This window comes from Zea mays, chromosome 2 (genome assembly GCF_902167145.1).
Source record: "Zea mays cultivar B73 chromosome 2, Zm-B73-REFERENCE-NAM-5.0, whole genome shotgun sequence".
Lineage (NCBI taxonomy): Eukaryota > Viridiplantae > Streptophyta > Magnoliopsida > Poales > Poaceae > Zea > Zea mays.
Window position 1 is genome coordinate 15,285,581 of NC_050097.1, and position 142,197 is coordinate 15,427,777.

The 142,197-nt window shown below is 47.0% G+C and overlaps 8 protein-coding genes and 2 long non-coding RNA genes across 11 annotated transcripts in view; 5 read left to right on the forward strand and 5 right to left on the reverse strand.

Annotated features, from left to right (window-relative positions):
- The first annotated feature begins 23,495 nt into the window (after positions 1-23,495).
- LOC100382074 (putative protein phosphatase 2C 68) lies at positions 23,496-26,632 on the forward strand. Of its 2 annotated transcripts, none has more exons than XM_020547845.2 (5): positions 23,496-23,764; positions 23,859-24,311; positions 25,112-25,476; positions 25,756-25,992; positions 26,115-26,632. In XM_020547845.2, the coding sequence occupies exons 2-5, from the start codon at positions 23,993-23,995 to the stop codon at positions 26,370-26,372; spliced, it is 1,179 nt and encodes a 392-aa protein (XP_020403434.1). In that variant the 5' UTR covers positions 23,496-23,764; positions 23,859-23,992; the 3' UTR covers positions 26,373-26,632. The 2 variants fall into 2 exon arrangements, with proteins under 2 accessions (XP_020403434.1, NP_001168308.1); NM_001174837.1 differs by having other exon boundaries at positions 23,580-23,764; positions 23,878-24,311; positions 26,115-26,549.
- A 3,625-nt stretch (positions 26,633-30,257) lies between these two features.
- LOC103646024 (histone H4) lies at positions 30,258-30,947 on the reverse strand. Its single transcript, XM_008670763.3, has one exon. It carries the CDS (start codon positions 30,763-30,765, stop codon positions 30,454-30,456), a length of 312 nt encoding a protein of 103 aa, XP_008668985.1. The 5' UTR covers positions 30,766-30,947; the 3' UTR covers positions 30,258-30,453.
- A 22,673-nt stretch (positions 30,948-53,620) lies between these two features.
- Positions 53,621-61,625, forward strand: LOC103646027 (Regulator of chromosome condensation (RCC1) family with FYVE zinc finger domain). The gene is made up of 9 exons (XM_008670765.4): positions 53,621-54,360; positions 54,575-54,661; positions 55,515-55,604; positions 55,700-55,786; positions 55,880-56,074; positions 56,522-58,549; positions 60,427-60,573; positions 60,712-61,121; positions 61,202-61,625. The coding sequence occupies exons 1-9, from the start codon at positions 54,313-54,315 to the stop codon at positions 61,329-61,331; spliced, it is 3,222 nt and encodes a 1,073-aa protein (XP_008668987.1). The 5' UTR covers positions 53,621-54,312; the 3' UTR covers positions 61,332-61,625.
- On the reverse strand, positions 58,963-60,474 carry LOC103646026 (uncharacterized). Its single transcript, XR_561943.3, has 2 exons — positions 60,347-60,474; positions 58,963-60,262 (listed from the first exon to the last, which is right to left on the reverse strand). It is a non-coding gene; the product is annotated as an uncharacterized lncRNA (long non-coding RNA).
- LOC118476288 (uncharacterized) lies at positions 60,751-62,167 on the reverse strand. Its single transcript, XR_004856153.1, has 2 exons — positions 61,806-62,167; positions 60,751-61,664 (listed from the first exon to the last, which is right to left on the reverse strand). It is a non-coding gene; the product is annotated as an uncharacterized lncRNA (long non-coding RNA).
- A 5,888-nt stretch (positions 62,168-68,055) lies between these two features.
- On the forward strand, positions 68,056-78,956 carry LOC103648429 (uncharacterized). The gene is made up of 4 exons (XM_008672902.1): positions 68,056-68,226; positions 68,806-68,868; positions 69,003-69,281; positions 78,723-78,956. The coding sequence occupies exons 1-4, from the start codon at positions 68,056-68,058 to the stop codon at positions 78,954-78,956; spliced, it is 747 nt and encodes a 248-aa protein (XP_008671124.1).
- An 11,399-nt stretch (positions 78,957-90,355) lies between these two features.
- On the reverse strand, positions 90,356-93,047 carry LOC100279070 (uncharacterized). Its single transcript, NM_001372492.1, has 6 exons — positions 92,807-93,047; positions 92,493-92,612; positions 92,248-92,359; positions 92,095-92,156; positions 91,541-91,906; positions 90,356-91,372 (listed from the first exon to the last, which is right to left on the reverse strand). The coding sequence occupies exons 1-6, from the start codon at positions 92,819-92,821 to the stop codon at positions 90,725-90,727; spliced, it is 1,323 nt and encodes a 440-aa protein (NP_001359421.1). The 5' UTR covers positions 92,822-93,047; the 3' UTR covers positions 90,356-90,724.
- Positions 93,048-96,621: 3,574 nt separating this feature from the next.
- Positions 96,622-97,224, forward strand: LOC103646028 (histone H4). The gene has a single exon (XM_008670766.4). It carries the CDS (start codon positions 96,741-96,743, stop codon positions 97,050-97,052), a length of 312 nt encoding a protein of 103 aa, XP_008668988.2. The 5' UTR covers positions 96,622-96,740; the 3' UTR covers positions 97,053-97,224.
- A 352-nt stretch (positions 97,225-97,576) lies between these two features.
- LOC103646029 (uncharacterized) lies at positions 97,577-98,919 on the forward strand. The gene has a single exon (NM_001301503.1). It carries the CDS (start codon positions 98,278-98,280, stop codon positions 98,689-98,691), a length of 414 nt encoding a protein of 137 aa, NP_001288432.1. The 5' UTR covers positions 97,577-98,277; the 3' UTR covers positions 98,692-98,919.
- Positions 98,920-139,083: 40,164 nt separating this feature from the next.
- Positions 139,084-142,197, reverse strand: part of LOC100193290 (alpha-expansin 13) — a 3,405-nt gene continuing 291 nt past the window's right edge. The window contains exons 2-3 of the mRNA NM_001138432.1: positions 141,667-141,982; positions 139,084-139,804 (exon numbers count right to left, since the gene is read on the reverse strand). Coding sequence (NP_001131904.1) covers positions 139,495-139,804; positions 141,667-141,982 — 626 coding nt within the window. The 3' untranslated portion in view covers positions 139,084-139,494. The remainder of the gene's footprint in view (positions 139,805-141,666; positions 141,983-142,197) is intronic.

Consider the following 142,197-nt stretch of genomic DNA (forward strand, 5'->3'; position numbering starts at 1 on the left):
TAGTGGGCGCGGAGCTCGAGTGCTTTGAGGCGGCTGTCGAACCCTTCCGGGGGGCCAGCCTTCGAACCTCTGATCAGTAGGGGGGCTTGGGGCCCGCTTCCTTCGCGGAGAAGGATCCCTTTCGAAGTATCCCCTTTCCCAGTCCCTGTAGCAAGAGAGAGAAAGGGGAAGAAGAAAAGGATACGAAATTGAACGACGTGTCGTACCTTTTTTGACGTGGTCATTACGACGGAGGTGAAGCGTCGCCCGCTTCGCCTGCCAAAGGTGTCGCCTGCCCTGCCGCAGAGTTAATGTGACGGGACGAGTGGTTCGCGCAGCAGCCGTTGTGCATGCGCGAGCCATTCGAGGAACGAAACACGGGCGCGTCGTCTTTACGCCGTAGGAGAGGGCTCTCTCGCTGTTCCAGGAGCGGACGTGAGCCTGCAGATGATTTGACTGCTGCTTCCGCCCACCTGCCGCCGCCATTACTGCCGGCCCACTTCTGGCCATATTGACTGTCGCGCCTTCTCCCGTGGCTGACTGACCCGTGATCGGCGTGCCTGGTTGGCACTGCTGGGCTGTGCGCAGGGTTGCCTCGAGTCGCGGCACCAATTCCGCGGTCGAGGATGCGCGGCACTAGCGCAAGTGGCGATGCAGTTTTTCGCACGCAGTAACCGGCGCGCCGGTTACATGACGTGTGGGCCTAGGCCTCCATGCTGGATGCGTCGAAGTTGAAAGGGTGCGCCCCCTTGGTGTAGTTGCATGCCGCCTGCACGGCGGTCTGCCCTTTCACCCGCTAGTTTGGGCGAAGACGGAGGAACGCTTGTAACCGCTGGGCGGTTACACGCTCCACGCGCGGCGGTTTGGCTTCTTCGGTCCTAGGCCAGCTCGCATGACGCGTGGGACCCATCCCCCGTGTCGTAGGGGGAGGACCTTGGAGCATGTTGGTGAAGACTCGGTCCGTGACGGCTGAGGACGTGAGCAGGGAGAGTCACCTTTAAAAAGGGGTCGACCTCTTGGGTGGTAGCCATGCCTTCGCACTTTCCTCATGCGTCGCGTCCTTCCGTCTTCCGAGCCCCCGGATGGGGAGCGCCCGCGTTGCCTTGCTCTTGTTGTTGTTGGAGGAGCGCGGCCTTGTAGAGATCGGCACCTTTTAGCCATCGCTCGGCTTCAAGGATTTTCGTCGTGCAGCCCGGCCGCATCCCCTTGCCGATGGTCACCCCAGACGGTGACCACCAGTTTGATGGTGGGGAGAAGCAAGCCGGGCTGTGGCCTCCGCCCCGCCCTCAGCTTCAAGGATCTTCGTCGTCCTTGCTGGGGAGGGGGGCGAGGCGAGCCGGGGCTTGCCTTCGCGTGGGTTGGCGTCCCGCTCCCTCCTCCAGCTTCTGGGGGTGGAAACCATCCTCCAGCTCTGCGGAGGAGGCGTCCTCCAGCCATGCCGGGGAAGGCGGACTGCTGCTACAAGAGCGGGCGGCGGTGAGCCGCTTGGAGTTCGTCGTCCCGCGGGCCTCCTGGTATGGAGGTTGTTCATACCCGCGGGAATGGAACCGGAGTCCCGTTTGTAATGGCATCTTGAGTGCCGGCGTATGTTCATTGCGGCTGTCGGGGCCTGAACATCTGTGTATTTGGGCGTAAAGCCATGTTTCTTCCTTATTTCGAGCACCAGGACTTGCCTGTCGGCTAGCTGGATCGCTTAACCAAGTGTGAGTTGCCCTGTGCGGAAGGTGACGAGTGAGGTATCCGTATCCCGGAGGCGTAGGAGTCCCTCGGCTCGGTCGGCCTTGCCGCTCAAGGCTTCTCTTGCTTAGTGAAGGAACCCTCGGCTGCTCTGCGATGAGCCGAAGCCAGAGGTAGCGGTGTCAGCATGGACAGAGGCGGAGTCGGCTGGAGAAGAAACTTCGTCGGTCCAGGAGTAGGGGACTTCCCAGGCCGAGGAGGCGTAGCAGTGGCGGCTGGGACCTGGCCAGGTCGTCCACTGGCGGGACCAACCTTGGAGTCGGGCTGCCGAGGCCATGAGCCGGGCTAGTGTCCTCGGGGGACAGCTGGCTGAGGCTACGGAGCGGCCGGTCCGGCCGTCTGCTTGGGCCGGGTTCCTGGAGGAGACCCTAGCGGCGATGGCCCAGGCGCGGTGCTGACATCTTCCTTCGAGGTGGAGATCCTCCGACCGTGTTGTTGTCCGAGGCCGGGTCGGATTCTGCCGAAGGTGGAGTCGATGCCGAGGGTGCTGCTGCTCCCCCTACTGACGTCTGAACCTGCAGGAACAGTTTGTCTGTAGTGTGCGTATGTTTTTTGCGGCCACCGAGGCCCGAACATACCGTCGTTGTGTTGTAAAGCTGCGTTTCTTTTCCCCTTGTTTCGAGTATCAGGACTTGTTCGTTGGTAACAGAATCGTTTATCCGAGCGAGAGTTACTTATCGCAGAAGGTGATGAGTGAGGTATCCGTATCCCAAGAGGCGTAGGAGTCCCTCGTCTCGGTCGGCCTTGCCGCTTACGTGTACTCCATCGTTTTCAGGATTCGACTATTGAAGTAGTCGAAAAGCACGAAAGATGTTCTGGCAGAAAGACTTTTTCCGAGGAAAATTTTGACGCAGAGGGGGTTCCCCCCTTCTAGCCCCCAAGGGAGGGTCGGGCTTTGCCGAGGCAAGGCTGACCCTTCCTTGATGGTTATACTTTGCTTGTGTATGTAAACGAGGTACATGAACGACTTGAAAACATCTTAAGGGTAGAAGCGACGTAGCTGTTGGATGTTCCAATCGTTGTTGTAGACCTCGCCTTGACTGTTGGCCAGCTTGTATGTCCCGGGCTTCAAAATCTTGGCGATGATGAACGGCCCTTCCCAGGGAGGCGTGAGCTTATGGCGCCCTCGGGCGTCTTATCGTAGCCGAAGCACCAAGTCACCCACCTGGAGGTCTCGGGACCGACCCCCTCGGGCGTGGTAGCGTCGCAGGGACTGCTGATACCGCACCGAGTGTAGTAAGGCCATGTCCCGAGCCTCTTCCAGCTGGTCCAGAGAGTCTTCTCAGCTTGTCTGGTTGCTTCGGGCGTCGTATGCCCTCGTCCTTGGGGAGCCGTATTCTAAGTCTGTGGGCAAGATAGCCTCGGCCCCATAGACTAGAAAAAACAACGTGAAGCCCGTGGCTCGGCTTGGCGTCGTCTTCAGACTCCAGACCACCGAGGGGAGTTCCTTCATCCACCGCCTGCCGAACTTATTGAGGTCGTTGTAGATCCTCGGCTTGAGTCCCTGTAGAATCATGCCGTTGGCACGCTCTACCTGCCCATTCGTCATGGGGTGAGCTACGGCGGCCCAGTCCACCCGGATGTGGTGGTCCTCGCAGAAGTCCAGGAACTTTCTGCCAGTGAACTGGGTGCCGTTGTCGGTGATGATGGAGTTCGGGACCCCGAAGCGATGGATGATGTTGGTGAAGAACGCCACCGCCTGTTCGGACCTGATGTTGTTTAGGGGTCGGACCTCGATCCACTTGGAGAATTTGTCGATGGCGACCAGCAGGTGTGTGAAGCCCTCGAGTGCCTTCTGCAAGGGACCGACGAGGTCCAGACCCCACACAGCAAACGGCCAGGTGATGGGTATTGTTTGCAAGGCCTGAGCGGGCAGGTGCGTCTGTCTTGCATAGAATTGACACCCTTGGCAGGTGCGTACAATCCTAGTGGCGTCGACCACCGCAGTTGGCCAGTAAAAACCCTGTCGGAAGGCGTTTCCCACGAGGGCTCGAGGTGCTGCGTGGCGACCGCAAGCCCCCGAGTGTATTTCTTGCAATAACTCCTGACCTTCGGCGATGGATATGCACCGCTGGAGGATGCCTGAGGGGCTGCGGTGGTAGAGCTCCTTTTCGTCACCCAGCAAGACAAACGACTTGGCGCGCCACGCCAATCGCCGAGCTTTGGCTCTGTCGAGGGGTAGCTCTCCTCGGTGGAGATATTGCAGGTATGGGGTCTGCTAATTTCGATTAGGCGTGACCCCATTCCGCTCTTCCTCGACGTGCAGTGCCTCGCCCTCGGGGGCCGAGGGTGCCTCGGGCGGGGCCGAGGCTGCCTCAGGCTGAGCCGAGGGTGCCTCGGCTGAGCCGAGGCCTTCTCGGGCTTAGGAGTGTCGTCGGTCTTGACGGAGGGTTGATGTAGGTCTCGGGAGAAGACGTCCGGAGGAACCGTTGTCCGCCCCGAGGCTATCTTAGCCAGCTCGTCTGCAGTCTCGTTGTATCGTCGAGCGACGTGGTTGAGCTCGAGCCCGTAGAACTTGTCCTCCAGGCGCCGAACCTCGTCGCAGTAGGCTTCCATCTTTGGGTCGCGGTAGTGGGAGTTCTTCATGACTTGGTTGATGACAAGCTGAGAGTCGCCACGAGCGTCGAGGCGCCGGACCCCTAGCTCGATGGCGATGCGCAACCCGTTAACCAGAGCCTCATACTCGACCACGTTGTTGGACGCCGGGAAATGGAGGCGCAACACGTAGCGGAGGTGCTTCCCGAGGGGTAAGATGAAGAGCAGGCCCGCGCCCGCTCCTGTTTTCATCAGCGACCCATCAAAAAGCATGGTCCAGAGTTCCGGTTGGATCGGAGCTGTTAGAAGCTGGGTGTCGACCCATTCAGCCACAAAGTCCGCCAAGACTTGGGACTTGATGGCCTTCCGAGAGGCGAACGAGATTGTCTCGCCCATGATCTCCACCGCCCACTTTGCAATCCTACCCGAGGCCTCTCGAGACTAGATGATCTCCCCCAGGGGAAGGATGACACCACAGTCACCGGATGAAACTCGAAGTAGTGTCGCAACTTTTGTCGTGTCAGAATTACCGCGTACAGTAGCTTCTGAATTTGCGGGTAGCGGATTTTGGTCTCGGACAGTACCTCACTGATGAAGTAGATCGGCCTCTGGACGGGCAATGCGTGCCCTTCTTCTCATCTCTCGACCACGATCGCGGCGCTGACCACCTGAGTGGTAGCGGCGACGTAGATCAAGAGGGCTTCTCCGGCGGCGGGGGGCACCAGGATGGGCGCGCTTGTAAGGAGCGCCTTCAAGTTCCCGAGGGCTTCCTCCGCCTCGGGGGTCCAAGTGAAGCGCTCGGTCTTCCTTAAGAGGCGGTATAGGGGCAGGCCTCTTTCACCGAGGCGCGAGATGAAGCGGCTCAGAGCCGCAAGGCATCCCACGACCCTCTGTACTCCTTTCAAGTCCTTGATGGGCCCCACGTTGGTGATGGCCACGATTTTCTCCGGGTTGGCCTCGATGCCCCGCTCGGAGACGATGAACCCCAGTAGCATGCCTCGGGGGACTCCGAAGACACACTTCTCGGGATTGAGTTTTATGCCTTTCGCCTTGAGACACTCGAATGTCGTTTCAAGGTCAGAGAGGAGGTCAGAGACTTTCCTTGTCTTGACTACGATGTCATCGACGTAAGCCTCGACCGTTCGGCCAATGTGCTGTCCGAACACGTGGTTCATGCACCTTTGGTACGTCGCGCCTGCATTCCTTAAACCGAATGGCATAGTAACATAGCCGTACATGCCAAAGGGTGTGATGAAAGAAGTCGCGAGCTGGTCAGACTCTTTCATCCTAATTTGGTGATACCCTCAGTAGGCATCAAGGAATGACAGGGTTTCGCACCCAGCAGTGGAATCCACGATTTGATCGATGCGAGGCAGAGGGTAGGGAACTTTCGGACATGCTTTGTTTAGACCAGTGTAGTCTACACACATCCGCCATTTCCCACCTTTCTTTTTCAAAAGCACAGGGTTGGATAGCCATTCGGGATGGAATACCTCTTTGATGAACCCTGCAGCCATCAGCTTGTGGATTTCCTCGCCTATGGCTCTACGCTTTTCTTCGTCGAATCCGCGCAGAGGCTGCTTCACGGGTCGGGCTCCAGCTCGGATATCCAGTGAGTGCTCGGCGACATCCCTCGATATGTCAGGCATGTCCGAGGGACTCCACGCAAAAACCTCGGCGTTTGCGTGGAGAAAGTCGACGAGCACTGCTTCCTATTTGGGGTCAAGCTCGGAGTCGATCTGGATCTGTTTGGAGGTGTCGTTGCTGGGGTCGCGAGGAACGGACTTAACCGCCTCTACTGGTTCGAAGTTGCCGGCGTGGCACTTTGCATCTGGCACCTTTTTGGGGAGGCTCTCTAGGTCGGCGATGAGGGCCTAGGATTCGGCGAGGGCCTCGGCGTACTCCACGCACTCCACGTCGCATTCGTACGCGTGTCGGTACGTGGGGCCGACGGTGATGACCCCGTTGGGGCCCGACATCTTGAGCTTGAGGTAGGTGTAGTTGGGGACAGCCATGAACTTGGCGTAGCATGGTCTCCCCAACACTGCGTGGTAGGTCCCTGAACCCGACCACCTCGAACGTGAGGGTTTCCTTTCGGAAGTTGGAGGGAGTCCCAAAGCAGACGGGCAGATCGAGTTGTCCAAGGGGCTGGACGCGCTTCCCGGGGATGATCCCGTGAAAGGGCGCCGCACCGGCCCGGATCGAGGACAGATCGATCTGCAGGAGCCGATGGTGTTGGCGTAGATGATGTTGAGGCTGCTGCCTCCGTCCATGAGGACCTTGGTAAGCCTGACGTTGCCGATGACAGGATCAACAACGAGCGGGTACTTCCCTAGGCTCGACACGCGGTCGGGGTGGTCGCCTTGGTCAAAGGTGATGGGCTTGTCGGACCAGTCTAGGTAGACTGGTGCCGCCACCTTTACCGAGCAGACCTCCCGACGCTCTTGCTTGCGGTGCCGAGCTGAGGCGTTCGCCACTTGCCCACCGTAGATCATGAAGCATTCATGGACCTCGAGGAACTCCTCTGCCTTGTGGGCTTCCTTCTTGTCGTTGTCGGGGGCTCTGCCACCTTCCGCCGGTGGCCCGGCCTTGTGGAAGTAGCGTCGAAGCATGATGCACTCTTCAAGGGTGTGCTTGACGGGGCCCTGATGATAGGGGCACGACTCCTTGAGCATCTTGTCGAACAAGTTGGCGCCTCCGGGAGGCTTCCGAGGGTTCTTGTGCTCGGCGGCGGTGACAAGGTCTGCGTCGGCGGCGTCGCGTTTTGCTTGCGACTTTTTCTTGCCCTTCTTCTTCGCGTCGCGCTGAGCGGACGCCTCGGTGACGTCATCCGGCTGGCGCCCCTGAGGCTGCTTGTCCTTCCGGAAGATGGCCTCGACCGCCTCCTGGCCAGAGGCGAACTTGGTGGCGATGTCCATCTGCTCGCTCGCCCTGGTGGGAGTCTTGCGACCCAGCTTGCTCACCAGGTCGTGACAAGTGGTGCCGGCGAGGAACGCGCCGATGACATCTGAGTCGGTGATGTTGGGCAGCTCGGTGCGCTGCTTCGAGAATCGCCAGATGTAGTCCCGCAGGGATTCTCCCGGCTGCTGGTGGCGGCTTCGGAGATCCTAGGAGTTCCCAGGGCGCACGTATGTGCCCTGGAAGTTGCCGGCGAAGGCTTTGACCAGGTCGTCCCAGTTGGGGATCTGCGCAGGAGGCAGATGCTCCAGCCAGGCTGGAGCGGCGTCGGAGAGGAACAGGGGGAGGTTGCGGATGATGAGGTTGTCATCGTCCGTTCCACCCAGCTAGCAGGCCAGCCGGTAGTCCGCGAGCCATAGTTCCGGCCTCGTCTCCCTCGAGTACTTGGTGATGGTAGTCGGGGCCCAGAACTGGGTCGAGAACGGTGCCCGTCGTATGGCCCGGCTGAAAGCTTGCGGACCGGGTGGTTCGGGCGAAGGGCTCCGATCCTCCTCGCTGTCGTAGCGTCCCCCACGCCTAGGGTGGTAGCCTCGGTGCACCTTCTCGTCGAGGTGGGCTCGACGGTCGTGGTGATGGTGCTCGTTGCCAAGGTGGCTCGGGGCCGCAGGCGCTGTGTCCCACGTGCGCCCGGTGTGGACCGAGGCTTCCCGCATGAATCGGGAAGTCACGGCGCGATGCTCCGAGGGGTACCCCTGCCTTCGGGAGGCAGAGCTTTCGGCCCATCGGACCGCGGCATCCTCCAGGAGATTCTTGAGTTCTCCCTGGATACGCCGTCCCTCGGTGGTGGATGGTTCCGGCATCGCTCGGAGTAGTATTGCTGCTGCAGCCAGGTTCTGGCCGACCCCACTGGAAGCCGGGGGCAGCCTTGCCCTGGCATTGTCGGTGATGCGGCACTGGACGTTCTGGGCCAGATGACGCGCTTCTCCGGCTGGTGCTCGGCCTGCCCGATGTTCTGCCGGAGCTGCACAAGTTGTCCTGCTCCCTCGTCGAGCCTGGCCTGCATCTCGCGGATTTGCTCAAGCTGTGTGTCTTGACCCCCTACAGGGACTGGGACCAGAGCTAGCTCCCGAAGGATGTCAACGAGAGGCGCAGGCCCAGGGGGATCGCCGTCCTCTGGCATACCAAGGTTGTTGCCTTCGTCGAGACACCCTAGATCGACGTGGAAACATTCGCGACTTGGGCCACAGTCCTCGTTGCCGAGGCTGTGGCTATCATCGGAGCAACCGGAGAGGCAGTAGTCGCATGCGGTCATGAAGTCCCGCATGGCACTAGAGTTATCGAGCCCGGAGAAATCCCAACCAGAGCCGGGCTCGTCGTCTTCCTCGGAACCCAGGGGCCCGTAGGTCGAGATAGCCGTCAATCTGTCCCAGGTTGACCACATATGGTACCCTGGAAGGTTCGGATATGCCTTTATGAAAGCGTCCACCGAAGCGGGATCGCTTGGTGGGTCGAAGCTGAATCTAAAAGGCACATGATGGGAAACGGACGGTACCTCTTGATCGACGGACGGTGACGAAGTCGCGTCGGGGACGGACTGCACCGTTATCTCAGGTACGAGGCTAACGCCCAGCAAGTCCTTCGCGTGCGTGCTGGCGTCGTTCATCTGCTTGAGGTTGGCGTGTTGCGGGGAAACGACGCTCATCTTCGTCTCAGACGCGAGGTCAACGCCCGACGTGTCCCCCGCTGGGGCGCCGACACCGTCGACTCGCTCGACAGCCGACGAGGCACCGCCTCCTGCTTGGCCATGGTTGCCCCGCCTCCTCCCCCGTCGACGGGGAAGGTGACGGGACAGACTCGGATGCTGTTCTTCCGCCACGCGGGGAAGACGTCGTCGATTCCGCCGCCGGCGGGCGGGCTGACGGCCGCCATTGTCGTTGTCGCGCGGCGGAGGAAGGAGTATCATGTCGTAGCTGTCGTCAAGGGACATGAACTCGAGACTCCCGAAATGGAGCTTCGTCCTGGGTTGGAGAGGTCGCTGGAGACTCCCCATCTGGAGCTTGATGGGAAGCTGTTCATCAACACGCAGCAGGCCCTACCTGGCGCGCCAACTGTCGGCGTTTCGACCCTGGGGGGTCCCTGGACCGATGAGTAAATTGTCGCTGCGTGTCCTGGCCCAGATGGGTCGGCGCGAGACAGAACACAAGGGGGAAAACAGTAAGGGGAACTGTGGCCTCGTGTTGTCCTGCGCCCAGGGCGGATGCGCTTGCAGTAGGGGGTTACAAGCGTTCGCGAGGGAGAGAGAGAGGGCGTGAGACTGCGCGTCAGCCCGTCCTCCCGCGCGGCCACCTTTTTTGTACGAGGGCCCTGGACCTTCCTTTTATAGACGTAAGGAGAGGGTCCAGGTGTACAACGGGGGGTGTAGCAGTGTGCTAACGTGTCTAGCGAAGGGGAGCCAGAGCCCCATGTACATGCCAACGTGGCTGTCGGAGAGGTGTTGGAGCCATGTTCATGTGGCGTCGTGGCCGTCGGAGGAGCGCTTGAGCCCTGTAGAAGCACAGCTGTCGGGGCTGTCGGATCCTTGCTGACGTATCCTTGCTTCCGTAGGGGGCTGAGAACCGTCGTCGTCATGGAGCACGCGGGATGCCACCATTACTTGTTTTACCGGGGCGAGCCAGATGGGACGCCGGTCTTGTTCCTCGTGGCCTGAGCTAGCTAGGGGTAGGGTAATGATGTACCCCCCTGCGACGTGGTCGGTCCGAGCCCGAGGTCGGGCGAGGCGGTGGCTCCTCCGAGGTCGAGGCTGAGTCCAAGCCCGGGGGTCGGGCGAGGCGGAGACCGTCGTCCGAGGTCGAGGCTGAGTCCGAGCCCTGGGGTCGGGCGAGGCGGAGACCGTCTTCCGAGGTCGAGGTAGAGTCCGAGCCCTAGGGTCGGGCGAGGCAGAGACCATCGTCCGAGGTCGAGGTGGAGTCTGAGCCCTGGGGTCGGGCGAGGCGGAGACCGTCTTCCGAGGTCGAGGTAGAGTCCGAGCCCTGGGGTCGGGCGAGGCGGAGACCGTCGTCCGAGGCGAGGTCGAGTCCGAGCCCTGGGGTCGGGCGAGGTGGAGACTGTCTTCTGGAGCGAGGTCGAGTCCGAGCTCTGGGGTCGGGCGAGGCGGAGATTCCTATGGCGCCCGAGGCTGGACTTGGCTGCTGTCAGCCTCACCCTGGCAGGTGGCACAGCAGTCGGAGCAGCGCAGGCGGCGCTGTTTTCCTGTCAGGTCAGTCAGTGGAGGGGCGAAGTGATTGCGGTCACTTCGGCCTTGTCGACTGTAGAGCGTGCGTCAGGATAAGGTGTCAGGCGATCCTTGCATTGAATGCTCCTGCGATACGGTCGGTTGGCGTGGCGATCTGGCCAAGGTTGCTTCTCCGCGAAGCCTGCCCGAGCTGGGCCTCGGGCGAGTCAAAGGTGCGCCCGTTGCTTGAGGGGGCCCTCGGGCGAGGCGTGAATCTGCCTTGTGAAAGGGAATTAGGCTTACACCTAGTTCCTAAATAATTTTGGTGGTTGAATTGCCCAACACAAATATTGGACTGACTAGTTTGCTCTAGTGTATAAGTTATACAGGTGCAAAAGGTTCACATCTAGCCAATAAAAAGACCAAGTGTTGGATTCAACAAAGGAGCAATAAGGCAACCGAGGGCACCTCTGGCTGGAGGCACCGGACTGTCCGGTGTGCACCGGACAGTGTCCGGTGCGCCCGTAGACTTCGTTTTCTACCCTTCGCCAGAGGACTTCGACTTCAACCCTTCGCCCTCGGGAATTCGCGGAGGCCGGCGCGCTATAATTCACCGGACTGTCCGGTGTGCACCGGACATGTCCGGTGCGCCAACGAACCGCGGCCTCCGGAACTCGCCAGCCTCGGGTTCGCGCGGCAGCCGCTCCGCTAAAATTCACCGGACTGTCCGGTGTGCACCGGACTGTCCGGTGAACCACGGAGCAACGGCTACTTCCGCGCCAACGGTCACCTGCAAGCGCATTTAATGCGCGCTCTGCGCGCGCAGTCGGCAGGCGCGCCCATACCGATGCACCGGACAATGAACAGTTCATGTCCGGTGTACACCGGACATCCAGGCGGGGCCACATGTCAGAGCTCCAACGGTCAGAATCCAACGGCAACGATGACGTGGCAGGGGGCACCGGACTGTCCGGTGTGCACCGGACTGTCCGGTGCGCCATCGAACAGAGAGCTCCCAGCAACGGCCACATTTGGTGGTTGGGGCTATAAATACCCCAACCACCCCACCATTCATGGTATCCAAGTTTTCCAACTTCTAACCACTTACAAGAGCTAGGCATTCAATTCTAGACACATACAAAGAGATCAAATCCTCTCCAATTCCACTCAAGCCTTTAGTGACTAGCGAGAGAGATTTGTCGTGTTCTTTTGAGCTCTTGCGCTTGGATCGCATTCTTTCTTTCTCTTGTGCTCTTGTGATCAACACTCGATTGTAACCGAGGCAAGAGGCACCGATTGTGTGGTGGCCCTTGCGGGGAAGTTTTGTTCCCGGTTGATTGAGAAGAAGGAAAGCTCACTCGGTCCGAGGGACCGTTTGAGAGAGGGAAGGGTTGAAAGAGACCCGGCCTTTGTGGCCTCCTCAACGGGGAGTAGGTTTGCGAGAACCGAACCTCGGTAAAACAAATCCGCGTGTCACTCTCCTTATTTGCTTGCGATTTGTTTTGCGCCCTCTCTCGCGGACTCGTTGATATTTCTAACGCTAACCCGGCTTGTAGTTGTGATTATTTTTGTAAATTTCAGTTTCGCCCTATTCACCCCCCCTCTAGGCGACTATCAATTGGTATCAAAGCCAGGTTCTTCATTAGAGCCTAACCGCTCGAAGTGATGTCGGGAGATCACGCCAAGAAGGAGATGGAGACCGGCGAAAAGCCCACTACAAGCTACGGGAGCACTTCATCGGAAGAGTCCCGCACCAAAAGGAGGGAGAAGAAGAAGAGCTCCTCCAACAAAGGGAAGGAGAAGAAATCTTCTTCTCACCACAAAGAGAAGAAGGAAAAATCTTCTTCCCACAAGCCGCATCGGAAAGGCGACAAGCACAAGAGGATGAGGAAGGTGGTCTACTACGAGACCGACACTTCATCAACATCGACCTCCGACTCCGATGCGCCCTCCGTCACTTCTAAGCGCCAAGAGCGCAAGAAGTATAGTAAGATCCCCCTACGCTACCCTCGCATTCCTAAACATACACCTTTACTTTCCGTCCCATTAGGCAAACCACCAACTTTTAATGGTGAAGATTATGCTATGTGGAGTAATTTGATGCGATTTCATCTAACCTCTCTCCACAAAAGAATATGGGATGTTGTTGAGTATGGTGTACAGGTACCATCAATAGGGGATGAGGACTATGACACGGACGAAGTGGCCCAAATCGAGCACTTCAACTCCCAAGCCGCAACCATCCTCCTTGCCTCCCTAAGCAAGGAGGAATACAACAAAGTACAAGGATTGAAGAACGCCAAGGAGATTTGGGACCTACTCAAGACGGCGCACGAGGGTGATGAACTCACCAAGATCACCAAGCGGGAAACGATCGAGGGGGAGCTCGGTCGCTTCCGTCTTCGCCAAGGGGAGGAGCCACAAGACATGTACAACCGGCTCAAGACCTTGGTGAACCAAGTGCGCAACCTCGGGAGCACAAAATGGGATGACCACGAAGTGGTTAAGGTTATTCTAAGAGCTCTTATTTTCCTTAACCCCACTCAAGTACAATTAATTCGTGGGAATCCTAGATATCCACTAATGACCCCCGAGGAAGTTATCGGGAATTTTGTGAGTTTTGAATGCATGATTAAGGGCTCCAAGAAGATCAACGAGCTTGACGAGCCTTCCACCTCCGAGGCGCAACCGGTGGCCTTCAAGGCAACAGAGGAGAAGAAGGAGGAGTCTACACCAAATAGACAACCAATTGACGCCTCCAAGCTCGACAACGAGGAGATGGCCCTAATCATCAAAAGCTTTCGGCAAATTCTCAAGCAACGGAAGGGGAAGGACTACAAACCCCGTTCCAAGAAGGTTTGCTACAAGTGTGGTAAGCCCGGTCACTTTATTGCAAAATGTCCTATGTCTAGTGACAGTGACAGGGGCGACGACAAGAAGGGAAGAAGAAAGGAGAAGAAGAAGTATTACAAGAAGAAGGGCGGCGATGCCCATGTTTGTCGGGAGTGGGACTCCGACGAAAGCTCAAGCGACTCCTCCTCCGACGAGGACGCCGCCAACATCGCCGTCACCAAGGGCCTTCTCTTCCCCAACGTCGGCCACAAGTGTCTCATGGCCAAGGACGGCAAAAAGAAGGTAAAATCAAGGTCCTCCACTAAATATGAAACATCTAGTGATGAGGATGATGATAAAAATGAGGAGGATAACTTGCGCATTCTTTTTGCTAACCTTAACATGGAACAAAAGGAAAAATTAAATGAACTAATTAGTGCCATCCATGAAAAGGATGATCTCTTGGACTCCCAAGAGGACTTCCTAATCAAGGAGAATAAGAAACATGTTAAGGTTAAAAATGCTTACGCTCTACAAATTGAAAAATGTGAAAAATTGTCTAGTGAGCTAAGCACTTGCCGTGAGATGATTGACAACCTTAGAAATGAAAATGCTATTTTAAATGCTAAGGTTGATTCACATGTTTGTAATGTTTCAATTCCCAATCTTAGAGATGATAACGTTGACTTGCTTGCTAAGATTGATGAATTGAATGCATCTCTTGCTAGCCTTAGATTAGAGAATGAAAATTTAATTGCTAAGGCTAAAAATTTTGATGTTTGCAATGCTACTATTTCCGACCTTAGAACTAAAAATGATATGCTGCATGCTAAGGTTGTAGAATTAAAATCTTGCAAACCCTCTACATCTATTGTTGAGCATGTATCTATTTGTACTAGATGTAGAAATGTTGATATTGATGCTATTCATGATCACATGATTTTAATTAAGCAACAAAATGATCATATAGCTAAACTAGATGCTAAAATTGCCGAGCACAACTTAGAAAATGAGAAATTTAAATTTGCTCGTAGCATGCTTTATAATGGGAGACGCCCTGGCATCAAGGATGGCATTGGCTTCCAAAGGGGAGACAATGTCAAACTTAATGCCCCTCCTAAGAACTTGTCTAACTTTGTTAAGGGCAAAGCTCCCATGCCTCAGGATAACGAGGGTTACATTTTATACCCTGCCGGCTATCCTAAGAGCAAAATTAGGAAGATTCATTCTAGGAAGTCTCACTCTGGCCCTAATCATGCTTTTATGTATAAGGGTGAGACATCTAGTTCTAGGCAACCAACCCATGCTAAGTTGCCTAAGAAGAAAATTCCTAATGCATCAAATGATCATGCCATTTCATTTAAAACTTTTGATGCATCTTATGTATTGACTAACAAATCCGGCAAGGTAGTTGCCAAATATGTTGGGGGCAAGCACAAGGGTTCAAAGACTTGTGTTTGGGTACCCAAAGTTCTTATGTCTAATGCCAAAGGACCCAAAACCATTTGGGTACCTAAAGTCAAGAACTAAAATTGTTTTGTAGGTTTATGCATCCGGGGGCTCAAGTTGGATACTCGACAGCGGGTGCACAAACCACATGACAGGGGAGAAGAAGATGTTCTCCTCATATGAGAAAAACAAAGATCCCCAACGAGCTATCACATTCGGGGATGGAAATCAAGGGTTGGTCAAAGGTTTGGGTAAAATTGCTATTTCACCTGACCATTCCATTTCCAATGTTTTTCTTGTTGATTCATTAGATTACAACTTGCTTTCTGTTTCCCAATTATGTCAAATGGCTACAACTGTCTTTTTACTGATATAGGTGTCACTGTCTTTAAAAGAAGTGATGATTCAATAGCATTTAAGGGTGTGTTAGAGGGTCAGCTATACTTAGTGGATTTTAATAGAGCTGAACTCGACACATGCTTAATTGCTAAGACTAACATGGGTTGGCTCTGGCATCGCCGACTAGCCCATGTTGGGATGAAGAATCTTCACAAGCTTCTAAAGGGTGAGCACATTTTAGGATTAACAAATGTTCATTTTGAGAAAGACAGAATTTGTAGCGCATGCCAGGCAGGGAAGCAAGTTGGAGTCCATCACCCACACAAGAACATCATGACGACCGACAGGCCGCTTGAGCTACTCCACATGGATCTATTCGGCCCGATTGCTTACATAAGCATCGGCGGGAGTAAGTATTGTCTTGTAATAGTGGATGATTATTCTCGCTTCACTTGGGTATTCTTTTTGCAGGAAAAATCTCAAAACCAAGAGACCTTAAAGGGATTCTTGAGACGGGCCCAAAATGAGTTCGGCTTGAGGATCAAGAGAATTAGAAGCGACAACGGGACGGAGTTCAAGAACTCTCAAATTGAAGGCTTCCTTGAGGAGGAGGGCATCAAGCATGAGTTCTCTTCTCCCTACACGCCACAACAAAATGGTGTAGTGGAAAGGAAGAATCGAACTCTTTTGGACATGGCAAGAACCATGCTTGATGAGTACAAGACACCGGACCGGTTTTGGGCCGAAGCGGTCAACACCGCCTGCTACGCCATCAACCGGTTATATCTTCACCGAATCCTCAAGAAGACATCATATGAACTCCTAACCGGTAAAAAGGCCAACATTTCATATTTTAGAGTTTTTGGTAGCAAATGCTTCATTCTTATTAAAAGAGGTAGAAAATCTAAATTTGCTCCTAAAACTGTAGAAGGCTTTTTACTTGGTTATGACTCAAACACAAGGGCATATAGGGTCTTTAACAAGTCCACTGGACTAGTTGAAGTCTCTTGTGACGTTGTGTTTGATGAAACTAACGGCTCTCAAGTAGAGCAAGTTGATCTTGATGAGATAGGTGAAGAACAGGCTCCATGCATCGCGCTAAGGAACATGTCCATCGGGGATGTGTGTCCTAAGGAATCCGAAGAGCCTCCAAGTACACAAGATCAACCATCCTCCTCCATGCAAGCATCTCCACCAACTCAAAATGAGGATGAGGCTCAAAATGATGAAGAGCAAAATCAAGAAGACGAGCCACCTCAAGATGATAGCAATGATCAAGGGGGAGATACAAATGATCAAGAAAAGGAGGATGAGGAAGAACCAAGACCGCCACACCCAAGAGTCCACCAAGCAATCCAACGAGATCACCCCGTCGACACCATCCTCGGCGACATTCATAAGGGGGTAACTACTCGATCTCGGGTTGCTCATTTTTGTGAACATTACTCTTTTGTTTCCTCTATTGAGCCACACAGGGTAGAGGAAGCACTTCAAGATGCGGATTGGGTGGTGGCGATGCAAGAGGAGCTCAACAACTTCACTAGGAATGAGGTATGGCATTTAGTTCCACGTCCTAACCAAAATGTTGTAGGAACCAAATGGGTCTTCCGCAACAAGCAAGATGAGCATGGTGTGGTGACAAGGAACAAAGCTCGACTTGTGGCCAAAGGATACTCCCAAGTCGAAGGTTTGGATTTCGGTGAAACCTATGCACCCGTAGCTAGGCTTGAGTCAATTCGCATATTATTAGCCTATGCTACTTACCATGGCTTTAAGCTTTATCAAATGGACGTGAAAAGTGCCTTCCTCAATGGACCGATCAAGGAAGAGGTCTATGTTGAGCAACCTCCCGGCTTTGAAGACAGTGAGTATCCTAATCATGTCTATAGGCTCTCTAAGGCGCTTTATGGGCTCAAGCAAGCCCCAAGAGCATGGTATGAATGCCTAAGAGATTTCCTTATTGCTAATGACTTCAAAGTTGGCAAGGCCGATCCTACACTCTTTACTAAAACTCTTGAGAATGACTTGTTTGTATGCCAAATTTATGTTGATGATATTATATTTGGGTCTACTAACGAGTCTACATGTGAAGAGTTTAGTAGGATCATGACACAGAAATTCGAGATGTCGATGATGGGGGAGTTGAAGTATTTTCTAGGATTCCAAGTCAAGCAACTCCAAGAGGGCACCTTCATTAGCCAAACGAAGTACACTCAAGACATTCTTGCTAAGTTTGGGATGAAGGATGCCAAACCCATCAAGACACCCATGGGAACTAATGGGCATCTCGACCTCGACACGGGAGGTAAGTCCGTGGATCAAAAGGTATACCGGTCGATGATTGGTTCATTGCTTTATTTATGTGCATCTCGACCGGATATTATGCTTTCCGTTTGCATGTGTGCAAGATTCCAATCCGACCCTAAGGAATCCCACCTTACGGCCGTAAAACGAATCTTGAGATATTTGGCTTATACCCCTAAGTTTGGGCTTTGGTACCCTCGGGGATCCACATTTGATTTGATTGGTTATTCGGATGCCGATTGGGCGGGGTGCAAAATTAATAGGAAGAGCACATCAGGGACTTGCCAGTTCTTGGGAAGATCCTTGGTGTCTTGGGCTTCAAAGAAGCAAAATTCGGTCGCTCTTTCCACCGCCGAAGCCGAGTACATTGCCGCAGGACATTGTTGCGCGCAATTGCTTTGGATGAGGCAAACCCTGCGGGACTACGGTTACAAATTAACCAAAGTCCCTTTGCTATGTGATAATGAGAGTGCAATCAAAATGGCCGACAATCCCGTCGAGCATAGCCGCACTAAGCACATAGCCATTCGGTATCATTTTCTTAGGGATCACCAACAAAAGGGGGATATCGAGATTTCTTACATTAATACTAAAGATCAATTAGCCGATATCTTTACCAAGCCACTTGATGAACAATCTTTTACCAGACTCAGGCATGAGCTCAATATTCTTGATTCTAGAAATTTCTTTTGCTAAGCTTGCACACATAGCTCATTTGAATACCTTTGATCATATCTCCTTTATATGCTATGACTAATGTGTTTTCAAGTCTATTTCAAACCAAGTCATAGGTATATTGAAAGGGAATTGGAGTCTTCGGCGAAGACAAAGGCTTCCACTCCGTAACTCATGCTTCGCCATCACTCCGAGCAACTCTCTATTCCTTGGGGAGAAATGAGCATCAAAGAAAAGGACTTCATCCTTGGAGGAGAGAGTAAAAGCTCAAAAGCAAAAGGACCGGATTTCGTCTTTGGTATAATCTTAACTCATTTACTTATGACCAAAGGGGAAGAAATTACTTAGGAGGGCTCTAATGATTCCGTTTTTGGCGATTCATGCCAAAAAGGGGGAGAAATGAGCCCAAAGCAAAAGGACCGCACCACCACCACCAAATTCAAAAACTTAGTGCTTTCCAAAAGTCTTTATCATTTGGTATCCTATTGTGTTCAAAAGGGGGAGAAAGTAGTATTTCAAAAATGGTATATCAAAACCCTCTTGAACACTAAGAGGTGGATCTCTTTTAGGGGGAGTTTTGTTTAGTCAAAGGAAAAGCATTTGAAATAGGGGGAGACAATTTCAAATCTTGAAAATGCTTTGCAAACTCTTATTCATGTACCTTTGACTATTTGCAAAAGATCTTTGAAATGGATTTACAAAAAGAATTTGCAAAAACAAAACATGTGGTGCAAACGTGGTCCAAAATGTTATATAAGAAAGAAACATTCCTTGCATATCCTGTAAGTAGTTATATTGGCTCAATTCCAAGTAACCTTTGCACTTACATTATGTAAACTAGTTCAATTATGCACTTCTATATTTGCTTTGGTTTGTGTTGGCATCAATCACCAAAAAGGGGGAGATTGAAAGGGAATTAGGCTTACACCTAGTTCCTAAATAATTTTGGTGGTTGAATTGCCCAACACAAATATTGGACTGACTAGTTTGCTCTAGTGTATAAGTTATACAGGTGCAAAAGGTTCACATCTAGCCAATAAAAAGACCAAGTGTTGGATTCAACAAAGGAGCAATAAGGCAACCGAGGGCACCTCTGGCTGGAGGCACCGGACTGTCCGGTGTGCACCGGACAGTGTCCGGTGCGCCCGTAGACTTCGTTTTCTACCCTTCGCCAGAGGACTTCGACTTCAACCCTTCGCCCTCGGGAATTCGCGGAGGCCGGCGCGCTATAATTCACCGGACTGTCCGGTGTGCACCGGACATGTCCGGTGCGCCAACGAACCGCGGCCTCCGGAACTCGCCAGCCTCGGGTTCGCGCGGCAGCCGCTCCGCTAAAATTCACCGGACTGTCCGGTGTGCACCGGACTGTCCGGTGAACCACGGAGCAACGGCTACTTCCGCGCCAACGGTCACCTGCAAGCGCATTTAATGCGCGCTCTGCGCGCGCAGTCGGCAGGCGCGCCCATACCGATGCACCGGACAATGAACAGTTCATGTCCGGTGTACACCGGACATCCAGGCGGGGCCACATGTCAGAGCTCCAACGGTCAGAATCCAACGGCAACGATGACGTGGCAGGGGGCACCGGACTGTCCGGTGTGCACCGGACTGTCCGGTGCGCCATCGAACAGAGAGCTCCCAGCAACGGCCACATTTGGTGGTTGGGGCTATAAATACCCCAACCACCCCACCATTCATGGTATCCAAGTTTTCCAACTTCTAACCACTTACAAGAGCTAGGCATTCAATTCTAGACACATACAAAGAGATCAAATCCTCTCCAATTCCACTCAAGCCTTTAGTGACTAGCGAGAGAGATTTGCCGTGTTCTTTTGAGCTCTTGCGCTTGGATCGCATTCTTTCTTTCTCTTGTGCTCTTGTGATCAACACTCGATTGTAACCGAGGCAAGAGGCACCGATTGTGTGGTGGCCCTTGTGGGGAAGTTTTGTTCCCGGTTGATTGAGAAGAAGGAAAGCTCACTCGGTCCGAGGGACCGTTTGAGAGAGGGAAGGGTTGAAAGAGACCCGGCCTTTGTGGCCTCCTCAACGGGGAGTAGGTTTGCGAGAACCGAACCTCGGTAAAACAAATCCGCGTGTCACTCTCCTTATTTGCTTGCGATTTGTTTTGCGCCCTCTCTCGCGGACTCGTTGATATTTCTAACGCTAACCCGGCTTGTAGTTGTGATTATTTTTGTAAATTTCAGTTTCGCCCTATTCACCCCCCCTCTAGGCGACTATCACCTTGGTCTACCGTTCCTGTCCGAGGCTGGGCTCGGGCGAGGCGAGATCGTGTCCCTCGAGTGGACGGAGCCTTGACCGGAATTGCACCCATCAGGCCTTTGCAGCTTTGTGCTGATGGAGGTTACCAGCTGAGATTAGAAGTCTTAGGGGTACCCCTAATTACGGTCCCCGACAATTACGAAGCAAGCACCCATAGGCTTAAAGCATCATATGTTTATATCATAGCAACTACCAATATCCATTTTTGCATATATGCATAAAATAGCTATATTTAACATATCCCTGAGTATTTAAGAGTCACTAGGTGGTAGATTAAGCATAAACTAAGCTTACAATATTTTTGATGCTAGGAGCAAGATTAGAAGAGAAATTAATTTTGACTCAGAATTCTTTATTCATTTGGAAACGGGAACAAAATAATTTCAATTTTAGCCATAAACAAAGACAAATTTGGCCAAACAAAACAGGGTCCTATCTTTAGAGAAATAGTCAAATGAATAGCATGCTCATATGTCATAACCGAATATAACAAATTCGAAACATGTTATTCCTACTACACATAATAGTAGCTCTTGACTTCACCTAAATCGGATACTTTGGTAGTACCTACTCTCTGGTGTCATATTATTTATCGTTTAGAACAACGACACGGTCTCCAAAATAGAAATTTGACTAATGTTTTTTAAAATAAAAAATAAACTCTTAATATATTTATACTTTTATAAAATTACTATTTCAGATAAATCAGTGCATATAAATATTAGGTTTCAAAAATAAATAACAAAACAGTTATTTATAATCAAAATTTTGTAAATTTAACTTAAACAATGTCCAAAACAACAACTAATAAGAGACGGTAGGGAGTATTAAGTAAACAACAAATTAATTGTAGTGGAAAGGAAAAGAGAATAGCTCAGTCAGACAGCCACCTTTCTATCCAGGACGCTTGCAGGCATTGTTCGCCTGCAGGTTGCGGAGCTGGGCCTGCGGCCACACCCGTGCTTGGCGACTGGGCCATCTGCAGCAATGCAGGCCTTCCGGGCTCTGGCCTGCCCGTGCTGTCTACCGAGTAACCAGGCAGGAGGCAGCTATTCTCGGCGGCTCCCGGACCGCCAAAGTTGTGGCCGGCTGGTGGCGGCTCCGCTGTGGCCTGGGCGCTGGAGCATGATCTCCTCGGTTCCTTCTCCCGGCTCCTCTTCCGGCCAGAAACCACAGACGCCATCTGCCCATCTCCATCTCTAGTCATGGAATTGCCGCCGTCTCCCGAGCCTTCGTTTGATAGATGGCCACCGAAAAAGATGCGTCGCTCTCACTCATCCCGGATGCCATGATCGAGTTTGTGACCTATTGAGCCTCGAAGAAAATGTCAGATCTTAGATTATCTCTAACAAGAGAACAACTGTTGTACACCTAAATGTTAGACCGTGTGTGCATATATAGTCATTCAAAATATTGTTTTAAACTGTGGACTGCAGTAGAGTGAAGTTTAAATAGGAAATGAGATAGAAAATAGATGTGTAAGCAGCTAGAGATCGCCTAAACTTGTAAGCGATTCTACTGGACCATTAGATCATGGTCAATCGTTAGATACAACCCTAGTTTATTAGGTTTTTTATTACCTAGCTGATAGCTAGCCGTGTAGCAAAACAGTATATCTAGCGGACTTGGACATCACCGACCGCACTTACTGTGCGTAGCACTAAGAAAAAAAAAATGGAGCACCGGCCGGTTTCGAGCTCCATGACTCCATCCATCCTTAGGGCTTGTTCGGTTATTTTCAACCCATATGGATTGAAGGGGATTGATATAGATTGGAGGGGATTTTGACTTATTAGGGATTGAAACTCCCTCAATCCCCCTCAATCTATATGGATTGGGGTAGAACCGAACAAGCCCTTAACAGGATGCATGGCCATTCAGATCAGTGCGTGCGTGCGTGTGTGCGTGCAGCTCTCCGTCGCCAGTCGACGCTGGCTGGACAGGGAAAAGGCGGCCATCCTCAACTAAAAAGAGGGCGGAGGCACGGCTTGCCTGCACGCAGCGCAGCCATCCACCGATCCCATGTGGGGACCGGCGGAAGGAACGTGGTCAAGCTGGGGTGGCTGGGAGGCTGGCTGACATTGACAGGGTGTGGTGTTGACCTATAGACATACACATGTAATCTAATCGATCGCACGGGCAAATAAATGGGCAGACTGATCGGATCCATCCATGTGGTGGCGTTGCCACGGCGATCGAGTCCTCTCCTCGACGTCGTCGCCCGGGCCTCTGCTGTGCATACAAGTGGCATGCAGCAGGCGTAGTACGCGCTCATGACCATGGATGCCGACCGGCTCGATCGATCTAGACGGGATCGTCTACTGCTCGACGACGACTGAGAAGTTCATCCATCTGCAGGTGCTGCTCCTCCGCTGTCTCTGCTCTGCGCTGCACCACGTACGTACGTATACGACCATCGTCGCAATGGCGTGGTGACCGTAAACATCAGCGAGGCTGGAAGGCACGCATTAAAGGACAAAGGCGACGGATGGACGGACGCGTGACCTCCGCCCGGCATGCATGCGATCGGCGAGAAAGAAGAGCGACGGGTCGGGGCGCACGGCGTGGTGTCACAGGTTCCCAGTGACGCGAACTGTTCGACTCATCTTTCAGCGGGCCCGCTGCCTTTTCCTCCCAGCGCTTGCCTTTTTCTTTCTTTCGTCCGACGCTCTTATCGTGAATTCGTGATACAGATCCAAGAAATGCTCTGCAAATGCAAATGCTCTCGTTTGTTACTGTCTGATCCAAGAAAGTGGGACGGTTGGTTGGGTCAGCGTTGCTTTCAGACCCATGCTTTTCTCCTGGCCCTGGGCTTTCTTGGACCTGTGCTTTTTTACTTTGCAGCAGTTGTACAGGGGGTGGAATCACTTGATCACCTTGCTCGGTAATCCGTCAAGGGATTTTCCAAAGGTTTCCATTCCATGTTTTTTTTTTATTCAAAGAGACGGAGACCTGGGTGCCTGAGATAAGACCTTTGGCGTTGCATTTCACAGGGCCTGAAACTGAAAGGCCCGTTTCATCCATACCTTCAACTTCAACCATGAATTTTTTTTAATTATTTTCGTATAAGTGGGGGAAAAAAGAGGAACGATAAGCGAGGTCAAAGGCTCCTCATGAGCCAATCACGATCAGCCCCGCGCTTTACTTGCTTTTTTTTATCAACCCACTTCTGCACCTGTCCTTCTACACCAAATACCCGCAAACCCAGGGCTGTTTCCGCCAAACGCTTGTATAAAATCGGTACGGGGCCCCCACTAAATGCACACTGTGCGGAGCGTCCGAGCGCCGCCAACCAGAACGACCCGTTCCTTCCCCTGATTCCCTCCCACCTCCAGCCTCGCGAATCGCGCGATCCGAGCACCGGTCGTCCGGTCCTCGAGGCGTCTCGCGCCGGGGCCCTAAATCTCCGGTGGGTTTGGTATGCCCGGAGAATCCGGCACCGCTTCCTGCTACCAGCGGGGGCGGCGCCTCTGGGTCTGGGGTGCTTGCCCTCCCGTTTCTCCCGTGCAAATTGCGCTTGTTTAGGTGAGCCAACACTTCACAGCAGGAGGCAATTTTGTTGCGTCCACCGTACGCCCCCCTTCCTCCGCATTGCTGCTGTGTCTAAGCAAAAGTCAAGATCTTTTGCTGCTTTGCAGGTGGGAATTGGGTGATTCTTGGTGTGCGCTACTAGGCAAGACAACAACCACATCAGCGCGGAGGAGGGGGAAGAGGACGTATCTCACGGGAGCGAGGCCCGGAGGGAGATGAAGGATGTGGCCGTGGCTGGAGAGGATTGCGTCCGCGTGCTGGGACCGGGTCCGGAAGTACGCGCTTACGAGGAAGGGTGAGGACGACGCCGACACCGACGCCGACGTCGACGCCGTCGCGGACGAGCTGCTGTGGTCGCGGGACCTCACCCGTCACGCGGCGGGCGACTTCTCCTTCGCCGTCGTGCAGGCCAACGACGTGTTGGAGGACCAGAGTCAGGTGGAGACGGCCGCCGCTGCCACCTTCGTCGGCGTCTACGACGGCCACGGGGGCGCCGAGGCGTCCCGCTTCATCTCTAACCACCTTTCTGCGCACATCGTCCGTACGTGACACCTCTCCATATGATTCCAACAAATTTTACTATCCGTATGATTCTAGCTTTTAGAATGGTTGTTTTGGTTCGATTGTACTGTACTGTATTAGCGTTGAATTGTTTGGGTTGGTTAGCTTGATGCCTTTACTGGTTATATTTTTTTAGAGCTGCATGTGTCATGTCAGCGATAATATGTGTTATTATTTTAAAAAAGAATCTTGATGTACTAGATGTCAAATAGTGGAATTACTATTTCATTGGCAGGCCGCATCTTTTAGCTACTTCCTCTGTCCATCTAATTGGAGGAATGAAATGGGCTAAGTTTTTTTTTTCTTATGGGTCGGGAGTTGCTATATTTCAGTGTTTTTTTTAGAATTTTCAGGCAACAACTCACTATAGACAAAATTAAAAGGACAACTCACAAGAGCTAATAAACATTTTTCAAGCAACAACTCACTATAGACAAATTTAAAATCCGGCACATGAGATATACAAGAAATGTATTGTAATTATAGTTGGCGCAGTATTTAAAGTGTTCTGGTTCATGTATTGAACTCCATGCTTGCGTCATGTTTAGGGCTAGTTTTAGAGCCACAAAATCGAAGGTGATTGGAGGGGCTAAAATCTCCCTTTAAGTAAGAAGTGGATTTTAACTCCTCTAGTCCCTCCGGTATTTGGACTTCCAAACTAACCCTTAGTGATGAGATCACCTCCTCTATTAGGAGTTTCGCCGTTTCGGACAGTCCACCTGTTCTGCTTTTTAGCTGGAAGAAAATATTCTGATGCTAACATGTAGTATTAACTTACAGGTCTTGCACAGGAACATGGAACAATGTCTGAGGATGTTGTTCGAAAGGCCTTTTCTGCTACAGAGGAAGGCTTCCTGTCGCTTGTGCGCAGGACACATTTGATAAAACCTGCTATGGCTACTATTGGATCTTGCTGTCTGGTTGGTATCATATGGAGAGGGACACTCTACCTGGCCAATCTTGGTGATTCTCGGGCGGTTGTTGGTTGTTTGGATGGAGCAAACAGGATTTTTGCTGAACAGTTAACAAGGGACCACAATGCTAGCATGGAAGAGATTAGGCAGGAGCTTAGGTCTCTTCATCCTGATGATTCGCAAATCGTTGTTCTGAAGAATGGTGTGTGGCGCATCAAAGGCATCATACAGGTAGGCAGCCAATTTCTTTTGGTGATTAGTGCTTGATAAAATAGTGGAACAGAAGTAAATGGTAAGCTTGTTATCATAATGGTTGGAAAGAGCTAACGTCACACTCTTGATAACAGAAAATCAGTAAATAAAATTGCTAGGTATGACAACAGAAAAGTAATGATAATCTTCAGAATTGTAGCGCTGTGTTTGATAGTACTCTCGTGTGATGCCATCTAAGACCCGACCACTATGCTGAAAACTTCTTCAAACATTTTTCTTTCTTTCGGATCTACTTAGGTTTCAAGGTCTATAGGTGATGCATACTTGAAGAAGCGAGAATTCGCTGTTGATCCATCCACAGCTCGTTTCCACCTCTCGGAACCTCTCCGCCGGCCTGTTCTGACGTCAGAACCATCTATATCTTCAAGAATTCTTGGTTCGCAAGACCGTTTTTTGATCTTTGCATCGGATGGACTATGGGAGCACCTCTCAAACCAGCAAGCTGTTGAAATTGTCCACAATAGTCCACGAGAAGTATGGTTTTCTTCTTTCTCGCTGCATTTTGTCTTGAACTGGCAACTCTTCTCATATCGCTCTTGCTGATGATAGCATTCCTGTTGCGGCAACGCTGAAATGGGTTTTCCTTGTTTTTGTAGGGTGTTGCAAGGAGATTGGTACAAACAGCTCTAAAAGAAGCTGCGAGGAAGAGGGAAATGAGGTATGGCGATATTAAGAAGCTCGAAAAAGGAGTCCGGCGCTACTTCCACGACGACATAACAGTTGTCGTCGTCTTCATAGACCATGAACTGCGGGCGGAGCATTCTTCCTCGACCTCTGTTCCTGAACTCTCGGTCCGTGGGTTCGTTGATGCGGGGGCACGCTCCAGCTTTTCAGGGATGAACGACATTACTTGATACAGTAACCTTGTGTTGCCTAAATTTCTGTCATTTTGATGTAACATTAGATCAAACTGGCCTTCTGTAGTTTTCTTATTCTATTGGTGTTACTAGCGCGTAGTACGGCATCTTTGCTTCTATTAACATCTGGCCACATTGGAATCACAATTCGTTCTGGCAATGTCTGGCTACTCTATTTCTCGTTTCCCCAGCTCTCCTGAAGAATAAGTTTCACATCGGTAAATATCTATAGGATATTGCTAGCTAATGTTTTTTCATTGCTGATCTTCTAAAGCTGGGACTTTACTTGATGAATCTATATGGGAGGTGAAACTCGACTACCATGTCTTTATTTGCTCGCCTGTGAATTTGCCACTAGGATAAATCCTTATGTCTGCTAGCACTTGCTGTTTACTGCACGTTTGTAGTTGCGAGGCCTTCTGGTTGCTTTGGCAAGCACTAGCTGATAGGATCTCCGTATCCTGGTTGTACTCCGCTGATGATTATTAAGCTAGATTATATGGGCGTACATACTAAGATATGGGATCAAGGTGACTAAAATTTTTCATCAAAATTAACTTGCTTGTATCCCTATAACACCATGTCCACTCCCGATAGACTGGCGGTAATTACTCCTATCAGTCCTTTTAAACCATATATTATTCTCATATACCAACACGAATATTTTATATATACTTTGTCCTCATTTATGTAGTACCGAGAAGACTTTGTCACTCATCTTAAGATTGCTCTGTGTTAAACACGTTTAACCTAAAGGTTTTTTCGATGCAACTTTTTTTGTATGAGTACTTTATTAATTATATCAAGCCTCGAATCAGGATATGACAATCCCAAATATAACCCAACGGCAAAACATAGTTTAGTTAAGTCACTAATTATCTGGCAAACACTAGCTCTGAATAATTAAGCAAGTAAAAATTTCCAACCCGGACGAAGCGAATTTCATTGATTAAAAGCAACGAAATTACAGAAGTTTAGTACTCTGACCGTGCAAACCACTACCAGTAACCCTGAACCAGATTGTACTGAACACAAGGGATTCAGAAAACTGGCAAAACGAGCTTACCGGAACGCCAAACTGGGTATAACCGATGGCTCGACTGATAAGATCAAGAAGAAAACCATAAACAAACTTATTAGAACTGGTTACTACAGGTCCAGAGTGGCAAATAAACCACACGAGCGTTTCAAACACCAAAAACCCGTAAGGCTGCTCCGATTGCGATGCTGCGCCTTCCTTCTGTAAGGCTGCCCAATAAAATAACAGAGAAGAAATGTAAAATAATATCTTTGCAGGTACTTTGTTCTTTTCTCCTCCAAACAGATGGAGTTTGTGGTCATCCATGTTGCCGAACAAAACGCGGTCGAACAACCCACCCCGTAAAACCCTTTGCCTCTTTGTAATCACCAGGTAACCCATGTCCAGAACTGAGCAAAAGTAGGTCTAACATTTCACTCCAAAGTAACAAGCCATTTATGAAACTAGATATTTCTAAAGCTTTTGATAGCGTGAGATGGGACTACATGCTGGAGCTAATGCAACATTTGGGCTTTGGACAGAGATGGAGGGATTTATTGTGCTTGCTCTGGGATCTACAACCTCGAAGATTGTTATGAATGGGATAACGGGAAAACCAATCAGGCACCACTCTGGTCTCACGCAAGGTGACCCCTTGTCGCCTATGTTATTCATATTGGCTATGGACCCATTCCAGCGGTTACTAGATGTTGTCACTGATCATCATTTGCTTACACCGGTGCAGCCTAACCAAATCATAGTTCGTACTAGTCTCTATGCTGATGATGATGCCCTTTCCTTAAAACCGACGATTCCGGATGTGAGAAATGTGCAGCAAATCCTAATACACTTCGGCAAGGCAACGCGTTTAAACATGAATATGGCAAAATCCACTTTATTCAGCATACAGGCAGATCAGCAGGTGCTACACTCGGTGGCCCAATAGTTTCAAGGATAGGTGGGTTTTTCCCAGCTACTTACCTTGGTATGCCTCTGCATTTTGGTCAAGTCACTCGTGCCTACGAACAGCTTGTGGTCGACAAGATTGCACATAGGCTTGTTGGGTGGAAGGGGAGACTACTGAACCGGGCAAGGAAACAAGTTCTAGTAAACTCAATTCTATCTGCAATACCAGTATACTGGATGACCTCTGTGAATTTGTCTAATTGGGCAATCAATAAGGTTGACCGCTTGAGGAGGAATTTCCTATTCAAGAGCAATGATGATCATATGAGAGGCCACTACCCGGTGATCTGGGACAAAGTCTGTCGACCAAAGAAATTAGGAGGGCTTGGAGTTATGCATCTACCCCGCTTCAACAGAGCCCTCAGACTTCGATGGCTTTGGTATAAATGGGCTGACATAGGCAAACCATGGGCCACTATACCTCATGCTGCCACCGAAGCTGAATTGGCACTCTTCCGGACATGTACAGATCTCACTCTAGGAAATGGGAAAAGGATAAATTTGTGGAAGGATAGGTGGATTAATGGTACATCACCTATGGACATCACCTCTTGCTGTTTCAGGCTTGCAAGGAGGAAGAATCACTCAGTAAAAAATGTCCTTGCCACGAACAGGTGGATGGTGGGTCTGCAACGTCTTACTACTAATGACCATGCTCGTCAGTTCCTTCACCTGTGGCTTGCTGTAAGGTATGTTCAGTTAACTGACCAACAGGACACCGTTACATGGAATTTTGTGAAAACCAATTGCTACACAGCTAGTTCGGCGCAATGGTGAAGCTAGAGTAAATTAGGAGAGGGTGCATATACCTTGAGGGTGCATGATAAAAATTTACAGGTGGTATATATATGGTGAAATTTTGGTCCAAACCACTAGATTTCCAATTTCTCGTGGGTGCATGTGCACCCCCTAATTTCTACGTGGCTCTGCCCCTAGTTCGGCGTATCAAGTCCAATTCTTCGGTAGCATGAATAAGCACAATTGGATGAAGATTTGGAAGACAAAGGTGCTATATAAATGCAAGATTTTTCTCTGGGTGCTTACAGGGTCGACTCACTACTGTGGATAAAATTGTCAGGCATGGGGACACACCATCCTTACCTGCACCCTCTACCAAAATGATCTTGAATATCATATACACTTGATGGCATCTTGCAGTTACGCCCTCCGGTGCTGACAGCTAATAGCAAATCGTTTCCATCTTAATCTGTCATCACAAGTGCCACATGGAATATTGCATTGGTGGCAGGCATTGTGTCCGGTCAACGCAAGACACACATCAACTCAAAGTAATGATCTACACTCTATTGAATGTTTGAAAAGAGCGATGTTGTAGGGTTTTTCGATCCAAGTAACAAGTATTTCACGTGCTGGTCTCACAAATCCAAAAGGAGATCTACTCATTTCGGTTGGCTTCTACAACAACTCTGTAATTTAGATCCTTTTTATCTCATCAACCATAATACCCCCTCCTCCTATCTCTTTTTTTGTATCTGCACATTCTTCTATTCTACTATATTGAAACGGTAGAGCCACTACAGTGTTTCTTAAAAAAAATGCTCCAGGTGTATTTGGTATTTGCACATGGCACTCAAACATCAAGGGTATCGGTCTCATTCTCCAGGAAAAAGGCACATGAGTGATTACCCTTCCATTTTCTCTTCGCTAATTGTAAAAATTGCATTATGCACAGCAAACCACATGAACACTTTGCTCTGTCAGCTATTACTATGAAGATGTGTATACATTGAATTTACTGAAAACATGTCACTGTTTTCCGATTTTCATACTCGCGTATCCCTAATGTCATTAGTTGTCTCAAAAGCAGATCTGAGCTCTTGCACAACGAAACAGATGCGTAGTGCACGGAATTCTTGCAGGTTTACAAAAGAGCGATATGTCATGAGGCTTGAAACGAGGACATTCCATTGATTACAGCAGCGAGATATTACAGCACATGGACTAGAAACTAGAACGATGCAGTACAACCACCACAGAAAACAGCACCGATAAAGACAACACAGACTAACTAGACCAAGAACACAACACGACCGCCACCGCCACCACGTAATTCGCCACCGGGAGAGGGGCGACCTAACCGCCGAAACCGTAGAGGGTGCGGCCCTGGCGCTTGAGAGCGTAGACAACGTCCATGGCGGTCACAGTCTTGCGGCGGGCGTGCTCGGTGTAGGTGACGGCGTCGCGGATGACGTTCTCGAGGAAGATCTTGAGCACGCCGCGGGTCTCCTCGTAGATGAGCCCGGAGATGCGCTTGACGCCGCCCCTCCTCGCCAACCTGCGGATCGCCGGCTTGGTGATGCCCTGGATGTTGTCACGCAGCACCTTGCGGTGGCGCTTGGCGCCGCCCTTGCCCAGACCCTTCCCGCCCTTGCCGCGGCCAGACATCGCCGAGAGTTTCGCCGCTGTGACTTTGAATTTGGTTGAGGAGAACTCGAGGAAGAGGATTTGTGCGATGGTTAAGATTCGGGGTTGGAGGAGTATTTATCGGTGGGGTTTGGGAGGGAACGCGGAAGTTTTGAGCAGTGCCGAGCGGGAGGTGATTTCGGCCTCGATCCGTGGGACTGTGAGCCTGGAGCGTTGGATTGGGATCAGAAGGGAGGGATATGGCGGCGGCTCTTGGCACGGATCGGTGACGTGGCGGAGAGCGCGGGGAAAATGTTGGGAGCTGGGAGCTATAGGATCGCTGAACAGACACGAGGGTTTTGTTCTGTTTCTAAGACTCTCTAGAGCGCGGCCTCCTTCCCCTCCCCTCCCCTAACATTGTTTAGTGTTTAGGGGCTACAGTATCACCTTAACACCCACAGCGGCGAGCCCTACGGGCAACTCTCCGATGCGCTCCCTTTCTCTCTCACGCCAAATGAAGCGGACGACTGTTCACTCCTCCACGGGTTCTTGTCACGGAAGCCGGCGCCCACGCCAGACCGAGGAAAGTTTCCGGTCGACTTCGCTTCCTCTCGACGCCTCTCTAGAACTCGGGCGACATCGGACGACAGGGCGACGGATCTGCCGGCACAAGGCCGATTCGGAGCCGGTGGAGGTTGGCGGCGAGGAGGACGACGACGAGCACGTCCAGTTCGTGAGCAGTGAACCCCGCTCGCGCCAGAAGCCGAAGCGCCCAGAAATCGCAGTCCGTCGAGGCGATTCGTCTGCTCATCTGTTGCCTTCCTCTCGGAGCATCGACGCCTTCCTCAGATCCAGACTTCATCGGTTCGATTCGTATTGTTAGGGGTGGGCATTTTAAAACCGAAAACCGAACCCGAACCCGAACCGAACCCGAATAGACCGAATTGTGAGTCTATTCGGGTTTTCGGGTTCGGGTTCGGTTCCTATATGTGCTATATTTCGGGTTATGGGTTCGGGTTCGGTTCCTAACCTTTAAAACCCGAATAGACCTAATAACCCGAAATATAAAAAAACTCTTAATATGTGATGGTATTATTATATGATTTATGAACTTATTAGCTAGAAATAATGATATCATCTTAACAATAGTATATATATCTTTGTATGCTAATTTTTATAGTCACTTGTTGTAGTAATAGTACTTTCAATTAATTATTCATTGTATATATTTTAACAAAATATACTAGTCTCTCTACAATTCGGGTCTATTCGGTGGACCGAATAGACCGAACCGAAATTGTGAGTCTATTCGGGTTCGGTTCCTAAAATATTTTTGGAAATTTCGGTTCTCATTTTTCAGAACCCGAAATTTCACAAACCCGAATAGACCGAACCGAATTACCCTAATAGACCGAATGCCCAGCCCTACGTATTGTTGCGGCCTGGATCTTCAGATCTTCAGGTGCGACCGTGTTCTTGTTTCTCCTCCCGGTTTCTTGATTGTTCCATTATATTTCAACTTGTACGTTTCAGTTCTGTACTTTACCGAAGTCATGTGAATGACCGGATTCGATTAGTACGTGCAGCACAAGTGATCATGGATTTGCTCTATCGGTTAGGGTTTCCTTAACACAGTTCATCAACTTTTGACATAAGTGTACATGAATCTGCTCCCTTGTTTCATTAAGGGTACTTAGCGTCGATTTAGATGAAGCGTCGGGGGGGTTCGTCTGACACCCGCCATAATAGCAACCATAGATTTGGGGGCACAATTTGTTTGCTCAGTTCATGTCTGTCGGCATAATTAAATGGTTACTTCTGTGATTACATAGTGAAATTTGAAGCTGGTGCAATGTCATTTTCGGTTTGACATATGCAACCTTTTATGACTCCACTTATTTGTTTGCCACATGTTCTGTTTGAAGCAGGAGTTTATAATGTTTTTTGGAACACGATCCTGTTTATTTATTGACGATTATATGATCCAATGGAACCCAATTACTGTCAGTTGAATATATGTCTGCTGTTTGAACAACCTAACAATACTTCACACATAAACCATGCCTAATTCCTGGTCATTCTATAGTTATTATAATCAATTTTGTACTACATGACACAAAAATGAAAACTACAAAAAAAATTGCCTCTTGTTATGTACAAATCATGACTTGTTCATTTAATTTGCAACTTGATTGTCTGCCTCATCATGTGATTGAAGTAGTAGTTGTTACAATTTTTTGCAACACTAACTTGTTTCCACATTAGTAGACACGGTTAATGGTTCAATTCATGTGTGATGTTTGAAGAACCTAAATTTTCGTTTCTACTAAAAAACAAGTCCATGCTTCATCCTGGGTTAACCCCAATACTTCAAACCTTAACCCTGCCTACTTCATGGTCATTCTATAGTTCATAAATTGTAATCTACAGTACATATGACATCTTGAAGACTTCATAAATTCCTTACTCAGGTTTCTGATCCTTTGTTACCAATTTTTGGTACAATATATGTTTGTTCTTTCATATAGTTCGTCAGTACATCATGAGAAGTACAAGTTCTCTTCCTATTATTCACCAATACAAGCATGTTAACATTCATCATCAGTATGTGAGATATATCATGCTTCCATTATGTTATTTATGTTCCTCCCCTCAATATAAGTCATGCTTTCATTATCATTACATGTCCCTGCCTACATTTTTTGTTCTTGTATTTTGGCACTTATTCATTCGATGAAGCCTATATGCTTTGTAAGGTTATGCACTTGTTACTTCATATATTAATTGTTTACAGCACATTTCATCATGGCATCCTCGACAGAAGAAAACGTGAAGGCTTTGCTCAAAGTCCTTGTAGACTGTGCCGAGGATGCCACCAAATCACTGGGTGGTTTAGTAGATCACGCTTTAGACCACATGCATGATGAAGAGATCGTAGCTAAAACCTTGTTTGCCATGAAAGAAAAACTAGAATTGCTACAGCAAGATGCCTTAGAGGCAAAAGTGCAAGCATTTCCAGAAATTGCTAAGTACGATGGGGATGACATAAGTGTTGAACCTACAACTCCGTCGACCCCTCCAACTGTTACTGATCCATCTGTTGATGAAGAGGAGTTCTACTGCCCCGATGTCAGTGATGAGTGGTACTTCAGCGATTCTGATAGGTCTACATGTAACAGCTACGGGAATATTTATTAGCCATGTATTCCAGTTCAAGTTAGATTACATCCTTTTGAAATTCTAAGTAGTCGTGTACAGGCAGCAACTGTTAGGTTGTGTGCTTGCAAACGACAATATCAGTTGTCATCTATGTCTAAGTCTAAGTGGTACCTACTGACCATAAGCTACAATGATGTGAGGAATTCTGTAGTATGTCTACTATGATGACTCAGATGTGTTCATGTGGTGTTGTTCCTAGTGAAACAGTTCATGACAACCTTTTATTATTATTGTGCTGATATAAATGCTTCGTCTGTTCTTATGTTTACCTTGTTATGTCGATTGCATTCATTTTACACCATTTAACTAAATTTCTGCCATGTGCACAACTAATAGAATGGACCCAGCAAACAATGTGACATCTTCGCAGTCGATGTCAAATAACTCAACTGGCCAGCAATTTCCCCCTCCACCCCCGTTATGGCCTACGCCCTTCATGCACCAGACACCTATGGATTGCAACATGATGGGAAACCTAAATTTTCCAAATCATGGTCAAGGTCCAACAACAATGTGGGCTCCCATGTAGACAGGAAATACTAGTTCCCAATCTACCATGATTCCGGTCTCACAATCTGTAGTCTATTGGAATCATTACATGAACTTTGTCAGGAATCCTCTTGGTTTAGTTGAAGCAAATCCTTTTCTAGAATCCTATCCTCCTTCAAATACTAGTACACCATTGCAGGGTTCCAATACTATACCTTCATTACCTGTAAACTTGGACTCAGATGCTGAACATAGTGTTCAGGACATAAATAGTTCAGAAAAGAATGCAGCTCCTGTTCAGAAACAAAAGAAAACCAAGGAACAAAACTTTACTGGTCCTGAAGACCTCCTTTGCACTACATGGTTGCAAATTAGCAGTGATCCTATTGTGCACACTGGACAAAGGAGGGAGGGGCTTTGGGCTCAAATTGAAAAAAGGTACAACGAAAAAAGGGGGGAGTTCCCTTGTATACTAAACAGAGCACTTAGCAGCAGATGGGACAAGATTAGAGCAGACGTGAGTAAGTTCTCAGGCTACTACGCAAGAGTTCCAAGAGAGAAACAAAGTGGCTTAACTGACGACGACAAGGTTAGCCATATCGTACACAATTTATTTCATGTTGTACTTACATTCATTTGTAAACATGTGGTCCGAATATTCTAATTCAACAACAATTTTTGCAGACTTCCAAGGTGGCTACATCGTTTGCACACGAGGAGAACAAAACCATTCCATTATATGCATTGCTGGCATCAACTGAAGGGGGAAACGAAATGGGAGAGCATCTGTCAAGGACATTCGTTCCGAGGATTAAATGCTAAATCAATTGGATCTTTTGGTACTCCATCAGTTGATGCACATGAATCTTATACTGGATCTGCTGGTTTGACAGGAAAACGGCCCCGTGGTCGTGATTATAGTAAATCAGAGAGAAAGAAAGGTGCATCTTTCTCATCTCCAGAATACTTAAGCCGTTTGCAAGAAATAACTGAAAAACAAATTCAGCGGTTCATAGAAAAGTCTGAAAAGAAAGAAAAGTGCACAGAAGAAGACAGGGAAATAGAGAAAAAGAGGTTGGAATTGGAAGCACAAAAGTTAAGCATTCGACAAAGGGAATTGAAACTTGAAGAACTCGAATCGGCCAATAAACGAAACGCTTGCAGCAGTTCATATTTAGTTTTGATTAAACGTTGTGTTGTGTGACATGCCGTCCACCTGGTGCACGAAACAGTTTAAGAATTTTTTATCTAAGTTGATTATGTTATTTGTTTTTCTGAACAATTTAATTTGTTGGAACCATAGGTCGACAAGTACATGAGGGTTGTTAGTTATGTTGTATCCTGTTGTATTACAAAATAATTAAGTCGGCTGTCGAAACATCTTTCATTATTCTTTCATGCATTTGTATGTTATGGTTTACTTGGTACAAAATATGATGTATGTACTGAATTGTTCAATTATGGTTTACTTGGTACGAAATATGATGTATGTACAAAATAATTAAGTGGGTTGTCCAAACATCTTTCATAGAATTGAGGTAATTTATTTGAATACCCGTAACTAGGACATTACAGTGCACATTACAATGACTGAATTGAAGTTCGAACTAAGTAGCTATGGAACGACATGTTTACATGCTTCCACGTCGAGCCCACAAATGCTCGACGAGAACATTTTGTAGTGAGCTCGATCTTCCTTGGCGACGAAGATCGAAGTGGTTAATCACCCATTCGGTCCGTCCTTCTGCAATTATTTGAGATGGTTGAATGCCTGAAGTGTTATCTCCGAAATCTATATTACCAGCTAACGGTCCTTCGTCTTCGACAATCATGTTGTGCATGATGATGCATGCTGTGATTATCTCAGTTAAACAATTACGATCCCAACCATACGCTGGACCATGCAGCACCGCCCACCGGGCTTGAAGAACTCCAAAAGCACGCTCAATATCCTTTCGGCAACTTTCCTGAATCTGTGTAAAATACACTTTCTTTTCCTCATATGGGTGTCTGATTGCTTTGACAAAAGTTGGCCAGTTGGGGTAAATATCATCAACTAGGTAATATCCGAAGTTGTAAGCATGACCATTTATTGTGTAATTGACTGGTGGCATTCGACCGATTGTCATGGGGTCAAATACTGGTGATCGGTGCAGCACGTTTACGTCATTGTTTGTCCCTGGCATACCAAAAAAAGCATGCCAAATCCAAAGATCATATGTTGCTACAACTTCGAGTATCATCGAAACTCTACCATTTCTGCCACAAAACTGACCACGCCATGTCGTAGGACAGTTCCTCCACTCCCAATGCATGCAATCTATGGATCCCAACGTTCCAGGAAAACCCCTAGCCTCGCTATTGTGCATGATGCGTGTTATGTCAGCTTCATTAGGAGTTCTTAGATACCAGCCACTAAAATATGCAATGATTGCGCGACAAAAATGATGAAGGCATTCCCTAGCGGTAGACTCCCCAATTTGAATGTACTCGTCTACCGCATTAGAAGGTAACCCATAAGCAAGTACCCGCATTGCCGCACATACTTTTTGTAGGGGCCCGAGTCCTGACATGCCTGTTGCGTCAACCCTTTGTGTAAAGTAAGTATCCTGTTGTTGCACTCCTTCCATAATCCGGAGAAACAAAGGCCTACTCATGCGGAACCTAAAAAATGTACAAAGGTTCGTTGTGAATACTATGAAAATATCATAACCTATTACAATAAAATGAAGTGCGTACCTTCTACGAAACATGTGGGGTGGATACACTGAGTTCGTGCCGAAATAGTGATGCTGGATGAGGTTTTCTCCAGCAAAATGATCCCTGTGAATGACGCGGCGAGGAAAACCGGACCGTCGTCGGTGATGGCGTCTAGCCTCAATGTTTAGGGTAAGAAGATTGACAAGCATAAGTGTTTCGTCATCACTATCACTCGAATCGGAATCATCTTGCCTATGCCTGTGAGACATACCGAACAATGGCTAACTTGATGAAGTAGTCTTGTTTGTGCCTACATATGTGAAGAGAAAGAATGCATATATATAGGCGAGAACAGTGTGGCTTCAGGGGGAAGCTCGTGGCTTTCGTTGAAAGCTAACCGTGGCTTCGTGCGTGCGACTGCTCGGGTTTGCTTGCAACGTAAGTGTGGTTCAATATATTACATCCCAATTTTTTGTTAAAACTTATGATGGGCCACAATTGTGAAGTAATATATGCAATTTCCAATTAAATGTTAACTGAAATGTTTTATTCTATATTATGCGTAATTTAAAACAAATTAATAAATATATTTTTTTCCTTATTTCATACGAGTGCAACATGCCGGACGTGTGAAAAGGAAAAAATATAAATAGAAAATGAAGTTGGTTATGTTAGTTATATGGAAATGTATATTTAATGAGTAGAGGGATATATAGGGGAAAATTTAGGGGGCACGGTTGCGGGACGAGTGAATATAGGGGAGGGAATCTTGCTGACGTGGCTGCATAGTAACATTTAGGGGAACGCTTGCGGATAGCCTAATGCAACTTGGCTGGACTGGAATCTGGACCAAATGAGCGAAAACAAGACAAGCACGTGGATGGGCTTGCTAATGGCAAAAAAATCCAACACACTCCCACCGATATCTAAATATAATAACTTTGATATCCATCCTACCCCCACCCAAAATATAATAAGGAAATTAAACCCAACACATCCAATAATATTATTAGCCCTAAACCAACCTGTAAGGGCTTGTTCGGTTTTACTCCAATCCATATGGATTGAGTGTGATTGATGGGGTTTTAATCTCTAGTAAGTCAAAATCCCTCTCAATCTGTATCAATCTCCTTCAATCCATATGGATTGAAAATAACCGAACAATCCCTAATTGGGCGGAAATCCATGGAAACCCCGTGGATTCAGCTTATTGTCTCACATCAAGCCACCTGCATACACATACACTGATACACAGTGACAATTTTATAAATAGTTTCAATGACGTACAAAAAACATAGTCCACGACATAAAAAATAGTGACAACAATATTATTCAAAGTCGCCTAGAGGGGGTGAATAGGCGAAACCTGAAATTTATAAACTTAAACACACACTAAGTTTGGGGGTTAGTGTTAGAATTAAATTCAAGTCCGAAGAGAGGTGAAAAAATCAAACAAGAATCAAGGCGAGTGAACACGATGATTTGTTTTACCGAGGTTCGGTTCCAAAGAACCTAATCCCCGTTGAGGAGGTCACAAAGACCGGGTCTATTTCAACCCTTTCCCTCTCTCAAACGGTCACTTAGATAGAGTGATCCTTTTCCTTAATCTCTTGGGCCACTTAGACCCCGCAAGGACCACCACACACTTAGGTGTCTCTTGCTTCGATTACAAATCACTTGAGAAAAGAAATGAGAAAGGAAGAAGGCAATCCAAGCAACAAGAGCGCAAATGAACACAAAATCTCTCTCACACAAGTCACTAAGTGTTTGAGATGAATTCGGGACTTGGAGAGGATTTGATCTTTTGAATTGTGTCTTGGAGTGAATGCTAGAACTCTTGTATTGAATGTGATCTCTGAAAAACTTGGATGTCAAAGGTTGTGGTGGTTGGGGGGTATTTATAGGCCCCAACCACTTTGTAGCCGTTGGCCAAGGCTGCTGGCGATGGGCGCACACCGAACATGTACTGTGTGCTGTCCGGTGCACCGCCACGTCAGCCAAATGTTAGGGTTCGGAGCTGGTTGACCTTTGGAGGCTTTGTCTTCTTGCGGCACCAGACAGTCTGATGCCCTCTGACTTTGTAGCTCTGACTTTGCCGTGCACTGTTCACCGTGGCAGGGGCTTTTGCAGTCGACCGTTGACGCTGGATAGTCGTTGCTCCGCTAGCTCACCAGACAGTCCGGTGAATTATAGCGGAGCGCGTCCTGGAATTCCCGAGAGTGACTGGTTTGGAGTTGTACGGGCATGGTGCACCGGACACTGTCCGGTGCGCGATTTTTCAGCACACTCAAGTTCTTTTGCTCCAATTAAGTTGTGTCCCTAACTTGACTTCTTTCTTGGTTTATGTTGAACCTTATGCACCTGTAATACATGAATTCTAGACAAACTAGTTAGTCCACGTGTTTGTGTTGATCATCAACCACCAAAATTAATTATAGGAAATGATTAACCCAATTTCTCTTTCGATTATACACTGATACAAAAACAAGTTTGGTCGATGAACATTTAGGTCTCGAGAAAATAACAAAAAACATATGTTAAAGATCCTTAATGAACAATTATCTTTTTGACAAGAAATATAAACTAGCAGCAGTGGAAAGAGTCTCTGATCAAGCTCGAAGCTAGCAACAAAAGCCCACCGAATGACACATAAATCTCTCTGTAAGTGAAAAGAAAAGAACCATGTGTGAACGGTCCTGGGGCGACAGTGTGTTCGCTTCGTATGGGCATGGCCCTTCGGCTTGCTAGCCGGGCCGGGCCAGCCCGGTAGCACGCTGGCCCATCTGAGTATATTGTATAATTTAACAAAAAATGTGTGGCTATGGGGGCTTGAACACACACCCATGTATATGAGAGACTTAAACACACCAACCTAGCCAATGCAGTTGCAATTTTATTGTGTTATATGTTGAATTATTATACTTAATATATGTAAACTATTATCTTTGAAATAAAAAATGTAACCGTGTCATGCCTGTGCCAGCACTATGGGTTGAGATGGCGGCCCAGGCACGACACTATACTAGCCGGACCGGGTCGTGCCTGGGCCATGCTTTTTCGTGTCGTGCTTGGACTGGTCCATCGTGTTAGTGCCAATTGGCCATCTATAGCGCCAGGGGATAGGGGACAGGGGGCGTCGATGTCTAAGTGTGAAAGTGTCTAATTAGCGTCGGGCGTCAGCAGGAGCCAGGGGAGCTCCGTCCGCTGAGGCGAAGACTTGGGGAGAGGGGAGACTCCGGTCACTGGGGCAGGAAGCATGATGCGACCGTTGGTGCATGAGTGAAGACTTGGGGAGTTAGGGTTGAGTTGGGTATGTTGGGACTTGGGACTAAGTTGGGAGTCGACTCTGTAGGAAACGGGTGACGCCTAAGAGGGGGGGTGAATTAGGTCTTCTAAAACTTTTACTAAACTAGGCCACAATTAAATCCCTAGAGCAAAACCTATGCAAGAAATCAAAACTAGAATGTGCAAACAAGGTTTTGTCTAAGTGTTGCTATCTCTACCGCAAAAGGCTAAGTTTCAATCTACACTAAATAAGTACGACTACAAGATTGAAACTTAAATGCTTAATATAAATGCGGAATGTAAAGAGCTAAGTAGAGAAGCAAACTCTCGTGGATGACGCTGGTATTTTTACCGAGGTATCCGGAACCGCGCAAGGTCCCGACTAATCCTCGTTGGTGCCCCTACGCAAAGGGAAGCCCACGCGAGGGCCAAGCACCACGGTCGAGTAACTCCGTAGAGAGCCGCAGGCCTTCTCCACGCGCAAGTGGTGCTCCGCTTCCGGCTCCTCTCGGACGCTCCCCGCCGTCTCCACTATCGAGCTTCCGGCCGAAACGCCGCGGGCCTCGTTCCCTCCGGTACACGGTGGCGGCCGTGACACAAACGCGGTTGTCACGGTCTCGCAAGACTCTCGCCCCACTCGGTACAATTACAACGGCTCGCGCAAGAGCCGAGGGGTTGTGAGGTTTATCTAAACTCACTCAACTAACTAGGATTCACCTAGAGCAAGCGCTAAAGCGGTCTAACTAACCTAAGCACTTCGCAAAGCACCTACGCTAATCACCGAGTGATTCTATTAAGCACTTGGGTGTTTGAGCACTTGGAAATATGCACTATGTGTATTGGAATGTTGCTTGGGCTCTCACACTAGAGAATGGCCGGTTGGGGTGGTATTTATAGCCTCCACACCCCCAACTAGCCGTTGGACAGAAAGCAGCAGCTTTCTGTCGTCGGGTGCACCGGACAGTCCGGTGCACCACCGGACACTGCACAGTAGATGTCCGGTGCACGCCACGTCAGCCGACCGTTGGCGCCTATAGCAGTCGACCGTTGGATCCGACCGTTGCCGTCTGCCCGTTGGCACACCGGACAGTCCGGTGCACACCGGACAGACCGGTGCTACAGCCAGAGAGCGCCTGTCTGTGGCCTCTCTGCGCAGACTGTCCGGTGCCTCACCGGACAGTCCGGTGCACACCGGACACCGATGTCCGGTGCGCCACCTGGCGCTGGCTGACAGCCCTCGTCTTGGATTTCTTCGCTGATTTCTTCGGGCTTCTTTGTTCTTGAGTATTGGACTCCTATGCATCTTTTTATTGTCTTCTTTTGAGGTGTTGCATCCTCATTGCCTTGGTCCAATTCTCTTCGCATCCTGTGAACTACAAACACAAAACACTAGAAAACTTATTAGTTCACGGATTGTGTTGTTCATCAAACACCAAAACTCAATTAGCCAAAAGGCCCGGGGTCCATTTTCCTTACAATCTCCCCCTTTTTGGTGATTGATGACAACACAACCAAAGCAAGCAAATAATACAAGTATTTGAATGAAAATATGCAATCTACTTGCTAAGATGCATGATTGTCCCCATAATGTGATACTATGGACTTAAGCCTCCCCCTAACTCCATAATTCACTTACTTCCTATTTTTGGACCAAATAACCAAAACCACTTGAAAAGCCATTTGTAGATATAAAATTTTAAATTGGTGGTGTTTGGTGTTTGATATAGTTTTCATTGCTTTGGCCCCTAAACTTCTCCCCCTTTGGCATCAACCACCGAAAAGGAAGACATTAAAAGCATGTAGGAAGTAAATAAAAGCTTGCCCTCAACAAGAATTGTATCAAATGATATCACTAGAAGGATATTAAATTAAACTATGAATGATACCACTTGTAGGAGTTCCTCAAAAGATTATTTCCCTTAAATGAGTATTCTCCTTAGAAAGAAGTTTTTCTCCCCCTTTAGAGATGAAGAAATACTCCCCCTGACAAAGATCCTCTACTTAGGAAAAAGCATGTGAAAATTAGAGGTGCAAGACAGGATTTGAAAAGACTAACTTCCCTTATGCATAGGTAACAGAATATGAGTTAACCACTTATGCATTTTTAGCAACATGGAAGCATATGATATGAAATATAGTCTAATCAAATATTGGAGAAGACATGTAAATGATACTGAATGTAGTCTCAAAAGATACCAATTGAAGATCAATGGCGAGCTTGAGAGACATGAGAGTTCTTTGAGATTTTGCAGTGGAAGATTGTTGTCTTTCTCCGGGGACCTTATTTTCCTTACAATGAGACTATCACATAAAATAGACTTGAAAAGGTGTTAGTCTCAAAGTGTTAGATTATAGAGTAACCTCCCCCTAAAGGTGTGCATACAAGTTTTGAATACTTGTGGGAGACATGCACTTTGATTTGATATCAAGCGGGGCAAATTATCCATAATCCTAACTTTGGCACATATAAGTTAAATGATACACTTTGTAGAAATCAAAATTTTCAATTGATGCATCATTTACTATGGAGTGATATAAAAGCTATGTGACGTGCTTAAATAATCATTTTAAGCCATGTAGGTTTGCTTAAGTATATGAATTAAAAACAAGCAATCCTACCATATGATTTACCTAGTATGCATGATTTTAAACAAAGGTACATGACAAATGTAATACTAGGCAAGACAGGTAAACTAGATAAAAGATAAATAGATACGCATATCTAAAAACGAGAAATACAATAAAACTAGTTACCTTAGTCATGGGTGGGAAATTTGGGTCCAAAGTTTTCACTAACTCACTTGGCAATAAACTTGATCCAATATGATGTATCCCATGATATACATCCCAATTTTGCCAAGTCTCCAAATTTCCCGAAGACCTTCGGTCCACTCACTTCCCTTTCGGGATCCAAACCTTCTTGGTGCTTTTCATGGTTGAAATTATCTCTTTTGGCACCCAGATGCGTTTGGCCCCTTTTCCTTTGTTGGCTTGCTTGTTGGCCTTGATTGCTATCACATTTCCATTCTTCTTCTTTTTGATTAAGTATGGTGTAGCAGTCTTTTTATCCACCTTTTTGATGTAGGTGTTGGAGATTTTGCTTGATGGCTTTTGCTTGAGCTTTTGTCTTTGTTTATCCCCGGTCATCGCCTTGCATTGGAAAGACTTGTGGCCTTCCTTATGGCACAGCCTACAAATCACAGTTTCTCCCTCTACAGGCTTGTTCACTCCCGCAGTGGTGTTATCCTGTGGAGGTCGGATTTGTTTAGCTTTGCCTTTCTTGTCATACAAGGCCTTGCCAAGACGAGCCACTTCTTGCTTTAATTGTTCATTTTCCTTTGCAACCTCATCCGAACATGTCTCTACAACAATATTCTCAACAACAACTTGGTTGCAGGGGTTAGAATCATCAATTAAATCAAAGCAGGAAGTAGAAGCATCTTTCTTAATTATTTCAGGTATTTCAACTAAAGATGCTGCTGGGGTGCTACCAATGTTTTCTAGCTTAGTAGTTAGCTCATTATTGTGTATGCTAAGAATTTCCATTTTCTCTAGCAAATTTTTAATAGCTTCTTGGGAGCTAGCTAACTTAGCCTTAAGTTTTTCATTCTTTTTAATAAGGCTATCATCGGTAGCAGTGGATGGAGCACTAGACTCTAATAGCTCAATTTTAGTTGATAGCTCACTATTTAAGTTTGCAAAAGTTTCAAATTTTTCTAGCAAACCTTTGTAATCATTTTGAGAGCTAACCAACTTATTTTTCAAAGTTTTAAGTTGAGCTTTTTGCTTAGTGCAAACATCCTGGAAAAAATTAACGGCTTCCGCAAGTTCTTCTAGAGAGGCCTTTCCCTCACCTTCATCATCACTACTACTTTCATCACTAGAGGATGGAATGCTTTTGTTACCTCTTGCCATAAGGCATTTGTGTGATGACCGTGATGATCGTGACGAGGACCGGTGGCTGCGCGTCCTTGGAGGTTCATCTTCACTTGAAGAGTCATCCCAAGTTCCAACACTTGTGAGCGCCTTGCCTTTGCTCCTCTCCTTTTTGGGTTTGGCCATATTTGGACAGTTGTCCCTGAAGTGGCCCTTCTCCCCACATGCGAAGCATCCTCTCTTCCTTTGCTTTTTCCTGTCAATGTTAAAGAGAAGATCCTCGACCTGCAGGGGCACACCCATTAGATTAATCTTGCGGATCATCCTCATTACCTTTCCGACGCGTCGGATTGTTTCTTCGTCCTCAGAGGATGATGTGCATGGTTGATTATCTTCATCATCATCACTTTCTTCTTCTTCCTCTTCTTCACTTGAGGAGCTTGGAGTGGGAGCCTTCTTTTTGCCCTTCCTTTCATCACATGCAAAAGCATATGGCTTTGAGGAAGTTGGCTCCTCTCCCCGACTCATTTTTCGCGACATCTCAAAGGCCGCAATTTTCCCAATCACAATGGTCGGGGTCATGTTGCTCAAGTCCTCCATGTTGTGAAGAATGGTGATGATGCTCCCATATCTTTGTTGTGGTAGCAGGGAGATAATCTTCCTCACAATGTCCGCATCACCTAGCTTATTAATGCCAATAGAATTGAGCTCATTGATAATTAGATTCAAGCGAGAATACATGTCTCTAACAAGCTCATCATCTTTCATAGCAAAAGAATTATACTCATTTAAGACTAGGCAATGTTTTTGCTCACGGACATTGGATGTGCCGTCATGGAGCTCATGCAATTTTAGCCAAATCTCATTAGCAGTTTTCAAGGTAAATACTTGATTAAAAATATCCATGCTAAGAGATTCAAACAAACAATTTTTGGCTCTAGCATTTAAATGAATTTCTTTTTCCTCACTCGTGGTGGGTTTCTCGGGATTCTTGAGAGGTTTCATCCCGTCACGAGTGACTCTCCAAACACCTAGATCAACGGCCTCTAGGTAACAAGCCATTCTAGCACTATAATATGGGAAGTTAGTGCCGTCGAAGTGTGGTGGCCTATGGGTATCCATCCCTTCCTCTAAAAAGTGTCGGCTCTTTTAGCGGTGAAGCTAAAGCGTTTCAAATGAGCCAAACCGGGCTCTGATACCAATTGTAGGAAACGGGTGACGCCTAAGAGGGGGGGGGTGAATTAGGTCTTCTAAAACTTTTACTAAACTAGGCCACAATTAAATCCCTAGAGCAAAACCTATGCAAGAAATCAAAACTAGAATGTGCAAACAAGGTTTTGTCTAAGTGTTGCTATCTCTACCGCAAAAGGCTAAGTTTCAATCTACACTAAATAAGTATGACTACAAGATTGAAACTTAAATGCTTAATATAAATGCGGAATGTAAAGAGCTAAGTAGAGAAGCAAACTCTCGTGGATGACGCCGGTATTTTTACCGAGGTATCCGGAACCGCGCAAGGTCCCGACTAATCCTCGTTGGTGCCCCTACGCAAAGGGAAGCCCACGCGAGGGCCAAGCACCACAGTCGAGTAACTCCGTAGAGAGCCGCGGGCCTTCTCCACGCGCAAGTGGTGCTCCGCTTCCGGCTCCTCTCGGACGCTCCCCGCCGTCTCCACTATCGAGCTTCCGGCCGAAACGCCGCGGGCCTCGTTCCCTCCGGTACACGGTGGCGGCCGTGACACAAACGCGGTTGTCACGGTCTCGCAAGACTCTCGCCCCACTCGGTACAATTACAACGGCTCGCGCAAGAGCCGAGGGGTTGTGAGGTTTATCTAAACTCACTCAACTAACTAGGATTCACCTAGAGCAAGCGCTAAAGCGGTCTAACTAACCTAAGCACTTCGCAAAGCACCTACGCTAATCACCGAGTGATTCTATTAAGCACTTGGGTGTTTGAGCACTTGGAAATATGCACTATGTGTATTGGAATGTTGCTTGGGCTCTCACACTAGAGAATGGCCGGTTGGGGTGGTATTTATAGCCTCCACACCCCCAACTAGCCGTTGGACAGAAAGCAGCAGCTTTCTGTCGTCGGGTGCACCGGACAGTCCGGTGCACCACCGGACACTGCACAGTAGATGTCCGGTGCACGCCACGTCAGCCGACCGTTGGCGCCTGTAGCAGTCGACCGTTGGATCCGACCGTTGCCGTCTGCCCGTTGGCACACCGGACAGTCCGGTGCACACCGGACAGACCGGTGCTACAGCCAGAGAGCGCCTGTCTGTGGCCTCTCTGCGCAGACTGTCCGGTGCCTCACCGGACAGTCCGGTGCACACCGGACACCGATGTCCGGTGCGCCACCTGGCGCTGGCTGACAGCCCTCGTCTTGGATTTCTTCGCTGATTTCTTCGGGCTTCTTTGTTCTTGAGTATTGGACTCCTATGCATCTTTTTATTGTCTTCTTTTGAGGTGTTGCATCCTCATTGCCTTGGTCCAATTCTCTTCGCATCCTGTGAACTACAAACACAAAACACTAGAAAACTTATTAGTTCACGGATTGTGTTGTTCATCAAACACCAAAACTCAATTAGCCAAAAGGCCCGGGGTCCATTTTCCTTACAGACTCGAATACAGTCCTACGGTTTACGGATGGGTGAAGACCCATGGAAGCCCACGCATATGCAAACCCATCTACACCCATGGGTATCAACCATTTTGACCCACAATACAAAATAAAGCCACCCAACCCAAACCATTCACAATTAAAACCCATCACAACCCACCAAAATAAACTCATTTCTTAAACCCACCTAAAATACCCACTTACACCCACCCCTTTTTGCAGGCCTACGCGTGGACCAACACAACTCGGCAAGCCAATATAGCCGACTACTACCTCAAAAAATATTTTTCAACTAACCTTTTTTGTCTGTTTGGTTGTGTCCTCAGCTTATGTGCCTCGCCTAGGCAGCATCCCAGCCTCAGTCGACCAAAAGCAGACGCTTGGGATGGATGTCTGGACCAAGTTCGACCAGGTCTGATGTCTCGTTGCCTCTTTTCGTAATAACCCATGAGTCAGATGTTCCATGGGACTCAAACATGATTTAGAAGTGCCCTCGGCATCCGTGCGCTAGGGTACTGATCACTTTGGTGCCCACTTAGAATTGCCCCTCTATAGCACCCCGGTTTCTCGCTCCAGAGGTTATAAACCTAACTCCTTACCCCCCTTTAACCCTAGCCTCATAATCATTTCTATTACTCATGTGCATAAACCATGTAAGGGAAGGGAAATAGGAAAAGCGAAGGGAAAAAAGAAAACCCTCTCTCCCCTCGGTTGGGCCGGCTTTGGCCCACGTTCGCGACGCCCCTCTCTCGCCCTCGCCCGCGTTCACGCCTCCCCTCTCCCTCGGCCCATCTCTGGTCTGTCTCTGCGCGTGTCAGCCCGCGTCCCCGCCCCGCTGTCCGCCCGACCCTCTCTCTCTCACTAGCCTTTCAAGAAAACATGGGGCTCGTGTTGTCGCTCGAGGTATCGCTACTGAGGGAGTCGTGGTGGCAGGGTCCGAGCTCGGTAAGATGGCGGGGTCTGAGTGAAAGGGAAATGGCATTAAAACCCATTTCTTGTATTTTGTTGCTTGATTACCATCGTAACCATTCAGACTGATTAGTTTGCCTAGTCTCTGATTCATAGGTTCGTAAGATCAACAATTCAGTTTCTAAGTCGGAATCAGCTCAGTTCCAACCAAATAGGGGTAACACATGGAATAGATGAACTAACAGTAGTTCTACTCTTTGGACAAATTCTAAATACCCCGAGAAACCTTTTCAACACGTCTAAAAAGGTTGGAAAGCTCGAAATCAACATATCACTATTGTGGAGCTAGTATTAGGCAAAAGAAGATACATGAGTGAAAGAATCAAATTGCAAAGAGGATTGGACTAAGGAAATGAGGATGCAACACCTCAATAGAAGACAAAATGAAGCAAAAAGGTCAAAGACTCAAGATCAAAAGAAGCCCAAAAGAGTCAGCAAAGAAATCCAACAATAGAGCAAGACAAGCTTGCTCCAGCCTGCGGCGCACCGGACTGTCCGGTGTGTACCGGACACTGCTGGCGCACCCCATGAACTGGCCGCTCTCGGGAAAATGAAGAGCTCCATGACTAAAATTCACCGGATTGTCTGGTGTGCACCGGACTGTCTAGTGAGCCCAGGGCCAAACAGTCATCTTCACCAACGGACGACTGCTATGCGGTCAGAAGTGGTCAAAGAAAGTCAGTCACACCGGACAGTCAATTTATTCCCCTCTCAGCTATCTTGATTCTTTCGGATAGAAGAGGTCGAGCAACATATCTTGGAAGTTTGAGTATGCAAGCGTTTCTGTGAGGCTTCTCCTAATACTTTGTCCAGTATTTTATGTATATAGTCACCCAAAATACTATTTTACAATGTAGACTGTATTACTCGCAAAGTAAAGTTTAAATATATGTATGGGTACACCGCTGGAGATAGCTAAGGATATCAACGTTCATATTGCAACTCAACACCAAATTTTTAAATTGATCTAGCAAAAAAGTTATCATATTTCTCCCGTGCTTGATAGTGACATTAGCATGAAAAAACTTCCCAAGGATTTCCATGGCGTGCTTGATAGTGACATTAGCATGAAAAAACTTCCCAAGGATTTTCGAGTTGAAACAAACCTAAACCGAGCCTAATCCTAAGGCTCGTTAGAAGAGCGAGCCGGCTCGAGGCTCGGCCCAAACTCATGGCGTGCTGATCTAAAAAGGCCCATTAGCAAGCATATGCCAACTTAGCAAACTCTAGGAAGTAGGATTTGTACGCAACGTGACCACCTCTGCCTGGATAAAACTTTTGGACAGAAGTGTCACGTTCATTTTTTATAATGGAAATAAAAAATTCCCAGCCCTTTATATTTTCCTACATACGGGCTTGCAATTTAAAAATTAACAAAACACGTCATTAAAAAAGAACATTTTTAAAAAGAACTTTTCTTTGAATCAAACGTCCTTTAACCTGGTATTAGACCTCCATCTATATTTTACAAAAATCTCTATTGTCACCCTCTCTAAGAATTAACATACCACAAAAATCTCTTGATGAGTTTTTTATTTCTGAAATAATCTCCAGAGTCTAAGCCAATACGTCTTCCTAAAAAGAATCTATAAAAACTGATGATATTTATTTAAAATTAAAAGCCACGGTACTGGGAGGAAACTCCGTACCACACGCACATGGTATAGAATGGAACTTGGAAACTACCACATGCACATGAACATGATGAGTACATCTGCACTGCACATGAGCTACGAGCCGTAGCTGTGCTGTGCAAGGTATGTACAGGACACATACAGGAGAAAGCGTCCAAAAACCTCCATCCCGCGGCCACGGCCACGGCCCACGGGCCACCAACCCTGTATGGCTGTATTGTAATTGTAACTAACCGTACACGAGCGGCCGCGCTCGAGTAGGAAGCAACAGGGAACAGGGAACAGTAGCAGACTGCCATCCATCAGTCGCGGGTGTCTGAGGTTCGATTCAACTGATGAGTGGGATGCGAGCACTTGCGGCTTCGGGAGTCCTCCATCCCACGGATTCACGCCTGATTGCCTGTGCGGCGGCGAATAATCAGCTGCCGCGGCAGATGGATGGCAGGAGCCGCCGGGCCGGCGAACCATGGTTGTCGCACACTACCGCGGGGAGCGCTGACTTCTCTAGCCCATTGCCTGCCTGTCAAGGACTGGCAGAACCAAAACCAATAAAACCCAGACGACATCAATCACCTCAGCCAGAAACGAACTCGCAACAGCCTCTCATCGAGTACATGTACTATTAAAACCATTGTACCTAGCCAATATAATATCGAAATAATTTCTAGAAAAATCTCAGAGACACGTTTTCTGAAGAGGCATATGACGACATTTAGACGAGTGTGATAATATTTAGTCCCACTTTGCTGATTAAAGCGGAGGAAACATAAACTAAATAATTGTCCGCTCTTCGTAGTCTCGCACGTGTTGAGCAATAGGTACAAGGTAGAACACACTCGCCTCGTCCTCGCCGGGTGAAGAGAGCGGACACACGACATATATGTGAACGGCTGATCGAAATTAGAGTCCAAGCCTTGCGCGCTCAGTTCTTTTTTTGGTTCTGTTTTATCGTTTATTCTATAATCCTTATCAACGAGAGATCGTCAGCATTCTTTATCCGGTGTGTATCCTTATCTGATGCAGATCATTGAATTCTTATCGCGTACGTATTTTTTGGAAAAAACATTATAAAGTTATGGTGACTACATCGTTTACCAAACATGTCGTGCTTAACAATGTGGACTCCAGTATCTATCACCAGAACAAGACATATCTGCCGCTACAGCAAAACATGCTCGACACTGTTGTATGACTGGGGCGTGCACGTGCACCACGTTTGACAGGATATAAGCAGTTGAATCTATGTTGGACGGGGTCCATTAATGAGCATGCTATAAAAGAGAGTGTTATGAATCAATACAACATAAAGTAGATCAAATACATAGAAGACATATTTAATGTGGAAAACCCCTCCAAGTCGAAGGAGAAAAACACGGGCACCGACCAGCAACAATCTCACTATTTTCGGGTGGTTACATATCGCATGAGACTTACAATGAGATTAACTATCTCCTGTGGATTACAAGTGTATTTATAGAGATGAAACTTTAAACTGAGTAGGGAACGATTCGGTCCAAACCTCCCGGCAACGGTCCTCCGCTTCGCTCGCCAACTTGACCGCATTCTTCAGAATTTGGAGCACAAACTCAATAGAGACGAGTACAACAACGTATAAAGGGGCACTCACACGTAGGGTTTGATCCACAATCGATTCACATACCGCAAGCTAGGTCGAACCAAGGGTCCACAATTGTAGGGGGACACACGATGCCAGTTAGCCTACAACTCTCACCAAAATTAAAGGAAAATGGAGAGGTAGTCGATCGTCTAACTAACATTGCTTAATCTTATCCACCTCCACATTCACCAATTCATTTGTCATAAATAAGATGTGGAGTATCTTGCTTCCGTGATCCGAATCTTTGTAAACCGATTATGTGTTGGTAGCAAATAGCGGTACCCTACATCTAGCAAGCCTCTTGCCTATATCCTTCACTCAGTTAGTAACTCTACAATTTTTTGGGGTACCTACATATCCTAATGTCATTAGGTGGTGGCATTTGGCATGCCATGTATAGGAGATTTTGGTTGGTGTGCTTAGTTGTGTTGTGGTGCCATGGCATCACCGATACACTTATATAATGGATATATATTTTTTCTTTTTTATATCTCATGATACAAGATAAACTAGAAACTGTAATTTGATATAATGATAGGGTAAATAACAAAGTATATCTATAATTTTAAAGAATCTTTAGATCTTTTGATAGTTAGATTCCATATAAAATTTGATTAGACAACAGACTCAACCCGACACTTTGGCCTATTTGGGAAAACTTTATCTGAAGAGGTTTCCAGAGAATCTGGATTCCTAAATAATATAGTTGTCGGTAGAATCTTAATATCGTATGGTTTAAGTGTGAAAGAAGTTGAAAGGGCCTGCATGGTTTAAGGTGGTTTAGGAAGCGACTGATTCCTCTCGTCGCGATGACTCGACATGTTCTACATTTACATTGAGTTGAACGATTTTTACAAAAAATAACAATTCTTATAAAAACATATTTAGAAGCAAACCATTTAATCGACGAGAACTGATTCTCACGACCAAGATGTGACTAAAGCCGAAACAAACACGATCTAAATTATAGTATAGCCGAAACAAACATGACCTAAATTACAGTATAGCTATAATCCAGTGCCGTCCACAACGGACGCAAGTGAGAATATTGCGCTCGTCTCTTCACCAACTCTGGATTTGGACTCACATGGGCGCGTCGCGCTTTCTTCATCCTTTCGTTTGTTGTACTCCATCCGAGAGAATACACAACTCGCACCAGTTGCTTGCTCAAGACCACCGACCATCATGGGCAAGGAATTGAGGCGGTATGCGTGCACCGAATCACCGATACGTGCATGAGACTATGAGAGCATGAACTGTTTGCGGCGGCCAGCCAGCGCAGGTAACTTTACGCGAAGCTAGCGACGTCAACGTTGATGGACACGGAGATGCCGACGCCTCATGCGTTTTGGCTGCCTTGACGTGACTCTAAGGCTGCCCGCAGTGGGCGACTGCATGCCCGCGTTACCTGATTTAGCGTAAAAAAAATGCTGCAGCGCAGGACTCTACCCGATACTGCATGCTCTGCGTTACGCTATTTCTAGCGCTCTCTCTCACCTACGCCAAACAGAGGCAGTGCAACTGCAGCAGCAGAGATGGGCCCACGACTGCACGCTCTCTCCCACAATCGCTATGAAGTGCACGCAAGCACAGTAGAAAAAATAATATAATATGTGGTATTTGGTATAGGGTTGAGATATAAAATAAACATGAGTGCGGAGGATTCTGGTATAGAGTAAAGAATTTTGCTGACCAGGATAGAATATTCTTTTTAAGGTAGAAATTTAGAGTAGTATGAGTGCAGATAGCCTAAGTCTGTAACGGCAAAGCCTAGCCAGTGCTCCGGCGACCCGACCCGAACCTTTTCGCGGTGCATGGCGCACGGGCATCATGCTGCGCCCCCGTTTGCGCAGCTGCAGCTAGCTCGCTCGTCTTTTCAGCTTTTGCGAAGTCAGCAAGTGCGTGTGTTGTGAGAGACTGCTGCGTCTGCGTGCCGCCCGCCCGCCCGCCGCCGCCGCCGCCACCGCTAACCAGGCGGCTTTTACGCTCGACACATGACGCGCCACCGCCGCGCCGGCCTATCCACCTACGCCGGCCGGGCCTCCTTCAAGTGCTGCTCCAGAATCGTACGCGAGATCCTCACGAAAAAAAAAGCTCTTTTCCGCGCCAAAGTTCCGCTCGCTCTGCACAGCATCCCATCCCACTCCCACCTCAGGCGACGAATCTTTGGTGCCCAGCGCACACAAACGAACACACAAATCGACCCTCCACCGCTACAGAGAGCTAGAGTGGTATGTAAGCGTGTAAGGTGTAACCTTCGTCGCTTGTTTAATAAAGCTAAAGAAGACAAGCAAGGAGTAACCGTTAAATAATAAAAGCCATCATCTTCGTCGCTCGCTTGACGCTCGTCTCGCCACAAAACGACGGCGGGCACATGCACGCTTCGGTGTCCGATGCCGCTCGCTGTGTAGTGTGTAGTAGTACGCGAACTCGTGAGACATTGGAGACCTAAAACAAAAGCTGAGCTCCATATCGGGTTCGTGGACGCCATTATTGCCGTAGCCTCTACTTGCCACGCTCCACCTACATTCCCAAGGCCAAAGAACCCCAGACGCGGACACGGATGAAAATCCAAGGTTTTGTGCAGTGGAGAGGACGAGCACCCACGCGAACACTTTTCAAAGCCCTCCCTCCCTCACTGGCACACGCTAACCGAAGAGCGAGCGCACCAGGCGTAGGAGTATGGTTGTTTGGTAGCTAGACAAAGAATTGAGGGGGTGGCCAGAACCGCCAGATGCTGCGAAGGCGCAGAGCCCGGAGCACCCAGCAGCGACCTGTTCCGTTGGCGTTGGCTCACCACCCGACCACCGTGCGCGCGAGCAAAGAGAGCCCCTGCCCCCCTGCTGCTCTCCGCGCCCACTGTTCCCTCTTCATCCAGGCACAGGTGACACGGGCACCTGTTCACCTTTGCAGGGCCCTGAGCCCCTGCGGCCGGCCTGTAGCCCTGAACTGATGAACCTGCAGTTGCAGCTCATTTTGCAAGACACGGACAGCTCTCTCCTTTTCGTGCTCCCTTTGCTCCCTTTTCTTTCAGTCGCTTCACACTCCACGGACTCGAGCTTTGGCTTTGTGGCGCCTGTGAATCTGCCAACAAAGAAAGGACTGAAGGGGGAGGGAGGAGAGGGCTGATCCAAGTGCTTTCACCCATCTGCTTGTTTCTCCATTTGTTGGCCTGCAATGGCGGGGAGCTTCGACCTGAGGACGCCAACCAGAGGCGTCGAGCAGGTGAGTCAAAATCTCCTCCCCCCCTTACCCATTTCCACTCCAGTTCTTGGAGGATTTCACGACCATTTTTAGTAGCCTGGAGCGGGAAGGCTTGATACTTCTTCTTTCCTTAGCCATTTTCGGGGGATTCTATATCTGCATTTTTTTGGGGGGAAATGAAACGCAGAGCATTGGGATGCACCTACTGATTGCTTCAGCTCGTTGCTTTGTTCAGGCTATCGTTGCTCTGAAGAAAGGCGCACATCTCCTGAAATGTGGCAAGAGGGGGAAGCCTAAATTCTGCGCCTTCAGAATATCATCTGTGAGTAATCTAGTGCCTGCGATTTCCCTTCAAGAAATCCTAGAACCTGTCTTTGATACAGGGATACTCCCTTGTTGTCCATGATTTCAGTTTCTTCTTCTTATTTTTCTTTTTATTTACACACGACTCCTAGTTTACGAAGGGGGGCTTTAGTACAATAGTTCCTAGGGTGGTAACTCTGAAGTTACAGAGATCTAATGGTACAACTTTTTACCCCAGTTCATTCTGCTAGAAATGTTGAACTAGATGTTTAAAGCTCGTGTCCTTCGGAAGCTGCTTACAAGCCCTGCCAGAGAGAGACTGACATCAGGTTTAAATAGATTGGATAGCGAGTAATAATATTGTTCTCAACCAATAAATTACAGAAGATTCCTTTGAATCCCATTTCCTGAAATGTCACAGAACTGCAAATACCCCTGTCGATATCATATGATTCTATAATACAGTTCAAACTTTCGAAGCTAGGACCACCATTCCAAGCCTTAGTTCTAGAGCAGCCCAACTTTTGAACCGTGGCCACTACTAGTCATACAAGTATTTAGGTTTGTCACATGACAAATGATATTAGTATATTGGTTATCAGAAATTCAGAAGTGCCTCCAGTCTTTATTTCACAATTTTTGCATAGACATGGTCAGAAGAAGTAGCAGTCAAATGTTTATATTTTGACATTAATATATTTTGGAGGGGGAAGTCATAAAGTTTGGTCCAATTGAACCGTGAGACCTTGGCAGTTTCCTGTGGCTATTGTATTCTAGTTGAATTGAAGCTTGTTATGTTGTGTATATGTAGTTCACTAGTTATATGAAAATCCACCTTCCAGTCATGGTGAAATATTTTCTTATATTTTCAGGATGAGACAACATTAATATGGTACTCAAAAGGGAGGGAAAAACACTTGAGCTTAAGCTCCGTGTCAGCTGTGGTTCTTGGCCAGAAGACGGTATACAATTAATTTTGTGCTGAAAGAATAGTCATGGTATTCATTATTCATATTATAACACTGCAACCATTTCTAAAGATTTCAGAATTTTGCAGATAAAATTTCTGCGACAGCGTTGTCCAGAGAAGGAACCCCATTCCTTTTCACTTATATACAAAAACGGAGAGCGCTCACTTGACTTGGTATGTTCATTGCAATGTCCAAGTCATTTTGGTCTGCAAGTCTGTAGTCCATTTTTCCTCACCAGCACCATATTTTTGAAAAACAATGACCAGATCTGCAGCGATAGAGATCAAGCTGAAAACTGGTATCTGGGCTTGAGGGCCCTATTACCAACTCCTTGTAATCCATGTTCATCAATTGAATCAAGGAGCAGTAGGCAGATCGACAGTTGTACAAATACTCCCAGCAGCTATATTCAGCTTAAGAGTAAGTTACTAAGTGTGCATGGCACACCAAGGCACATACAGGTTAGTTCAGGAAGTTACATTGTAGCATCTGAATGATAACACTTGTATAGCTCGCTTTGGCATTTTTCTCTGGTATTTCATGTAGCAACATTTGTTTTTTTTCTCGGGAAAGGGGATTCACGTGGCAACTACAGGGCAGGGACTGTCTGAATTTGAAATTCAGGAGGCCAATTGATAAACACAACATTCTTAAGTTGTACCAACTTATATCAATCTCAGCAAACCACACATCTATGAATTATGATTGCAAGGGTACTAGTAAATGAGATCAACATTGAAATGATTTTGACTTTATGAACCCAACAATTTGTGTAGTTTAATCTTGTCCATATGTAAGTAGGCATACCTTACTGATGCGCTTTTCTGTTTCTAAACACTTAATTCTCTTGGTTAAATTACAGTCTTCTGTTTGGGTCTAACAATTCGTCTAATGCACTTCATGTTAAGGTATGTTCATCGCAAAGGAAGCCCAAGAAGGCACACGGAACATTTTTTGGTGGTAGCGCTGATTGTTCAGAATCATTATTTTACACAAGGCAGCGAACATTCTCTGACATAGGTACCTACTTGGAAAATCTTACACGCAAGATGTCAAATCCAGAAATACATGATTTGAAGGATGTTATGGTTGGTAACCAAGAAAAGGAGCAGAAAATTACCCAAACACCTAAACTGAAAACCTTTGAAGGACCCCGTGCAGCATGTAGGTTAGATTCTCTGAAGGATGTTTTTTTCTGGGGTGATGCTTTTGGAAGTATTTTAGAGTGTGGTGATACCTCAAAACCCCTTCCAATGTTAGTGGACTCAACGAACATGCTTGATGTACAAAGCATTGCTTGCGGAGAGACTCATGCGGCCATAATCACTAAGCAAGGAGAGGTCTACTCCTGGGGAAATGAGAGCAGTGGCAGAATTGGAAATCAAGTAAATATCAAAGTCTCCCGGCCCAAGGTCGTTCAATCTCTTGCCTCTTTACATGTGAAGGATGTGGCCTATGGATCAAAGCACACTTGTGCAGTAACTGTTTCTGGTGAACTTATTGAATGGGGAGAAGGACCCTATATGGGCCAGTTGGACAGCTATGCGAGGAATCAATGGTTTCCGCATAAATTGTTTAGTCCACTGGACGGCATATCTGTTGTGAAGATTGCTTGTGGTCCTTGGCACACAGCAATAATAACGTCTTCTGGTCAGTTATACACATATGGGGATGGAACATTTGGTGTTCTTGGTCATGGAGATACACAAGGAACTACCCGGCCTAAAGAAGTAGAGTCTTTGAAAGGCTCAAGAGTGAAATGTGTGGCATGTGGGCCATGGCACACAGCTGCCATTGTGGAAGTGATCAGTGATTTCAAGAGCAATTCACCAAGAAGCAAGCTGTTCACATGGGGCGATGCAGATCGGGGGAAGCTGGGTCATGCTGACAAAAAGATGAAGCTTATACCAACATGTGTTGATTCACTCACAGACTATGATTTTATTCAGGTGTCCTGCGGGACGGCACTCACTGTTGCTCTCTCTGTTACTGGTGTGGTCTTTACTAGTGGCAGTTCGATGCATGGGCAATTAGGGAACCCCCATGCAGATGGTAAAACTGTTTCTGCTGTTGAAGGACTACTTAAGAGCGAGTTTGTCAGACATATATCATCAGGTTCTTCCCATGTAGCAGTGGTGACTACAAATGGGAAAGTGTTTACATGGGGTAAAGGCAAGGAAGGGCAGCTTGGTTTAGGTGACTTCCTTAATAGGAGCACTCCAACTTTAGTAGATGCATTGGAAGGTAGGCATGTGGAAAGCCTATCTTGTGGTTACAACTACACTGCAGCAGTATGTCTGCATAAAGTAATCTCAAGGAAGGACCTCTCTGTATGTAGTGGTTGCAAGATGGCTTTTGGTTTCACTAGAAAGAAGCACAACTGTTACCATTGTGGATCCATGTTCTGTAATTCCTGTAGTAGTAACAAGGTTGCCAAGGCAGCACTTGCACCAGATAAGAGCAGAAGGTATCGTGTGTGTGATGGGTGTTTCAGTCAGCTACTGAAAGTTGTGGATTCTGGTAAGGTAAAGTCTGAACTAAATACCAGCAAAGGAGCTGAAATTATAAGGTCATACACACCAAAGTTGTCTCGTATATTCAGGGATGTAAACTTACCTGTGGAAAAGGAAAAGGTGGCTTTAGTACAACGCTCCAATCAGAGAAATGAGGTCCTGTACACTCCAGTCCAAGCGAAATCTCAGAGATGGGGGCAAGTTGAGTGCCCAGCTCAATTTCTATCTGCAGAAGACAGTTCTCATTATCAATCTATATCGAAGAATCACATGTATAGTGCCTCTGTTTCCGAGAGAATGCATGACCCCACAGTGCTGAAGTCTGGCAGATCTTTGCAACAGCCTAATGATGACCAGAGGAAAGATCTTAACAGCATAGAAGAAACCTTGCTCACTGAAGAAGTAAAGCAGCTTCGTTCACAGGTAACTTTATGAGTTTATGTCATTGATAAGCAAATAGTTTGATCCCCTTTCCAGAACTAAACGAGATGATACTGTTAGACATGCGACCAGGCCAGAACTGAGATTTCGGTGGCCTAGAGCGAACATAAAAATTGGGCCTCCTATATAAGTATAACATTTTTTTCAGTATACATATATATAATCTTACATTATATAGATAATAATTAATGTAATATCAAAATATTATACCAAATAAAATTTACAATGCCTCAAAAGTTTCTTCTAACATTTTTTGAGGTGGTCATCAATGATTACGTTGATATCAGTCATATCTAATATTTTTTTCTCGATACATAAGGTGGCCAAACCATTCGATCGTTCTTGAGAGATTGTAGATCTCAAGTAGTTGATGTCACCATGACAGATATAGTAAATAAGATTCGATAAGCTATAGAAACATTACGATATGAATTCATAAAATTGGCATACTAATAAATCTCCATAGAAGACATAGGTGGTTCTGACAAGCTTAACTTTAAAACTCTTAATATTAGCTATATAACAAACTGCAGGAGTTGGGGCCCTAGGGCGGCCGCCCTAGTGGCTCTATGCCTAGAGCCGGCCCTGGACCAGCTCTTGGGTATCTTGTTCCTGATGGCATAGTTTGTTGTCTTTGTTGCTCTCTATGATCTAAAACAAGCTTCTCGTATTGTTTGAGCGCTTTGCCTCTGTAATCGCTGGTGCTAGTTTTGCTTTGAGAGCTCATGACAGACCTTGTTTGTTCATACTTCATCACGTGGTCACACTCTTCATTTTTATGTTGATGATATGATCATCACCGATGATTCTGAGTGTATTGCCTTTGTCAAGGCACGTCTTAGTGAGCAATTTCTCATGTCCGATCTTGGTCTTCATTATTTTATTGGGATTGAGATTTCTTTCACCTCTCATGGCATTTATTTGTCCTAAGAAAGGTGCATTTAATTGTTCTTCCCTCACCGGCCATCACACTGTTGAGACTCACATCGTGCTTAATCTCCAAATTCGTGCCACTGATGATGAACCCTTCACTGATCCCACATGGTATCGCCATATTGTTGGGAGGCTTGTCTATTTGGGTGTGACTCATCCTGGTATTTCAGTTGCTGTGCACATTCTTCGTCAATTTGTTTTCGCTACTACTCACCTCCACTATAACCATCTTCTTCATGTCTTGTGTTACCTTTGTGGACCATTACTCGATGTTTGTTCTTTCCGCGCTCTAGCTCTATTCAACTCCAAGCCTACTTTGATGCTACTTGGGTTAGCGATGCTGATTGTCGCTCTCTTTCTGCCTATTATGGTTTTCTTGGTGGTTCTCTCATTGCTCGGAAGATTAAGAAACAGACCGTGATTTCTCATTCAAGTGCAGATGCTGAGTTGCAAACTATGGCTCTTGCGACAGCAAAGGTTACTTGGCTGTGACTGTGTCACTGTGATGGTACTTGAGGATTTTGGTGTTTCAGTTTGTGTGCCAACTCCTCTCTTGTCTGACTGGTGCTATCAGCATAGCTTGTGGTCTGGCGAAGCATGGGCTCACTAAACATATTGGTGTTGATGTGTCTTGGACTCGGGCCCAAGTGCAGGGTGATGTCATTGCTCTTGGCTACGTGTCCTTTGAGCTTCAGTTGTCTGACTTCTTCACAAAGGCATAAACGAGAGCTCAGCATCTGCACTGAGTTTTCGCAATCCTCCCTGAGTTTGAGGGGGGTTGTTAGATATATTTTATGTGTTTGTATTTTCCCTTTTGTATAAGGGTGTCTTTGGCTCTTTGCATACCTGTACATGTACATATTGGGTTAAAGCACTTCTCAATGCAAGCTCTATTCTAACAGATATTATTGCTGCTGTTTCAATAGATGACACTTCTCATGGAGCAATACCATCAGAAAGCTCTTCAGGTTGAACTGTATAAACAAAAACTCGATGAGACATGGCTAATTGTTAGGAATGAGGCTGCAAAATGCAAAGCTGCCAAAGATATCATAAAGGTTCTAACTGATCAGGTATGGGCATAAACCATACTCTGATTCCAAAGTATTGTCAGCACACTGTTTCAGTTGCAGTTTTAGTTTCAGTAAGAAAGAAAGTGTCATGCATCACTTTGTCTTGTTTGACATGTTTGCCTGTTGTGAACTGTGCAGTGTAAGGCCTTGTCAGAGAAACTTTTGGTCGGTCAGCAATATGAGAACCTTGAGACAAAATCTAATATCAGCCAAGGACAAACATTTTCAGCAGATTTGCAACATCATCCCAGTGAAAAATTTGCCACAGGCAAATTCGGACAACTCGACAACACCAAAAATCACCAGACCAGCAGCCAAGGAGACGAAGAATATACACCTTCTTCAAGTTCTGATGTGCAGGTAGAAGGATTGTGTGGTCATTTGAATGGTTCAAGAACATTTGACAGTAATGGCCGTATTACAGAAGGGAATTCCATTGTTGCTCGCGTCACCTCCAATGGTGTGATCGAGCAAATCGAGCGTGGGGTGTATGTCACATTTGCTGTATCACCTTGTGGCAAGAAAGACATAAAACGTGTACGATTCAGGTGGGGTCCTAGAATGACTTACTGGTGCTTCATTTTACCTTTCACATTTGCAGTAACCTAACCAGGCATTCTTGGTGCAGTCGGAAGCATTTTGGCGAGAAGGAAGCTCAACACTGGTGGGAAGAGAATAAGGGCAGCGTCTATGCAAAGTACAGCACTGAAAAAGCGCAACATCAGCTAGAGGTTACAATCAAGAGTGTACAAGAGTAACCACAAGTTGGATTGGGTTACCTACTGCTGAGCAAGATGAAAAAATGACATGGAGCAAATAAGATGATATTAACGGAACAGATAACTGACCGTCCTTTTTCAATGAAAATAGGCAGTTTAACTTATTGTAGATACGAATGTACAGATAAGAATGAGTGAATGACGGCTGGATGCCTCCTTTCTTTTCTCCATTTCCTCCTGATTCAGTTGGCATGATCTAGTCTGATGAACAATGCAGTGCTGAATTGAACCAGTATCAGTCGTAATTTTCTGGCAGAAAGTAGAATTTGTTCAGTATTAGTTGTTTCCCTTGATTCTTCAGAGCAACTAAACCTGCAACAATGGAAGTTTCAGACACAAAGCTAATAGTTGTCAGCGTTCATATTCTGACGGAGAAAGCATCCAACTGAAAACAGTTCTAACACTCGGCGCCAATAGGAAGGCAAGGCTTATCCTTTCGAGTCTCCACCATACCACCACCAACAATGGCGAGCATTCACGCCGGCTTTGCCTCCACCATCGTTGCTTGCAGAAGCTTTAGCTTCACTATCGTGGCATGCCCCTCCCCCTCGCCCGCGCATTGTACGGCCTCCTCTTCCAGTGGGGTCCGCAACCAGCGGCGCAAATCCACTCCCCCAGCCGCCGAGTGCCTCCCATGGCGCCGCCACCAGGTTGCACGTCAGCGGTAGGCGCCCCGATCTCACTGCACTCCTTTAGGGCTTCATGCCAACGATTTTCAGACGAAATTTGAAATGTCCACAGCCGAATTCATATAATCGCGCACCTATTTGGGGTTCCCTCTGTCGCTAAACTTTAGGGTTGGTGACTTTAATTGACTAAGGGATGCCTAGTAGGGTGTGTGGCTTTATTTGAAAAAGTAAGATTCCCTTGAAAATCAAATTCTTCATTTGGCAGATTTTTAACAAAAAACTTCAGGTTGCCCTGTTGAAGGCTAAAATGAGCCTGGCGGACGGTCCGGCCCTGAGGCCGGACGGTCCGCGGTCCGGACTGTCCGTGGTGGTGGCGCGGACGGTCCGCGCGCGCAGAGTCAGTTAGGGTTCCTAGTTTCTCGCGGGATTTGTTACCTAAAACCGCGGGATTAACTCGGGAAACAGTTGGAAACGGATCCAGACCTCCCCCTTTATATAGATAAAGGGCTACGGCCGATTAAACCCCCCAACAATCGAACCAATACAACTTCTATCTCGTATTTATTTTCAGCACAATTAGGAGTAGTTCTAGTCTAGTTCTAGTTTAGCCCTAGTTTAGTATTCCAATCCCCAAATTCTCTGCCTCTCCTCGACTCTACGTCGATTAGAGGAGTCTAGGTCGGCCGGCCCGAGCCTAGACAACTCCTAGGATCTCTCCTCCCCGACGGGGTCCCTCCCGGGAGCGAGATCCAGGCGCCGCCGGCGATCTTTCGCCGCCCCTGCGCACGCGCGGACCGTCCGGTCCTAGAGCGCGGACCGTCCGGCCGTCAGGCAGAGAACCCGAGCTCCTGCACCAGGTCGCGGACCGTCCGGCCCTGTGCCGCGGACCGTCCGCGTCTGACCAGAGAGCATCGCCGCCTCGCGCCAGGTCGGGGACCGTCCGGCCCCAAGCCGCGGACCGTCCGCGCCTGACCAAAGAGCACCGCCGCTGGTTCTTTTGAGTGATTGGCGCCTCCAAAAGGTGTCAACATACCCAAACTTTGATTAAGAAAGGTTAGAAGGGTAATGTAAATTGATGTGTTTGTGCTACCCCAGAATCATTTGATCATATTGTCTTCGAATGCGTCATAGCTAAGTTGACTTGGACAATTCTGCGAACTGTTTTTAAGATGGGAGTTTTCTGAGACAGGCTTCAGGGCAAGGGTCTCTACCGACTAGATTAATCGCGTTTCTTTTTTTGTAGATTTTGCTGGAGCTCTTTGGACCACTAGGAACAAGATGACCATCGAAAAGAGGTTCTCAAAGACATTAACTGATATAGTCTATGTTGTTTTTTTAACGTTCAATTAAGAAAAAAATAGATTTGATCTAGTTTTAAGAAAAAACAGGTCTAAAACCTACACAGAGCGCACAATACAACCTAGACAACATCCCCACCCTCATAAAAGTCATCCAGAGTCATTGTTGACGAGCTCAACACAAGGGACGACTATCTCTGACTCCGCAATACGGGCAACACATGGCTAAACGAACTTGACGACACCTACACCTAAACACGGGCAAAGGAGGAGGCAGATCGTGGTGCACCGTCGTTGCTAAGCCGCAACACATCCACGCGAGGCAACTCTGATTCTTCACCAACGAGCTTGATCCTTCGCCCCTCCCGCAGCAATTGCCCAACCTCCAAAACAATTCAATCCACGGGGAAGGGGTTCGCCTCATGTCATGGTTGTCGCGCCACATCCTTGACACAACAGCTTCGACTTCACGTGGCAAAACCCTACATCCACCGACATACCAGACGTCGAGAAGTGAAAGCAACAACCGAAGGCGATATCGTGACCGAGACGAACTTCAATAGCGACGCCTTCAGGAAGGAAGTGACGTCTGGAACGCCATCGTAGCTTGTTCAATATGGATCGAGCTTTTGCCTAAGAAAGACAGTGATGGACAACTGGGGAATGTGACACCCTTAACAGGGAAAGCGACGTCGACGAGCGTCACCGTCGACGAGGCTTTCGCCCAAGAAGTCCTTCAACACATCACCAGGCCAAGGCCCCGGGACAAAGCATGTAATCTCTGCCATCACCGTCGCCCTGACATCGCGCACAAACCCTTCTAAAGGGGCAACGAAACATCGTTTGTCACAGCAACTGCAAAGCTGTGTCGGTCGCCACTCCCTCCGGCTAGGCAGACAGAACCAGACAACACCTTGCCGCGTGCGTCACATTGTTACGCGCCAGAGCCGATGCCGACAAACGTTGTCAGTCCTGGCACACGTAGCCACCGAAGTCAGCTGCCGCTGGGCACCCTGCCGCCATCACCACCCTATGCCAGCCGAGGGATTTGGCACAATAGGTCGCTCTATCTTGCCGCTCTTTATAATACACCGCTTCGAGCCGGGGTCGTGAAAAAGGGTCGCTTGAGTCTGTGCGCTGGCCAAAAGAGGTCAATGTTGCTTTTGACGTACCTGGCAGTGTTGCAATCTGCCGATTTTGTCCTTACGGCCGCTCACAACGCCGTCTTCTCCCCCCATTTCCCTTTCTTCATCTCTGGACGACGCTTTGCTGTCGACGCGGGAGCCGCCGAGCCCTCATCCCAGGCGTCGTCGCCGCCGCCGTCACTCGCGGACTCGTGCCTGCCGTCCGCCTTCCCGTTCCTCAGCAACGGCAGCTTCTTCCCCGCAGCTCGACCTCGGCGGCGTTGCGCTTGCACCCCCGGCCTTCTCCTAGTGGCAGTCGGTGGTGGTCTCGGACTTGTACGACGGGCTCGCGCCGTGGGACGACGGAGCAACGACGGGCGCGTGGGACGACATCGGTGGCCTCGACCTCAGCTGGACACTGCAGGGGAACTGAGTGCCAGCCGCCGTCGCCGTCTTGAGGGGCTCCGGTTTTAGCAGTGCGGCCTCGTCAGGTTCAGTTCAGTTCCTAGGAATGTAAACCAGCTCACAATTCTCCTATATATGTCGCCTCCACTAGTTTCTTCTCGTCTTTACTGCGAATGAAATGGTGGGGCTGCTAGTTAGATCAGTGAATCTTGATCTGTAGCTGGAGCCAGAGTGTAAGATCTGTGCAGTGATTTATCGTGACAATAAAATTAAGTTTGTGTCAAACCGTTTAGTCGCTAGACAATAAAATTAACTTTGCTAGCTCAAGCAAAACACCATGGCCACAGAAGAATGGTTTCTATCCAACAGTCATCAGGTGTCTGATTTTCTTTTTCTTTTCCCTCTCTCTCACGAGTAGGGGTGGATATCGAGCTGGCTCGGCTCGACTCGTTATGTTAACGAGCTAAAGATCCAACTCGACTTGACTCGTTTGACAACTCGAGTTGGCTCGTTTAGCTCGCTAGCCAGCTCGATAATACCATGTCTAGTGTCTACGGACGGATATAAAAATATGTAGCAAAAGAAAATATGGAGATCTATTTAGAAAAAAAGAATAGAGTTTGCAACTTAAGATTCCACACTCAACAAATAATAAGATTAACTATAGTAGAGTACAAGATTAACTATTTTGGATCCGAGATTATTGTGATTTGACTAATTAATTCAACTCGTTTGGCTCGCGAGCCAGCTCGAGCTGGCTCGTTATCATAACGAGTTGAAATACAAGCTCAACTCGTTACCAATTATAAACGAGTCGAGTCGAGCGAGTTAACGAGCTACGAGTTTTTCGTCCAGCCTTACTCACGAGTCATGCCACTAACACACCCATTAGATGTCAGAGCGTCGTCCAGAGATGAAGAAAGGGAAATGGAGGGAGAAGACGGCGTTGTAAGCGGCCGTAAGGGCAAAATCGGCAGATTGCAACGCGGGCCCCACCTGCCAGGTACGCCAAAAGCAATATTGACTTCTTTTGGCCAGCGTGTAGACTTAAGCGACCCTTTTTGACGACCCCGACTCGAAACGATCTATCATGAAGAGCGACAAGATAGAGCGACCCATTTTGCCAAATTCCAAACGCCAGCCCAGGCACTGATCGGCGCCACCGCAGACGGCCAGGCCGAGCGCCCCCGGCCCGCGCCACTCAGCGCCGCCAAGTCTCCAAAAGGAGAGGAGGGGCAGTAGCCGCCACCCTGGTCACCTGTGCAGCAGCCCCGCTGGCGCACCCCGCCAGGCCACTGGATGCCTCCTCTCCTCTCGTGGCGGCCGATCCCTCCCCTAGCGTCGATGACCACACCCTGCACGTCTCCACAAGGCCTGCCAAACGCACAGCCCCACGAAACCGCACTCAGCCGAGCTCCAGCCTCCAGCCCCTGCTCAGGCTGAAATCGACCAACCACGAGCAACATCAAGGCGTCAACGTCGAGGGCCGGCTCCGTCTAGCCATGCCCAGCCCCGGCAGCCGCGCGCCTACGCCGAGCACCTCGCCGCCCTGTCAACCGCGCCAGCATCGAGCACCTCCTCGGACGTCGCGGCGAACTCCACCCACAGATCCACCCCAGTCGAGCTTCCCTCGCGGAACTGCCTCTGATTAGGCTGCGTCCCGGCCAGCCACGAGCCCCCTCGAGGCGACAACTCGCACCACCACGTCAACAAAAGCCCCCCCCCCCCCCCCCCCCCCCCCCCCCCCCCCCCCCCCCCCCCCCCCCCCCGCCATCCCGGCCGACTGCGCAGCCCTGCCGGCAGCGGCGCAACGGGAGAGGGGAGGGAGGGGAGAATATTCGACGGCTAGGGTTGCCGCCCGTGTGCAGCAGCGGATGCAGGGGGCTGCACCATGTGCATCGGCTAACAAGATAATCTAATATGTTGCAACTTTATGAGATGGATGTCACAAAAAATACTATATTAATGACTGAACTATCATTGTCGGGTAATTTAGTGCAATTCGTAAAGATGACAAAAGATTAAATATCTTCATCCGACATATGTGCAACACGATACCGCTCTCGTCCGCGTCCTAACCCTAGTCGTCTGATGTATCTCTCCCGCGCTACCCATTAGTTGTCGGCTTGTCGTTGTTTGTCTAGCGATTTCCCTCCATCTCCTCTATGGTGCGTCCACGGCCGACAGGCACCCGCATCCACGCCCATGCTTTAGATCAGTTTACGTTAGTGGCTAATCGGCCAAGTTGCCAACTACAAGGTATCGGTTGTCTATCGCTAGCCCACCAACACCACAGTTGGCCGTCTTACTGTCCCTCCTTTGATCCATTTTTAGATCCGTCACTGCTCGTATGGGAGAGCAACGCGGGGGCCTAAAGTAAAATATAGCCTAAAGTGAAATATAGTTGCTCTATTCTTATTGTAGAAGTAGAATGTGTTGCTATTGTAGAAGTAGAATGTGTTGCTAAAGAAGGTGGATGGGGTGCGTATCATCCATGTGAAGGACGAGATTGTTGTCTGGATGGAGAACTTCATCCTTTCCGCTTTTATACATCTACAAAATCTAAATCCTGTAATAGGCTAATCTTTTCTCTCTCTCTCTAAATCTGGAGTTGCCAGTACTGTGTATACTACCGTACTGGTACTCCTTTCTTAAAGGGAAAAGCTAACGGACGCGCGTGTGTTTGTTTGGCTGTTTGTGCTCGCCTTGTGCGCCGTCCGATTGTTCACTGTTTGATTTTGGGATTCTCGCGCTCTTCACTTTCCAGTTTGTCCTGTCGCTCGTGCGTTGCCAGTGGCCAGTGCTCTGCTCTCTGCCGCCTCTTCACTTTCTCAGTGCGGCTGCCGTCGTCGTTCCCAGGGCGGCTGCCCCGCGCGCGCCCCTGCTGCCTGCTGCTGCGCGCGCCCTTCCCTCCAGTGCGTTCCCAGTGCTGCTGTGCCTGCTGCCGCGCGCGCCCTGCTGCTGCCTGCTGCCGCGCGCGCCCTCCAGTGCTGCTGCCGCGCACGCGATGAGTTGGAGTCGCGGGCGAGGTGGATCCGACGAGATCCATGGCGGAGGGTGAGGAGGCTCCGACTGGATCTATGGCGGGGGGCGAGGTAGCTCCGACGAGGTACATGGCGCGAGTGGAGGCAGCTGCGATTCCGACGAGGTCCACGTCGGAGGGCGAGGAGGCCGCGACTGGATCTATGGCGGGGGGCGAGTGGGCTGTTGCAGGATCCATGGTGGAGGGGAAGGTCCGACGGGATCCATGGCTGGGGGTGGTGGAGCTGGCTGCGACAGTATCTACGGCGGAGGGCGAGGGTGTCCCGACGGGATCCATTTTCGCTGTCCGGCGACAGCAACCTGTTGTGAAGCAGGCGGGTCTGGAGTTCCACTGCGCGAAGGTTGTGTCCCGGCATCTGGTGGCACTGTCGATCCAGTGAGGGTGCTCTTCATTTTACTTCATCTTTCCTGTGCTCGAGTATATTTTCCTAGTTCTACTGTTTTTTTGGATGTTCAGTATGCAGTGTGTGTTCTTCTGTTTCTATTAGCAAAGGAACAAATTATGCGATTCTAGTTAAAATTTGTCCCAGTATATTTGAGGATAGCATACGTATTGTTGAAATTTATATATAGTTAATGCATGCAATTTTGAAATTGTAATTTAGCATTGAAATGTATGTGCGATGTCTGTGTCTTGGCTTAGATGAATGAGTGTGAGATGTCTGTGCGAACTGTGATGTGGTTCTTTTTATAAATAAAGGAAATCTAGGTTGCTGCCTGGATATAGCATAGCCTCTGTCCCTTAGGAGTTTTTTTGTTTGGAGCAGGTTCCATTATATCCAGGATTTGCATCATTGATAATCTGTTTTGTGTTTATTGTTTGTGTAAATAATCTAAGTTAGCTAAGTATAGTTGTTTGGAGTTACAAAATGTATTTTCTTAGTATATTTAGTTCTTGGAAATTGTTTATTTATATTCAGTTTTTTATTTACAATTTTTTTTGTTATTTTTGCAGGGCATCATTTCCTCTCCTATGGTTAAGTTGATTGAAACTTTTGCTGTTTTTTGCAAGTCTCAGGTAGTTTGTTCTTTTTTATCTTCTTTTTTTTCTGTACAAGTTCTCAATTGTATATTTTTTATATGCAGTTTTTTTCATGTGATTTTTGTTTATTTTTTTGTTACTTAATTTTGTTTTTTATTTTTTATCTCTAGAGAGCTGCTTATAGGGAGAAGGTGTTAATTGAAGCAGAGAAACAATTTCTGCATGATTTCACTTTTTTCAAGGAAAAGTTATTAGTTGATTTTGGCCAAATAGTGGATGTCGAATGCATTGATAGTACTTGCCAAGTTCTGTGTGACAAGGTCAGGCGTTGTTGTTCAATTTGCAAGTCAAGGTGTACTGAAGCTATCATCGATTCTCTGAAAATTTTGGCTGAAGCAATGACTATTAAGCATCAGAAGTTTTTGAATTCCAACAACCTTCTGGCGAAAGTGAAAGGGAATTAGGCTTACACCTAGTTCCTAGATAATTTTGGTGGTTGAATTGCCCAACACAAATCTTTGGACTAACTAGTTTGCCTAAGTGTATAGATTATGCAGGTGTAAAAAGGTTCACACTCAGCCAATAAAAAGACCAAGTGTTGGATTCAACAAAAGAGCAAAGGGGCAACCGAAGGCACCCCTGGTCTGGTGCACCGGACTGTCCGGTGTGCCACCGGACATGTCCGGTGTGCCAGGGGGACTCAGACTCAAACTCGCTACCTTCGGGAATTTCCGGAGGCGACTCCGCTATAATTCACCGGACTGTCCGGTGTACACCGGACAGTGTCCGGTGCGCCATGGGAGGTCGGCCTCAGGAACTCGCCAGCCTCGGACTTTAATTCAAGCCGCTCCGCTATAATTCACCGGACTGTCCGGTGTGCACCGGACTGTCCGGTGAACCACGGAGCAACGGCTACTTCCGCGCCAACGGTCACCTGCAGGCGCATTCAATGCGCGCCAGTGGCGCGCAGTCGTCAGGCACGCCCATTCTGGTGCACCGGACAATGAACAGTTCATGTCCGGTGTGCACCGGACACCCAGGCGGGCCCACAAGTCAGAAGCTTCAACGGTCGAATCCAACGGCAGTGATGACGTGGCAGGGGGCACCGGACTGTCCGGTGTGCACCGGACTGTCCGGTGCGCCATCGAACAGATAGGATTCCCAACGGCCACATTTGGTGGTTGGGGCTATAAATACCCCAACCACCCCACCATTCATTGCATCCAAGTTTTCCACTTCCCATCTACTACAAGAGCTCTAGCATTCAATACTAGACACACCAAATAGATCAAATCCTCTCCAATTCCCACACAACTCCATAGTGACTAGAGAGAGTGATTTGCTTGTGTTCTTTCGAGCTCTTGCACTTGGATTGCTTTCTTTCTTCTTGTACTCTTTCATTGTGATCAAACATTCACTTGTAATCGAAGCAAGAGGCACCAATTGTGTGGTGGCCCTTGCGGGAACTTTGTGTTCCAAGTGGTTGAGAAAAGAAAGCTCACTCGATCCGTGGATCGTTTGAGAGAGGGAAGGGTTGAAAGAGACCCGGCCTTTGTGGCCTCCTCAACGGGGAGTAGGTTTGCAAGAACCGAACCTCGGTAAAACAAATCTCCGTGTCTCACTTGTTCATTTGTTTGGGATTTGTTTTGCGCCCTCTCTCGCGGACTCATTTCTTTATTACTAACGCTAACTCCGGCTTGTAGTTGTGTTTATATTTGTAAATTTCAGTTTCGCCCTATTCACCCCCCCCCTCTAGGCGACTTTCAATTGGTATCAGAGCCCGGTGCTTCATTAGAGCCTAACCGCTCGAAGTGATGTCGGGAGAACACGCCAAGAAGGAGATAGAGACCGGCGAAAAGCCCACTACAAGCCAAGGGAGCACTTCATCGGAAGAGTCCCGCACCAAAAGGAGGGAGAAGAAGAAGAGCTCCTCCAACAAAGGGAAGGAGAAAAAATCTTCTTCTCACCACAAAGAGAAGAAGGAAAAATCTTCTTCCCACAAGCCGCATCGGAAAGGCGACAAGCACAAGAGGATGAGGAAAGTGGTCTACTACGAGACCGACACTTCATCAACATCGTCCTCCGACTCCGATGCGCCCTCCGTCACTTCTAAGCGCCAAGAGCGCAAGAAGTATAGTAAGATCCCCCTACGCTACCCTCGCATTTCCAAACATACACCTTTACTTTCCGTCCCATTAGGCAAACCACCAACTTTTGATGGTGAAGATTACGCTAGGTGGAGCGACTTAATGCGATTTCATCTAACCTCGCTCCACAAAAGTATATGGGATGTTGTTGAGTTTGGTGCACAGGTACCGTCGGTAGGGGATGAGGACTATGATGAGGATGAGGTGGCCCAAATCGAGCACTTCAACTCTCAAGCAACAACAATACTCCTCGCCTCTCTAAGTAAAGAGGAGTATAACAAAGTTCAAGGGTTGAAGAGCGCCAAGGAGATTTGGGATGTGCTCAAAACCGCGCACGAGGGAGACGAGCTCACCAAGATCACCAAGAGGGAAACGATCGAGGGGGAGCTCGGTCGGTTCCGGCTTCACAAAGGGGAGGAGCCACAACACATGTACAACCGGCTCAAGACTTTGGTGAACCAAGTGCGCAACCTCGGGAGCAAGAAGTGGGATGACCACGAAGTGGTAAATGTTATTTTAAGATCTCTCATTTTTCTTAATCCCACTCAAGTTCAATTGATTCGTGGTAATCCTAGATATACTAAAATGACCCCCGAGGAAGTTATCGGGCATTTTGTAAGTTTTGAGTGCATGATAGAAGGCTCGAGGAAAATCAACGAGCTTGGCGACCCATCCGAAGCCCAACCCGTTGCATTCAAGGCAACGGAGGAAAAGAAGGAGGTGTCTACACCAAGTAGACAACCAATAGACGCCTCCAAGCTCGACAATGAGGAAATGGCGCTCGTCATCAAGAGCTTCCGCCAAATCCTCAAGCAAAGGAGAGGGAAAGACTACAAGTCCCGCTCCAAGAAAGTGTGCTACAAGTGTGGTAAGCCCGGTCATTTTATTGCTAAATGTCCTATATCAAGTGACAGTGACCGAGGGGACGACAAGAAGGGAAGAAGAAAGGAGAAGAAAAGGTACTACAAGAAGAAGGGCGGCGATGCCCATGTTTGTCGGGAATGGGATTCCGACGAGAGCTCAAGCGACTCCTCCGACGACGAGGACGCCGCCAACATCGCCGTCACCAAGGGACTTCTCTTCCCCAACGTCGGCCACAAGTGCCTCATGGCAAAGGACGGCAAAAAGAAGAAGGTTAAATCCAACTCCTCCACTAAATATGAGTCTTCTAGTGATGATAATGCTAGTAGTGAGGAAGATAATTTGCGTACTCTTTTTGCCAACCTTAATATGGAACAAAAGGAGAAATTAAATGAACTAATTAGTGCCATCCATGAGAAGGATGAACTCTTGGACTCCCAAGAGGACTTCCTAATCAAGGAAAATAAAAAACATGTTAAGGTTAAAAATGCTTACGCTCTACAAGTTGAAAAATGTGAAAAATTGTCTAGTGAGCTAAGCACTTGCCATGAGATTATTGACAACCTTAGGAATGAAAATGCTAGTTTGAATGCTAAGGTTGATTCACATGTTTGTGATGTTTCAATTCCCAATCTTAGAAATGATAATGTTGATTTGCTTGCTAAGATTGATGAATTGAATGTATCTCTTGCTAGCCTTAGATTAGAGAATGAAAATTTGATTGCTAAGGCTAAAGATTTTGATGTTTGCAAAGTTACAATTGCCGATCTTAGAGATAAGAATGATATACTTCGTGCTAAGATTGTAGAACTTAACTCTTGCAAACCATCTACATCTACCATTGAGCATGTCACTATTTGTACTAGATGTAGAAATATTGATATTGATGCTATTCATGATCATATAGCAAAACTAGATGCTAAAATTGCCGAGCACAACTTGGAAAATGAAAAATTTAAATTTGCTCGTAGCATGCTTTATAATGGGAGACGCCCAGGCATTAAGGATGGCATTGGCTTCCAAAGGGGAGACAATGTCAAAATTAGTGCCCCTCCTAAGAGATTGTCCAACTTTGTTAAGGGCAAGGCTCCCGTGCCTCAGGATAACGAGGGTTACATTTTATACCCTGCCGGTTATCCCGAGGACAAAATTAGGAAAGTTCATTCTAGGAAGTCTCACTCTGGCCCTAATCATGCTTTTATGTATAAGGGTGAGACATCTAGTTCTAGGCAACCAACCCGTGCCAAGTTGCCTAAGAAGAAGATTCCCAATGCATCAAATGAACATAACATTTCATTTAAGACTTTTGATGCATCATATGTTTTGACTAACAAATCCGGCAAGGTCGTTGCCAAGATTGTTGGGGGCAAACACAAGGGGTCAAAGACTTGTGTTTGGGTACCCAAAGTTCTTGTTTCTAATGCCAAAGGACCCAAAACAGTTTGGGTACCTAAAGTCAAGAACTAAATTTGTTTTGTAGGTTTATGCATCCGGGGGCTCAAGTTGGATACTCGACAGCGGGTGCACAAACCACATGACCGGGGAGAAAAGGATGTTCTCCTCATATGAGAAAAACCAAGATCCCCAACGAGCTATCACATTCGGGGATGGAAATCAAGGTTTGGTCAAAGGTCTTGGTAAAATTGCTATATCTCCTGACCATTCTATTTCCAATGTTTTTCTTGTTGATTCATTAGATTACAACTTGCTTTCCGTTTCCCAATTATGTCAAATGGGCTACAACTGTCTTTTTACTGATATAGGTGTCACTGTCTTTAGAAGAAGTGATGATTCAATAGCATTTAAGGGAGTGTTAGAGGGTCAGCTATACTTGGTAGATTTTGATAGAGCTGAACTCGACACTTGTTTAATTGCTAAGACTAACATGGGTTGGCTCTGGCACCGCCGACTAGCCCATGTTGGGATGAAGAATCTTCACAAGCTTCTAAAGGGAGAACACATTTTAGGATTAACAAATGTTCATTTTGAGAAAGACAGGATTTGTAGCGCATGTCAAGCAAGGAAGCAAGTTGGCACTCATCATCCACACAAGAACATAATGACGACTGACAGGCCACTGGAGCTCCTACACATGGATCTATTCGGCCCGATCGCTTACATAAGCATCGGCGGGAGTAAGTACTGTCTAGTTATTGTGGATGATTATTCTCGCTTCACTTGGGTATTCTTTTTACAGGAAAAATCTCAAACCCAAGAGACCTTAAAGGGATTCTTGAGACGGGCTCAAAATGAGTTCGCCTTAAGGATCAAGAAAATAAGAAGCGACAACGGAACGGAGTTCAAGAACTCTCAAATTGAAGGCTTTCTTGAGGAGGAGGGCATCAAGCATGAGTTCTCTTCTCCCTACACACCTCAACAAAATGGTGTAGTGGAGAGGAAGAATCGAACTCTATTAGACATGGCAAGAACCATGCTTGATGAGTACAAAACATCGGATCGGTTTTGGGCCGAGGCGGTCAACACCGCTTGCTATGCCATCAACCGGTTATATCTACACCGAATCCTCAAGAAGACATCATATGAACTCCTAACCGGTAAAAAGCCCAACATTTCATATTTTAGAGTTTTTGGTAGCAAATGCTTTATTCTTGTCAAAAGAGGAAGAAAATCTAAATTTGCTCCTAAAACTGTAGAAGGTTTTTTACTTGGTTATGACTCAAACACAAGGGCATATAGGGTCTTTAACAAGTCCACTGGACTAGTTGAAGTCTCATGTGACGTTGTGTTTGATGAAACTAACGGCTCTCAAGTAGAGCAAGTTGATCTTGATGAAATAGGTGAAGAACAGGCTCCATGCATCGCACTAAGAAACATGTCCATTGGGGATGTGTGTCCTAAGGAATCCGAAGAGCCTACAAATGCACAAGATCAACCATCCTCCTCCATACAAGCATCTCCACCAACACAAAATGAGGATGAAGCTCAAGTTGATGAAGAAGAAGGTCAATCAAATGAGCCACCTCAAGATGACGGCAATGATCAAGGGGGAGATACAAATGAGGAAGACAAGGAGGATGAAGAGCAAAGGCCGCCACACCCAAGAGTCCACCAAGCAATCCAAAGAGATCACCCCGTCGACACCATCCTCGGCGACATTCATAAGGGGGTAACTACTCGATCTCGTGTTGCACATTTTTGTGAACATTACTCGTTTGTTTCCTCTATTGAGCCACACAAGGTAGAGGAAGCACTTCAAGATTCGGATTGGGTGGTGGCGATGCAAGAGGAGCTCAACAACTTCACTAGGAATGAGGTATGGCATTTAGTTCCACGTCCTAATCAAAATGTTGTAGGAACCAAATGGGTCTTCCGCAACAAGCAAGACGAGCATGGTGTGGTGACAAGGAACAAAGCTCGACTTGTGGCCAAGGGATACTCCCAAGTCGAAGGTTTGGATTTCGGTGAAACCTATGCACCCGTAGCTAGGCTTGAGTCAATTCGCATTTTATTAGCCTATGCTACTTACCATGGCTTTAAGCTTTATCAAATGGACGTGAAAAGTGCCTTCCTCAATGGACCAATCAAGGAAGAGGTCTATGTTGAGCAACCTCCCGGCTTTGAAGACAGTAAGTATCCTAATCATGTCTATAAGCTCTCTAAGGCGCTTTATGGGCTCAAGCAAGCCCCAAGAGCATGGTATGAATGCCTTAGAGATTTTCTTATTGCAAATGGATTCAAAGTCGGAAAAGCCGATCCTACACTCTTTACTAAAACTCTTGAAAATGACTTGTTTGTATGCCAAATTTATGTTGATGATATTATATTTGGGTCTACTAACGAGTCCACTTGTGAAGAGTTTAGTAGGATCATGACACAGAAGTTTGAGATGTCTATGATGGGGGAGTTGAAGTATTTTCTAGGATTCCAAGTAAAGCAACTCCAAGAGGGCACGTTCATCAGCCAAACAAAGTACACTCAAGACATTCTAACCAAGTTTGGGATGAAGGATGCCAAACCCATCAAGACACCCATGGGAACTAATGGGCATCTCGACCTCGACACGGGAGGTAAGTCCGTGGATCAAAAGGTATACCGGTCGATGATTGGTTCATTGCTTTATTTATGTGCATCTCGACCGGATATAATGCTTTCCGTATGCATGTGTGCAAGATTCCAAGCCGACCCTAAGGAAGCTCACCTTACGGCCGTAAAACGAATCTTGAGATATTTGGCTTATACTCCTAAGTTTGGGCTTTGGTATCCCAGGGGATCCACATTCGATTTAATTGGTTATTCGGATGCCGATTGGGCGGGGTGCAAAATCAACAGGAAGAGCACATCGGGGACTTGCCAGTTCTTGGGAAGATCCTTGGTGTCTTGGGCTTCAAAGAAGCAAAATTCGGTCGCTCTTTCCACCGCCGAAGCCGAGTACATTGCCGCAGGTCATTGTTGCGCGCAATTGCTTTGGATGAGGCAAACCCTGCGGGACTACGGTTACAAATTAACCAAAGTCCCTTTGCTATGTGACAATGAGAGTGCAATCAAAATGGCCGACAATCCCGTCGAGCATAGCCGCACTAAACACATAGCCATTCGGTATCACTTTTTGAGGGATCACCAACAAAAGGGAGATATCGAGATTTCATACATTAATACTAAAGATCAATTAGCCGATATCTTTACCAAGCCTCTTGATGAACAATCTTTTAACAAACTTAGGCATGAGCTCAATATTCTTGATTCGCGCAATTTCTTTTGCTAAGATTGCACACATTGTTCTTTTATATACCTTTAATCATGTCTCTTTTATATGCTATGACTAATGTGTTTTCAAGTCTATTTCAAACCAAGTCATAGGTATATTGAAAGGAAATTGGAGTCTTCGGCGAAGACAAAAAGGCTTCCACTCCGTAACTCAACCTTCGCCGTCGCTACTTACCACTCTCCATCCTTAGGGGAGAAAGCAAAAGGACTTCGTCTTTGGTATAATCTTAACTCATTTGTTTATGACCAAAGGGGAAGAAACTACTTCGAGGGCTCTAATGATTCCGTTTTTGGCGATTCATGCCAAAAAGGGGGAGAAAGGAGCCCAAAGCAAAAGGACCGCACCACCACCCACCACCTAATTCAAAAACTTAGTGCTTTCCAAAAGTATTTTTCAATTGGTATCCTATTGTGTTCAAAAGGAAAAGAAAATTAGGTTTTCAAAAATGTATATCAAAACCCTCTTGAACACTAAGAGGTGGATCTCCTTTAGGGGGAGTTTTGTTTAGTCAAAAGAAAAGCATTTGAGACAGGGGGAGAAAATTTCAAATCTTGAAAATGCTTTGCAAAAATCTTATTCATTTACCTTTGACTATTTGCAAAAGATCTTCGAAATGAATTTACAAAAAGAATTTGCAAAAAAAAAACAAAACATGTGGTGCAAACGTGGTCCAAAATACTAAATAAGAAAGAAACATTCCATGCATATCTTGTAAGTAGTTATATTGGCTTAATTCCAAGCAACCTTTACACTTACATTATGCAAACTAGTTCAATTATGCACTTCTCTATTTGCTTTGGTTTGTGTTGGCATCAATCACCAAAAAGGGGGAGATTGAAAGGGAATTAGGCTTACACCTAGTTCCTAGATAATTTTGGTGGTTGAATTGCCCAACACAAATCTTTGGACTAACTAGTTTGCCTAAGTGTATAGATTATGCAGGTGTAAAAAGGTTCACACTCAGCCAATAAAAAGACCAAGTGTTGGATTCAACAAAAGAGCAAAGGGGCAACCGAAGGCACCCCTGGTCTGGTGCACCGGACTGTCCGGTGTGCCACCGGACATGTCCGGTGTGCCAGGGGGACTCAGACTCAAACTCGCTACCTTCGGGAATTTCCGGAGGCGACTCCGCTATAATTCACCGGACTGTCCGGTGTACACCGGACAGTGTCCGGTGCGCCATGGGAGGTCGGCCTCAGGAACTCGCCAGCCTCGGACTTTAATTCAAGCCGCTCCGCTATAATTCACCGGACTGTCCGGTGTGCACCGGACTGTCCGGTGAACCACGGAGCAACAGCTACTTCCGCGCCAACGGTCACCTGCAGGCGCATTCAATGCGCGCCAGTGGCGCACAGTCGTCAGGCACGCCCATTCTGGTGCACCGGACAATGAACAGTTCATGTCCGGTGTGCACCGGACACCCAGGCGGGCCCACAAGTCAGAAGCTTCAACGGTCGAATCCAACGGCAGTGATGACGTGGCAGGGGGCACCGGACTGTCCGGTGTGCACCGGACTGTCCGGTGCGCCATCGAACAGATAGGATTCCCAACGGCCACATTTGGTGGTTGGGGCTATAAATACCCCAACCACCCCACCATTCATTGCATCCAAGTTTTCCACTTCCCATCTACTACAAGAGCTCTAGCATTCAATACTAGACACACCAAATAGATCAAATCCTCTCCAATTCCCACACAACTCCATAGTGACTAGAGAGAGTGATTTGCTTGTGTTCTTTCGAGCTCTTGCACTTGGATTGCTTTCTTTCTTCTTGTACTCTTTCATTGTGATCAAACATTCACTTGTAATCGAAGCAAGAGGCACCAATTGTGTGGTGGCCCTTGCGGGAACTTTGTGTTCCAAGTGGTTGAGAAAAGAAAGCTCACTCGATCCGTGGATCGTTTGAGAGAGGGAAGGGTTGAAAGAGACCCGGCCTTTGTGGCCTCCTCAACGGGGAGTAGGTTTGCAAGAACCGAACCTCGGTAAAACAAATCTCCGTGTCTCACTTGTTCATTTGTTTGGGATTTGTTTTGCGCCCTCTCTCGCGGACTCATTTCTTTATTACTAACGCTAACTCCGGCTTGTAGTTGTGTTTATATTTGTAAATTTCAGTTTCGCCCTATTCACCCCCCCCCCTCTAGGCGACTTTCAGAAAGATATGGATATTAAGTCAGATGAGAAAGCTACCAAATTTGATACCAATGTGCAGCCAGTTGATGTTAAGTCGAATGAGAAAGGGGCTGGTGTGGGCATTGTTGAGGCTTCTCATGGAAAAGCTCATGTGGTTATTACAAATCCCCTGATAACAGTGCCCATACAGTTGGAGACACCAATCGTTAATAGGCTGGATGGAAATAATGGAACATCTTTGAATCCACCAGCGGGTTAGTGCTTTTTAAAGTCTGTTTTAATGTTTTTTGTTTTCCTTTTTTGCATTTTGTACTTCATTGTGTTTGCTCAATGCATTTTTTATTCTATGTGCTACCTATGTGGGCATGTCTGGTGTCGGCGTTTCGAGACCGGGGGTCCCTGGGCCGACGAGTGAATGTCGCCGCGTGCCCCAGCCCAGATGGGTCGAGCGCGAGGGCGAGCGCGAAGGGGGGAGAGCGAGGCGGCCGGAGACCGGCGTGAGAGAGGTGGGAATCCCGCGGCCTTCGTGTTCGTCCCGCGCCCAGGTCGGGTGCGCTTGCAGTAGGGGGTTACAAGCGTCCACGCGGGAGAGGGAGCGAGCGGCCCCAAGCGAGCGCATGTCTCGTCCTCGTCCCCGCGCGGCCAACCCTCTCTAAGAGGGCCCTGGTCCTTCCTTTTATAGGCATAAGGAGAGGATCCAGGTGTACAATGGGGGTGTAGCAGAGTGCTACGTGTCTAGCGGAGGAGAGCTGAGAGCACCTAGAGGGGGGGGGGGTGAATAGGTGATCCTGTAAAAACTTCAAACTTAAGCCACAAAAACTTGTTAAGTGTTAGCACGATTATTGCCAAGTGGCTAAGGTGAAGTCTCAACAGTCTCAACAAAACACAGTACCACAAGAGAATCAAGCACAGAGTGACACAGTGGTTTTATCCCGTGGTTCGGCCAAGACCAACGCTTGCCTACTCCACGTTGTGGCGTCCCAACGGACGAGGGTTGCAATCAACCCCTCTCAAGCGGTCCAAAGACCCACTTGAATACCACGGTGTTTTGTTTTCCTTTCACTATCCCGTTTGCAAGGAATCTCCACAAATTGGAGTCTCTTGCCCTTACAAGTATATGATCACAAATGAAACACAGAGTAAGGGAGGGAAGCAACACACACAAATCCACAGCAAAAGCGCACACACACGGCCAAGAATCGAGCTCACAAGACTATCTCAGAGTTCTCACTTAGAACAGAGCTCGAATCACTTAGAAACACAAACGAATGCGCAGAGACTTAGTGTGGATGATCAAGAATGCTCAAAGGTTGCTTGTGTATCTCCTCCATGCGCCTAGGGGCTCCTTTTATAGCCCCAAGGCAGCTAGGAGCCGTTGAGAGCAAATCCGGAAGGCCATCCTTGCCTTCTGTCGTCGGGGGCACCGGACAGTCCGGTGCACACCGGACACTGTCCGGTGCCCGATTTGTTTCCTTAAACGGCGAAGACGACCGTTGCAGACCGTTGGCAGATCTGGCGCTGTTGGCGCACCGGACATGTCCGGTGCACACCGGACAGTCCGGTGCCGTCTTCCGACCGTTGGCTCGGCCACGTGTCCCGCGCGGATTGCGCGGCCGACCGTTGGCCCTGGCCGACCGTTGGCTCACCGGACAGTCCGGTGCACACCGGACAGTCCGGTGAATTTTAGCCGTACGCCGCCGGCCAATTTCCCGAGAGCGGCCAGTTCGAGTCGCGCCAGCCTGGCGCACCGGACACTGTCCGGTGCACACCGGACAGTCCGGTGCTCCAGACCGAGCTGGGTCTTGGCAGCACACAGCCAAGTCCCTTCTCCTTTTCTCTATTCTTCTTCTTTCTGTTTCTAACACTTAGACAAATATATTAGTACTTAAAACCAATGTACTAAGGCTTAGAAACATACCTTTACTTCATGATTTTCACCTTGTTCATCCATGTACATAAATTCCCAATTAAGCACATGTGTTGGCACTCAATCACCAAAATACATAGAAATGGCCCAAGGGCACATTTCCCTTTCAATCTCCCCCTTTTTGGTGATTTATGCCAACACAACATAAAGCAACTAGAACAAGTGCAAACTCACTTCAAATAAAATAGATTTAAGTTTTATTCAATTTTGGCATATATGGATCATCCTTTGCCACCACTTGGTTTGTTTTTGCAAATCAAACTCAAATCTCTATCTCTAAGTCAAACACACATGTTGAAGTATAAAGAGAGTCATTCCAAAAGAGATTGATCAAAGATTTCAAAAACTCCCCCTATTTCCCATAATCAACACTTCTCCCCACAAGAAGCCAACTTTTGACAATAGAGACAATAAGAGACAATAAAAGCTTTTGACAAAACAAAAACTCTATTCTACTATTTTCAAAATCTCTCAAGTGGTAGCTGATCCATTTATCACTTTGGCCTTTATTTTCTCCCCCTTTGGCATCAAGCACCAAAACGGGATCAATCTTGGCCCGTTAACCCCATTGCCTCACCAAAGTCTTCAATTAAGAGCAAATGGCAATAAGATTTCATGAGATGAACTTGGAATTAGTTACCCTCTCATCGGAGTGCAGTGGAAGTCTTTCATGGTCCAAGTTCACCTTTTCCCTTTCAATCCTCCTTCGAGACTAAATTATCAAACTCAAGCACAAGGTTAGTCTCAAAGGGTCAAGTTGTAACACATCTCCCCCTAAACATGTGCATCACTTTGCAACGGACTTGTGAGGTCCAGAGAGTGTTGGTACAACTTGAGCACCACAATAAGCAACAAAATGCAGAATGAACCTGATCAAATGCATAAACACATGTATGCTACAATTCAATCCAAGTTCCGCGAATCTAAGACATTTAGCTCACTACGCAGCCTGCAAAAGGTCTTCTCATCTAGAGGCTTGGTAAAGATATCGGCTAGCTGGTTCTCGGTGCTAACATGAAACACTTCGATATCTCCCTTTTGCTGGTGGTCTCTCAAAAAGTGATGCCGGATGTCTATGTGCTTTGTGCGGCTGTGCTCAACAGGATTCTCCGCCATGCGGATAGCACTCTCATTGTCACATAGGAGTGGGACTTTGCTCAGATTGTAGCCAAAGTCCCTGAGGGTTTGCCTCATCCAGAGTAGTTGCGCGCAACACTGTCCTGCGGCAACATACTCGGCCTCAGCGGTGGATAGGGCAACGGAAGTTTGTTTCTTAGAGTTCCATGACACCAGGGACCTTCCTAAGAATTGGCACGTCCCCGATGTACTCTTCCTATCGACCTTACATCCAGCATAGTCGGAGTCTGAGTATCCAACTAAGTCAAAGGTAGACCCCTTTGGATACCAGAGCCCGAAGCAAGGCATAGCAACCAAATATCTAAGAATTCGCTTCACCGCCACTAAGTGACACTCCTTAGGATCGGATTGAAATCTAGCACACATGCATACGCTAAGCATAATATCCGGTCTACTAGCACATAAGTAAAGCAAAGAACCTATCATTGACCGGTATGCTTTTTGATCAACGGACTTACCTCCTTTGTTGAGGTCGGTGTGTCCGTCGGTCCCCATCGGAGTCTTTGCGGGCTTGGCGTCCTTCATCCCAAACCGCTTTAGCAGATCTTGCGTGTACTTCGTTTGGGAGATGAAGGTGCCGTCCTTGAGTTGCTTCACTTGGAACCCAAGGAAGTAGTTCAACTCGCCCATCATCGACATCTCGAATTTCTGCGTCATCACCCTGCTAAACTCTTCACAAGACTTTTGGTTAGTAGAACCAAATATTATGTCATCGACATAAATTTGGCACACAAACAAATCACCATTACAAGTCTTAGTAAAAAGAGTTGGATCGGCTTTCCCAACCTTGAAAGCATTAGCAATTAAGAAATCTCTAAGGCATTCATACCATGCTCTTGGGGCTTGCTTAAGTCCATAGAGCGCCTTAGAGAGCTTACACACATGGTCGGGGTACCGTTCATCCTCGAAGCCAGGGGGTTGCTCCACGTACACCTCCTCCTTGATTGGCCCGTTGAGGAAGGCGCTCTTCACATCCATTTGAAACAACCTGAAAGAATGGTGAGCGGCATATGCTAGCAAGATACGAATTGATTCTAGCCTAGCCACAGGAGCAAAAGTCTCCTCGAAATCCAAACCTGCGACTTGGGCATAACCTTTTGCCACAAGTCGAGCCTTGTTCCTCGTCACCACCCCGTGCTCGTCCTGTTTGTTGCGGAACACCCACTTGGTTCCCACAACATTTTGCTTCGGACGAGGCACCAGTGTCCAAACTTCATTGCGCTTGAAGTTGTTTAACTCCTCTTGCATGGCCAACACCCAGTCCGGATCTAGCAAGGCCTCTTCTACCCTGAAAGGCTCAATAGAAGAGACAAAGGAGTAATGCTCACAAAAATTAACTAATCGAGATCGAGTAGTTACTCCCTTGCTAATGTCACCCAGAATTTGGTCGACGGGATGATCCCTTTGAATCATCGCTCGAACTTGGGTTGGAGGTGCCGGTTGCACTTCTTCCTCCATCACTTGATTATCTTGTGCTCCCCCTTGATCAAGCGCCTCCACTTGAGGTACCTGTTCGTCATCTTTGGTTGGGGGATGCACCATAGTTGAGGAAGAAGGTTGATCTCGTTCATCTTGTTCCTGTGGCCGTACTTCTCCAATCGCCATGGTCCGTATAGCGGCCGTCGGAACATCTTCTTCATCTACATCATCACAATCAACAACTTGCTCTCTTGGAGAGCCATTAGTCTCATCAAATACAACGTCGCTAGAGACTTCAACCAAACCCGATGATTTGTTGAAGACTCTATACGCCTTTGTATTTGAGTCATAACCTAATAAAAACCCTTCTACAGCTTTGGGAGCAAACTTAGAATTTCTACCCTTCTTTACTAGAATGTAGCATTTACTCCCAAATACACGAAAGTACGATACATTGGGTTTGTTACCGGTTAGCAGCTCATACGACGTCTTCTTGAGGAGGCGATGAAGGTAGACCCTGTTGATGGCGTGGCACGCCGTGTTCACGGCTTCCGTCCAAAAGCACTCGGGGGTCTTGAACTCTCCTAGCATCGTCCTCGCCATGTCGATGAGCGTCCTGTTCTTCCTCTCTACCACACCATTTTGCTGTGGTGTGTAGGGAGCGGAGAACTCGTGTTTGATCCCTTCCTCTTCAAGGAACTCCTCAACTTGAAGGTTCTTGAACTCGGACCCGTTGTCGCTTCTTATCTTTTTCACTTTGAGCTCAAACTCATTTTGAGCTCTCCTGAGGAAGCGTTTGAGGGTCCCTTGGGTTTAGACTTATCCTGCAAAAAGAACACCCAAGTGAAGCGGGAAAAATCATCAACAATAACTAAACCATACTTACTTCCCCCTATGCTTAGATAGGCGACGGGTCCGAAGAGATCCATATGCAGCAGCTCCAGGGGTCTTGAAGTGGTCATCACATTCTTGCTGTGATGCGCTCCTCCCACCTGTTTCCCTGCTTGACAAGCTGCACAAGGTCTATCTTTTTCGAAATGAACATTGGTTAGACCTATCACATGTTCTCCCTTTAGAAGCTTGTGGAGGTTCTTCATCCCCACATGTGCTAAGCGGCGATGCCACAGCCAGCCCATGCAAGTCTTAGCCATTAAGCATGCATCTAGACCGGCCTCTTCTTTTGCAAAATCAACTAAATAAAGTTTGCCGTCTAATACACCCTTAAAAGCTAGTGAACCATCACTTCTTCTAAAGACAGACACATCTATATTTGTAAACAAACAATTATATCCCATTTGACATAATTGACTGACAGATAGCAAATTATATCCAAGACTCTCCACTAAGAATACATTTGATATAGAATGCTCATTTGAAATTGCAATTTTACCTAGCCCTTTTACCTTGCCTTGATTCCCATCACCGAATATAATTGAATCTTGGGAATCCTTATTTTTGACGTAGGAGGTGAACATCTTCTTCTCCCCCGTCATATGGTTTGTGCATCCGCTGTCAATAATCCAGCTTGAACCCCCGGATGCATAAACCTGCAAGGCAAATTTAGGCTTGGGTCTTAGGTACCCAACTCATGTTGGGTCCTACAAGGTTAGTGCAAATATCCTTAGGGACCCAAATGCAAGTTTTGTCTCCCTTGCATTTTGCCCCTAACTTCCTAGCAACAATTTTCTTATCCTTTCTACAAATAGCAAAGGAAGCATTTAAAGCATAATAAATTGTGGAAGGTTCATTTGCTATTTTCCTAGGAGCATGAATAACATTCCTTCTAGGCACATGATGAATAGCATTTCTTTTAGGAACAACATTTCTCCTAGTAACATTTCTATCATACACATAAGAGGAACTAGGAGCAAACATGGTATGAGAATCATAAACATATGAATCATAAGCATCATGACTTACATTTCTAGTTTGTCTTCTATCATGATACAAAAATGCATGGTTCCTTTTAGCACTAGTAGCCATAGGGGCCTTCCCTTTCTCCTTGGCGGGAATGGGGGCCTTATGGCTTGTTAAGTTCTTAGCTTCTCTCTTGAAGCCAAGTCCATCCTTAATTGAGGGGTGTCTACCAATTGTGTAGGCATCCCTTGCAAATTTTAGCTTATCGAAATCATTCTTGCTAGTCTTAAGTTGAGCATTAAGACTAGCCAGTTCATCATTAAGCTTGGAAATTGAAACTAGGTGTTCACTACAAGCATTAATGTCAAAGTCTTTACACCTAGTACAAATTTCAACATGTTCTACACAAAAATTGGATTTGTTTGCTACTTCTAATTTAGCATTTAAATCATTGTTGACACCTTTCAAAGTAGAAATGGTTTCATGACAAGTAGATAGTTCAAAAGAAAGCATTTCATTTCTCTTAACTTCTAAAGCATAGGATTTTTGTGCCTCAACAAATTTATCATGCTCTTCATACAACAAATCCTCTTGCTTTTCTAAAAGTATATTCTTTTCATTCAAGGCATCAATTAATTCATTAATTTTGTCTATCTTAGATCTATCTAAGCCCTTGAACAAACATGAATAATCTACTTCATCCTCATCACTAGATTCGTCCTCACTTGAAGAAACATAGGTAGAGTTGCGAGTACATACCTTCTTCTCCCTTGCCATAAGGCATGTGTGACGCTCGTTGGGGAAGAGGGTTGATTTGTTGAAGGCGGTGGCGGCGAGTCCTTCATTGTCGGAGTCGGACGAGGAGCAATCCGAGTCCCACTCCTTGCCTAGATGCGCCTCGCCCTTTGCCTTCTTGTAATGCTTCTTCTTTTCCCTCTTGTTTCCCTTTTCCTGGTCACTATCATTATCGGGACAGTTAGCAATAAAATGACCAAGCTTACCGCATTTGAAGCATGAGCGCTTCCCCTTGGTCTTGGTCTTGCTTGGCTGCCCCTTGCGACCATTTAGCGCCGTCTTGAATCTCTTGATGATGAGAGCCATCTCTTCATCGTTGAGTCCGGCCGCCTCAATTTGTGCCACCTTGCTAGGTAGCGCCTCCTTGCTTCGTGTTGCCTTGAGAGCGAGAGGTTGCGGCTCGTTGATCGGACCATTCAAGGCGTCGTCCACATATCTCGCCTCCTTGATCATCATTCGCCCGCTAACAAATATCCCAAGAACTTCTTCGGGCGACATCTTGGTGTACCTGGGATTTTCACGTATATTGTTCACCAAGTGAGGATCAAGAACGGTAAATGACCTTAGCATTAGGCGGACGACGTCGTGGTCCGTCCATCGCGTGCTCCCGTAGCTTCTTATCTTGTTGATAAGAGTCTTGAGCCGATTGTATGTTTGCGTTGGCTCCTCGCCCCTTATCATTGCGAACCGTCCAAGCTCGCCCTCCACCAACTCCATCTTGGTGAGTAAGGTGACGTCGTTCCCCTCATGAGAAATTTTGAGGGTGTCCCAGATTTGCTTGGCGTTATCCAAGCCGCTCACCTTATGGTATTCATTCCTGCACAAGGAAGCTAGAAGAACAGTAGTAGCTTGTGCATTCTTATGAATTTGTTCATTAATGAACATGGGACTATCCGAACTATCAAAATGCATTCCACTCTCTACAATCTCCCATATACTAGGATGGAGAGAGAATAGGTGACTACGCATTTTGTGGCTCCAAAATCCGTAGTCCTCTCCATCAAAGTGTGGGGGCTTGCCGAGTGGAATGGAGAGCAAATGAGAATGTGAACTTTGCGGAATACGAGAGTAATCAAAAGAAAAGTTCGAATTAACCGGTTTTCTTCTCTCGTAGTCGTTGTGGTCCTCGTCCTTGTGGGAAGAAGTAGACTCGTCGCTGTCGTAGTAGATGATCTCCTTGATGCGCCTGGTCTTCTTCTTCTTCCCTTCCTTCCGTCTTTGGCCCGAGCCGGAGTCGGTAGGCTTATCGTCCTTCGGCTCGTTGACGAAGGATTCCTTCTCTTTGTCGTTGATCACTATACCCTTCCCCTTAGGATCCATCTCTTCGGGCGGTTAGTCCCTTTGTGAAGAGAACGGCTCTGATACCAATTGAGAGCACCTAGAGGGGGGGGGGGGTGAATAGGTGATCCTGTAAAAACTTCAAACTTAAGCCACAAAAACTTGTTAAGTGTTAGCACGATTATTGCCAAGTGGCTAAGGTGAAGTCTCAACAGTCTCAACAAAACACAGTACCACAAGAGAATCAAGCACAGAGTGACACAGTGGTTTTATCCCGTGGTTCGGCCAAGACCAACGCTTGCCTACTCCACGTTGTGGCGTCCCAACGGACGAGGGTTGCAATCAACCCCTCTCAAGCGGTCCAAAGACCCACTTGAATACCACGGTGTTTTGTTTTCCTTTCACTATCCCGTTTGCAAGGAATCTCCACAAATTGGAGTCTCTTGCCCTTACAAGTATATGATCACAAATGAAACACAGAGTAAGGGAGGGAAGCAACACACACAAATCCACAGCAAAAGCGCACACACACGGCCAAGAATCGAGCTCACAAGACTATCTCAGAGTTCTCACTTAGAACAGAGCTCGAATCACTTAGAAACACAAACGAATGCGCAGAGACTTAGTGTGGATGATCAAGAATGCTCAAAGGTTGCTTGTGTATCTCCTCCATGCGCCTAGGGGCTCCTTTTATAGCCCCAAGGCAGCTAGGAGCCGTTGAGAGCAAATCCGGAAGGCCATCCTTGCCTTCTGTCGTCGGGGGCACCGGACAGTCCGGTGCACACCGGACACTGTCCGGTGCCCGATTTGTTTCCTTAAACGGCGAAGACGACCGTTGCAGACCGTTGGCAGATCTGGCGCTGTTGGCGCACCGGACATGTCCGGTGCACACCGGACAGTCCGGTGCCGTCTTCCGACCGTTGGCTCGGCCACGTGTCCCGCGCGGATTGCGCGGCCGACCGTTGGCCCTGGCCGACCGTTGGCTCACCGGACAGTCCGGTGCACACCGGACAGTCCGGTGAATTTTAGCCGTACGCCGCCGGCCAATTTCCCGAGAGCGGCCAGTTCGAGTCGCGCCAGCCTGGCGCACCGGACACTGTCCGGTGCACACCGGACAGTCCGGTGCTCCAGACCGAGCTGGGTCTTGGCAGCACACAGCCAAGTCCCTTCTCCTTTTCTCTATTCTTCTTCTTTCTGTTTCTAACACTTAGACAAATATATTAGTACTTAAAACCAATGTACTAAGGCTTAGAAACATACCTTTACTTCATGATTTTCACCTTGTTCATCCATGTACATAAATTCCCAATTAAGCACATGTGTTGGCACTCAATCACCAAAATACATAGAAATGGCCCAAGGGCACATTTCCCTTTCAAGAGCTAGCGCCCTAAGTACATGCCGTTGTGGCAGCTGGAGAGATTTTGGCACCCAGCTGGTGTGATGTCGTGGCCGTCGGAGGAGCGATGGAGCCTGGCGGAGGGACAGCTGTCGGAGCAGTTGAGTCCTTGCTGACGTCCTCTTGCTTCCGTAAGGGGGCTGAGTGCCGCCGTCGTCACAGAGTACGTGGGGCGCCATCATTGCCTATCTGGCGGAGCGAGCCAGATGGGACACCGGTCTTGTTTCCTGCGGCCCGAGTTAGCTCGGGGTAGGGCGATGATGGCGCCTCCTGTTGATGTGGCTGGTCTGCGCCCTAGGTTGGGCGATGTGGAAGCTCCTCCGAAGCCGAGGTCGAGTCTGTCTTCCGTGGCCGAGGTCGAGTCCGAGCCCCTGGGTCGGGCGAGGCGGAGGCCGTCGGCTGAGGCCAGGGCGGAGTCCGAGCCCTGGGGTCGGGCGAAGCGGAGTTCGTCATCTTCTGGGGCTGAGCCCGAGTCCGAGCTCTGGGTCGGGCGGAGCGGAGTTCGTCGTCTTCTGGGGCTGAGCCCGAGTCCGAGCCCTGGGTCGGGCGGAGCAGAGTTCGCCGTCTTCCGGGACTTAGCCCGAGTCCGAGCCCTGGGTCGGGCGGAGCGGAGTTCGCCGTCTTCCGGGACTTAGCCCGAGTCCGAGCCCTTGGTCGGGCGGATCATCTTTTTTCTCTGCTATGAAACTGTCAAAATTCAAATAATTGTAGACCTTATCATATTTTCTAATTGCAGGCAAGATTTTTCCATGTTGTTGTTGTTTTATGTTTTGTCTTGTGTTTTCTGTTTTGTCATTTTTTTTGGGTTATAAGATGTTTCTTTGTAGTTTTTTGTTTTCTATTATGCGGCTACCATGTTATTGTGATGTAATTTATTGTTAGATTTTTCCATGTTTTTTGTTTTCTTTTGCTCTTGATGTTTTGGTGTTGCTTACTTTCATGTTTTTTGTATTTTTTTATGTATTATGTTGTAATGTAAAGTATTGTATGGTACTATGCTTTTTTCCATGTATGATTTTGTTTTAGTTTATTTTTCTAGGTTCTTAAGGAATCAAGTGACGAGGAAAGGGAGAAAGCTGAAGAGATGATGAAGTACTAGGCATCACTTCCCCTGCTCCTTTGATTTTGGTTCGCATCATTTGTAATGTCTATCGTGATTTTTGACTTTATGAAGTTGTTTTAGTTTTTTTCAATGTTATATATTTTTTTATTTTTGTCTTTGCTAGGTGGAGAAAAGCCTAGGGATCATGAAGCTGAAAAAGTTGAAGTACCAAGTATCCACTTCCCTTGCAATGTACGTTATTTTCATGTGATGTATGATCTGTTTTGTGAGTTTTTGCTTCATCATTTTTTTCTAGATTTGTGTCTAAGTAGCAAATTTTTCAAAAGTGTTTGGCCTCATGCAGGCAACTACTGTTATCTGAGCACATAACAGTGTTTTTTGTGTTAGAGGTCATTTATGTTGTTCTACATCTATTTTTCACAAGACAACATGTTAAATATTAACACAACAACTTGTATTGTTTTTTTGTATATTAGTTTTTTTTCTCTATTTTTAGAGAAAAAAACTACGTGTTTATTATGACCATTAGATCTTGATCTAGTGGATATGAGATGTGTGTGTTTTGTGTTTGCAAAACACACAGATTTTCCTTTAAAAGAAATCTGCGTGTTTTTTCAGCTAAAAACACACGTGTGTTTTTTGGGCAAAAATTGCCCATGTGCTATATAGACAGCCCCTTCTTAAATTATTTAAGGTGCTTCCTTTGTAAAAAAAAACCCGAAGAAACCTTAGCAGCATTCGGTCGTATAGCTGCCATTTCACTGTTTCACAAAACAACATTCATAATTTACATATATAATTATATATAGCTCATACAAGGTGGTCTTCTACTACAACTATTACATTACTTGCTACAGCACATGACAACCATTGACCTCTGAACCTGCACAGCTAGGGGAAAATTACAACACTCGAGATGAAAATGGAAACACTAGTCCCGAACTATACAATGGCAGACAGGAACCCACAGTCGCCTCCATTTGTGGAAGGCTGCTTCAGTTCCAATCCGCCTCTCATAAGTAGCAGCAGAGAACCAGAATGGTCTTCCTGCAAAACATCAGTACTGCACTGCTGTACTGTACTAGTCATATGTGTTCGAGTAGCAGCAAAAATTATCCACAGAGTAGAGGTGGGTGGCAAGGGCCCAGAATTCTACAGGCACAGCCTTGTCAGCTCTCTATCTGCCTCCTCGCCAGGTGCCACCGGCTGCAGCACCTTGCTCCGAGCTGTGCACTTCTTGTACGGTACAAAACCTCGACGGCAGGCTGGAATTGCGCCCGCGCATTTCCTTGAACCTGGAACGGGTACAGCCACTTTGTCTTCACCTCTGTTTACTTTCGTAGATTCTGCAGGATCTGAATTCTGAGCTGTTCCAGGCACGCTGCTGGAGGTTTCGATCGACTCCGTCCATGGCCGGCTCCGCTGCTTGTTTGAGGTAACTGTCTGTGCGTCCAACGCTGTGTAGGATATGCTTCCGTTACCGTAGTTTAGGAACTGGCAACCAGGATGCATAGAGAACACCTCTCCCCGAGGGAGATAGTACAGAAACTGCTGTGTACTACCGACCAGCCACGGGCACCATGTCTCCGCTTCTTCTGCGGCATGGGAAGACAGCTTCCCAGTTCCACTGGTTGGTGTCTCGGCTGAAGCATCATCCAGTTCCATGTCCGCCGCGTGTTGTAGGCTCCCAGTATTGGAGCTTGGCTGCTGGTCTAAATTACTAACCACAACCCTCTTGCCAAATAGCCTAAGAACCGGACCTTCGGCTTCGGGTATCTCACAGGCCGCGTCGTTGGAATCCTGCAGCATGTTTAAGGCGTCTGTTAGAACTCAGAGTTTAGGTGTTACAAACTGTGGCATTAGATGCTGTTTTATCAAAGGAAATGAATTTTTTTCAGTTCCATGCCACCTAGAATTATTTAGAATTGAAGAACATATGCTTTTCAGGTAAGAATGAATGTTCAGTACCGTGGAGAGTGCCACTTGCACACTTGACTCCCCGACTGACGTGTTTGGTGTGAGGCATTTGTCCTCCATGTGAACGGAGGAAGCCGGTGATCCACTGCCTTCAGCTGGCAGGGCCTCAGAGCACATCTGTGCTGTGGTCAACACAGATTTTGGGGAGCAGTTCTCCTGCTCAGACAGGGACTGCGCCTGCAACTGGGGCTTCCGAAGCTGCTTGATTGCAGCAGAGGCATCCTTGCCTACTGAATTACCCAGCTTGCGCGGGTACGGGTGCGTCGGCCTCCTCTTCGGCCTCGGCGGCGGAATCTGAAGTTGCGGTGGAGCACCTACGCTGTTGTTGCTGTTGTCCCCAGAGGATTCTCGGATGACCTGCAGCATGCAAAGCAAAAAGGCAATCAGAAGCACGTCTTCGGTGGCACGGCATGGAGAGCACCTGCTGTCCATGGTTGAGCTGACTTACATCACCTTGCAAGCAACACAATCCATGGAATTTCAGGCAGAAGGGGGTTTTGATGTGTTTTTTTTTTTCGTTCTGTGCGAAAGGCAGGCAACGAGACCTTGGAGAAGAACTTCTGGGCGTGGCTCCTGATCTGCACGGCAGTCTTGCTGCCTATGTGCTCTGCAGATCGTACCGGTTGTCAGCTAGGTTCCGTGCAGTTCTGGTTACAAAGCTTGTATTGTATATGACCATAAACGACAGAGGCACTCACCTTGTATACGGCGCCAGGCACGGCCGTGCTGCTGCAGGGCCTCCAAGAAGAGCTTGTGCTCGTCCTCGGTCCATTTCTCCCTCTGCTTGGATATCGTGTATGGCTTGCGTGCCTGAACGGCATGTGCCAAAAGTGCGACCTTGGTTAGAGGAAACATCTCCAGCTTCACTATATTTGCGATTCGGCAACTAAGATGCTCTGCGGATCGCAAGATAGTTAGTTGGTGCAGCAGAGCCGCGCTGTACCTTAGGGGCCCGTGCTCCTCCTGGCAAGTCCATGTCGCCGGAGCTCAGGGTGTTCTTCAGATGATCCATGAAGTCTCTGTGGCCGACGTGATCTGCAGCCGGCCTTTGATTGCTCCTCGCCTTCAGAAACCGGGAGGAATTCAGGATTTTCTCAGAGGAAGAGGAAGAGGAAAAAAACAGCGGCCTTGGGAACAAGAGCAAATATATATGCCTGGGAAGAAACACAGTTCCAAAAGGATCCATCTCCCGGAACTCACCAAAACGATCGGGAAGAATGAGGAGAAATGAATAAAGTAATTAGACGAGTTAGTTACCTGGAAACGAGCCATCTCAGGATTTCTGAACCAGCAGAACCACAGCCACCGAGTCTGATAGCGGCTCTTCACCACGAGCACGAATCAAGCAGCAGCAGCAGCAGGAGGAGGCGAGAGCGTGCGCCACCGAGACGAAGCCACCAGCTCCTGAACACCCTTGCGAGTGCTGCCGGTTTCGCAGGGGAGAAGAGAAGAGAGGAGAGGAGAGGAGGGAGGCAAGGGGCGAAATGGAAGGAAAGGCTGTATGTATGGTGCAGCGGTTGGGAGAGGGAGGGCGGAGAAGAAAAGGGGCGGCGAGGGCAGGGCGCCACGTCGGACGGGATTTTTCCGCTGGAGGAGCTTTTCCGTGCGCGCTTTTCCGTCCGCCCTCACGCCGCCACCGGGACCGGATGAAATAATCTATCCGTCTTTACCGGCAACGGCGGGGGCCCGGAGCGGAGGACGACTGGGCGCCGCTCGATTCTTGTGGCCGTCGCTCCTCCGCGGGTCGGGTTCCCTCGCCTCGCCTCGCCTCCAGCTGCTCACCTCAATTATGCTGGGGGCTGCCGCTCCTGTCTGGGCGCGAGTAAAACCATGGGCTGTCGTGGGGTCGCACGACAGGGTGGGGGGTGTTCCTATCTGTCCGGCCCGGCGAGCCGGCTTGCCTTCCCGTCGTCGTCGTCGCCTTTGGTGTGCCGGCCCTGCGGTTGCTCGTGGATATGGTGCCGTCGTGTCGAGACTAGAGACGCGGCTAGCATGTTAGATCGACGATAAAGCTCGGCAAAAGCAAGGGCCAAACTGCCCCAGTTTTTTGAGGAATTATTTGTTCGTATAGATTATATAATATACATACACGCTTTAAATGTCTAATTTGGCAAAAGAATATCTGGCAGAGCAGTAGCCTGGTACAGTCATAGGCCGATAGGCGGGAGAAGCTTATCACGGAGCTTCACTTTGCGTTGTTGAGGCTATCTGCACTCACGAACTGGAAGCGCGGATGCAGTCGCCGTTTGGAGTAAAATGCCCTGCAGCGAGGGACTGCATCCCTCTCCCTGCGATAGGGGAGGCTCTCTCTCACCTCAAGCATGCAGTCGCCGTTTGCCCGTTTGCAGTAAAACGTCTCTCTCTATTGCTTCTCTCCTCCACATGCACAACGGTCTGCGCGCCACAGAGCCACATGCATGTGGGTGGGAATAAAAAAGTGTGGAAAAAAATGATAGAATATGTGGTAGTTGGTATAGGGTAGATATTTAGGGTTAAATATGAACACGGAGTATTATAGGATAGAGTAGATATTTTTTTTAGAGTAGAAATTTAGGGTTCCATGAGTGCGGATAGTCTGAAATATCTCTGAAAAAATATCTGAGTTAGATTTTTCCTGCGCAGTCTGATCCAAACTGGGTCGCCCAGAACGCGCCGTGCCGTCCGCCGTCTCGCCTTCTCGCCTAGGCAGGCATAGTAGAAAAAGCGCAGTCGGGCGGGCCCCGCTGGGAGGACTGGCGCTGTCGCCTGGCCCACCGTCGCTTCGCTTTTTGACACGTCGAAGCCACCACGACGATGCCGAGGCCCAAGCACAACACACCCGTCCTGCCGCCTCACCGCCGGACACGTGCCTCCCTGTACTAGAGATAAGCCGGAAAGCAAAGCACGCTCTTCGCTGTAGAGAGCGAGAGCAACAGGTCTTTGATCCCTGTCCACGAGCTCCGGCGTTACAGTTGCAGCACTACAAGTCACCGGGAGATCCTCGTCCACATGTTTTGCAGGCACGCCTTCGTGCCTTTTTTTCTTCTCTCCACTTGTGAGAGTTTGGGGCTTTGGTTTTTCCAAAACAAAAAGGAAAAGGGGTTTCGGGGGGCTTTTGGGGATGCGGCTCGTGACTTTGGTGAGGGACCACCTGTCAGAGGGGGTGGTCCGGTATCTGGCGCTCTCGGTTCGTTGCGGGGCCCTAGACGCTGCCAGCGGAGTATGGCCACGCCGTGGCCCCGTCCACATGTTTTGACGTCGTGGCTTGTCGTTGGCGGCATCACGTGCCCGCGGCAGCAACGCGCGCTGGTAACAAGTTTTGAGTGAGAATGTGAGATCTGGCCGGAGTTTTGGAGAGTGACAGTACAGCGGCTTGAATTTATTCTACCAGCAGTACGTGTCCAGAAACCAGAGAACAGGCATGGATACCCACACTTCGTACGGTCAGTTCACAGGCCGATTCAGAAACAAGGGATGCTGAAAACGGGTGCTCGCTTTAACCCTTGAGCTCATGAACCAGTTTAGCAGCCGCAAACGATGCCACGGAAGAGTGTAAAAGCGGATACGTCATGTGCTCATGCGTGCGGTTCCGGTTCGACTGCTTCTGAGTGACGTGTCCTTCTCCTCTTGCACGGTACGTAATTGCAGTTGACGACCGGACAGTTGTGGAGCGCGCGTCACTTCATCTCCGACTCCAATAAATCAGGTGAAACCCGCTGTCCGCCTTTAGACGGAGACTGTCTGAGGTTGTATATGCCTGCACGGTTGGATGAAGCTGCTCTGGCGGTTATATATCCTGTGCTTTCTTAGCCATTTTAGTACAGACCAGCCAGCCGTCAATGTGGAAGACCCACGCGGAAACGCAAAGCAATGTGTAAATGCATCTGCACAGTCCACTCATCTGGAAGCTTGTGGCTTCGGAGCAAACTTAAGCAAAAAAAAAAACCGATCACACCTTGATTTCCACTTTACGCTGGGTAGATCAGTCATGGAGCTATACCGATGAGACGCTGTTCCTTTATTAGGGCCTGCACAAAACAAAAAACTAGTGGCTGAGAAGAGAATACTACGCTAGTGCTTTTAGCTCGCTGCTGGTGGCTGCTGGTAAAAGCTCGGATTAGCTAGCGATCGTCCAAGCGTCAGCACATGCGTGCGTTAGATTAGGTCTGTGTTTTTGTCTGTGTTCTTGGCGATTAATGGGTCTTGCTGCACATGCTGACTGACCGGCAACAAAAGAGTGCATCGTCTGGCCAAACGTTTGAAGTCGGTAGTCAACACAACACAATGCGTTGCCTTTGCCTTTATCTGAGGGCTGAGGCAACAGTAGCATAGCATAAAAGCCAAAGGGTGAGGTTGGTTGGCTCCGAATAAACTGATTAACTAAAGTGTATCCAGTTTATCCAGAAATTTAACTAGGGCCGTGGAAGATAAACTGATCTGTTCCATGAGAAAATCAGTTTATCTTCCACAGCCCTTATTTCTAAAAAAACCACTAAAAATAAATTGATCGACTAAAGTGTTCTGGGCCGTTAAATTTACTTACCCGTTTATAGAAATACTTGGAGCTAGTTTGGGAGCCACAAAATATTCCATTATTATTCAATTTTCAATTTTAAATAATAAGGAGATTCTATCACCTTTAATCCCTCTGGTTTTATGACTCCAAACTAGCCCTTAATGTTCTATTGTATTTTCTACCATCTTTATTTCTGGATGATCGTTTTTACTAACCGGCCTAAAGTGTTTGGCAGAGTAACATGATACTATTTCCCGTGTCAAATGCATCGTTCGTTTTGTCCCAGTGACCGGCTCGCCAAATTCTACTCCTCTAGCCGGGCTGGCCTAATTCTGTCAGCCAACAATCTTGTTGTCTTCTACATTCTTATAGCCCAGCCCAGCCCAAGTTACAACACTGCAGCACCTCGTTCCAACGTTTCCCCGCGCTCTATGCCACGTCATCGATCCGTGCCACCACCTCCCACCGCATCCCTTCCCTCTGATCCCAATCCAACGCCCCAGCTCCACCCTCCCACGGATCCACACGAAACCACCTCCCGCTCGGCACTTCTCCAAACTTCCCCATTCCCTCCCAAACCCCATTGATAAATACCCCTCCCCACCCCAAATCCGAACTCAGTCGCCCACAAAAACCCAGTAACTCGCATCTTCCTCCGTGATCCAAGTTCTAGCAGCGCAGCGCTCGGTTTCGGCAATGTCGGGGCGCGGCAAGGGCGGCAAGGGTCTGGGCAAGGGCGGCGCCAAGCGCCACCGCAAGGTCCTGCGCGACAACATCCAGGGCATCACCAAGCCGGCGATCCGGAGGCTGGCTAGGAGGGGCGGCGTCAAGCGCATCTCCGGGCTCATCTACGAGGAGACCCGCGGTGTGCTCAAGATCTTTCTGGAGAACGTCATCCGTGACGCCGTCACCTACACCGAGCACGCCCGCCGCAAGACCGTCACCGCCATGGATGTCGTCTACGCGCTCAAGCGACAGGGCCGCACCCTCTACGGCTTCGGCGGCTAGGTCGCTTCCTCATCTGGTGGCGAACTGCATCTGTGTCGGCGGTGGTCGTGTTGTGTGCCTAATCTAGTGTAGTCCGTTCTCTATATCGTCGCTGTGTTCTGTGGTGTCTTGTATCCCATTTCCTGCAATACCAACTTGCCATTATCAATGGAAAACCCTCGTTTTCATCCTCGACGTGTCTAGTTCTGATTTTGTTTTGTTCTCGTTTATTGTTCGTATGAGATGTACATAGGGCTGCTGTTGCTTTGGTGTTTGATTGCAATTTTTATTTTGCCCAGAGAGCTGCAGTTCTGTGTGTTATGCAAAAAAGTTCTGTGATTGATTGGATCTCTTCGTTTGGACATCTCTTTCGTTTGCGTTTATTGATGACATTTGGGCTGGTGAATGTTTGTCTCAAATCTCTGCTGGTGCTTTCAGGCTCAGGCTCAGTTTGGGCCATCGGATATTTTCTTATTATTAAAGCAGGAAGGAAACACGACCTGATAGCCCATCCAGGTCAGTCAAATTATTTTAGCCGTTCAATTGTCAATCGTGGGTTCCCATGCTCTCTCGTGTGCCCATGTGTCTTATCTGGAGGCTTCTAGGTGACACTTCTTTCCTCCTCACATCCTCTCTCTCCATCCTGACTCACGCTCCCTCCCCAAGCATCCGTGCCCACCCACGGCTCTGGCGACAGTGGCCACCGTTTTGGACTCTGGATCCGGCCGCCATCGCTGCAACGGTCTAGGTAAGCGGCTAATCTGCTCCGTTGTGCCCTGCTCTGCTCCTAGTCCTAGCGACGCAAGGGTTTTGGTTCAGTTTTTTTCCCTAGGGAAAAGCGAAGTGCATGAAATACAAAGATTTGCTTTGGGATTTTTTGGGGGCACTGCTAGTGTGTGTCATGGCATTGGAACGGAGCAAAAAGTGAGGGTTTGGTTTGGTATTTTTGGAGCACTCCTGACTTAGTGTATGTGTCGTGGTATTTTATTTCAAGATCAATCTATTTGGTCCCCTATTTTCTCATGTCGGCTAAACATTTTCCCATTCTTGATTTACAACATTATTTCAGTGCAGTTTTATTAACTCCTTTTTTTCCTTTAGCATGTCTTCATTTAGTTTCTTATTATGCCCATCCTTTTATTTTTGACTATGAAGCAGGCTTTCTGGAATCACATTTCTTGAGAACTATCTGTTGGAGAGCTAAACTAGGCTCTTGTTCATATTATGGATCAGCAAGCTAAGATTGATGCTGATTTTTTTTGAACCAACTGTACTCTTAGATGAGACACATTACCAGGAGGGGTACAGAAATGGCTATAATGATGGTTTGGCATCTGGAAATGAAGAGGGGAGGCAGGTTGGTTTAAAGATGGGTTTCCAGGTCGGTGAAGAACTGGGTTTCTTTCAGGGCTGTCTGGATGTGTGGACGTCTGCAATTCTCATTGATCAGAATGCCTTCACAGCTCGGGTCATGAAGAATATCGAGCAACTGGCTGCATTGGTGGGCAGCTATCCGCTGTCCGATCCGGAGAATGAACAAATTCAAGACGTGATGGAGAAGATAAGGCTGAAATTCAGGGTCATCACTGCAAGCTTAGGGGTGAAGTTAGAGTATGAAGGGCACCCCAAATCATCTAAACAGGATGTTGAGGATCTGTGAGCGGTGATTGAAATTACATTTTAGTTTCTCCGCCCTTGCTGTTTAAAGCTCTTCAACTTATTGGCATCATGAGGAACTGCCGTGAGACATCAATGGTCAGAGTCCGACCATAACCACATATATAGTTTTAACAATGTCTCAAGTTTTGTGTTATTACCTGTTGTCTGTTGTCTGTCATATGTAATAGTTTCCTTTCAGAAGGCAAAAGCACTTCCTTCCTATTTTCTTTGAAGTACTTGTTCTTATTTAATAGATAATGAACACATCCCAGATTTATGCTTGACCGAGGTTCGTATTTTTCACTTTGCAGTTGTCGTGTATTTGTTCCCTCGTTCATTCTCAAGAAATACTCCAAAGGCCTGTTTGGTTTTTTAAGGATTAAACTTTATTTTTATCATATTTAGGTGTAGGGACTAATAGTACTAGAATTAGCAGCGCCCTATCGGGCGCTATAAAAATTCTCTGATCAACATCAGTGTTACATAAACATTGGTATCTTAACTGAATTTATGATGTTACCATTTATCCTCGCTCCACTTTATGTCTCAGCATGTGAATTGGGAGGTAAACACTGGCATAACTTATAAGCTCTAGCAATTCTAGGCTCTATATTCCTCTCTAATAGTTCTCTAGGCATGGGAACTCGGTTAGCTTCACAATTTGGAGAACCATATGTTTTTGTAAAACCAGAAGTGGTGATGTAAATAATTCCTAACCCGTGGAAGTCAAGAAAAAAGAAAATAAAAAATAAGACTTGCTTTTGTTTCTTATTTGCCATCTCTCGTAATACGAGCTCCACCTGTGGGCAGTTACATACTACTGAACAGATTTCAACAAAGCTGGTGTTAATTTTGATCCTAAGTGTAAATAGTTCATATCCTGCTCTCCGGCGAAGTCTCTCAGTTCTACATGTCAAGCTTTCTGTCATTTGCTGCATCAGTCCTCACGTACCTAGCATCAACCTCCGATTCAACTGCCCTTCGATTAGCCATGATTTTATCAAGATTCCTCTCATCCTCGAGTGATTCATCTAAAGCTACTAATTAACTCATATTGATCATTCTCATCCATTCTTCGATAATCATCACTGCAATAAGGGAAAAGGAAAAAAAGACTGAATTTGGAAACCAAAAAATCAAAACTGACAGTCAGCATATCTATAGAATGTTCTGTGTTGGCAAGATATATTGGATTATTCATTGTGATCAAACAAAAAATGAAAGTTTTTGTTTTAAACCATTGAAAACCCAACCAACAACCTACAAAGATGTTCACTGTATTTTGGCACCAGAACATCCGATCTCTAGATCTCTGATTTTGGCTTTTGGCTTTTTGGTGGTAAAAGTAAAAGCCAAATGCTAAACCAAACACACTCTATATCCCTAATTAGCGCATAAAACCTAAGGACACCATCGAAGTACATTTCCTGGGGTCAAGGAATCTAAAACTCCTCGCTCGACGTCCCCTTCAGGGGTCTTCCCAGATCTTGCCCGAGCCCAATTTCGAACAAGGCATAAACTCGGAAGAATCTCCGTCCCGAGCAAGGCCCCCTCAACCAGGACAGCTATGTCCGCCTCGCCCGAGCCTGTCTCGGGCGAGAAGGCCAAGACATGCGGCAAGGCTCCCCCGAAGTCTGCTAGTAGACAGCTGCATTCAATGCGCGTACCTACCCCACGCAGGACTGTAGGTGCACAGTGATAAATAGCGGTCTTGTCAAAGATTCACCAACTATGATTACGCATGCGACCACTATACACGCACGCTGTCTGCGCGCCCCATGACGGGACATGTAATACGATAGGGGCGTGAACTAGCCCTCGGACGCAAACTCCCGCCCGACGCAGAGCTCGCCCTTGGGCGCCAACTCTGCCTCACCCGAGCCCGGCATTGGCTATCTCCCCCCCGAATCCCGTAGGAGGCCACTCCGTCAACTGTGGCGCACGTCGTCGAATCCCAAGAAAGGCTCGGTCATGACCTTGGGTGGACTTCTGCCTCGCCCGAGACCGGTTCTGCCCTCGATATCAATGACGGAGGACGCCCCAACGTCACCAGTTAAAGTGGAGCTGACACACTCATTATGAATCTTTTTTCCATACTTAGCACTGTGTCAACCCACTACGGTATAGCCAACCCCTCACTAGATGGGCTCGAGTACGTGACCGAGCCCTCGGCCTCGGTTCTCAACAATAAACAACCGGGCACCGGTCAACAACGAAGAACAAGACCATATCATCTACAGGATATGAAGACATCCCTTCATAGTGTGCAACCAACTACCATCCTCCAAAAAGCCCCTGTTGAGCCTATAAATAGTGTAGTGTACGACTTCTGAAGGGCAGGACAAACATTTTACAAGTTTTCTACTCCACTCTTGATTGACACTTCAACCTTTTCCTGGGATTTGGGATTCTTCGCTCTGCCGCTTCGCTTGTAAACCCTACTGTAGGAAACGGGTGACGCCTAAGAGGGGGGGGGTGAATTAGGACTTCTAAAACTTTCGCTAAACTAAGCCACAATTAAATCCCTAGAGCAAAACCTATGCAAATAGTCAAACTAGAATGTGCAAACTAGGTTTTGTCTAAGTGTTGCTACCTCTACCGCAAAGGCTAAGTTTCAATCTACACTAGATATGTATGAATACAAGATTGAAACTTAAATGCTTAATATAAATGCGGAAACTTAAAGAGCAAAGTAGAGAAGCAAACTCTCGTGGATGACGCCGGTATTTTTACCGAGGTATCCGGAACCGTGCAAGGTCCCGACTAATCCTCGTTGGTGCCCCTACGCAAAGGGAAGCCCACGCGAGGGCCAAGCACCTCGGTTGAGTAACTCCGTAGAGAGCCACGGGCCTTCTCCACACGCAAGTGGTGCTCCGCTTCCGGATCCTCTCGGACGCTCCCCGCCGTCTCCACTATCGAGCTTCCGGCCGAAACGCCGCGGGCCTCGTTCCCTCCGGTACACGGTGGCGGCCGTGACACAAACGCGGTTGTCACGGTCTCGCAAGACTCTCGCCCCACTCGGTACAATTACAACGACTCACGCAAGAGCCGAGGGGTTGTGTGGTTTTACAAAACTCACTCAACTAACTAGGATTCACCTAGAGCAAGCGCTAAAGCGGTCTAACTAACCTAAGCACTTCGCAAAGCACCTACGCTAATCACCGAGTGATTCTATTAAGCACTTGGGTGTTTGAGCACTTGGAAATATGCACTATGTGTATTGGTATGTTGCTTGGGCTCTCACACTAGAGAATGGCCGGTTGGGGTGGTATTTATAGCCTCCACACCCCAAACTAGCCGTTGGACAGAAAGCAGCAGCTTTCTGTCGTCGGGTGCACCGGACAGTCCGGTGCACCACCGGACACTGAACAGTAGATGTCCGGTGCACGCCACGTCAGCCGACCGTTGGCGCCTGTAGCAGTCGACCGTTGGATCCGACCGTTGCCGTCTGCCCGTTGGCACACCGGACAGTCCGGTGCTACAGCCAGAGAGCGCCTGTCTGCGGCCTCTCTGCGCAGACTGTTCGGTGCCTCACCGGACAGTCCGGTGCACACCGGACACCAATGTCCGGTGCGCCACCAGGCGCTGGCTGACAGCCCTTATCTTGGATTTCTTCGCTGATTTCTTCGGGCTTCTTTGTTCTTGAGTATTGGACTCCTATGCATTTTTTATGTCTTCTTTTGAGGTGTTGCATCCTCATTGCCTTGGTCCAATTCTCTTCGCATCCTGTGAACTATAATTATAAACACTAGCAACCATATTAGTCCACAAGTTGTGTTAATCATCAAACACCAAAACTCAATTAGCCAAATGGCCCGGGGTCCATTTTCCTTACAATCTCCCCCTTTTTGGTGATTGATGACAACACAACCAAAGCAAGCAAATAATACAAGTATTTGAATTAAAATGTGCAATGTACTTGCTAAGATGCATGATTGTCCCCACAATGTGATATTATGGACTTAAGCCTCCCCCTAACTCCATAATTCACTTACTTCCTATTTTTGGACCAAATAATCAAAACCACTTGAAAAGCCATTTGTAGATATAAAATTTTAAATTGGTGGTGTTTGGTGTTTGATAAAGTTTTCATTGCTTTGGCCCCTAAACTTCTCCCCCTTTGGCATCAACCACCGAAAAGGAAGACATTAAAAGCATGTAGGAAGTAAATAAAAGCTTGCCCTCAACAAGAATTGTATCAAATGATATCACTAGAAGGATATTAAAATAAACCATATGAATGATACCAGTTGAAAGGAATTCCTCAAAAGATTACTTCCCCTAAATGAGTATTCTCCTTTAGAAAGAGTTTTTCTCCCCCTTTAGAGATGAAGAAATACTCCCCCTGACAGAGATCCTCTACTTAGGAAAAAACATGTGAAAATTCGAGGTGCAAGACATGATTTGAAAAGACTAACTTCCCTTATGCATAGGTAACAGAATATGAGTTAACCACTTATGCATTTTTAGCAACATGGAAGCATATGATATGAAATATGGTCTAGTCAAATTTAGGAGAAGACATGTAAATGATATTGGAAGTAGTCTCAAAAGATACCAATTGAAAGTCAATGGTGAGCTTGAGAGACATGAGAGTTCTTGAAGATTTTGCAGTGGAAGATTGTTGTCTTTCTCCGGGGACTTCATTTTCCTTACAATGAGACTATCACATGAAATAGACTTGAAAAGGTGTTAGTCTCAAAATGTTAGATTATAGAGTAACCTCCCCCTAAAGGTGTGCATACAAGTTTTGAATACTTGTAGGAGACATGCACTTTGATTTGATATCAAGAGGAGCAAATTATCCATAATCCAAACTTTGGCACATATAAGTTAAAAGATACATTTTGTAGAAATCCAAATTTTCAATTGATGCATCATTTACTATGGAGTGATATAGAAGCTATGTGCCGTGCTTAAATAAACATTTTAAGCCATGTAGGTTTGCTTAAGTGTATGAATTAAAAATAGGCAATCCTACCATATGATTTACCTAGTATGCATGATTTAAACAAAAGTACATAACAAATGTAATACTAGGCAAGAAAGGTAAACTAGATAAAAGATAAATAGATACGCATATCTAAAAACGAGAAATACAATAAAACTAGTTACCTTAGTCATGGGTGGGTGAGAGCACCTAGAGGGGGGGGGGGGTGAATAGGTGATCCTGTAAAACTTCAAAAACTTAAGCCACAAAAACTTGTTAAGTGTTAGCACAATTATGGCCAAGTGGCTAGAGAGGAGTCAAAACACAATAACCACAAGAAATCAATCACAGAGATGACACGGTGGTTATCCCGTGGTTCGGCCAAGTACAAAACTTGCCTACTCCACGTTGTGGCGTCCCAACGGACGAGAGTTGCACTCAACTCCTCTCAAGTGATCCAATGATCAACTTGAATACTACGGTGTTCTTGCTTTTCTTTTCTCAATCCCGTTTGCGAGGAATCTCCACAACTTGGAGCCTCTCGCCCTTACAAAAGATGTTCACAGAGAATCACGGAGCAAGGGAGGGATTAGCAACTCACACACAACACAAAGATCACAGCGAATACGCACACACAAGACCCAGACTTGAGCTCAAGAGACTAGCACACTAGAACGGAGCTCAAATCACTAGAATGTCGAACAAGTGCGCAAGATTGATGTGTGAGTGATTAAGAGTGCTCAAGGAATGCTTGGTATGCTCCTTCATGCGCCTAGGGGTCCCTTTTATAGCCCCAAGGCAGCTAGGAGCCGTTGAGACCAAATCTGGAAGGCCATCTTTGCCTTCTATCGTCGGGCGCACCGGACAGTCCGGTGCACACCGGACACTGTCCGGTGCCCGATTTATTTCCATAAACAGCGCAGCCGACCGTTGTCAACAGTTGCAGATCTGGCGCACCGGACAGTCCGGTGCACACCGGACAGTCCGGTGCCTCCTTCCGACCGTTGGCCAGCCCACGTGTCGCGCGCTGATCGCGCGGCCGACCGTTGGCCCTGACCGACCGTTGGCTCACCGGACAGTCCGGTGCACACCGGACAGTCCGGTGAATTTTAGCCGTACGCCGTCAGCAAATTCCCGAGAGCGGGCTCTTCGGCCGAGGGAGCCTGGCGCACCGGACACTGTCCGGTGCACCACCGGACAGTCCGGTGCACCAGACCGAAACAGCCCCTTGGCTGTACACAGCCAAGTCTTCTCTTCTCTTCTTCTATCTGTTTCTAACACTTAGACAAATATATTAGTACACAAAACCAATGTACTAAGACTTAGAAACATACCTTTGTTGAAGATTTGCACTTTGTTCATCCATGGGCATTGATTCACATTGAAGCACTTGTGTTGACACTCAATCACCAAAATACTTAGAAATGGGCCAAGGGCACATTTCCCTTTCAATCTCCCCCTTTTTGGTGATTTATGCCAACACAACATAAAGTAGATAGAACAAGTGCAAAATCACTTCAAATAAAAACTCAAATTGGTTTTGATTCAATTTTGGCATATATGGATCATCCTTTGCCACCACTTGGTTTGTTTTTGCAAATCAAACTCAAATCTCTATTTCTATGTCAAACACACATGTTGAGGCATAAAGAGAGTCATTCCAAAAGAGATTGATCAAGGATTTCAAAAACTCCCCCTATTTCCCATAATCACCACTTCTCCCCACAAGAAGTCAACTTTTGACAATAGAGACAATAAGAGACAATAAAAGCTTTTGACAAAACAAAAACTCACAAAAACTCTATTCTACTATTTTCAAAATCTCTCAAGTGGTAGCTGATCCATTTATTGCTTTGGCCTTTATTTTCTCCCCCTTTGGCATCAAGCACCAAAACGGGATGAATCTTGGCCTTTTAACCCCATTGCCTCACCAAAGTCTTCAATTAAGAGCAAATGACAATAAGATTTCATGAGATGAACTTGGAATTAGTTACCCTCTCATCGGAGTGCAGTGGAAGTCTTTCATGGTCCAAGTCCACCTTTTCCCTTTCAATCCTCCTTCGAGACTAAATTATCAAACTCAAGCACATGGTTAGTCTCAAAGGGTCAAGTTGTAACACATCTCCCCCTAAACATGTGCATCACTTTGCAACGGACTTGTGAGGTCCAGGGAGTGTTTGTACAACTTGAGCACCATAATAAGCAACATAATGCAAAAAGGAACATGATCAAAAGCATAACTACATGTATGCTACAATTCAATCCAGGTTCCGCGAATCTAAGACATTTAGCTCACTACGCAACCTGCAAAAGGTCTTCTCATCTAGAGGCTTAGTGAAGATATCGGCTAGCTGGTTCTCGGTGCTAACATGAAACACTTCGATATCTCCCTTTTGCTGGTGGTCTCTCAAAAAGTGATGCCGGATGTCTATGTGCTTTGTGCGGCTGTGCTCAACAGGATTTTCCGCCATGCGGATAGCACTCTCATTGTCACATAGGAGTGGGACTTTGCTCAGATTGTAGCCAAAGTCCCGGAGGGTTTGCCTCATCCAAAGTAGTTGCGCGCAACACTGACCTGCGGCAACGTACTCGGCCTCAGCGGTGGATAGGGCAACGGATGTTTGTTTCTTAGAGTTCCATGACACCAGGGACCTTCCTAAGAATTGGCACGTCCCCGATGTACTCTTCCTATCGACCTTACATCCAGCATAGTCGGAGTCTGAGTATCCAACTAAGTCAAAGGTAGACCCCTTTGGATACCAGAGCCCGAAGCAAGGCGTAGCAACCAAATATCTAAGAATTCGCTTCACCGCCACTAAGTGACACTCCTTAGGATCGGATTGAAATCTAGCACACATGCATACGCTAAGCATGATATCCGGTCTACTAGCACATAAGTAAAGCAAAGAACCTATCATTGACCGGTATGCTTTTTGATCAACGGACTTACCTCCTTTGTTGAGGTCGGTGTGTCCGTCGGTCCCCATCGGAGTCTTTGCGGGCTTGGCGTCCTTCATCCCAAACCGCTTTAGCAGATCTTGCGTGTACTTCGTTTGGGAGATGAAGGTGCCATCCTTGAGTTGCTTCACTTGGAACCCAAGGAAGTAGTTCAACTCGCCCATCATCGACATCTCGAATTTCTGCGTCATCACCCTGCTAAACTCTTCACAAGACTTTTGGTTAGTAGAACCAAATATTATGTCATCGACATAAATTTGGCACACAAACAAATCACCATCACATGTCTTTGTAAAAAGAGTTGGATCGGCCTTCCCAACCTTGAAAGCATTAGCAAGTAAAAAGTCTCTAAGGCATTCATACCATGCTCTTGGGGCTTGCTTAAGTCCATAGAGCGCCTTAGAGAGCTTACACACATGGTCGGGGTACCGTTCATCCTCGAAGCCAGGGGGTTGCTCCACGTACACTTCCTCCTTGATTGGCCCGTTGAGGAAAGCGCTCTTCACATCCATTTGGTACAACCTGAAAGAATGGTGAGCGGCATATGCTAGCAAGATACGAATGGACTCTAGCCTAGCTATAGGAGCGAAAGTCTCCTCAAAGTCCAAACCTGCGACTTGGGCATAACCTTTTGCCACAAGTCGAGCCTTGTTCCTCGTCACCACCCCGTGCTCGTCCTGTTTGTTGCGGAACACCCACTTGGTTCCCACAACATTTTGCTTCGGACGAGGCACCAGTGTCCAAACTTCATTGCGCTTGAAGTTGTTGAGCTCCTCCTGCATGGCCAATACCCAATCCGGATCTAGCAAGGCCTCCTCTACCCTGAAAGGCTCAATAGAAGAGACAAAAGAGTAATGCTCACAAAAATTAACTAATCGAGATCGAGTAGTTACTCCCTTGCTAATGTCACCCAGAATTTGATCGACGGGATGATCCCTTTGAATCATCGCTCGAACTTGGGTTGGAGGTGCCGGTTGCGCTTCTTCCTCCATCACTTGATCATTTTGTGCTCCCCCTTGATCAAGCGCCTCCACTTGAGGTACCTGTTCGTCATCTTCGGTTGGGGGATGCACCATAGTTGAGGAAGAAGGTTGATCTCGTTCATCTTGTTCCTGTGGCCGTACTTCTCCAATCGCCATGGTCCGTATAGCGGCCGTCGGAACATCTTCTTCATCTACATCATCACAATCAACAACTTGCTCTCTAGGAGAGCCATTAGTCTCATCAAATACAACGTCGCTAGAGACTTTAACCAAACCCGATGATTTGTTGAAGACTCTATACGCCTTTGTATTTGAGTCATAACCTAATAAAAACCCTTCTACAGCTTTGGGAGCAAACTTAGAATTTCTACCCTTCTTCACTAGAATGTAGCATTTACTCCCAAATACACGAAAGTACGATACATTGGGTTTGTTACCGGTTAGTAGCTCATACGACGTCTTCTTGAGGAGGCGATGAAGGTAGACCCTGTTGATGGCGTGGCAAGCAGTGTTAACGGCTTCCGTCCAAAAGCACTCGGGGGTCTTGAACTCTCCTAGCATCGTTCTCGCCATATCGATGAGCGTCCTGTTCTTCCTCTCTACCACACCATTTTGCTGTGGTGTGTAGGGAGCGGAGAACTCGTGCTTGATCCCTTCCTCTTCAAGAAACTCCTCCACTTGAAGGTTCTTGAACTCGGATCCGTTGTCGCTCCTTATCTTCTTCACTTTGAGCTCAAACTCATTTTGAGCTCTCCTGAGGAAGCGTTTGAGAGTCCCTTGGGTTTCGGACTTATCCTGCAAAAAGAACACCCAAGTGAAGCGGGAAAAGTCATCAACAATAACTAGACCATACTTACTTCCCCCTATGCTTAGATAGGTGACGGGTCCGAAGAGGTCCATATGCAGCAGCTCCAGGGGTCTTGAAGTGGTCATCACATTCTTGCTGTGATGCGCTCCTCCCACCTGTTTCCCTGCTTGACAAGCTGCACAAGGTCTATCTTTTTCGAAATGAACATTGGTTAGACCTATCACATGTTCTCCCTTTAGAAGCTTGTGGAGGTTCTTCATCCCCACATGTGCTAAGCGGCGATGCCACAGCCAGCCCATGCAAGTCTTAGCCATTAAGCATGCATCTAGACCGGCCTCTTCTTTTGCAAAATCAACTAAATAAAGTTTGCCGTCTAATACACCCTTAAAAGCTAGTGAACCATCACTTCTTCTAAAGACAGACACATCTACATTTGTAAATAGACAATTATATCCCATATTGCATAATTGACTCACAGATAGCAGATTATATCCAAGAGACTCAACTAAAAACACATTAGATATGGAGTGCTCATTAGAAATTGCAATTTTACCTAAACCTTTTACCTTGCCTTGATTCCCATCACCGAATATGATTGAATCTTGGGAATCCTTATTCTTGACGTAGGAGGTGAACATTTTCTTCTCCCCCGTCATATGGTTTGTGCATCCGCTATCAATAATCCAGCTTGAACCCCCGGATGCATAAACCTGCAAGGCAAATTTAGGCTTGGGTCTTAGGTACCCAACTCATGTTGGGTCCTACAAGGTTAGTGCAAATATCCTTAGGGACCCAAATGCAAGTTTTGTCTCCCTTGCATTTTGCCCCTAGCTTCCTAGCAACAATTTTCTTATCCTTTCTACAAATTGCAAAGGAAGCATTCAAAGCACAATAAATTGTAGAGGGTTCATTCACTGCTTTCCTAACAACATTTCTCCTAGGCATTTGATGAACAACATTTCTTCTAAGCCCATTTCTACCATGCATAACATGAGAACTAGAAGCAGTCATAGCATAAGAGTCATAAGCATGTGAATCAAAAACATCATGACCTCTAAAAGCATTTCTAGAATATCTCCTATCATAGTACATGAAAGCATGATTCTTCTTAACACTATTAGCCATAGGAGCCTTCCCTTTCTCCTTGGTGGAGATGGGAGTCTTATGGCTTGTTAAGTTCTTGGCTTCTCTCTTGAAGCCAAGCCCATCCTTAATTGAGGGATGTCTTCCTATTGTGTAAGCATCCCTTGCAAATTTTAACTTATCAAATTCACTTTTGCTAGTCTTAAGTTGGGCATTAAGACTAGCCACTTCATTATTTAACTTTGCAATAGAAGCTATGTGTTCACTATCAATATCAAAGTCTTTACATCTATTGCAAATAACAACATTTTCTACACAAGTTGTTGATTTACTAGCTATTTCTATCTTAGCATTCAACTCATCGTTAATGCTCTTTAATTTTGAAATTGTCTCATGGCATGAAGATAATTCACAAGTAAGCATTTCATTTCTTTTAATTTCTAGAGCATGAGATTTTTGAGCTTCTAAAAATTTATCATGCTCTTCATACAATAAATCCTCTTGTTTCTCTAAGAGTTTATCCTTCTCATTCAATGCATCAATTAATTCATTAATTTTGCCAATCGTAATTCTATCTAGACCTTTAAATAAACTAGAATAGTCTATTTCATCATCGTCACTAGAATCATCACCACTAGAAGAAGCATAAGTAGAGTTTCGAGTACTTACTTTCTTCTCCTTAGCCATGAGACACGTGTGACGCTCGTTGGGGAAGAGGGCCGATTTGTTGAAGGCGGTGGCGGCGAGTCCCTCATTGTCGGAGTCGGAGGAGGAGCAATCCGAATCCCACTCCTTGCCTATATGCGCCTCGCCCCTGGCTTTCTTGTAGTGCTTCTTCTTCTCCCTTTTGTTCCCCTTTTCCTGGTCACTTTCATTATCAGAACAGTTAGCAATAAAATGACCAAGCTTACCGCATTTGAAGCATGATCGCTTCCCCTTGGTCTTAGTCTTGCTCGGCTGTCCATTGCGACCCTTTAGCACCGTCTTGAATCTCTTGATGATGAGGGCCATTTCTTCATCATTAAGACCGGCCGCCTCAATTTGCGCCACCTTGCTGGGTAGCGCCTCCTTGTTCCTTGTAGCTTTGAGAGCAAAAGGTTGCGGCTCGTTGATCGGTCCATTCAAGGCGTCGTCCACATACCTTGCCTCCTTGATCATCATTCGCCCGCTGACGAATTTTCCTAGGACTTCTTCGGGCGACATTTTGGTGTACCTGGGATTCTCACGAATATTATTCACCAAATGAGGATCAAGAACGGTAAAGGACCTGAGCATTAGTCGGACGACGTCGTGGTCCGTCCATCGCGTGCTTCCGTAGCTCCTTATTTTGTTGATAAGGGTCTTGAGCCGGTTGTATGTCTGAGTTGGCTCCTCGCCCCTTATCATCGCGAACCGTCCAAGCTCGCCTTCCACCAACTCCGTTTTGGTGAGCAAGGTAACGTCATTCCCTTCATGAGAGATCTTGAGGGTGTCCCAGATCTGCTTGGCGTTATCCAAGCCGCTCACTTTGTTATATTCATCCCTGCACAATGAAGCTAGAAGAACAGTGGTAGCTTGTGCATTCTTATGGATTTGCTCATTAATGAATGAAGGGCTATCCGAGCTATCAAATTTCATTCCACTTTCCACAATCTCCCAAATGCTTGGATGGAGAGAAAATAGGTGAGTACGCATTTTGTGACTCCAAAATCCGTAGTCCTCTCCATCAAAGTGAGGAGGCTTGCCAAGTGGAATGGGGAGCAAATGAGCATTTGAGCTATATGGAATGCGCGAATAATCAAAAGAAAAGTTTGAGTTAACCGTCTTTTGTTTGTCGTGGTCGTCGTCCTTTTGGGAAGAAGAGGACTCATCGCTGTCGTAGTAGACGATCTCCTTGATGCGTCTTGTCTTCTTCTTCTTCCCATCTTTTCGCTTGTGGCCCGAGCCCGAGTCATTGGACTTGTCATCCCTTGGCTCGTTGACGAAGGACTCCTCCTTGTCGTTGATCACAATTCCCTTCCCCTTAGGATCCATCTCTTCGGGCGGTTAGTCCCTTTCTTGAAGAGAACGGCTCTGATACCAATTGAGAGCACCTAGAGGGGGGGGGGGTGAATAGGTGATCCTGTAAAACTTCAAAAACTTAAGCCACAAAAACTTGTTAAGTGTTAGCACAATTATGGCCAAGTGGCTAGAGAGGAGTCAAAACACAATAACCACAAGAAATCAATCACAGAGATGACACGGTGGTTATCCCATGGTTCGGCCAAGTACAAAACTTGCCTACTCCACGTTGTGGCGTCCCAACGGACGAGAGTTGCACTCAACTCCTCTCAAGTGATCCAATGATCAACTTGAATACCACGGTGTTCTTGCTTTTCTTTTCTCAATCCCGTTTGCGAGGAATCTCCACAACTTGGAGCCTCTCGCCCTTACAAAAGATGTTCACAGAGAATCACGGAGCAAGGGAGGGATTAGCAACTCACACACAACACAAAGATCACAGCGAATACGCACACACAAGACCCAGACTTGAGCTCAAGAGACTAGCACACTAGAACGGAGCTCAAATCACTAGAATGTCGAACAAGTGCGCAAGATTGATGTGTGAGTGATTAAGAGTGCTCAAGGAATGCTTGGTATGCTCCTTCATGCGCCTAGGGGTCCCTTTTATAGCCCCAAGGCAGCTAGGAGCCGTTGAGACCAAATCTGGAAGGCCATCTTTGCCTTCTGTCGTCGGGCGCACCGGACACTGTCCGGTGCACACCGGACACTGTCCGGTGCCCGATTTATTTCCATAAACAGCGCAGCCGACCGTTGTCAACAGTTGCAGATCTGGCGCACCGGACAGTCCGGTGCACACCGGACAGTCCGGTGCCTCCTTCCGACCGTTGGCCAGCCCACGTGTCGCGCGCTGATCGCGCGGCCGACCGTTGGCCCTGACCGACCGTTGGCTCACCGGACAGTCCGGTGAATTTTAGCCGTACACCGTCAGCAAATTCCCGAGAGCGGGCTCTTCGGCCGAGGGAGCCTGGCGCACCGGACACTGTCCGGTGCACCACCGGACACTGTCCGGTGCACCACCGGACAGTCCGGTGCCCCAGACCGAAACAGCCCCTTGGCTGTACACAGCCAAGTCTTCTCTTCTCTTCTTCTATCTGTTTCTAACACTTAGACAAATATATTAGTACACAAAACCAATGTACTAAGACTTAGAAACATACCTTTGTTGAAGATTTGCACTTTGTTCATCCATGGGCATTGATTCACATTGAAGCACTTGTGTTGACACTCAATCACCAAAATACTTAGAAATGGGCCAAGGGCACATTTCCCTTTCAGTGGGAAATTTGGGTCCAATATTTTCACTAACCCACTTGGCAATAAACTTGATCCAATATGATGTATCCCATGATATACATCCCAATTTAGCCAAGTCTCCAAATTTCCCGAGTGCTTCGGTCCACTCACTTCCCTTTCGGGATCCAAACCTTCTTGGTGTTTTTCATGGTTGAAATTATCTCCTTTGGCACCCAGATGCGTTTGGCCCCCTTTCCTTTGTTGGCTTGCTTGTTGGCCTTGATTGCTATCACTTTTCCATTCTTTTTTCTTCTTGATCAAATATGGTGTAGCATCCTTTTTGTTCACCTTTTTGATGTAGGTGTTTGAGATTTTGCTTGATGGCTTTTGCTTGAGCTTTTGTCTTTGTTTATCCCCGGTCATCGCCTTGCATTGGAAAGACTTGTGGCCTTCCTTGTGGCATAGCCTACAAAACACAGTTTCTCCCTCCATAGGCTTGTTCACTCCCGCAGTGGTGTTATCCTGTGGAGGTTGGATTTGTTTGGCTTTGCCTTTCTTGTCATACAAAGCCTTGCCAAGGCGAGCCACTTCTTGCTTTAATTGTTCATTTTCCTTTGCAACCTCATCCGTACATGTCTCTACAACAATATTCTCAACAACGACTTGGTTGCAGGGGTTAGAATCATCAATTAAATCAAAGCAGGAAGTAGAAGTGATAGTCGCCTAGAGGGGGGGTGAATAGGGCGAAACTGAAATTTACAAATATAAACACAACTACAAGCCGGGTTAGCGTTAGAAATATAAACGAGTCCAAGAGAGAGGGCGCAAAACAAATCCCAAGCGAATAAGCAAGTGAGACACAGAGATTTGTTTTACCGAGGTTCGGTTCTTGCAAACCTACTCCCCGTTGAGGAGGCCACAAAGGCCGGGTCTCTTTCAACCCTTCCCTCTCTCAAACGGTCCCTCGGACCGAGTGAGCTTCTCTTCTCAAATCAAAGCCGGGAACAAAACTTCCCCGCAAGGGCCACCACACAATTGGTGCCTCTTGCCTTGATTACAATGGAGTTGTGATCTCAAGAACAAGTGAGAAAGAAAAGAAGCAATCCAAGCGCAAGAGCTCAAATGAACACGGCAAATCACTCTCACTAGTCACTAGGGTTTTGTGTGGAATTGGAGAGGATTTGATCTCTTTGAATGTGTCTAGAAGTGAATGCTAGAGCTCTTGTAGTAGTTGAGAAGTGGAAAACTTGGATGCAATGAATGGTGGGGTGGTTGGGGTATTTATAGCCCCAACCACCAAACTTGACCGTTGGCTGGAGGCTGTCTGCCCGATGGCGCACCGGACAGTCCGGTGCACACCGGACAGTCCGGTGCCCCTGCCACGTCATCACTGCCGTTGGATTCTGACCGTTGGAGCTTCTGACTTGTGGGCCCTCCTGGATGTCCGGTGCACACCGGACAGTACTGTTTGATGTCCGGTGCACCGGTATGGGCATGTCTGACGTCTGCGCGCGCTGCGCGCGCATTAAATGCACCGCAGGGAGCCGTTGGCGCCGAAAAGAGCCGTTGCTCCGCTGGTTCACCGGACAGTCCGGTGCACACCGGACAGTCCGGTGAATTTTAGCGGAGCGGCTGCCACGCGAACCCGAGGCTGGCGAGTTCCGGAGACCGCGCTTCCTTGGAGCACCGGACATGTCCGGTGCACACCGGACAGTCCGGTGAATTATAGCGCGCCGGCTTCCGAGAAATCCCGAGGGTGAAGAGTTTGAGTCTGAGTCCCCTGGTGCACCGGACAGGTACTGTTCACTGTCCGGTGGCGCACCGGACAGTCCGGTGCGCTAGACCAGGGGTGCCTTCGGTTGCCCCTTTGCTCCTTTATTGAATCCAAAACTTGGTTTTTTTATTGGCTGAGTGTGAACCTTGTACACCTGTATAATCTATACACTTGGGCAAACTAGTTAGTCCAAAGATTTGTGTTGGGCAATTCAACCACCAAAATTATTTAGGAACTAGGTGTAAGCCTAATTCCCTTTCAATCTCCCCCTTTTTGGTGATTGATGCCAACACAAACCAAAGCAAATAGAGAAGTGCATAATTGAACTAGTTTGCATAATGTAAGTGTAAAGGTTGCTTGGAATTGAGCCAATATAACTACTTACAAGATATGCATGGAATGTTTCTTTCTTATGTAACATTTTGGACCACGTTTGCACCACATGTTTTGTTTTTGCAAAATTTTTGTAAATTCATTCCAAAGATCTTTTACAAGTAGTCAAAGGTAAATGAATAAGAGTTTGCAAAGCATTTTCAAGATTTGAAATTTTCTCCCCCTGTTTCAAATGCTTTTCCTTCGACTAAACAAAACTCCCCCTAAAAGAGATCCACCTCTTAGTGTTCAAGAGGGTTTTGATATACCATTTTTGAAATACTACTTTCTCCCCCTTTTGAACACAATAGGATACCAAATGATAAAAACTTTTGGAAAGCACTAAATTTTTGAATTTGGTGGTGGTGGTGCGGTTCTTTTGCTTTGGGCTCATTTCTCCCCCTTTTTGGCATGAATCGCCAAAAACGGAATCATTAGAGCCCTCTTTAGTGTTTTTCTTCCTCTTTGGTCATAAATGAATGGGTTAAGATTATACCAAAGACGAAGTCCGGTCCTTTTGCTTTTGAGCTTTTACTCTCTCCCCCAAGGATGAAGTCCTTTTCTTTGATGCTCATTTCTCCCCCAAAGAATAGAGAGTTGCTCGGAGTGATGGCGAAGTATGAGTTACGGAGTGGAAGCCTTTGTCTTCGCCGAAGACTCCAATTCCCTTTCAATATACCTATGACTTGGTTTGAAATAGACTTGAAAACACATTAGCCATAGCATATAACAGAGATATGATCAAAGGTATTTAAATGAGCTATGTGTGCAAGCTAGCAAAAGAAATTTCTAGAATCAAGAATATTGAGCTCATGCCTAAGTCTGGTAAAAGATTGTTCATCAAGTGGCTTGGTAAAAATATCGGCTAATTGATCTTTAGTATTAATGTAAGAAATCTCGATATCCCCCTTTTGTTGGTGATCCCTAAGAAAATGATACCGAATGGCTATGTGCTTAGTGCGGCTATGCTCGACGGGATTGTCGGCCATTTTGATTGCACTCTCATTATCACATAGCAAAGGGACTTTGGTTAATTTGTAACCGTAGTCCCGCAGGGTTTGCCTCATCCAAAGCAATTGCGCGCAACAATGACCTGCGGCAATGTACTCGGCTTCGGCGGTGGAAAGAGCGACCGAATTTTGCTTCTTTGAAGCCCAAGACACCAAGGATCTTCCCAAGAACTGACAAGTCCCCGATGTGCTCTTCCTATTAATTTTGCACCCCGCCCAATCGGCATCCGAATAACCAATCAAATCAAATGTGGATCCCCGAGGGTACCAAAGCCCAAACTTAGGTGTGTAAGCCAAATATCTCAAGATTCGTTTTACGGCCGTAAGGTGGGATTCCTTAGGGTCGGATTGGAATCTTGCACACATGCAAACGGAAAGCATAATGTCCGGTCGAGATGCACATAAATAAAGCAATGAACCAATCATCGACCGGTATACCTTTTGATCCACGGACTTACCTCCCGTGTCGAGGTCGAGATGCCCATTAGTTCCCATGGGTGTCTTGATGGGTTTGGCATCCTTCATCCCAAACTTGGTTAGAATGTCTTGAGTGTACTTCGTTTGGCTAATGAAGGTGCCCTCTTGGAGTTGCTTGACTTGGAATCCTAGAAAATACTTCAACTCCCCCATCATTGACATCTCGAACTTCTGTGTCATGATCCTACTAAACTCTTCACATGTAGACTCGTTAGTAGACCCAAATATAATATCATCAACATAAATTTGGCATACAAACAAGTCATTTTCAAGAGTTTTAGTAAAGAGTGTAGGATCGGCCTTGCCGACTTTGAAGCCATTAGCAATAAGGAAATCTCTTAGGCATTCATACCATGCTCTTGGGGCTTGCTTGAGCCCATAAAGCGCCTTAGAGAGCCTATAAACATGGTTAGGATACTCACTGTCTTCAAAGCCGGGAGGTTGCTCAACATAGACCTCTTCCTTGATCGGTCCATTGAGGAAGGCACTTTTCACGTCCATTTGATAAAGCTTAAAGCCATGGTAAGTAGCATAGGCTAATAATATGCGAATTGACTCAAGCCTAGCTACGGGTGCATAGGTTTCACCGAAATCCAAACCTTCGACTTGGGAGTATCCTTTGGCCACAAGTCGAGCTTTGTTCCTTGTCACCACACCATGCTCGTCTTGCTTGTTGCGGAAGACCCATTTGGTTCCTACAACATTTTGGTTAGGACGTGGAACTAAATTCCATACCTCGTTCCTTGTGAAATTGTTGAGCTCCTCTTGCATTGCCATCACCCAATCCGAATCTTGGAGAGCTTCCTCTACCCTGTGTGGCTCAATAGAGGAAACAAAAGAGTAATGTTCACAAAAATGAGCAACCCGAGATCTAGTAGTTACCCCCTTATGAATGTCTCCGAGGATAGTGTTGACGGGGTGATCTCGTTGGATTGCTTGGTGGACTCGTGGGTGTGGCGGCCTTGGTTCTTCCTCATCCTCCTTTTCTTGATTATTTTCATCTCCCCCTTGATCATTGCCATTATCTTGAGGTGGCTCATCTTCTTGATTTTGCCCTTCATCAACTTGAGCCTCATCCTCATTTTGAGTTGGTGGAGATGCTTGCATGGAGGATGATGGTTGATCTTGTGCATTTGGAGGCTCTTCGGATTCCTTAGGACACACATCCCCAATGGACATGTTCCTTAGCGCGATGCATGGAGCCTCTTCATTACCTGTCTCATCAAGATCAACTTGCTCTACTTGAGAGCCGTTAGTTTCATCAAACACAACGTCACATGAGACTTCGACTAGTCCAGTGGACTTGTTAAAGACCCTATATGCCCTTGTGTTTGAGTCATAACCAAGTAAAAAGCCTTCTACAGTTTTAGGAGCAAATTTAGATTTTCTACCTCTTTTAACAAGAATAAAGCATTTGCTACCAAAAACTCTAAAATATGAAATGTTGGGCTTTTTACCGGTTAGGAGTTCATATGATGTCTTCTTGAGGATTCGGTGAAGATATAACCGGTTGATGGCGTAGCAGGCGGTGTTGACCGCTTCGGCCCAAAACCGGTCCGGTGTCTTGTACTCATCAAGCATGGTTCTTGCCATGTCCAATAGAGTTCGATTCTTCCTCTCCACTACACCATTTTGTTGAGGTGTGTAGGGAGAAGAGAATTCATGCTTGATGCCCTCTTCCTCAAGAAAGCCTTCAATTTGAGAGTTCTTGAACTCCGTCCCATTGTCGCTTCTTATTTTCTTGATCCTTAAGCCGAACTCATTTTGAGCCCGTCTCAAGAATCCTTTTAAAGTCTCTTGGGTTTGAGATTTTTCCTGTAAAAAGAATACCCAAGTGAAGCGAGAATAATCATCCACTATTACAAGACAATACTTACTCCCGCCGATGCTTATGTAAGCAACCGGGCCGAATAGATCCATGTGGAGTAGCTCAAGCGGTCTGTCGGTCGTCATGATGTTCTTGTGTGGATGATGGGTTCCAACTTGCTTTCCTGCCTGGCATGCGCTACAAACCCTGTCTTTCTCAAAATGAACATTTGTTAATCCTAAAATGTGTTCTCCCTTTAGAAGCTTGTGAAGATTCTTCATCCCAACATGGGCTAGTCGGCGGTGCCAGAGCCAACCCATGTTAGTCTTAGCAATTAAGCAAGTGTCGAGTTCAGCTCTATCAAAATCTACCAAGTATAGCTGACCCTCTAACACTCCCTTAAATGCTATTGAATCATCACTTCTTCTAAAGACAGTGACACCTACATCAGTGAATAGACAGTTGTAGCCCATTTGACATAATTGAGAAACGGAAAGCAAATTGTAATCTAAAGAATCTACAAGAAAAACATTGGAAATAGAATGGTCAGAAGATATAGCAATTTTACCAAGACCTTTGACCAAACCTTGATTTCCATCTCCGAATGTGATAGCTCGTTGGGGATCTTGGTTTTTCTCGTAGGAGGAGAACGTCCTTTTCTCCCCAGTCATGTGGTTTGTGCACCCGCTGTCGAGTATCCAACTTGAGCCCCCGGATGCATAAACCTACAAAACAAATTTAGTTCTTGACTTTAGGTACCCAAACTGTTTTGGGTCCTTTGGCATTAGATACAAGAACTTTGGGTACCCAAACACAAGTCTTGGAGCCCTTGTGTTTGCTCCCAACAATCTTGGCAACGACCTTGCCGGATTTGTTAGTCAAAACATATGATGCATCAAAAGTCTTAAATGAAATGCTATGTTCATTTGATGCATTAGAAATTTTCTTCTTAGGCAACTTGGCATGGGTTGGTTGCCTAGAACTAGATGTCTCACCCTTATACATAAAAGCATGATTAGGGCCAGAGTGAGACTTCCTAGAATGAATTTTTCTAATTTTGCTCTCAGGATAGCCGGCAGGGTACAAAATGTAACCCTCGTTATCCTGAGGCATGGGAGCCTTGCCCTTAACAAAGTTAGATAAGTTCTTTGGAGGGGCATTAAGTTTGACATTGTCTCCCCTTTGGAAGCCAATGCCATCCTTGATGCCAGGGCGTCTCCCATTATAGAGCATACTTCTAGTAAATTTAAATTTTTCATTTTCTAAGTTATGCTCGGCAATTTTAGCATCTAGTTTTGCTATATGATCATTTTGTTGTTTAATTAAAGCCATATGATCAAGAATAGCATTAACATCAACATCTCTACATCTAGTACAAATAGATACATGCTCAACAATAGATGTAGAGGGTTTGCAAGATTTTAATTCTACAACCTTAGCTTGTAATATGTCATTTTTAGTTCTAAGGTCGGAAATAGTAGCATTGCAAACATCAAGATCTTTAGCCTTAACAAGCAATTTCTCATTTTCAATTTTAAGACTAGCTAGGGAAGCATTCAACTCATCAATCCTAGCAAGTAAATCAACATTATCATCTCTAGGAATTGAAGTTGAAACATTGCAAACATGTGAATCAACCTTAGCATTTAAGATAGCATTTTCATTTCTAAGGTTGTCAATCATCTCACGACAAGTGCTTAGCTCACTAGATAATTTTTCACATTTCTCAATTTCAAGAGCATAAGCCTTTTTAACCTTAACATGTTTTTTGTTTTCTTTAATTAGACAATCCTCTTGGGAATCCAAAAGGTCATCCTTTTCATGAATAGCACTAACCAATTCATTCAGTTTTTCCTTTTGAGCTATGTTAAGGTTGGCAAAAAGGGAACGCAAATTATCTTCCTCATCACTAGCATTGTCATCACTAGAGGATTCATATTTAGTGGAGGATTTAGATTTAACCTTCTTTTTGCCGTCCTTTGCCATGAGGCACTTGTGGCCGACGTTGGGGAAGAGGAGTCCCTTGGTGACGGCGATGTTGGCGGCGTCCTCGTCGTCGGAGGAGTCGCTTGAGCTCTCGTCGGAATCCCATTCCCGACAAACATGGGCATCGCCGCCCTTCTTCTTGTAGTACCTCTTCTTCTCCTTTCTTCTCCCCTTCTTGTCGTTGCCTCGGTCACTGTCACTAGATATAGGACATTTAGCAATAAAATGACCGGGCTTACCACATTTGTAGCAAACCTTCTTGGAGCGGGACTTGTAGTCTTTCCCCCTCCTTTGTTTGAGGATTTGGCGGAAGCTCTTGATGACGAGCGCCATCTCCTCATTGTCAAGCTTGGAGGCGTCGATTGGTTGTCGACTTGGTGTAGATTCCTCCTTCTCCTCCGTTGCTTTGAATGCAACGGGTTGAGCTTCGGATGTGGTGGCATCATCAAGCTCGTTGATCTTCCTCGAGCCTTCGATCATGCATTCAAAGCTCACAAAATTCCCGATAACTTCCTCGGGGGTCATTTTGGTATATCTAGGATTACCACGGATTAATTGAACTTGAGTAGGGTTAAGGAAAATAAGTGATCTTAGAATAACCTTAACCACCTCGTGGTCATCCCACTTTACGCTCCCGAGGTTGCGCGCTTGGTTCACCAAGGTCTTGAGCCGATTGTACATGTGTTGTGGCTCCTCCCCTTTGCGAAGTCGGAACCGACCGAGCTCCCCCTCAATCGTTTCCCGCTTGGTGATCTTGGTGAGCTCATCACCTTCATGCGCGGTCTTGAGTAAATCCCAAATCTCCTTGGCGCTTTTCAACCCTTGTACCTTGTTATACTCCTCTCTACTTAGAGAGGCGAGGAGTATTGTTGTTGCTTGAGAGTTGAAGTGCTCGATTTGGGCCACCTCATCCTCATCATAGTCCTCATCCCCTACGGATGGTACCTGCGCACCAAACTCAACAACATCCCATATGCTTTTGTGGAGCGAGGTTAGATGAAATCGCATTAAATCGCTCCACCTAGCGTAATCTTCACCATCAAAAGTTGGTGGTTTGCCTAATGGGACGGAAAGTAAAGGTGTATGTTTGGAAATGCGACGGTAGCGTAGGGGGATCTTACTATACTTCTTGCGCTCTTGGCGCTTAGAAGTGACGGAGGGCGCATCGGAGTCAGAGGTCGATGTTGATGAAGTGTCGGTCTCGTAGTAGACCACCTTCCTCATCCTTTTGTGCTTGTCTCCTCTCCGATGCGGCTTGTGAGAAGAAGATTTTTCCTTCTTCTCTTTGTGGTGAGAAGAGGAAGACTTTTTCTCCTTCCGTTTGGAGGAGTCCTTCTTCTTCTCCTTCCTCTTGGTGCGGGACTCTTCCGATGAAGTGCTCCCGTGGCTTGTAGTGGGCTTTTCGCCGGTCTCCATCTCCTTCTTGGCGTGATCTCCCGACATCACTTCGAGCGGTTAGGCTCTAATGAAGCACCGGGCTCTGATACCAATTGATAGTCGCCTAGAGGGGGGGTGAATAGGGCGAAACTGAAATTTACAAATATAAACACAACTACAAGCCGGGTTAGCGTTAGAAATATAAACGAGTCCAAGAGAGAGGGCGCAAAACAAATCCCAAGCGAATAAGCAAGTGAGACACGGAGATTTGTTTTACCGAGGTTCGGTTCTTGCAAACCTACTCCCCGTTGAGGAGGCCACAAAGGCCTGGTCTCTTTCAACCCTTCCCTCTCTCAAACGGTCCCTCGGACCGAGTGAGCTTCTCTTCTCAAATCAAAGCCGGGAACAAAACTTCCCCGCAAGGGCCACCACACAATTGGTGCCTCTTGCCTTGATTACAATGGAGTTGTGATCTCAAGAACAAGTGAGAAAGAAAAGAAGCAATCCAAGCGCAAGAGCTCAAATGAACACGGCAAATCACTCTCACTAGTCACTAGGGTTTTGTGTGGAATTGGAGAGGATTTGATCTCTTTGAATGTGTCTAGAAGTGAATGCTAGAGCTCTTGTAGTAGTTGAGAAGTGGAAAACTTGGATGCAATGAATGGTGGGGTGGTTGGGGTATTTATAGCCCCAACCACCAAACTTGACCGTTGGCTGGAGGCTGTCTGCTCGATGGCGCACCGGACAGTCCGGTGCACACCGGACAGTCCGGTGCCCCTGCCACGTCATCACTGCCGTTGGATTCTGACCGTTGGAGCTTCTGACTTGTGGGCCCTCCTGGATGTCCGGTGCACACCGGACATGTACTGTTTGATGTCCGGTGCACCGGTATGGGCATGTCTGACGTCTGCGCGCGCTGCGCGCGCACTAAATGCACCGCAGGGAGCCGTTGGCGCCGAAAAGAGCCGTTGCTCCGCTGGTTCACCGGACAGTCCGGTGCACACCGGACAGTCCGGTGAATTTTAGCGGAGCGGGTGCCACGCGAACCCGAGGCTGGCGAGTTCCGGAGACCGCGCTTCCTTGGAGCACCGGACATGTCCGGTGCACACCGGACAGTCCGGTGAATTATAGCGCGCCGGCTTCCGAGAAATCCCGAGGGTGAAGAGTTTGAGTCTGAGTCCCCTGGTGCACCGGACAGGTACTGTTCACTGTCCGGTGGCGCACCGGACAGTCCGGTGCGCCAGACCAGGGGTGCCTTCGGTTGCCCCTTTGCTCCTTTATTGAATCCAAAACTTGGTCTTTTTATTGGCTGAGTGTGAACCTTGTACACCTGTATAATCTATACACTTGGGCAAACTAGTTAGTCCAAAGATTTGTGTTGGGCAATTCAACCACCAAAATTATTTAGGAACTAGGTGTAAGCCTAATTCCCTTTCAAGAAGCATCTTTCTTAATTATTTCTGGTATTTCAACTAAAGATGCTGCTGGGTGCTACCAATGTTTTCTAGCTTAGTAGTTAGCTCATTGTTGTGTATGCTAAGAATTTCCATTTTCTCTAGCAAATTTTCAATAGCTTCTTGGGAGCTAGCTAACTTAGCCTTAAGTTTTTCATTCTTTTTAATAAGGCTATCATTGGTAGCAGTGGATGGAGCACTAGATTCTAATAGCTCAATTTTAGTTGATAGCTCACTATTTAAGTTTGCAAAAGTTTCAAATTTTTCTAGCAAACCTTTGTAATCATTTTGAGAGCTAACCAACTTATTTTTCAAAGTTTTAAGTTGAGCTTTTTGCTTAGTGCAAACATCCTGGAAAAATTCTACGGCTTCCGCAAGCTCATCTAGAGAGGGCTTTCCCTCACCTTCATCATCACTACTACTTTCATCACTAGAGGATGGAATGCTTTTGTTACCTCTTGCCATAAGGCATTTGTGTGATGATCGTGATGATCGTGACGAGGACCGGTGGCTGCGCGTCCTTGGAGGTTCATCTTCACTTGAAGAATCATCCCAAGTTCTAACACTTGTTAGTGCCTTGCCTTTGCTCCTCTCCTTTTTGGGCTTGGCCATATTTGGACAGTTGTCCCTGAAGTGGCCCTTCTCCCCACATGCGAAGCATCCTCTCTTCCTTTGCTTTTTCCTGTCAATGTTAAAGAGAAGATCCTCGACCTGCAGGGGCACACCCATTAGATTAATCTTGCGGATCATCCTCATTACCTTTCCGACGCGTCGGATTGTTTCTTCGTCCTCGGAGGATGATGTGCATGGTTGATTATCTTCATCATCATCAATTTCTTCTTCCTCCTCTTCTTCACTTGAGGAACTTGGAGTGGGAGCCTTCTTTTTGCCCTTCCTTTCATCACATGCAAAAGCATATGGCCTTGAGGAAGTTGGCTCCTCTCCCCGACACATTTTTCGCGACATCTCAAAAGCCGCGATTTTTCCAATTACAATGGTTGGGGTCATGTTACCCAAGTCCTCCATGTTGTGAAGGATAGTGATGATGCTCCCATATCTTCGTTGTGGTAGTAGGGAGATAATCTTCCTCACAATGTCCGCATCACCTAGCTTATTAATGCCAATAGAATTCAGCTCGTTGATAATTAGATTTAAACGAGAATACATGTCTCTAACAAGCTCATCATCTTTCATAGCAAAAGAATTATACTCATTTAAGACTAGGCAATGTTTTTGCTCACGGACATTGGATGTGCCGTCATGGAGCTCATGCAATTTTAGCCAAATCTCATTAGCAGTTTTCAAGGTAAATACTTGATTAAAAATATCCATGCTAAGAGATTCATACAAGCAATTTTTGGCTCTAGCATTTAAGTGAATTTCTTTTTCCTCACTCGTGGTTGGTTTCTCAGGATTCTTGAGGGGTTTCATCCCGTCACGAGTGACTCTCCAAACACCTAGATCAACGGCCTCTAGGTAGCAAGTCATTCTAGCACTATAATATGGGAAGTTAGTGCCGTCGAAGTGTGGTGGCCTATGAGTATCCATCCCTTCCTCTAAAAAGCGTCGGCTCTTTTAGCGGTGAAGCTAAAACGTTTCAAATGAGCCAAACCAGGCTCTGATACCCCTTGTAGGAAACGGGTGACGCCTAAGAGGGGGGGGGGGTGAATTAGGACTTCTAAAACTTTCGCTAAACTAAGCCACAATTAAATCCCTAGAGCAAAACCTATGCAAATAGTCAAACTAGAATGTGCAAACTAGGTTTTGTCTAAGTGTTGCTACCTCTACCGCAAAGGCTAAGTTTCAATCTACACTAGATATGTATGAATACAAGATTGAAACTTAAATGCTTAATATAAATGCGAAAACTTAAAGAGCAAAGTAGAGAAGCAAACTCTCGTGGATGACGCCGGTATTTTTACCGAGGTATCCGGAACCGTGCAATGTCCCGACTAATCCTCGTTGGTGCCCCTACGCAAAGGGAAGCCCACGCGAGGGCCAAGCACCTCGGTTGAGTAACTCCGTAGAGAGCCACGGGCCTTCTCCACACGCAAGTGGTGCTCCGCTTCCGGATCCTCTCGGACGCTCCCCGCCGTCTCCACTATCGAGCTTCCGGCCGAAACGCCGCGGGCCTCGTTCCCTCCGGTACACGGTGGCGGCCGTGACACAAACGCGGTTGTCACGGTCTCGCAAGACTCTCGCCCCACTCGGTACAATTACAACGACTCACGCAAGAGCCGAGGGGTTGTGTGGTTTTACAAAACTCACTCAACTAACTAGGATTCACCTAGAGCAAGCGCTAAAGCGGTCTAACTAACCTAAGCACTTCGCAAAGCACCTACGCTAATCACCGAGTGATTCTATTAAGCACTTGGGTGTTTGAGCACTTGGAAATATGCACTATGTGTATTGGTATGTTGCTTGGGCTCTCACACTAGAGAATGGCCGGTTGGGGTGGTATTTATAGCCTCCACACCCCAAACTAGCCGTTGGACAGAAAGCAGCAGCTTTCTGTCGTCGGGTGCACCGGACAGTCCGGTGCACCACCGGACACTGAACAGTAGATGTCCGGTGCACGCCACGTCAGCCGACCGTTGGCGCCTGTAGCAGTCGACCGTTGGATCCGACCGTTGCTGTATGCCCGTTGGCACACCGGACAGTCCGGTGCACACCGGACAGTCCGGTGCTACAGCCAGAGAGCGCCTGTCTGCGGCCTCTCTGCGCAGACTGTCCGGTGCCTCACCGGACAGTCCGGTGCACACCGGACACCAATGTCCGGTGCGCCACCAGGCGCTGGCTGACAGCCCTTATCTTGGATTTCTTCGCTGATTTCTTCGGGCTTCTTTGTTCTTGAGTATTGGACTCTTATGCATCTTTTTATGTCTTCTTTTGAGGTGTTGCATCCTCATTGCCTTGGTCCAATTCTCTTCGCATCCTGTGAACTATAATTATAAACACTAGCAACCATATTAGTCCACAAGTTGTGTTAATCATCTGAAAGGATCACGATGCCCAAGAGGGGGGGTGAATTGGGCTTTTCTAAAAATCAACACTAATTAAAACCTAAGCAAGAGCTAAACAAGAGCCCAACTTCACCCCAACAACTAGCACTAAGAAAATAATACTAGAAATGTAACAAGGCTAAAACAATGCTTCAAATACTTGCTAAACAAATACACAAAGTAAATAGCTTGAATTAAGTGCGGAATGTAAAGCAAAGTTTAGAAGACTCCTCCAATTTTTCCCGAGGTATCGAAGAGTCGGCACTCTCCACTAGTCCTCGTTGGAGCACCCGCGCAAGGGTATCGCTCCCCCTTGGTCCTCGCAAGAACCAAGTGCTCACTACGAGATGATCCTTTGCCACTCCGGCGCGGTGGATCCCTCGAGACCGCTTACAAACTTGAGTCGGGTCACCAACAAGATCTTCACGGTGATCACCGAGCTCCCAACGCCACCAAGCCGTCTAGGTGATGCCGATCACCAAGAGTAACAAGCCATAGACTTTCGCTTGACCAAGAGAAGCCTAATGCAAGTGGTGTGTGCTCTAGGTGGCTCTCACTAGCGCTAATGAGGAACAAACGCGGATTATGATTCTCTAATCTCCTCACTAGGCTTTTGGTGCTTGCAATGCTCTACCAAAGTGCTGGAATAAATGTGGAGTGCAAGTCATTGAATATGGTGGGTGGAAGGGGTATAAATAGCCCTCACCCACCAACTAGCCGTTACAGGAAACTTGCTGCGCGATGGCGCACCGGACAGTCCGGTGCGCCACCGGTGCGCCAACGGTGCGCCACCGGTGCGCCAACGGTCACTTCCAACGGCTAGTTCTGACACAGAGCCGTTGGACTCATGGCGCACCGGACAGTGAACAGTCCACTGTCCGGTGCACACCGGACAGTCCGGTGCGATGTCCGGTGTGCCACTAAAATTCATCTCCGAAGGCAGCGCTCTCGGGTTTCTGCGACTGGGAAGGCTCTGCTGTGAACCAGCCTGGTCCCACCTGGCAGAGGGTGCACCGGACAGTCCGGTGCACACCGGACAGTCCGGTGCCCCAAAGCCAGAAACCCTAAGTCTTGTTTTTCAGCTGATTTTCAAATCAGTTTTCGCTCTAACTTGTGTGTGAGTTCTAGAGTGACACCTAGCACTGTGTATGAGTGTGATTGTGCACCAACACTACACTAGATCTCTCTTGGTCAAACTACTCATCGACAACCCCTCTTTATAGTACGGCTAAAAGAGAATAAAAAGCCTAATTAAAATGCGAGTGTCCACATCTCCTTGACACTCGGACTCCGTAGGCCTTCACCTTTTGTTTCGTCGTTTTAGCCGTCGCTTCGAGTTCTTATCTCCGGGATTGTTTTCTCCGTTGTAGTACTTCTACCTGTCATGCGACCTAACTTACCATTTGTCTCTGCAAAACACACGTTAGTCACATATAATAATACGTTGTCATTAATCACTAAAACCAACCAGGGGCCTAGATGCTTTCAATCTCCCCCTTTTTGGTGATTGATGACAACCCTACAAGTTTTGTGAGAGTAGTTTGTTTTGAAGATTCTGTCAATTGAAAGAATGGTTAGTTATACTCAGTAATTTTTGACAGAAAGAATGTGTACCATAATAATAAGAGTGAGCGCATACACATCATAAGATTCTTGTTCATATAAAAGAAAAAGTAAATTAATGAAACAAGAGCTAGAAGACTGGTGATTTGAAATAAGGTGAAAACGTAATACACACAGTCAACCAAAAGCAACGAGAGTATATGACGAGTTTGTGAGCCAAAAACATAAAGCTAGTACAGAGAGTAGCAGGCACAAATATTACATCAAAAGAACACTGACTCTCTCTCTAACTCCCCCTAGCTCTCACAACTCATATCTCTCCCCCTTTGGCGTCAAACACCAAAAGGGACCTGAACCTAAACACCTGATGCAGGAGGAGGCGGCGGGGGCGCATCCGGTCGAGGTCGAGGTAGCAGAGCAAACGCCGACGGAGGGTCAGAGTCAGTCTCGGATCCAGGATCTGCGGTAGAGGCTGGAGCTGGTACTGACTCGGACGCAGGCAGCGCTGCAGGAGCTACCGGAGCAGAAGCAGTCACAGATACTGCCACAGCAGTAGAGGTAATAGCAGATGCTGGTGGCACTGGCGGCTGCGGGCAGACAGAGCTGAGAACTGGTGAAGTGAACGCCAAGGTGACCGGCCGGAGCGGAGAGGTAACAGCAGGGGGTGCAGACAAGATCGAAGGCACTACTGGAGCGTGAAGCGAAGAAGGCGGAGCAGACTGAACTGGAGACGCTGAGATACCAGAATGCTGAAGCATGAGGGCCATGAATGCCCTATTCTCTGCCCTATCCTGAATAAGCTGCTGCTGAAGAGCATCCTGCCTGTCCTGCATGCTCTGAAACATCGAGAGCATACGGTCAGATAAACGGGCCTGCTCGGCTGCCAGGAGAGCCTGCTGCTGGGTGAGAGTCTGCTGCTGCTGGGTGAGAGTCTGCTGCTGCTGGGTGAGAGTCTGAAGAATCGAAGCAAGAGCAGGGTCCAAAGCTGAAGGAGCAGGGGCAGCACGGGAACTCCCAGCCTCATGATCATGTGAGCGTGGAGGCATAGGAGGCGGAGGCGGAAGAGGAACCCCAAAATCATCATCATCATCATCATCATCTGCTGCACCCTGGGTGTCAAACTGGCGAAGTGCTGCATCCTCAGCCTGAGTGTCAAACACAGGAGCATAAGCTGGCACTGGAATCTCTGGAGCAGGACGGTAAGATCCAAACACAAGGCGAGAGGCCTCAAGGGTGCTCTGAAAGCGAGGTGGCTGGATCAGCTGCGCAAATATGTGGCATAAGTAGTGAGCATAGGGTAGCTGCCGCCGAGCACGAATCCCATCCAGAACAGTGTCCTCAATCTCACAGATCAGAAAGTCAACAACATCAAACTCAGAGTGGGATACCAGGGCACCAAGGAGCCAAAGCTGGATATGAGTGGTGGCCTCCCTGTATCCCATCCTAGGCAGGAGTGTCCGTCTGACGAGCTCATATAAGCACTTCGCTGCAGTAGTGAAGTCTGCTGGAGAACGTCGCGACCCATCTGTGAAAGGCGGGCGGAACAGAGCCGCGACGTGAGCTGTCCCTGGAGCTACACCACCGTGAGGGCGACGTGGAGGATCTGAAGTGCCATAGCAGAGACTGTGCAGGCGAGTCGTCGAATCAGGGAATCCAAAAAGCTGTCTGATCTGACTGGCAGTGATCGTGACATCCTCGCGCTCAAAGCGGAACCTCATCCACTGATGGTCCGGGTCAATCCAAACAGAGGCATAGAAGACGCGGACCCACTCCTCAACGTATCTGCCGCTGATAGTCAGAAAGGACAGAAGACCTGGCAAATAGGTGAGATGTGCCTCAGACTCAGCACCGGCTGCAAGCAAGAAAGCTGGAAGATCCAAAAGGCGGTGCACTCGTAGCGCAATCTGAGCTGACATCTGAGCCCTGAAGAAAGACTCCTGAATCCGAGTGCTGAAAAGAACTCCTGCTGCTGGGTCTCTCTGAGCTGGCAGCCAAGACTCCACGGGTACGTACCTGAACCGACGTACCCGGGCTGCAGTGGCACGCTGAAGATCAAATAGACGAGGATCCGAACCCAGTGGACGGACCTCAGTCTCATCGCGCTCCCGGAAGCGAGGTGGAGGGACAGGTGGAGCTGAAGCGGGAGCGGGGGCAGGGGAAGCAGTGGAAGCTGGCGTGGTGCTGGTAGTGGGTATGGCGGTGGAGGTGGATGGAGCAATAGGAGTGACTGGAGCAGGCAGAGTGGGTGGCGGAGTGGAAGCGGAGGTGTGAGTGGAGGAGCGAGACCGGGAGGCGAGACGACGAGCACGGAAAGCAATCTGATCTGATGGAATATCCGGCTGATCTCCAAGTGCTGCCTGTGCAGCGGCTGCGGCAGCTGCTGCTGCTGCGCGAGCCTCTCTGTCTGAACGCCGCTTCTTGCGGCCTTCCTGCTGCTCCAGATACACAGTCTTGCCCTTCACCTGCCTGAAGGGGCGACGAGGGTCCTCATCGTCGCCACCCCCTGATGCCGACGCATTCTTCGTGCGCGGCATCCTGAACTAAAGTCTGCAAACGAGATAGAGAGACTAAGCACAGAGCAAAAGTGACTGATATATTTAGCAAAGAGTGAGATGTCTACCTGGAAAGGTCACACGAGAGGTGACGATCCAGGCAGGACGAGAGACGGCACACGGTCACACAAGGTCACTGAAATGACAGAAGAGGTGAGCACGTATTAGTCACATAGTCATAAGCATATGAAATGTGAATAAATACATACACAAAGAGATATGGCACGAGATGGGACGATCGATAAGTCAAAAGCCGTGAAAACGACGTTTGACGGACAAATAGAGACATAGAATGATTGGAATTCAAATTGAGGCACAAAACGATATGGGATTGAGTCGATACTTCACGAATAGGTTTATATAGGTCAATATGAGTGAAGTGTGTGCTTGGTTTGAATTTAGGCGAAGAAATAGGGTTTTGGGCACTCGGCTCGGAAACGATCGTGCAAAACGAGAATTTTGGTTAATTTTAAGCCTGGGATCTCGGATTGGCGTGAAATTTGGCAAGTAGGTTACTGGAAGTGTGGTGAAGGTGCCTGAAAAATTTGGGTTCAAGTTGAGCAAGTTTGGCTGGTTTGGGCATTTCACCGAGCACTTGGTGTGCGGGGATCTAGGGTTTTAGGAATATGGCCATTTGAGGTGGGAATGCCCTCCCGAAGGAGCTAAAGGTTTGCAGGGATACACAATGGAGGTACATGAACACATTTCAACAATTGGATTCACAGGAATTTGAAGATTTGCAAAAAGGTGGGAGAAAGGGTGGAGAGGGGGCAGACTTGTCACAGAGGACTGAGGGGAAGAAGAACAGGAGATGGGAGAGAGACTTGCTCACCGAGGGAGGGATGGAGAGAGGCGAGGTCGCCGGCGATGATGGCCGGAGATGGTGGCCGCCGGAGAGGTCGCCGGGAGGAGGAAAACGCCAGACACAGAGGCTGGGCGGCTGGGAGAAAAGAACAACCAGAGGGCCTCTAGCTCGGCTCGGGCTGGAGGCTGTTTTTTAAAACGCGAGATGGGCACACCGGACAGTCTACAGTGGCTGTCCGGTGCACACCGGACAGCGCACAGTAGATGTCCGGTGAACCACCGGACAGCGCACAGAAAAAAAGGAACTTCGCGCGCGGCTGCCGGTGCACCGGACATTGCACAGTGCAGTGTCCGGTGCACACCGGACTGTCCGGTGAGCCCAGACAGAGGGGAGTTTGGAAAATTTTGAATTTTTCTATCTAACTCCTAACCAAACCAAATCCCAACTTATAATCACACAAAAGAACACTTGTTGGGACAGGTATTGGCACCCTCATATACTTTTCAAAATATTTTGCCATAGGCTAGATAATTTTTTAGAGAAAATAGGCAAATGGTGAAATTTGCATTTTGGTTTGCACTAGGGGTTTTTCATGAGTGATTTGAGTTTTGAATACTCCCCCTAAGTGCAGTACCTCATGCATATTTCAAGAATCAATAATTGCTTGAAAGTAAGAATTTAAGTGCTAAAAGCTTAAAACTAAGACTTGTCAAGTTTGACCCGAGTTAAGCTTTTTCACTCGCTTTATTGGCGGTTATCTCAACTAGGTTAGACAAGCCCTAGATGCAATACAAGGAATTTAAATATGCAATGCAAGTGACAACACCATTTGACATTTCACATAAAATTTCTGAGATCAAGGATATTTAGTTCATTCCTCAACATGCAAAAGCGGGTCTTATCAAGTGGCTTAGTGAAAATATCCGCTAATTGATCTTCCGACCTCACTCCTTCTAAAATAATATCTCCTTTAGCAACATGATCTCTAAGGAAGTGATGACGGATATCAATGTGCTTGGTGCGAGAGTGTTGTACAGGATTATTAGCAATTTTAACAGCACTCTCATTATCACACAACAAAGGTACTTTTTCTAGAACTACACCATAGTCTAGAAGAGTTTGTTTCATATATAAAATCTGTGTGCAACAAGCACCTGCGGCAATGTATTCCGCTTCGGCAGTTGACAAGGCAACACTATTTTGCTTTTTGGATGTCCATGAAACTAGTGATCTACCAAGCAAATGGCATCCCCCAGAAGTACTTTTCCTATCAATTTTGCAACCGGCATAATCCGAATCGGAATAGCCAATTAAATCAAAAGTAGCTCCTTTGGGATACCACAGACCAACGCTTGTGGTGTGCTTGAGATACCTAAGAATTCTCTTAACAGCGCGAAGATGAGCTTTCTTAGGATTAGATTGAAATCTAGCACACATGCAGACACTAAACATGATATCGGGCCTAGATGCGGTAAGGTATAATAAACTACCAATCATAGAACGGTAGAGAGTTTGATTAACCGGGTTACCTCCCTCATCTAAGTCGAGATGTCCATTTGTAGGCATGGGGGTCTTGATTGGTTTGCACTTCTCCATGTTGAATCTTTTCAACAAGTCTTTGGTATACTTCTCTTGAGAGAGAAAGTTACCATCTTTCATTTGCTTGACTTGAAAGCCGAGGAAGTATGTTAGCTCACCAATCATTGACATCTCGAACTCCTTCGACATCAACTCACCAAATTCCTTGCAATGACAGTCATTTGTCGAGCCAAAGATTATATCATCAACATATACTTGACAAATGAAAATATCACCGTTATGTTTCTTGGTGAAGAGAGTTGTGTCGACGGTCCCGATTTTGAAGCCCTTTTCGATGAGGAAGTCGCGAAGACGCTCATACCAAGCCCTTGGAGCTTGCTTTAGTCCATATAGCGCCTTGGACAACCTGTAAGCATGGTTAGGATATCTAGGGTCTTCAAATCCAGGCGGTTGCTCAACATATACAAGTTCATTTATGAAGCCATTTAAAAATGCACTTTTTACATCCATTTGATAAAGTTTTATATCATAACATGATGCATATGCAAGTAGGATACGGATGGCTTCCAGTCGAGCAACCGGTGCAAAGGTCTCTCCAAAGTCTAAGCCTTCAACTTGAGAGAATCCTTTTGCAACAAGTCTTGCCTTGTTTCTTACAATCACACCTTGATCATCCTGTTTGTTTCTGAACACCCACTTTGTTCCAATGATTCTTGCATCTTGTGGGGGCTTCTCCAGGGTCCAAACTTCGTTACGGGTGAAGTTGTTAAGTTCTTCATGCATGGCATTCACCCAGTCCGGATCCTGTAGCGCCTCATCTATACAAGTAGGCTCAACACAAGAAACAAAAGAGTGATGTTCAATAAAATTAGCATGTCTATGTGATCGAGTAATAACCCCTTGTGAAGGACTCCCGATGATTTGGTTTTGAGGATGAGCTTGAAGTAGTGATGAGTTTCTCCTGTTAACCACTTGGGAAGAAGATCCTGGAGCATCAACATCTTCGGCTTGTACCCTTGCTTGTTCATGAGAGACAAATGTATCTTCATTTGCATGCCTCTCATCTTTTTCATCATCTTGTGGTACATTTGATGAAGAAGGCCTGTCAATGATTCGCACCTCTTCTTCATCTTCTTTTGGTTTGATAGCTCCAATAGGCATGTTCTTCATTGCTTCCCTAAGTGGCTCATCACCTACATCATCAAGATTTTCAAGTGCTCCTTGGGAGCCATTAGTCTCATCAAATTCCACATCATATGTTTCTTCTACCACGCCAGTGGCATGGTTGAATACTCGATATGCTTTGGACTTTAATGAATAACCCAAAAGAAAACCAATATCACAACGTCTTTGAAACTTCCCTAAATGATGGCGTTTTTTGTAGATGTAGCATTTGCACCCAAACACCCGGAAGAAAGAGACGTCTGGCTTTTTCCCATTTAGCAGTTCATAAGGAGTCTTCGCAAGTAGCCGGTGAGGAAATAGCCTGTTTGATGCATAGCAAGCAGTGTTGACAGCTTCGGCCCAAAACCTCTCCGGTGTGTTATACTCATCAATCATTGTTCTTGCAAGAGTGATCAAGGTCCTATTTTTCCTTTCAACAACTCCATTTTGTTGAGGTGTATATGTGGCAGATACTTCATGCTTGATCCCAATTTCATCACAGTACTCATGAATGTTGGTGTTGTCAAATTCTTTGCCATTGTCACTTCTAATCTTCTTAATCTTGCAATCAAATTCATTTTGAGCTTTCTTGGCAAACTTCTTGAATATAGATGCAACTTCAGATTTGTCATGGAGAAAGAACACCCAAGTGTATCTTGAGAAGTCATCAACAATCACTAGACAGTAGAGGTTGCCACCGGCACTGACATAATTTGTAGGTCCAAATAAATCCATATGAAGTAGTTCCAGTGGCCTTGATGTTGACATGAAAGCTTTAGTGGGATGTGTATTAGCAACCTGCTTTCCAGCTTGACATGCACTGCATGGCTTGTCCTTTTCAAATACCACATCCTTTAATCCTCTAACCATATCTTTCTTTAATACCTTCTTGAGTGTGCTCATCCCAACATGTGCAAGCCTCCTATGCCAAAGCCATCCAAGAGAAGCTTTGGTGAAGAGGCAAGTTCTTAAGTCTGCATCTTCTGAAGTGAAATCCACTAAGTAGAGGTTGTTGTATCTAAAACCCTTGAATACCATTGATTCATCATCCATTTTTGTTACAATAACCTCTGATGGAGTGAATAAGCATTGAAGTCCAAGATCACAGAGTTGTCCCACTGATAATAAATTGAAGCTCAAAGGTGCAACTAAGAGAACATTTGATATTGATAAGTCATTTGAGATTGCCACCTTGCCAAGTCCTTGTACTTTTCCTTTTGAGTTGTCTCCAAATGTGATTTTATCTTGACCATCAACATTCTCATCTAATGAGGTGAACATTCGTGGGTTGCCTGTCATATGTTGTGTGCATCCACTGTCAATAACCCAATGGCTCCCACCGGTCTTGTAGTTCACCTACATTCACAGACAATTCAAGCTTGAGTTTTGAGAGCCCTATATTGCATAGGACCAGTGACTCTCTCAATTAAGGACTTTGCCACCCAGATTTGTCTAGGTCTACTCTTATTTGGTGGACCTAGGAATGTAACTTTAATCTTTCCATTTGCAACCTTTCTTAGAACATAGTGAGCATTGAAAGCAAATGGTCTTGAGTGCTTAGGCAAGGGAGTTGGTGGTTTAGCTTTGCAGTTGTGGGCAAAATGACCTTCATTTCCACACTCAAAGCATTTGATAGGCTTGTGAGTCTGCTTTGGCTTGTATTGAGTGATAGATTTCTTTTGCACAAAAGCATTGTATCCAATACCACTCTTGTTATTTTTCATAACAGTGTTCATAAGCAGCTCATTTTGGAGGTATTGACCCTTGTTGAACTTTTGCACACTTGTTGCAAGATGTTCATTTTCACTTTTTAGTTTCTTGACCTCATTCTTAAGCCTTTGATTATCCACTGCCAACTCATTGTTGAAATCATTGTTCTCAATAGCAACTTTTCCTCTAGTAGTTGCATCAGTCAAATAATTCTTCAATTTTTGGTTGTCTAAAGTCAGGACTTCAACTTTTTCAGTCAATTCAGCATGTAGACTAGTTTGCTCTTCTTGAATCAAATCATCACATGAGGTTGCTACATCAAGCTTAACAACAGGGTTAATAGCCTCATGTGTTTTGCAAGATAAAAGTTCATTTTCAACAAGAAGATTGTCATGATCAAATTTAATTTGAGTATAGTCTTCCTTGATCTTAACTAGTCTATTTTGCAACTCCCTATTAGCTTCATTTAATTTGTCATATTTTTCCTTAGCATCTTTTAGGGAGATTGTGAGCTCATTTACAGTTGATGACATAGTTTTATTTTCTTCTTTTATTTCATCACTAGCCTTTATAACTATGTCATACTTGGCATTTAAAGATTCATTTTCATTTTTCAACCTATCACATTTAGCTTTTGACTTTCTAATGATTTGAGTATATTCTTTAAGTAAGTCAGCTAACTCATCATATGAAGGTGAAGCAAATTCTTCATCACTATCACTATCACTATCATCATCAATATCATTTTGTACCTTTCGTTCACCCTTAGCCATAAGGCACAGGTGAGAAGTGGATGATGGCGATGGTGGTGGTGAAGAGAAGTCCCCGGCGATGGCCGCAACTTTTTCATCATCCTCTTCTTCACTTGAAGAAGATCCACTTGATGATTCGACGTCGGTGAGCCAGTCACCAACAATATAGGCCTTTCCATTCTTCTTCTTGTGGAACCTCTTTTGCTTCCCATCCTTCCTCTTGAAGAATTTCTTTTCCTTCTTTTCATCATCACTGTCATCTTCTTTCTTGCCCTTGAACTTGTTCTTCTTGGGCTTGTTGCATTGATGAGCAAGATGACCAAGCTCACCACAGTTGTAGCAGTCCATCTCAGAGATGGGCTTTCTTTTGTTGGAAAAGAACTTCTTCTTCCTTGAATCAAATTTGATGCCTTCTCTATTTAGCTTCTTCAACATCTTGGTGGTCTTCCTTACCATCAAGGCAATGTTTGCATCAAGGTCATCATCACTTGAGGATTCTTCCTCAACTTGTATTTTTGCTTTTCCTTTTCTTTCATGATTTGCTTTGAGGGCCAAATCCTTTCTTTTGGAAGATGATTCTTCTTTGTCGTTGATGTGCATGTACATTTCATGGGCATTGATCTTTCCCAAAATTTGTGTGGGTGTGGTAACCGAAAGATCCATTTGATGTAGCACAGTGACAATGTGTCCATATTTGTCTATTGGGAGGACACTGAGAATCTTCCTCACAACATCCGGTTGTGAGATTTGAGTAAGCCCCAATCCATTGACTTCCTCTACAAGAATATTAAGTCGTGAGTACATAGCGTTTGCATTTTCATTAGCAAGCATTTCAAAAGAATTTAACTTTCGCATAGCTATGTGATATCTTTCCTCACGTTCACTTCTAGTTCCTTCGTGTAGAGCACAAATGTCCATCCACAAATCATGAGCATTTTTATGATTCCGAACTCTATTGAACACATCTTTGCAAAGGCCTCTAAAAAGGGTGTTTTTGGCCTTCGCATTCCATTTCTCATAATTGAACTCATCACCTACAAGATTTGTGGGATCTCTAGGTTGGGGAAACCCTTGTGTGGCGGCTTTATAGACACCAATGTCTATAGCCTCTAAGTATGCTTCCATACGAATTTTCCAATAAGGAAAATCGTCACCATCAAAAACGGGAGGAGGTCCATCCCCACCGGACATCGTAACTCTAGCGGTTAAGCTAATCTATGAGCAACAAGGCTCTGATACCAATTGAAAGGATCACGATGCCCAAGAGGGGGGGGGTGAATTGGGCTTTTCTAAAAATCAACACTAATTAAAACCTAAGCAAGAGCTAAACAAGAGCCCAACTTCACCCCAACAACTAGCACTAAGAAAATAATACTAGAAATGTAACAAGGCTAAAACAATGCTTCAAATACTTGCTAAACAAATACACAAAGTAAATAGCTTGAATTAAGTGCGGAATGTAAAGCAAAGTTTAGAAGACTCCTCCAATTTTTCCCGAGGTATCGAAGAGTCGGCACTCTCCACTAGTCCTCGTTGGAGCACCCGCGCAAGGGTATCGCTCCCCCTTGGTCCTCGCAAGAACCAAGTGCTCACTACGAGATGATCCTTTGCCACTCCGGCGCGGTGGATCCCTCGAGACCGCTTACAAACTTGAGTCGGGTCACCAACAAGATCTTCACGGTGATCACCGAGCTCCCAACGCCACCAAGCCGTCTAGGTGATGCCGATCACCAAGAGTAACAAGCCATAGACTTTCGCTTGACCAAGAGAAGCCTAATGCAAGTGGTGTGTGCTCTAGGTGGCTCTCACTAGCGCTAATGAGGAACAAACGCGGATTATGATTCTCTAATCTCCTCACTAGGCTTTTGGTGCTTGCAATGCTCTACCAAAGTGCTGGAATAAATGTGGAGTGCAAGTCATTGAATATGGTGGGTGGAAGGGGTATAAATAGCCCTCACCCACCAACTAGCCGTTACAGGAAACTTGCTGCGCGATGGCGCACCGGACAGTCCGGTGCGCCACCGGTGCGCCAACGGTGCGCCACCGGTGCGCCAACGGTCACTTCCAACGGCTAGTTCTGACACAGAGCCGTTGGACTCATGGCGCACCGGACAGTGAACAGTCCACTGTCCGGTGCACACCGGACAGTCCGGTGCGATGTCCGGTGTGCCACTAAAATTCATCTCCGAAGGCAGCGCTCTCGGGTTTCTGCGACTGGGAAGGCTCTGCTGTGAACCAGCCTGGTCCCACCTGGCAGAGGGTGCACCGGACAGTCCGGTGCACACCGGACAGTCCGGTGCCCCAAAGCCAGAAACCCTAAGTCTTGTTTTTCAGCTGATTTTCAAATCAGTTTTCGCTCTAACTTGTGTGTGAGTTCTAGAGTGACACCTAGCACTGTGTATGAGTGTGATTGTGCACCAACACTACACTAGATCTCTCTTGGTCAAACTACTCATCGACAACCCCTCTTTATAGTACGGCTAAAAGAGAATAAAAAACCTAATTAAAATGCGAGTGTCCACATCTCCTTGACACTCGGACTCCGTAGGCCTTCACCTTTTGTTTCGTCGTTTTAGCCGTCGCTTCGAGTTCTTATCTCCGGGATTGTTTTCTCCGTTGTAGTACTTCTACCTGTCATGCGACCTAACTTACCATTTGTCTCTGCAAAACACACGTTAGTCACATATAATAATACGTTGTCATTAATCACTAAAACCAACCAGGGGCCTAGATGCTTTCATCATCAAACACCAAAACTCAATTAGCCAAATGACCCGGGGTCCATTTTCCTTACACCTACTATAAGCACTTATGTGTGAGTAATATAAGTCTCATCCACCTCTTTTGAAAGTAGGGCCTTTTTGAGCCTGAACCAGAATTAAAGACTTGTGTAAACTTACATCACCATCTAGATCTGGGGCACACAACATTATTTCACTAGTTGGTTCGATCCACGGATCCAAACACCGATAATTCTGTAATATGAGAATGGATGCTACAAATTGGAATATGTTTCATGTATTCTACATCCTGCAGCTGAAGACCAGCGTCAGAGTTTAGCATAAGCTGACATTGTTGGTGGTAAACAAAAAGAAACAGGAAATCAAAGTTCTAGTTGCTGCCCTTGTTACTAATACAGAAATGCAGAAATACATTATCATTGCTTGCTAGGTAAAATATTGTAATACAACGGAGGCTTCTATTTTGAATGATACATCAAGCCTCTTTAGTACAACTATGAAGGGGACATGGAAAACCATTTATGACCAAGAGCAACTATCTGAGGCCTTGCACTAAGTAATTTTCTCCTAATAATGATATTACTTGTTCTGCAGAAGTGCAGAGAATGTACACCACAGCCCAACTCGTAGGATCAGAACAAAAAATGAGAAACTGTAAGCTGATCTTGTGGCGCTCATTCTCTACAGAAGAAATTGCTTCCCCGTGTATGTCTTGCCATACTCCCAATCCTTAGGGACGACGTTGAAACTGGTCAGCGCCTTGCCATCGCTCGAGCTGAGCTCAAACGATAGAGGTTGTCCCCTCATGTCACAGTTGATGTGCCACACCTGGCCCCAGTTGCGGCCCATCGGGAGCCATCCCAACTCTGTTCCTTTGATCTTCACAGATCTAACATCACCCGCGCCACCAACGTTGCTGATTAGGACTGTAAAGAAGAAGTGCCGACCGTTGACAGAGAACCTGACACCACCTTCACGGAGGCACTTAACACTGCAAACAAGCAAGGAAACATGTTAAATGTAATGTCAGTCTGACATAGGTTACTATTGCTTTCTTTTTAAAATGATATTATACAGCTTTGGTTAGCTGTATGCCTGTATCATATATTAGCATATGTTGCAGGGTTAAAGAACAGTTGGCTATGAGGTGTCGTACTGCCGTTTAGTTCACGACATGTAACGTAAATGGTAATGATAACGATTCACACTCGAATACCGGCGCTAAATTTTTTGAATAAGGCGGTATCCATTTGTAGTTTAGTATCTATTACGGTTGAACTTAAACAAACATGATTTAACGCTATCGGTTACCCATTACGTTACCAATATGTGAACCAAACAGCACAGACTAGTATGTAACAAGTTTGGGAATAAAAGTCTGAAACAGCGTAAAGACACAACAGTGAATGATTTCAGCCAAATATCCTCAGGCCTATTGTCCTCTGAAATATAGATCAACCAGGAAATAAATTTGATAGCAACACATTTTATCAACCAGCCATATAGGAAATCACAGCAACATGTACCTTTCATTGCAGAGTGTCAACTTAGACTCACATAATGATGTTTGAACATTAGTAGAATATTTGTGAAGGTATTGGACACCACATATAAGTAAATTCATAAAATTACCTTTTCAATGGCACTGAAAATGTCAGATTAGAACTTGACTAATCTATGAATGCATGTGCCAAATATATTTGTAATCTGTTTGGCTCTGGCACTGAAAATGTCAGATTAGTCAGCACCTGAAGTTGTCTAACACGAATAGCCATTTTCAGATAGATGATAGTGTTTGTAGGACTGAATTACTGAAAAGGATGTACCAAGTACCAATCACCATAAAATGTTACCACAAGCACAGAAATCAAGGTTATGAACATCTACTCGTAGCATATAACAGTATAATCCACATGGTGGCTTTGGAATTACTTAGCACTGGAGGGACATCTCATGTAGCCATGTTCCCCTGGAAGTAACTGAACTGTGCGTTGTTAAATGCTTGTGCAAAGGTTCAGATGTTGACACATTCCTTTTTGGCTACCATGATAGTTATGCCACTCCTCAGAGGCAACCAAATGGAAAATAATATTTCTCAGATAATGCTGCCCAGAAGGCCAGAATTACCAGAATTCTGAAGTTTTGACATAGATTTGGCGAAATCCAGAGATTAGCTCAGCTATGAACATTTTTTTAGTTTTTGAATTTGGTGTGTGTTGGTGCAACTCATCCTACTGATTCTATGTTCTAATGACCATTCGACAGGTCAAGAAACATAGCACGAAAGAACGACGAAGGATTTGAGATGGCAACCACCAGTGACATATAAGTCAGCTCTTTTTTAACAGTGCCAGAAATTTTACAGCCCCGAATCAGAAGCAAGAAACATAGCACGAAAGAACGACGAAGGATTTGAGATGGCAACCACCAGTGACATATAAGTCAGCTCTTTTTTAACAGTGCCAGAAATTTTACAGCCCCGAATCAGAAGTAGAGCAACCAAATAGATCTCTAATACTCATGCACACTGCCATGCATTTTTATGAGGGACCATGTAGTTTTGTTGATAGCCAAAATCCAAAGGATTGTGACAACTGACGAAACTATCTGGTTCTAGTTGAAACACTCACACAAGTTGACAACACACAGAGGGTCCACTTCCACCTCCACCTCTTCTACACTTCCCTCACCAACGGACACTTACATTTCAGCTTTTATTGGGTTCCACATTACGCTAACCAACACCAATTCTAGGTGAGCAAGCGCTTTCACAGTTTCACACAAAGTGGATTAGGAAAGGGAAAAAAAACCTCAGATCTAGCAGCAAAAGAAGCAGACAGCAGTGGTACGTACCGGCGGTACTGGATTGGCATGATGCCGGCCTTCCAGAGCGCAATCTTCTCAAACGACTGGATGGGGAGGAGGAAATGATGGTTGGGCGGGTTGCAGTGGCCGCCGGCGTCGGCGGGAAGGCCGTAGTTCGGGGCGCAGAAGTTGGTGGCCGTGACGACTATGGAGGTGCCGGGGAGGCAGTACTTGAGATCCTCGACGCACTTGACCTCGTAGCAGCCGCCGCACGCCGCGCCGCGCTCGAACAGCGCCGTGCTCAGCCCCACCGTCGCCATCCCGTACCCGTGCTTTCCCAGATCCCCGAACCCGCACGCCCCACCTGCACGCCGCACACACAGCAAAGAATCAGGAACACGGCTTCTACAGGTAGCACCGTGCGGCCAGAGTCAATCAGGAACTGTACGGACGCACGATTCCGGTAGCCAAACGTGCGGTTCGAGGGATATTTCGTTCCCTTAAAAAGAGAAATCCTTATGCGTGCTTGTAGCATTGGTACGACGAGTTAAAGATGCCCAAGGACGGCTGGCAGAATTG

Coding starts and splice junctions, on each gene's coding strand:
- LOC100382074 (XM_020547845.2), top strand. CDS start 23,993: ATGTGGCCGTGGCTGGAGAGGATTGCGTCCGCGTGCTGGGACCGGGTC. Junction 25,477..25,755: donor GCATCAAAGGCATCATACAG/GTAGGCAGCCAA, acceptor GGATCTACTTAG/GTTTCAAGGTCTATAGGTGA. Junction 25,993..26,114: donor TCCACAATAGTCCACGAGAA/GTATGGTTTTCT, acceptor TTGTTTTTGTAG/GGTGTTGCAAGGAGATTGGT.
- LOC103646024 (XM_008670763.3), bottom strand. CDS start 30,765: ATGTCTGGCCGCGGCAAGGGCGGGAAGGGTCTGGGCAAGGGCGGCGCC.
- LOC103646027 (XM_008670765.4), top strand. CDS start 54,313: ATGGCGGGGAGCTTCGACCTGAGGACGCCAACCAGAGGCGTCGAGCAG. Junction 54,662..55,514: donor GCGCCTTCAGAATATCATCT/GTGAGTAATCTA, acceptor TTATATTTTCAG/GATGAGACAACATTAATATG. Junction 60,574..60,711: donor TAAAGGTTCTAACTGATCAG/GTATGGGCATAA, acceptor TGAACTGTGCAG/TGTAAGGCCTTGTCAGAGAA.
- LOC103648429 (XM_008672902.1), top strand. CDS start 68,056: ATGGCTGGGGGTGGTGGAGCTGGCTGCGACAGTATCTACGGCGGAGGG. Junction 68,227..68,805: donor CTGGTGGCACTGTCGATCCA/GTGAGGGTGCTC, acceptor TTATTTTTGCAG/GGCATCATTTCCTCTCCTAT. Junction 68,869..69,002: donor CTGTTTTTTGCAAGTCTCAG/GTAGTTTGTTCT, acceptor TTTTATCTCTAG/AGAGCTGCTTATAGGGAGAA.
- LOC100279070 (NM_001372492.1), bottom strand. Junction 92,360..92,492: donor GAGGAGCACGGGCCCCTAAG/GTACAGCGCGGC, acceptor CATGCCGTTCAG/GCACGCAAGCCATACACGAT. Junction 91,373..91,540: donor TGCAAGTGGCACTCTCCACG/GTACTGAACATT, acceptor AACATGCTGCAG/GATTCCAACGACGCGGCCTG.
- LOC103646028 (XM_008670766.4), top strand. CDS start 96,741: ATGTCGGGGCGCGGCAAGGGCGGCAAGGGTCTGGGCAAGGGCGGCGCC.
- LOC103646029 (NM_001301503.1), top strand. CDS start 98,278: ATGCTGATTTTTTTTGAACCAACTGTACTCTTAGATGAGACACATTAC.